The sequence below is a fragment of the Cavia porcellus genome, unplaced genomic scaffold, assembly GCF_034190915.1.
Source record: "Cavia porcellus strain 051 isolate PalLab524CR breed Dunkin Hartley unplaced genomic scaffold, mCavPor4.1 scaffold_29, whole genome shotgun sequence".
Classification (NCBI taxonomy): Eukaryota; Metazoa; Chordata; class Mammalia; order Rodentia; family Caviidae; genus Cavia; species Cavia porcellus.
The window spans coordinates 40900515-41044693 of NW_026947512.1; the positions used below are offsets into that span (position 1 = coordinate 40900515).

At 38.4% G+C, this 144179-nt stretch overlaps 1 pseudogene; it reads right to left on the reverse strand.

Annotated features, from left to right (window-relative positions):
* Positions 1–52192: 52192 nt before the first annotated feature.
* On the reverse strand, positions 52193–54684 carry LOC100722280 (14-3-3 protein epsilon-like; annotated as a pseudogene).
* Positions 54685–144179: the final 89495 nt, after the last annotated feature.

A 144179-nucleotide genomic window follows, 5' to 3' on the forward strand; every position in this document is an offset into this window, starting at 1 on the left:
TCATGATGTACGATATTTTTGATTATTTATTGCATTCTGTCTGTCAGTATTTTCTGAGAATTTTTGTATCTCTACTTATTAAATAGATTGGCCTGTAGTTTTCTTTTTTAGTTGGCTCTTTTTCTGGTTTTTGAAATCAGAGTGAAATTGGCTTCCAGGAATGGTTTTGGGTCTATGTCTTTTTTTTGGATTTCACTAAAGAGTTTGAGGAGTATTGGCATAAGATCTTCCCCAAAATTCTTATGGAATTCAGTGGTGAATACATTGAGTCATTGGTGAATGACATTGACATTCACCATTGAATGACATTCAGTGGTGAATACATTGAATACATTGAGTCAATATGAATACATTGAATACATTTCATAGCTGGTAGGCTTTTTTTTTTTAAATCACTGCTTCAATATCATTGCCTTTTATTGGAATATTCAGGGTTTTTATATTGTTGGTTCAGTTTTAGTAATTCATAAATATCTAAGAATCTACTTCTTCTGTGTTCTCCAATTAATTGGAATACAGGCTTTCAAAGTAGTTACTAATAATCTTGTGGATTTTGGCAGTGTCCATTGTGATGTTTCTTTTTTCATTTTTAATTGCATTGATTTGGGTCTTTTCTTTGGTAAGATTAACTGAGAGTTTATCTATTTTGTTTATTCTTTTGAAGAGCCAGCTTTTTAACTTGTCTACTTTATATTTTTTGGGTGTCAATTTCATTACTTTCTCTTCTAATCTTTATTGCACTGTTCTTGTGTTTCTAATCCTTGAGGTGTATCACTAAGTTATTTGTTTGGGCTTGCTCTGTGTATCTGCTGTGGGCATTCATTGGCATAAACTTCCCTCTTAGGACTGCTTTCTCTGTGTCCCATAGGTTCTGATGTACGATACTGCCATTATTGTTTGATGTTAGAAACTGTTGATTTTCTTGAATTTTTTGTCATTCACCAATTATTCAAGAATATATTGTTTAATTTCACATGTTTGCATAATTTCTGTGGTTTCTTTTGCCACTGATTTCTAGTTTCATTGGACTATGATGTGCTAATATGGATGGGAGAATGTCGATTCTTTTGTATTTACATACACATATTTTATTAGATAAGGTATGGTCTATTTGGGGGAAAATTCCATTTGCTACTGAGAAGAATATGTATTCTGTTCTTGTTGGGTGGAACACTCTGTAGATATCTATTAAGTTCACTTTATGTGGTTCAACCCTGATATTTTTTTAACTTTTTGTCCAGTTGATCTGTCATTGTATGATAGTGGGGTGCTGGGATTTCCCCACTATAATTGTGTTGCTGTGTTTCTGATCTTTTATGAGTAGGACTATTTGCTATATGAAGCTGTTCACTGGTGCATATATGATTTAGAGTTGATGTATGTATATGTTTAAAATTATCGTCTCCCCTTGTTGAATTGTTTTCTTAACCAATACGTGTGTCTATTTTGTCTAAAAATAAGGTAGCTGCTCCTGCTTGCTTTCAAGCTCCTGTTCCATGAAATACTATTTTCCACCCCTTGATTTGCTTAGTCTATCAGTGATTTTTTTTTGAGTAATGTTTTTCTTTCATACAGCATACTGTTATGGTTTTTTGGATCCAGTCTGCCATTCTGTTACTTTTGACTGTGGAATGCAAACATTCACATTCAGATTTACTATTGAAAGTTGGGACTGGTTATTTAGCTCAGTGGCATAAACGTTTGCCTGGCAAGTGCCCAGTTGTGAGTTTGGTCCCTGGTACCAAACCAAACCAAACCAAACAAAAACACTTATCCCATCTTTCTAGGCCCAGGAATTTAGCTCAGTGGCCTAAATACCTGCCTGGCAAGTGTAAGGTTGTGAGTTCAATCCCTGGTACCAACGACAACAACAACAACAACAAAAAAAAAAAAAAAAAAAAAAAAAGAAAAAGAAAGTTGTTCATTTATTCTTTCATTTCCTTATTTGCTTGTTGTTGATGCCTTTTGCCTCCTCCTGCTGAGCTGCTCACCCTGCCTGATATTCATTCTATTAGACCAATGGTAGTAAGGCGTGTATACTTCAACAGTCATGCCAATCCCTCTGTGCTGGATGTGAGCCAAGTCACCCCAGCAGTTGAGCATCAAATAACAATTGGTTTTTCTAAACTAAAACCTCAGTATTCAGGATTAATTGCAGTGTTGCGACTTTGTGATAAAAAAGTGATTTTGGACTGTAGTTTGAGCACTCAGTTTCCAAAAGTTTTGCTATCACTGAATTAGACTTTCTGCCATTGTTGACTTCATTGTCTCTTTTGAGGATACTCTTGAGAAATTATGGGAGCACTGATTTGGTGGGCATGAGTTTCTTAAGGTATTCTTTGTGGAAGTAACTTATTTCTCCTTCAACTTTGAAAGATAGTTTTGCAGGATGTATTATTCAGGGTTGAAAGTTTTTCTTTTAGGGCTTGAAACGCTTCACTAAAAAAACAATGAAGAAAGGAAAAAAAAGAAATGAGTCAAAAAATTCCTTTATGTTTTTGAAAGAGTAGTTTCTTTCCAAGTTTTGCAATGTTGGGGTCTCGTGTACATGGGGATGGGATAGTGAGGTAATGCCGAGGCCTATTTTGTTCCCACTCATGTTACTTTTGTGTATGAGTTTTGGATCCTACTCTGCCTTTCCTCCTGGGCATGGCTGGTCAGCGATTTCCATCTAGTTACTCCAGGAGCTCCAGTTTCCATGTTCCCATGAGCACACCAAGTCGTGACTTTCTCCACCTAGGTTCACAGCCCATGGCTTGTGGAGCTCTCCTCTCCCAAAGCCCCTTCGGCCATATACCCTAGGCTATGGCAGCTGTCCTAGCCAAGCTTGCATACATTAGTAGAATGGAAAATCAAGCAGACCACTGAGTTCTGTGTTGTATGTAGGCGGCAGGTTAGGGGTTCACGTAGCCTGCAGGATTCAGTGCCAGCATTTTTAAACTTAGGCCCCTCTGATGGCCACACACCACTGCCTGGTTCCTTACGGATAGTGGGACCTTTGTGTACTCAGCCTGAGTTTAAACTTGTTGGGGTGTTTTATGTCTAGCCTATACTCTCTCTATTACTATCACTTGTGGCCATCTCCCACAGTGTCTGTCAGAAACTCTAAAGTTTAGCTCTTCTACAGTTTTCTGAGGTTCAGTCTTAAACAATTAACCCCTTCCCAAAGTGGCTCCTGCTTAAACCCTCTCAAATATGGTGGGTGCTACATTGGATTTCTTCTCCAACTCTAGCCTCCATGCAAAAGAAATCACTTTAGAGTAAAACCTCTCCCTGTCTTTACAGTTTACCATAGACAAGGACTTTTCTTGGGGCTAGCACTGGCAGCCTGTCTCATCATTTCTCTCTAGAGCTGCTGACCCTTTCAGGGCTTGCCTTGTGTAAGCAGACACAGCTCCCCTTCGCTGGGAACAGCAGTTGGTTTTTTCAGGTTGCTTTGTTCTTTTTGCTGCAGTGTGTTCAAATTCTCTAGCCTCTCTGCAGTTTCTAGTTTTCTTGTCAGATCACTCTCTTTTCCTGGAGATGTACTTCTTTTTTTTCTATTCAGCAAGTTATTGTTTTCCAGATGCCTTCATTGTAGGTCTAGGGAGGCGTTTCTACTCCAGTATTTTAAATCTTATCTTTCTAATGCCTTTAAAATCCTTGCTGATGAAGGAAAATTTCCTTTGATGAACTGAACCTTGAAGAACATGGATTTGGGGTGCCTGGTATGGTGGTGAGCAAGATAATTGTTTTATTCACAGGGCAGAGGGAATTAAACATCTGTAGACTAGAATATCAGGACTCATTCTTTCCTCTGTCCATCTTGTAGCTCTCACACATTCCAGGATGCTTATAGCTAGGCATGTGTGGCCTCCACCTTGGCAGGGCAGAAGACTGGACATTTTTCTCTGTGGATGTTGGCTAGAAAGAGGATCTACACATACATCTGCATATCTTCTCAGTGAAAAGGTCAGATGCTGACATATTGTAGTGGGACATGTTTGCTGAAAATTTTCCTAAATATACAAAAGTTTCTTGTAGCTTTTTAGAGCCTCAATTTTAAATATTTAATTCATTCAGGGATCCCCACCCAACTGAGGAATGGCCCAAACATGAATATTAGCAACCAAAGTGAATGTAAATCTGACAATAAAGAAGTAACACAAAAAGCAAAAGAAAACTTAGCTATGAAACAAAACATTCAAAAACAACAAAAATAACTGCAATCTGTATTCTCACAAAAGCAGATGTCATATGTGAAATAATAGGATAGGCTTATCAAAAGCAATGATAATAAAAACCACCCCCTCCACACACACACACACACACACACAGAGAGAGAGAGAGAGAGAGAGAGAGAGAGAGAGAGAGAGAGAGAGAGATTATGTAACTCTTGGGACACAAAAATATGGCAGAATAAATTTTTAAAAATCAGTTGCAGAGTTGGAAGCTATAGTTGCAATCTCCTAGAAAGGATGCAATGGCAGAATGATGGAAATCTGGGAAGAGGGAGACCAATTTCAGAGCCTTCACTTCAAATACAGGAGTTTTAGAATGAAAGAAAGAAAGGGAAGAAGTTCAAGGAATAATTTATAATGTTTCTCAAAACTGAAAAGCCTAAGTCTTCATATGCAAAAGGATCATTAGTCACATATAATTAGTGTTCATTGTGGTTCTAAGGCATAAGGAGAAGTTTCTGAACATTTCCTTGAGATCTGGACTCCTCAACAGCAGCAACGGGCAAGACAGACAACCTGTTGATGTTTTCGGGATTCTGTGGGTGAAGACTTTCCAACTCAAAACTCTGTATCTGCTAGGGGAAGTAACACCACTCTCTCGTGTCAGAATCTCTATTCTGTTATCTGTGTTAATATATGCACAGATCAAAAAGAACTTTGCAAACATGATTAAGTGAAGGACCTTAAGACAAACAGATCAGACTGGATTACCTACTGGTGGCTGGGCTCAATATGACATGAAGGATGTTACAGAGAGCAGTGGTGGGTGGGGTCAGAGTCAGTCAGGAGGAAGAAAGGAATAGGCTGGTCAAACATTAATCAAACATGTAAAGTATAAACACTTCAATCACACCTCAAAAACATCACCTTTCTCTTATCAGCAATGAGCCACCAAAGGGATTCTGTTAAAGGAGGCCCAGCAGGTGCAGGAATATGAGGACTAGGAAGAAATCAACCTAAAGAAGAGAGGTGAGAGGAATTCCCATGAAGAGAGGGATGGGCAGGCCAGGTAGCTGGTTGTGGCCTGAGAAAGCTACTGCACTGGATGGAGCAAGGCTAGACAGGGACACGAGAGGCACGGTGGCTGACTGCTCGGGTTGAGAGCTAATCCTCAAGGAGCTTCAATGTCTGGGCTCCTACTCTGGTTTCACCAGTTACTAACCTGGCAGCCAAATGATTCACCTCAATTTTCTTTTTGTGCAAAGTAGAAATAATAGTTTTATTATGTGTGGTGGAATTAACATATGCAGTGCTTAAAATTGTTACTAGTATAAAGTAGACTCAGTTATTACTTTTTTATTTCCAAACACATAGTTTTGTTGGATAATTTGGAGGAGTTACTGAGGGAAACATGGAATATTGAACAAATCTTCCACTTGATGGGATGATTACAAACAGAACTGCAGCACCAGTTTTATTTATTTATTTATTTATTTATTTATTTATTTATTTTTATTTAAGAGGAAAAAGCGAAAAACACAAAACAAACCAAAGCGGCGTAAGGGTACACGCAATACAGAACTACAAAAAAACAAAACAAAACAAAACAAAACAAAACAAAACAAAAAAACATAACAGTAAGAAATCACCTGCTAGTAGATTACACACTATCTTCTTGAAAATAGTGCAGCACCAGTTTTAGCGATCAAGGATATTTACCATTGTAGCCGTGTAACCATTAGCCATGGATCAATATGGTGGCTCAAGTGTTTTGGAGGAGAGAGGTTAGGGGTGTGTGTGTGTTTGTGGAGGAGGATGAGTTGGATAGAAAATCGTATGATAAGGTATCAAATTGTAAAATTAAAACAGCATTTTAAGCATATTTTTTGAAACTATTAGAAGAGTTAATATTGATCATCTCCAGGGATTGTTACATTGGAGTAGGGCAAACTAAAACAAGGAACTATTGATTTCCGTTTTAAGCCCCACAGCACTATTTGACTTCTTAAAGTATGTACATGCACACTTTGATAACATTTAAAAATTGAATAATGAAGCTAACAAATACATTAGCCAAGCAGAGCAAGTTGCATAAGCTTCATTATCAACAGCACTGTAATTAAAATTCCTTGATTCTATTATCACACACATAAGCTGTATAGGGAAAATTAATTTTAGAGTATTAGAAATTGCAAATATTCAGTAATCCTTAGGTATTTTTCTAGTGATGTCTTAAAAACAATAGTGCTCAACCTGGGGCTACAAATAAAAATCAACTGGGCGACACGTTGTGGCCACTTGAAAAACCTTAAAAAGGCCCAATGGCCCCAACTCTATTCTTGATGAATAAAATCAGAATGTTTGGGATAGGATTCAAAGTCAGAATTCAAAAGCTCCTGAGGTAATTATGATGTGTGGCCCCTGTTGGGAAAACTGTATCAAGTTCTTTGGAGTAGTGCTTGGTGTTATTATCTTTTACTTATTGGCTCTTTAGTAAGCAACACTTCACATTTATCAGTTTGGTAAAAACAGGTGTAGAACTGGCAGTCATTTGTAGAAATTATATACGTATAAATATAATTGTATATATACATACATTGTGCATATACATACGCACACGTATATTTATGCACATCTTGTATTTATATATTTTTGAGCACAGAATATTTTATATTTGACCATGTTTAAACAATATTTTGCTTAAGTTTTTCAAATCATAGATAGTTTTAAAGTTGGCTTTAAAAAGTTACTTAGTGCCTGAGTCAAACTATCAAATCTCAGGGCGATAAATACCGATTGTTATTTTGAAACACACTGATCTGTATAAATGCAATAATTCCTAATGAACTGCTGAATAATAACTAATTACACCAAGAAGACTCAGTATTAATTGTGATGTAATTCAGAGTATAGTTTACAAATCAGATGCAAAATCTAATAATTATAGGACAATAGCTACGCAATTACCTTACCTCCACATAGTAATCACTGTCAGTAGTCACAGTCACTGTAATTTTGTTAGTAATTCACATCACATACCCATAAAGAGGACTGCTATTACTTTTCAGCCAGATATTCAAAATAGCTAGATTGTTATAGCATTGGTTTAGGGAATAATCAATATATCTGATCTTTGTTTTATTTTAGAATTCAAAAATAATCTAACATTTAGTTTGTAACTTCCTAAGCATTGTACTAATTGATACCATTTGCATATAAAATATTAACTAGATATGTAACCAGAGATAGTAGAATATGATAAAAAATCCAGTTCCTTAATTGGAGACACAGCTCCAAAAGTTTTATTGTGGTCAAACTTGAGTGGTTGAAGGCTTTTTTTTTTTTTTTTAAGAAAATGAGTAGACTGTGATTTCTTAGTCTCCCATAAGGAGGGGTGTGTGTGTGTGTGTGTGTGTGTGTGTGTGTGTGTGTGTGCGTGCGTGTGTGTGTGTGTCTGTGTGTGCGCGTGTGTCTGTGTGTGTTCCTTTAGTCCATGGCAGCATACTTTCCTGGAGGGAGAAGCTATCCAGATGATGCAATGGAACAGAATTACCATGGGATAAACAAAAACTGAACACTGTATTCTTGTCTGCCAAGAAAGGAATTTGCAGTCTAAGATCAAATCTGAAGAAGGATAAAGAAATTTCTGCCTATGTCCAAGTGGAACTGGCATTGAAGCAGGAAGAATGGGCTTGGGTGAATTTCCCATGGGCTGGTGGAGAGACAATCTTATGCCAGTAACCGAGCTGAGTCATTTTACAGATTTCATCAGGAGGCAAATTAACAGGGATAACACAGATGTATTTCCAGACAGCCATTACCCAAAAAAGATCATTCTTTTACCGTCAGCTTCCTGGAGAACAGATGTATATCCCAGATAGAATGGGATCCAGGAACTCTTGTTATAACCCTTCCTCTTCACCAGGGTCCTTGAAGTCCTGAGACAGGGGATTGAAGGGCTAATTCCTTCTGGCACTTCAGGCTGAGGCACTAGACATTTAAAATGGTGACAATGTATCAGGATTAACTTATATGTGAAAAGTTATCAAAAATCTCAAGTAAATAATGAAATCCAACTAGACTCCAAAGCTTTTGTGTCAGGTAGGAATGGCCAAACCTTCCTGATATACATTTGTCATTGGAAATCACAGATATGATCAATTTTAAATAAATCCCAAAATGGAACACAGATTCCACAATCCCTATTCATTTAAACCTTATGAGGTAAAATTGCTAGCTGATCAATAAAGTAGTAAACCTCCAAACACAATGTAAAATCCCTTGGGGAGGGGCTTTGCAAATGGAACCAATGATAATCTTCCTGAAATGCCCACCAAATTAGGGAAAGATGAAAGAAATCCAAAATCGGACTTCAATGCCCTCTACAAAGTATCTTCAATGTTACACTGGCTGGGGTGCAGTTTTTTAGAGGAGTAGTTATCCATTGGGCTGGTCATGCTCTTCATATATTTGCACTCATGGCCTAGGCATCATCCTTCCTGCTTTTTTTCTGAAGGCTTGGCAGAGATCTTCACCCGCCTCTGTCCAGGGCTCCTTATTTGGGGGAAGAAGTGTATTGCAGTCTGGATTTTAACTGTCCCTCAAAGTTCCATCTATAAGAGGATTGGTCCCTGGATCCTGGTGCTTTGAGGGGAGGCTGAAACCTTAGCAGGTGTGGCCAGGAGGGAGAGAAGTCTTTAGGTCAGTCAGAGTGTGCTTTGAAGGGGATTTTGGAACCTGATTTCCTTCTCCCTCCCTCTGTGTTTCCCAGCTACCATGTGGTGAATGGGCCTCCTCCACTGTGCACTCCCACCAGGATGTGCTGGGCTACCACAGGGCCAAGTGCCCATGGACAGAAGCCTCTGAAACTGTGCGCTAAAATAAACTCTTTAAAATTAGTTATCTCAGGTATTTTGTCACAGTGACAGGAAGCTGACCTACACAAGGGGGAACCTTCAAAAATAGTTTTCCTTCCTTCAGCCTCCATACTCAAGACTTTTTCATTCCTAGCCCTCCCCGGCCTTGGGCTCCAACTCTTCCTTCTTCTCTGCTCCCAGGGCAATGGGAGCCCTCTCAACATGGTGTAGCTTTCAGGGAACAATGAATCAAGTCGTCTCTTGGACAGCAGCAGGGAATATCAAAGACTCCTCTTTCATGTTTGGCTTGATTCTTCTCTCAACTCCTCTGACATCTGAGTGTCAGCTCTTCTAGATTTGCTGAACTCCCAACAGCACTGTTATAGTCAGAGATAGCTTAGCTCAGGTCAGTTTCTTCAGGGCAGGTGGAGTTAAATTTCAGCAATCGAGGTGCTGGAGTGCCCAGGGACCAGCCACTCAGTGCCCTTCCACTGCCGCCACTTACCTCATGAGCAAGCACCACGTTCCTTCCAGCAGGAACCTCCGCAACACTGAAGATTCTTTCCTGCGAGCCCGTATGCTTCCTCAAGTTCTATCACAGGCCCGAGACATGGGTGGTGGTTGTTATACATTGATTTAAAACAATCATAATTGTGCTATGCAGTTAATGAATGCATTTCACAAACTGATTCTATCCTTGTTTTTATCTGTGGGAGTGATTAACAAAATTAATCTTTAAATTATATTAATATAGGATGAACTAAAATCTAAATAGTTGGAAACTTCAGATATTAGGAAGAGTAATTTAAGGTCTCGTAGGAAATGTTAAAAACCTTTAGGCTTTGGTGGGTTCATAATCAATATAGGGAGCCAAGCAGCCAAACTGACAAATTTTGGGATTTTATTAGCTGAGCTCAGTGAGCACCTACAAAGACTCCTGTTTCAGAGTCAGATCGAATGGCCCCAAACTGGAGGGTTGCAGAATTTTTAAAGTAGAAAACTGTAAAGGAAGACAACCTGTTGGGAACAATTCAGCTAGAATCGTACATTAATTGTGGTTGACACCTGTATCCTGCTTCTTTGTTGAGCAGGTTAATTTTTGTGTTATGGGTGCTTTGCTCATGAGACTTGTACCCTCAGTAAGTTTTCACTCTTCTAGGTCAAACCCAGGGCACAAGATGATGTCAGTTATGCCAAGCTACAACAAGGCTAGCATTGGCAGAGTTATGTATGTTACTAAGATTCCTCTGTCAATTGAAAAATGTTGCTTTCCTGGAAATGAAGTAGATTTTCTGAGTTAACTACACTTTTACTTATTGGTTCTGATCTCTGGAGTTGTTGATAATGCAACTAACTTTATCTCCTCTTGGCTCAAAATATGTTTAGAGATGAATTGCAAAACTGTAGTAGGATTTGTTATAAGAATGAAACATGTATGTTTTAGAAAGGAGAGAATAGTTCTTTGTAAAGAATGAAGTTCAGATTTTTGTTTGTGGCTTCAGGGAAGTTATTTTGGGTGAACATCATGTTTCACCATTGGGTTCTAAAAACACTTGATTCAACTGGACCAAGAGAATGCAGATAATGTTTATCTTTCTACCCAGTAGCAAAGATCGAAGTCATTGATTTAGGGCTCTACCACAAAGGGAGTTATACTTATCTTTGTGCATACGATATTTTTGCTTTACAATAAATTCCTAGAAGGGAAGTGAGAGGCCACTGTGCTGTCTGGCCTCTCAAACCATTTATGAATATGCTAAAAAATAAAACCTGATTTCAGAGTTTCACAATTCAATATTCTAGAGACATTTATAAAACATTATTTTTTTCTCTCTAGGTATATCCTTACATACAAAATGACATCACTTCTCCAAAAACTACCTACTAAAAGTAGTTACTTAGTACGCGTGTGGGTGATATCCATAGGTAATTAATACAAATGTGATTTTAAATGCTCAGATGATTTACGGCCCTAATTCTGTTTAACAGTACTTGGTACCCAATAACAATTCAGCACATTTTTTGTGTGTTTAAAATTGATTCAGTAATCTTTTAATTAAAAAAAATCAACATTTCTAATGTACAAAGTAATTAAGAAAGAAGGCTTGTTAGATTTTGAAGGAAAAGGATCACCAAACTGCAGCCCCATCACTGTGAAACTCTAATTCACAGCTTCTGTAAATTATATCATCTTCTGGGGGAACAGTTTGGCAATATGAATGAAAAATCATATAATGTGCATTTTTGTCAATATAGTAATTTCCATTTTAGGACTTTACCATGAAAAAAATAACACTGTATGCACAAAGACAAGTATACTAAGGATATTCCACACAACCTGGCTCATTCCACCAAAAGATTGGAGCCAAATTAAATGTTCAGCAACAGAGACTTCTGAGCATAAATTAGTACTCTTCAAAAGTGATAGTGCCAGTCTAGTTTTTCAGAACGTATTCCTAAGTGAAAACTTGTTTCAAATTGTATGGCATGAAATCATTTTCCAATTTAAAAATAAGGTTCATTTTTCTGCAGCAAAAAATCTGATGAGCTATGAATTAATTTTATCTGTGCTGTGTTTACATAGTTGAATTAAGGATTATTGTTTTTATTTACTTGTCTGGGTTTCTATGTTTTCTGAAGGAAACATGAATTGGTTCGGTAATGATTTATACCAGATATTATCTTTATAAAAATTTATTGTTAGGAATTAGTAATTCTAGCAATATTTCTTAGACAACAGTATATTGTACGTATCTGAGATATTACAGGAAAGAAGCTTTGCTGTTTTATTTAATGGATGTTTCTATATACTTACAGTATGTCAGACAGTTTTTTCTTTCCTGTTTCTTCCCTACCTTGTTTTCTTTTTTCTTCCCACCTTTCCTTCCTATTCTTCTCTTTCTCTCTTCCTTTCTCCTCCTTCTCCCTCATATGTCTTGATTGGGATAACATAGACAGTTTTTCAGGTAAAATATACGAATTGTATTGAATGTGTACTGTGATGACCACCCCACGAATGAAAGTACCCAACAGCTTACTCCCAGTTACCCACGCTCCCTTGTGGCAGATCCTTAAAGTCCCAGCTCCTGGCGAACTCCCATCTACTGTCTCCTCTTGTAGTTTTGCTTTTTCTAGAAGTCATATAATGGGAAACACCTTCAACATGTGGGTCTTTCCTTAGCATAACACATTTTAGATTCAATCCTATTGAGTGAGTAAGTAGTGTTGCTTTTTATTGCTGGAATAATAGTTTACAATCATATGGGTATACTACAGTTTGTTTCTGCATCAGCTGAAGTACATTTCCTATTTTGTAGCTAAAACATTTACATAGAGGTTATTATGTGAACATATGTTTTCATTTCTCTTGAGTAAATATCCAGGAATAAGATCTCTGGGTCACATTGTTAATGTGTGTTTTATTTTACCACAATATTTTCCAAAGTGGGTACATTATTTTGTATTCCCTGTGTATAATATGTTTGCTCTTCCTACTTGGTTCCAATTAGTATTGTCACATAGTTTATTCTTTTGTGTTTTAATTTGCAGTTGTGATTTTAAGTGTTCTAATATTAATTCAACACTCGGAGATACATAGTATTATTACTTCCATTTTACTGATGAAGACTTAGAGAAAAAGAGGTATCAAGTTACTGTCTCAAAGTCATACAGCCAGTAAGTGGCAGAGTTGGACTGGAACGCTTTGTCTAACCTCAGAATGCAGTATGTGCTCTTTTTTTTTTTTTATCTTTGATACAGGGTCTCCTTATGTAGTCTAGGCTGGTCTTGAACTTACAGGGATCCTCCTGCCTCAGTCTCCTGAGCCCCACAATTACAGGTACGTACCATCATGCCTGCCTCACATCCGATTTTAATATGATGCTATGCTTTTCTTTCAGTTAATATAAGAAAGACTCATTATACTTCCAGTGTGAACTTAAAAGTTCATCTATTTGTACTCTTGAAATGCTGATTAAAATTTATTGAATTTCTAATTTGCCAAAAATGTGCAGTGTGGTTTCACATAGGAGTGTTCTTGTTAGTTTATTATAGAATACCAGGTGGCTGGTTTCCTGGAGTCTCCCACAATGCAGTGAACTATCTGGGGTCCTGCTGGTCCAGAGTCCTTTTCTCACCTTGCAAACTAAGAAACTTAATCATTTGGTGTTCCTGAGATTACCAAACTCACCTGTGCTTGGAGTTTAACATATAACACTCATGAGACATTAATATGTTTAACATACGGAAGTTTATTCATTTACATTGAGAACCTAGTTTGTCGGAACATAATTACCAAAACGGACAAGTATTCTTTTCATTCGATGATGCATCTTCTTTCAGAACTATATTGAGCCAATTATGATCAGCTTCTAGGGAGACCTAAGAGCATTAATAGAGTGGCTTCTGATTTTAAGAAAATCAGGCTTTTAGCACTGTTCTAAAACTAAGCTCTGTCAATTTTCATCTGGAGTTTTCTCACGTGTTCATCTCCGCGAGGTGAACCAGTCTCTTCAGAGATGTGGAGAGGCATCCATGTCTGACTTTTTCCCTGCTCTGGTCCTGACACATCCAGCTATTCCTTGGCTTCTCTTCTTAGACATGGATCTTCAATGTAATTAAATTACTTCTTTTTCATCTTCAGTAATCCAGTATTCACTGATCAGCTCTTATGGGCCAAGCTTGTTCCAGAATAGAGGGTGCAGTTCATTTTAGGAATCATTCTCTCTTGCTAAGGTTTTGATATATCTTTTCTTGGACCCGTTTCCCGTCCATATTGCAGGACTTCTCAGGGTAGCTGTATTTATCAGGTTGTGATGGTACCACTTCACTGTCCTGCCCATATGCTGACTTGGAACATGTGTTCTTGGGGTTTGTGTGATTATTTTCTTTTGTCTCTCTTCAAACCCTGTGATTTCAGCTGAAACTGATACTTGAGTGCTCTTTAAGTTTTTTGTACAACACATTTTCACCATTGAGCTAAATCTAAGAATTTCATTTGACTGGATATCAACTGTCTGAACATTTTGCTAGCTTCTCAAACTCAATATGACTCATGAGAGCTGCCATTTTTCTCTCAGAAGCTAGCTTTAATGTTTATTTTACTATTGTTTTAAATAATGCAACCAGCATCACCCTGGCCATTCCAGACTTTAGTCCTCCACTTCCATTTCATGGCCAATGGGTTCACAAGTTGCCGAAGAGTATCTTAAAAACCTTATTTTCCATCATCATTGCTATTAGATGTAAGCCTTTTATCTCTTTTCTCATGGATACTAAGGGGACAGATGCACCACGCTCACTAAATTTCTTCTTTTTTTCTTGCTTCCAATCTGTACAGCCAGCTACTGACATGGCATCCATCAGACACCATCACGCATCTGTTACATGATATAGAAGGTGCTGGTTTCTCAGCAGTAGGCTCTTTGGTTCACTTCTGTGTTGCTTCACAGACTTTCTCTTGCCTTTGTTTATCACGTTAAATGAAAAATATTTTATCTTATTTATTGCCACTTATGGTAGACTACTTAATTATGCCCACTTAAAATTCATATGTGGGAATCGTCACTCCACAGTTTGGGCATTAGAAAACAGGGCCTTTGGAGAGGGTTAATGCCCTGATCAGAGGGACGGTAGGACTTCACCCGGGGATGAAGAACACTACAACAAGATGGCCACCTATAATATGACAAGTGCTCCTCACCAGATGGCAAAGCTGTCAGTTCTTCTATCTTAGATGGAAGGTTCCAGAACCGTAATAGTCAAGTTTCATTTGTTTATGAACCATCTTGTCCGGGCGTTTTACCATAGCAGCACAAATGGACCAAGGCCGTAACCCTGGAATTCTCATTTCATACGCCCTTTTCCTCTGTGGTTGACTATTTCCTTTCGATTTAAATACTTTAGTGACTCCTTAAACACTGAGCCTATTTTAAGGCTGGTCATTCATCTGTACTTCATTTGTCACTGCAAATCAGCTTGACTTCATTCCCACCCTTTCCATCACTGTCCACCTCGTCCTCCTTTTCTCATCATGAATCCAGCCCTACTTAACCCTTTCCTCCTTCCTTTCCTTCCTCTTTATCATCCCATCTTCCTATGCTGTCTTATTGTTTTGGCTTGTGGAAACAGATCCAGACAACACCATCCCTTTCTTGATCAAGTCCTTCAACAGGTCCTGATAAAAGCAAATTCTCCTCTCTCATCTAGATGGAATTTCACTATCCTGGCTACATCTGTATTCTTATGCTTATTAGTCATTGTGTTTCTACAAAAGTCTTGCTCTTTTTAAAATAGAGCTTTCCCTCCTGATGCTTTGTGACATATTCCTTTTGCTAAACTTTAGTTCATGCTGGCTGCAGACTGAGAATATTATTTCCTCTAATCTGCAGAAATTTTCTTTAACCAAATACACTTTTTCTTTAACTCTTTCTTTTTACCCTCATTGCAAAAGTCTTTCCTGCAACCTTTAAATTAAAAAAATATTTTTTTGGGTGGGACACATTATATTGTATCTAAAATTATTTGTATATGTCTTTGAAGTTCTGCCAGATTATACATTTATGGAAGGTGGAAATTAGGGCATATTAGCTTTCAGATACACAATCACAGGCTGGTGGGGGCTTTGCCACTGGAAGAGTTTATGCAAATCTATGGAATGAAGGTACTGATGAGGGTAACTGCAGCCTTCAACAATGGTTCTGCTTTGTTTATTCTCCACTTACGACCTCATTTTACTATAGGGCTTTCTTTTTTAACCCTGTACATGTAGATGGGTCCACGTTGTTGGGAAAACCCCACACTTTTTTCTCCTCTACCACCTTTAAGGCTTCACCATGGACCTCTGCCCCCAGGACTCCTTCGGTCCCCTGTTTTCTGAACTCAGTGAGAAGAGTGCAGGCAGTAGCCCTCTCATCCTGCACTGGCCACGTAGGAAAGTCCTGACATAATAGTCTGACCTGAAATGTCACCAAGAAAAGTCTGTGCTGGCTCCCAGCCCATTGGAAACAGCAGGGAGAAACAACAGTGACCCATTCAATCCTCCACCAGTTAAGCTGCCATTTAGAAGGGAACCACCTGCTGCCCAGAGAGTCTTTTACATTTCACTTTCTGCAGGGGTCTACTCTAGGCTTGTCAACTGATTGCTTTGGGGCTAACTTGGAAAAAACACATTCTGTCTCCATGTAGCTATCAAGTAAGGAGAGAAGTTTGCTGTATATGATTAAGTCCATCTGCAAAACACATCTATGGAGGGCAGAGAAGCACATACTATATTTTATAAAAGGAAAAAAATATACCAGATCTAACTGTTATAGGGAGGAATAGAACAGTGTGGCGGACATTACTGTGTGGTCAGAGAACAACAGTAAGTGGGAATCTCTGCTTTAAAGCAGCCTTTCCTATTATTCCAAAATTATTTATGTCAGAGTAAAAGACTGTACTAGCATAGGTGAATATATGGAGAGAAGATTTACACTGCTGGTGCGAGTGTAAATTAGTACAGCTTCCATGGAAACAGCATGGAGATTTCTCTACAAACTAAATATAGAACTACCACACCTTCCAGCGTCTTACCACTGGGGTAAATACGGGGAAAATGAAACCAGAATTCGAAACACCTGCATCTTCATGACTATCGCTGTGGTATTTACAGTTGCCAGGACATGGGATGACTATGAGAAAAGGAGTACATAGGGAAAATGTGGTATACATCTACAATGGAATACTCTTCGCACAAGAAGCATGGAATTCTATCATTCGCTGCAAGATGGATGGACTTGAAGGTCATTTTGTTAAATGAAATAAATCAAACAGAAAGACAGACTCTTATGTGGTCTTACTTGTGCGTGGGAGCACTGATCTCAGAACACTGATCTCAGAAATTGTTGTTATGGTTGATGCACTGTGTCAACTTGAGAAGTTTAGAAGTTTAACTAAGGGACTCAGCAGGGATCCAGGGTTCTCACTTTGTAATGTCCTGGTTCTGGGCAAAAGGAGGGCATGGAGATTCTGTGAGTGCTACACCCACCCTGGAGCAGAGGTGGCCTGTGTACAATACAAGGGAGGGAAGGAGACTTGCTTTACCCGCTTCTTGCTCCTGCTGCTTTTGCTGGCTGCTGCCTTGAAGTGTTGCCCCTGTGCCACGCCACCCTGCCTTGGAGCCGGCTGATTGTGGAGTGAAACCCCTACAAATAGTGAGCTAGATAAACCTTCCCTTCCTTCATTTTGGATGTTGGGTATTTTGTTCCAGCAATGAAAGAAAAGTAAACCAAGATGTTTGTGAATGGAAAAATAGTTACCAGAGATTAGAGAGAATAGGGGAGAAAGATATGGGGAATGGTTAGTCAGTGATGACAGTGCTACGATCAGGAAGAATAAATCCTAGTATTTTATAGCACAGCAAGGGAAATAAAGCTAACAATAGTGCATCATACATCTCAAAATAACGGAGAGGATTTTGAATGTACTCACAATACAAATAATAAAAATTGAAGGCGATGGGTATGTTAATTACCTTGACTTAATCGTGATCCATTCACACATGAGTCAAAACTTCCCATTGTACCTTACAAATATGTACAAACATCATGTGTCACTCAAAAGTTAGAAATTAAAAAATAAGGACCTGAAATTAGAAGAAGGATTGTTAGGGATAAGGAAGAAAGCTTGAGGAGTGGATAAGAGAGAATAGAAGGGAGAATGACTAAGACCAAAGCTCCATATATGTATGCATGAAAATATCTCAGTGAAACCCATTAATTTGTACAATTAATGTGTTAATAAATGTAATAAAAAATTAAAAGATAGCAGTGGATAAGAAAGAATAGAAGGGAGAATGACTAAGATCAAAGCTCCATATATGTATGCATGAAAATATCTCAGTGAAACCCATTAATTTGTACAATTAATGTGTTAATAAATGTAATAAAAAATTAAAAGATAGCAGTATAAAGCATTAAATACACAATCTTCCTAACATATGCTGGGAGTTAAGAAACAAGATTTCAAATCCTAATTTTCTATTTTACTGTTTGAAGCTGGCTAAAATATTTGCCTTCTCTGAAAGGATTTCCTCATCAGCATCCTGCCAGTGTTAGCCCAAGTGATCTAACAGCATTTGCCTATCTAGCCCTAATAGTTGAGTGGCTGTGATTGGGCCATGCTAGTGACTTAGCATTATTACATCACCACCACCAGTTTACTCCTTCCAATTCCGGTGGTTATGTCATCAAAAGCACCATTTGGTAGGAGTTTATAAGGCCAAACACTTTCTCAAGACTTACACTGCTCACAGAAGGGGGCAGTGAGTAGTATGAATTATGGGACACTTTTTCTAAAATGCCATTTTTATTACTTTCAAATGGGCACAGTAAATATGCTGGCTAACAAAATGCTTCCAGGCTGTTTTGCCAAATATAGATCTTTGTGTAAATATTTCGGAGTGATATGTAATTAACTTTTATTGTTTATATATCAGAGTGAGCTTTCAAAGTGCTTAAAAATTCTTTGTTCCTTTAAGTGGATTCATGAGTATTTCTGTCACCAGACTCTTAATTAGAAGATGACCTGTGCGATAATTAATTTTCCATGTCGATTTGCCTGGATTGGGCATTGCTCAGAAATCTGGTAAAACATTATTTATAGGTATGTCTGTGTGAGCATGTTTCTGGAAGAGACTTGTATTTGAATCATAAAATGGAATAAAGCTAGATTCTTACCAGTATGGCTGTGATCAATCTCTTGAGGGCCTTAGAACAGAAGGGAAAAGGAAGGGCAAATGTGCTCTCCAACCTGGGACATCCAATGAGACATCAAACCTCAGACAGCAGTGGGCTTGATATTTAAGTTTTTGGATTTAGCTGAACCACACCACGTACTTTCTGTGTCCTCCATTTTGTAAATGGCAGGTCATGGGACTTGGTTTCCATAACCATGGAAATCAATTCTTATAATAAATGTTCAGTTATCTAAATCTATATCCTGTTTATTAATTTACCATTTTCCAGAGAACTCCTGAATGAATACATCCTATGTAAAATTTGTCAGTGTGAGTTAAATCTTAGCTTGTATTTTCTTACTATTTAAAGTTCTAGATATGTAACACTTAGAATGTTTTGCTGATGATGAATTGATACTATAAGATTTCCCTGGATAAACTATTCTTCTGTGTAATCATACATTACTAAGCCCTGCAATCCCCAAATCTCTGTTTGCTTTGCCTTCACACTTTAGTCATTGATTCTGAAGTTTTACTTCCTTGTCTGATATAACAGGCGAAAAAAGGTGATTTTTTAGAGCTGAGTCTCCTTGCTTGATGAGTTATGGGGCATCCTGCTTTAGGTCTCTCTCTTTTTTTTTTTTTTTTGTCTTTTTCATTTTTATCGGTACCAGGGACCGAACTCACGACTGCCTGCTTGCAAGGCAGGTGCTTATGCCGCTGAGCTAAATCCCCAGCCCCTTAGGTCTCTTTCTACCTCATTCTCTCCAGGATCTCCGCACTTCAAACCTTCTCAGCACCATCCAGAAGATAACAATCCCTATGAGGTAAAGTTTTGTACTTTAAGAAATAAATTATGAGTTTGCATCAAAAGAATTCTTCATTACATAGTAACTACTTATTGAGTGTCTACCATGAATAGACTACAGAGGGTTGAACAAAGCTGAAGAAGATCTAGTCTCACTCTTGGGGCTCTTGCTTGCAGCTTGCTAGAGAAGGACAATTCCTTCACAAATGTCTTTCTGCTTTCTAGGGGACTAGTCTTTCCTTTGATATCCACATCGCTATGCAGAAGCTTTCACCTTCTTCCCATTAGTGACAGAAAAAGACACATTTAGGATTAAACTTCACCAAAGAGGGAGGCAACCTCAACACATTGTTACTTGTTTTAAAAGCTGATTTCACAAACCATATAATTTAAAAAATATTAGCAACTTCAAACTAGCTTAATGACATGTTCAAAATCACAGAGCAAGTACACAGAGGAAAAGAATGTGAGCAGTTTTAAAAAAAATTATTTTATTAAAAAAGCAAAACAAAAAAGGATAGAAATGATACAGAATTTCAAAAAAGTAGGAAATTAAAACCAATTAATATATTGCACATTATAGTAGAAGTAGCTGTTATATTAGATGCAGTTGACCAGGTTACAAGATTTAAACATGAAAAAAAACGATCAAATAACCAAACAATGAAAGCAAAAACTGTGAGCAGTTTTTTTAAAACAAAAATTAAACTGCACAGTTGGAGGTAGGGGAGGATCCTGGCTTCCGGTAGCACCACTGACCTTATGAGAAAGAAAAGCCTATCAATTAGAACATCTTGCCTCCCTTTCATCTAGGTGGAACTGTGGTGACCTGTCCACATGACTTTATTGCTTCCAATTGTGTTAGCAAGATATAGCACAAAAATTTACTTTCCCTGCAAATAGAGAACCAAAGTCAGACTTGTCTATGTGATGTGACCCTAGGATCAAGGCGCTTTGCAGTGGATCTTCCCTTAGTCTGCAGCAACCAGAATCCTCACACGTAGACTTTGTAGGTGATGCTTTCTGGAGACATTTACCCTGTGCAAAGATTAAGACGGTATGGCCTAGAAAATTCATGTCTTGGTTTTATATCTGGATCCTGAGGTTCAGTGCTATTTGAGAAAGAGAAATGATCTGGGAAAGTAAAAGAATGGGAAACTGAAGTTTAATGAAAGAAATGTTCTTGAAAGAGAAAATAGACAAAAACAAACTAGCAATGTTTTGAGATCTCAGTGGCATTAGAAAATCATGTGAGAGGCTTTGGTCACTAGTAGTTGGAGGGAGCATGAGTTTTGCCTTCTGTTTCTTTATTCTTTCCTGACCAAGAGAGACGGCTGATGTTACTCAGCATCAAATGTTAACCTATGTTGGTGGGGTTGACAGTCTTGGTGTATACTGAACCAGAAACCATGAGATTCTTTACTGTGACAGGAACATATTTTCATGAGGAAGACAGGGCTTTGGACTAGACATCAGAATCCCTAGGTGCTTGCCTCCACTCTGCCAGGAATTACTGAGTGGCTTCAGGCAATCTTTCTGGAGATCCAGTTTCTTTTACTAAACATGTCAGGAGTGGTAGAAAAGGGCTGGTACATATGGGTAACTCTCTCGTCTTTAATTGGGCTTTGTGCTTATATTTTATAAAGGCAGAGGAGGCGATAGAATCTGAAAGCTAGATTTTACATTCAACACTGTCTTAGAAATAAAATTCAATTTCATAGTAAGACACACTCTTGAATTTATATGTTATTTGGACAGAATCTCATGCATACAAAAGTTCAGGTCCATGCTGCCACTCTATACCCTTCCTAAGCCTTCTTTACCTGCTGAGTCATCTTTCCAAGTCAGGATACATGTGTCTTGGGACATTCCCAGCCTTGTCCCGAGCTAGGCAGCAGGCATCCATTAAGGGAAGAAGCTTGGATTTTAATATAGCAACTGGAGCCAATTTGCAGAAGTAATATGATTTTCTAAATCATTGGAATTAGCTAGTCAAGCCTGAGAGATACAATTACTCAGAGGATCACAAGCCTCGATAAAATCTGGCAAATTCCAACTGGGGCAGAAGGAAAACCATACACCATCCACAATAGCAAGCGAATAAACAAAACCCAGAACTCCAGGCACCGACATCCATTTTTATTATGACATCCTGGAGGTCACCATGTCAAGGATGGAAGGAAATTAAAAGAAAGCTTCTCAGAGAACACTGCTTACAAGGATTTCTTTACTTATAACTTGTTAATTTTCACAGTACAGTGGCCCTGGGCTGTGAATTAAAGAAACAGATGAAAAAAATATTACGCCTTTAACTGTACTGGAGGCTCCTTGCATACTCCTGTGCCTTTTGATGAGAAACATTAAACATTTTTAATTTAGCACATCAATTTGAAAATCTAATTTTTTTTAATGCTTTGTAGCAGCAGACGCTTTCACGGTGCTGTCACGACCATAGAAGAATTATGAGAAACTTGAACCGCAAAAAGTAAATTAGAAAAATCTCATTTCAGTTACTCTAAAAAGAGGGGAAATTAGATTTTGATTAAAATCACTCACACATACAATTTTAGGTAAACTAATTTAGCAAGACTGACTATATAATTTTTTTCCCTGGCAGTATGTCCTTTTAATACTGCTGTGAGTATTTGTACCCATAACCTTTTTCAGGAGTGATGGCTGGGGAAAAAGAAGTCTAATAATGTGGCCTCTTGACCACCATGCACAAGGTCTGGTGAGCAGAGATTAAAGAGTGTATTTGTCAATATAATAGGCATAAGCTGGGGATGAATTAAGACTGTACAAGCTATTTTTAGTTGGTGCTCAGCCTTGCCTTTTCAACTATGTTTTTAAAGTTTTCAACTCTGATATTTTAACATTAAGGAGTGCCATGTCAGCTCATGTAGGGAATTAATTGCATCATTAGTGCTGCATAAAGCACCGACCATGGCCAGAGGCCCCAAGCTGGGTTAGATAAATGTGTCCACCTCCTAGGTGAGATGGGAGCTCAGCACTAAGCATCATTCATCAAAGACAGACCCACAAAGGTGGTACCAGCTTAGGTGAAAAGATGCACAGTCTTGTGTTTTGTGTGCTGTAAAGTGCTGAGTACTAGTGTCAGTGTTTTGTGGTGTCTGAGTCTGACTTACTCAAATCCCAGTAAAGGGATCTAGATATGAGGTATAAGCATGTAATGCCAAACTCATTTTGGAGATAGCATTGTTAATGATTAGAAACCTTTAAATTAATGCAGAGTATGAATTATTAACTCTCCATAGAAGCAGGGATGGTTGATGTACAAAAGAGCATGTCCAAAATGGATTTCCTCCCCAGATAGGCATAAGCCTTGACTCCACTCTTCAGGAATTACTAAGTGGCTTTAGGCAATCTTTCTGGATACCCAGAAAGAGTCCTTGGACTTGGCAGAGAGGCATCATGAAATGTACATGATACTAGGAGGTGTTTGTGAATGGTACCACCCAACACATGTACATGGTACTATTTTAAAAATGCAGAGGGTCAGTTGGGTAGAATGCATATAATGAGCTGAAAGCCAAGGAAGATGGGGAGAGAACCTTTACCTACAAATTGCTGTTACTATCTCACTCTTCCCATGACAGTGCTCCTTGCACAAGAGTATGGTAGCAGAGATGAGGTTATATCCAGAAATGGGAAAGAAGGGAAGGGAGAAGAATTAGAAAACAAAAAATCAATGAGGCTGTGGAAGTAGAAGTTAAGAGAATAGAAAAGAGGGGAGAAAAGTCCATGAGAGAAGGAAGAGGAAGAAGGAGAAGAAAAATCAGAAAAACAGAGTGTAAGGGAAAGAGATAGTAGAGATAGTTGAGTTCTCTTAACCATTTTACTTATTCCATTTTACTGTGTTGGGGATGGCTAAGCTTCAGATAGGACTTTCATTCAGAAATGCCTAGGACCCTCCTCAGACTTTCTTAAAAACAATAGTAGGAGAAAAATCCTGCTCCTTTTACTGCTGGGCATTTTCTCCTTCCATCTCTCCCCTCTTGGGAGTTCAGGGCTTATTGGTGTAATCACCTTCTTTTTAAACACTCACCCACAAATTTCTTTGTTGCCAAACTCTGTTTGGACCCAACTATTTATCTTCTGTTGGTCTTCCCTAGAGCAACTTAATGTTTCTGGATGAAAATCATTCAACAGAGCATTGATGTGAGTGTAAACCAACAACTGTCAAAGTTTAAGTAAACAAGTGACATTTCCAGGGATTTATCCCTCTATTCCATGAGGTGACTACAAGCATAGCACTGAGAATACTTCCCTGGCTAATGCTACCTGCCTTTTTATTTTTTTTGTACTGCGAATTGAACTCAGAGCCTCCCACTTGCCAGGCAGGTGCTACATCTCCAGGCCCTGTCTGGTTTTTAATATACAAACTTCACAGGGTGTTAAATGTGTTTTGCAAGGATATATCAGAAGTAGAGGTTTATAAATATAATGCTTATATTTACATGCCATCAAGTCAACACAATACTTTAAACAAAAAGATGTCCGAGAAATGACTCCAGTGGAATTCTCAGTACACTTGATGGACTAAGTACCACGTGTAGATGTTTAAAAATCTTGCCAACAGTCAACAAAAGGATGTGTCAATAGAATCCATGTTAGTGCATACAAAGTGGTTGTTTGCTGACCACTGTAATTAACCATAGAGATTAGGATAGTTTAAGCTTTTTACATCTGTGATTGCTTTCCATTGCTATTATAAAGTATTTGAGATAACTGAGTTATAAAAAAGAAAGGTTTACTTAGGGTTATGGTTTCAGAAGTCTGATCATTGGTTACTTGGCCAAGCCACTTTGGGCCTATGGTAGCACAGCATCTCACGGCAGGAGCACATGGCACAGGAAGCCAGTTCACCTCATGGCAGCTGGAAAGAAAAAAGAGATAGGAGCAGCCTAGTTCCAACACTTCCTTCAAGCCCTTGTTGTCTGTGGCTTGACTTCCATGAAGCCCCATCTTCTGACTCTTTCATTGCCTCCAAGTAGTGTGACAGGCTGGTGACTAAGCATTATCATATAGCCTTTGGGAGACACTGAAAACCTAAACCGTGTGAAGTTCACTTTAACATGACAAGTATGTGTGTGCATGTGCAAATATATGCTAATATAAGGTGTGTATTATGAAATATATAATGGGATTACATAAAATAAATATATAGTACACACATAATTTCATGTTTTATAGTTAAGTTTTGGGAAACATTTTTGGGATTCTGAGTTGATTTGTAACATTATTTCTTCCATATAAAGTAATGATAGCTGGGCATGGTGGCACTCACCTGTAATTCAAGCACTAGGGAGGCTGAGGCATGAGGACTGCCTCAACTGCACAATGATGCTGTCTCAAAATTACCAAAAAAGTAATGATAAAGAAGATAATGTTTCAGACCTTGAAGACAGTTTTGTAGCTAGAAATCATGAAAGGAAAGATCTCTTAAAATTAACAAATAAACAGGAAATAACAATTCAAAACCTGCAAGTCAATGCAAAGAAAAATAATTCAAGAGTGATGGGTGTCAGTGAAAAATCAGGCACCAACACAAATGACATAAAAAGTCTATTTACAGAAATAATAGCAGAAAACTTCCTAAGCAAGGGAAAAGGATCTGACATACAGATAAGCAAGGCATTCAGAACTCCAGATAGCCATAACCAAAGTAAATCTATACCTAGACAGATAATAATCAAGATTCTAGAAATTTAGTATAAAAACAGAATATTAAAACCTGTTAGAGAAAACAGACCACCTATTTAAAAAAAGCCTATTAGATCCATGGAAAATCTCTTAACACAAACCCTATATCTAGCAGAGCTTGGAGTGAAGTATTTTAAGACCCAAAAGATAAGAACTTCTAACACAAATTGATGTACCCTGCAAAGCTATACTTCAAGATTAATGGAGAAATAAGATAATTCCATGACAAAGAACAACTGAAAAAATTCATGACTACCAAACCAGAATACTTAAAGATATTCTAGATAGAGCTAAAAATGACAATTCCAAGAACAACAACAGAAAGAAATCATCAGGCAGAGCAAGCAATTGAACTGAGGGGAAAATAGGGAACCAACAGCAGGAAAATAGCATAACAAAACTGAGCCAGTACATATCAGTTATCACTAGCAATGTAAATGGCCTCAATTCACCAATCAAAAGAAACAGATTGGCAGAATGGATCAAGAAACAAGATTCAAACAAAACAATCGATCAAATAAACAAAAAAGAAACAAGATTCAGCAATATGCTATATACAAGAAACATATTTAACTCAAACAGAAATTCATAGACTGAAAGTCAAGGAATGGAAAAGAGTACTTCATGAAACAGGAACCCAGAAAAAGGCAGATAACTATTCTGTTATTAGATAACATGAACTTCAAACCAACAATGATCAAAAGAGATAAAGAAGGTTACTGCACACTTTTTAGGAGAAAAAAAATTCAAGATAAAGAGATAACAATTCTAAATATATATGCACCAAATATGAGAGCACTCAACTATATAAGACAAATATTAATAGACATGAGAAAACCATAATCATAACAGAGAACTTTAATGTCCCACTGTCACAAAGTGATAGATCGACTATATAAAAAAATCAGTGAAAAACTATCAGAACTAAACCAACATGGTGAACAAATGTACTTAGTAGATGTTTATACAGTGTTCTATCCAACATTAGGATATATATTCTCAGCTGCAATGGAATTTTCTCTAAAAGAGACCATATGCAGCCCATCAAACACACTTAAGTGAATTTAAAGGAAATGAAATTATTCCATGCACATTATTTGATGACAGTAGACCAAAACTGAAAATTAATGGCAAAAGAAACTGCAAAAACTTCACAAACACATGGAAATTAAATATTACTCTCCTGAACAATCAGTGGGTCACAAATGAAATGAAAGAAGTTAAACAATATCTACAATCAAATGAAAATGCAGATAAAACATGCCATAACCTGTGGGATGCAATGAAAACAGCCCTACGAGGGAAATTTTTATAGCAGTAAATTCTCACATCTGGAAAATAGAATGAACACAAATAAACAATCTAATATCACATCTCTAGCTTCTAGAAAAAGAGAAGAAAGTTAACTCTAAGAAATAAAAGGGAAGAAATTATAAAGATCAGAGCAGAAATTAATGCAATTATGACTAAGAAAACAATGGAAAGAATTAATAAACTGAAAAAATACAATTGATAAACCCTTAGTCAACCTTCTCAAAAAAGGAAAGAAAACTTTTATGCAATGAGGAAAGAAAAGGGTGAAATCACTGCAGATCCTGTGGAAATTCAGAAGATTATCAATATCTACTTCAACAATGTTTACACACATAAAATGGAAAACACAGGAGTGAACAATGTACTAATTATCAAATTTGAATCAAGAAGATATAAAAGTTCTGAATAACCCAGTCTCAGTTAAGAAATTGGAAATCTAATTAAAAACTTACCAAAAAAGAAAAGCCCAGGTCCTGATGGATTCATTGCTGAATTCTATAAGAAATTTAGAGAAGATTTAAAGCCAATACTCCTCAAACCCTTTAGTGAAACTGAAAGGGAAGCAATTCTTCATAACTCATTCCTGGAGGCAAATATTATCCTGATACCAAAACCAGAGGAAGACTCAGAAAAAATGAAAGACCTACAAGCCAATCTCCCTAATGAACATAGGTGCAAAAACCCTTAATAAATATTAGTGAACAGAATGCATCAGCAACTCATCAAGATTATACACCATAACTAAGTGGGATTCATCCCAGGAATGCAGGGGTGGTTCAATATATACAAATCAATAAATGTAACACACCACATCAACAGAATCATGGACAGAAATCATATGATCATCTCAATATATGCAGAAGAAGCTTTTGATAAAGTCCAACATCACTCATGATAAAAATCTTACAAAGAATTGGAATAGATTATCTTTACCTCCATCTGATGAAGCATTCTATGACAAGGCAATGGCCCACATCATACTAAATGGACAAAAACTGAAATCTTTTATTCTAAAATCAGGAAGAAGACAATGATGTCCGTTATCATCACTCCTATTCAATATAGTTCTGGAAACACTAACCAGAGCAATTAGACTAGAGAGAAATAAAATGAATAAGGATAGGAAAAGGAGAAATTAAATATCATTATTTACGCTGACATGATACTTAACATAGAAGACCACAAATACTCCACCAAAAAGACTTTTAAATTTAATAATCAAATCCAGTGTGTAGCTGGATTTGATTATTAAATCAAAGTTAACATTAAAAAATTGATAGCATTCTACAAACTTACTAATAGAAATTACGGGAAACAAATCCTTCATAATAGTATCCAAAAAATGAAGTACTTCAGAATCAATCTAACAAAGGAAGTCAAAGATTCATTCTGAAAATTACAGTACTTTGAAACAGGAGATTGCAGAGGATGAGAAAATGTCCCTTCCTGATGGATAGAAAACAATCATAGTAAAAATGGCTATACTCCCAAAACTGTTTTACAGATTTAATTCAATCCTGGTAAAAGTACTATTAGCATACCTCACAGAACTAGAGAAAATATTCCTTAAGTTTATTTGGGAAATTGAAGAGTCCTAGAATAGCAACAAAGGCAAGGTAGGAGGTATCAAAATTCTGACTTGGAATTATACCACAAATCTACTGCTATAAAATCATTATGGTACTGGCAAAAGACTCCCACATACCTGAGGATCAGTGAAACAGACTTGAAGATGTGGACAGAAGCATAAACATCATCCCCTTTATCTTTGACAAAGGGGCTAAATGTGTTCACTGGAAGAAAGATGGCCTCTTTAATAAATGGTTCTGGAAAAACTGGTAGTGTACATGCCAAAGACAAAATTAGAGCGTGTATACTACCATGCACTAAACTAAAGTCAAAATGGATCAAAGATCTAAATATTAAAAGGGAAACATTAAATCTGCTGGAAGACAAGATAGGTAGAAATCTTGAAGACTTAGGGGTAGGTGGAATTCATGAAGAAAACCCATACTACAGGGAAATACTTCAAAGAATTAACTACTGGGATCTCATCTAATTAAAAACACTTTTGCACATCAGAAGAAATCTCCAACAGAGAGAAAGATAATCAACATAATGGGATAAATTTTTAGACAATTTTCCCTCAGACAAAAAACTTTTATCTAAAACTGATAAAGAATTGAAAGAAGTCAGATCCCCCAGATTGAAATATCCCATCCACAAGTGAGCATCTGAGATGGATACACAGTTCTCAGATGAAGAAATACAAATGATAAATAAAGACATGAAAAGATGTTCAACATCATTGGTCATTTGAAATGCAAATTAAAACAGTAGTGACGGGGCTGGGGATTTAGCTCAGCAGCATAAGAGCCTGCCTTGCAAGCAGGCAGTCCTGAGTTCCATCCCTGGTACCAATAAAAAGAAAAAGACAAAAAAAACAAAACAAAACAAAACAAAAGAACCCAGTAGTGAGGGGCCCAGGATTTAGCTCAGTGGCAGAAGCAGCTGCCTGGCCAACATGATGTCATGAAAACAATCCCTGGTACCAAAACAAAACAAAACAAAACAAAACAAACCAGGAACCAAAACCAAAAAATAAAACAATAGTGAGATTCCGTCTCGCTCCAGAAAGAATAAATATCATCAAAAAATCAACCAATAATAAATGTTGGAGGGGCTATGAGGGAAGAGAAACCTTTCTCCACTTTTGGTGGGAGTGCAGACTACTGCTACCACTGTGCAAATCAGTGTGGAGATTCTTCATAAAGCTAAGGTTGGAGTTCTCCCTGGACCCAGCTATTCCTTTCTGGCTATCTTCCCACAAAAACTAAAAACATCAAACCACAGAAATCTCTATGCACCCATGTTTATAGCAACACTATTTGTAGCAGCTAAATCTTGGGAACAACCTAAATGCCCATCAACTAGGAGTGCATAAAAAGAGGCAGAATTTATACACAACGGAGTACTCAGCCATAAGATTAAGAGACTTTTATAGATAAATGGGTGCAACTTGAGACCATATTCATAAGTGAAATAAATCAGACTCATGTGTAAATATCATTTTGTCTCCCTAGTGTGAGAAATTTAAGTAGTAAATAAAGTATAAAATGTACAGCAGATATTGCAAAATGGGAAGAAGTTATTTAAAAGTAAACAGGATCTAAGATGGGAGAAGGGAAAGGAAGAAAATGGACAACTACTTTGAAAATGAAAGTATACAGTGTATTAACTATTGTTTCCCTTATATATTTTGTTATGAAATTCTGTCTTACATTTTTCAATAAAATTTTTTTAAAAATTCAGTATGTTAATAATCATTTTTACTGAGATAAAATACATTTAATAAATCTTGAGATTTTGCCTAGAAAAACTTAATGCTTCAGTAAAATAAAAGGAATAAAGAATAATAGATATTGAGACGTGGTTAGTAGAAGGGGAAGAAAAACCGTCTACAAATCCAGGAAAATCAGGGGGAAGATGAGAGGTTCAATTCAGCTTATTCATAAATCTTTTAAATTATCAGGCTGAAACAAAAACATAACACTAAGAAAGTATGGACACAAACAGAAACAAAAATAAAATGCAGACTATTAGAAAAAGATAGCAAACAAAAGAGGAATCAAGACAGAAACTGTAACATAAAATAAGGTGAAACATCATGACTCACCAAGTTTTTATAACAATGAGTTGAAATGGAAAATCTACTTAATAAAAGGTCTCTGATTATATAAAAGGGGAAGATTTAAGGCAAAATAACTCCAAAAAGTTAAATTAAATTTAAATCAATAGGTAAAGACATACTCCGGAGATGAGTAAAAACATGTAACAAAAAGAGCTGATGACAGTTTGTAACCATTAATGAAAGACTGAATTCTAAGAAAAACCATTACATGAAACAAAAACCAGTTTTTAAGTAAAAGTTCTGCATAACATTGAAATGAATCATTAATCTTGTATAACAACTAACATAACATCAAAATATTTAAGGCCCGTATTACAATGAATAACTCAAAAATTGACAAATAACCTAAAAGGAATCTCTAACGCACTGCTTTTATTCCATGACATGTGACATAATTTTAAAAGTAACTAAAATCACTACAAGTAATAAGGATGACTATATATTTTCTTTTAAAAGCACATTCACTCAATTCCATGAATTGCATTTTTAAAAAGTTGATCATGCCTTTTTATTTCGTGAAAAAAAAATCAGTAATTTATAGAAGCTTCCTGTCTATAATTTTGGCAAGTTTCCTAAACTATGGAATTTTATCAAATGGAGTTTGAAAGCTTCTGAAGTAAGGAATAAGAGCTATATTAGGAGGCAAACAGCATGAAAGGGTTTCTTTTCAATATCAAACTACTTTTCCTGTTGCTATTTAAGAGAAAACATTATTGTGATTACAGGTGTTTGGGCAGCCGTTAGTTACAGCCATTTTCTAGCAAAGGAATTGAGAAAAATTTAGATTCATAAATCATCTCTTGAAGATGATTCAGATAATAATGGTTGAAATTTTAAAGTCCTGTAAACACTAAGGGCAGCTAGTCTTCCTCCTCTAGCATATTCTTTGAGTACAGGAATCATTTTAGAAGACAATGACCTGTTTTCCTTCATTAGTAATAAACCAAGAGCTGAATCTGTATCTCCTGAATCTTAACCTTTTTTGCTCCCCCTTGACATCACATTGTCTACCCCGCCTCCTGGTTGGTGGACATAGGATAGTTTGTCTTTATTCCTACAAGAAGTACTATATATAACTGGTTTTCTGACCATTTCAATTTTCCAAAATTTTGGATACTGAGTTCTGTGAGTGCTCATTCTGAAAACTGCTTCTGATCTGTTTTGTGGTCATGGGACTGAGATGTTGTCTGTCTCATTCACCCCGGACTGTTGTTACAAAGGTGGGCTGTGTTTACAGCATTTTCCCAAAGGATGCCTGTTCTCAGCTATGTGACCATTCCAAAGATATATATTCCAGCTCTGTGCTTAAACCTCCGTGTAGTAATTTAGTAGTTATGGTTACACCGCCCCATGGGAACTGCTCTCCATATGGATTTCTTGTAGCTCATCATGAACATAGTTATGTACATTATCAGGCTTTTTTGCTGCCAATCTTCTGGCTACACAGTCCTAGGATTTGTACAGATGATCTGTTATTTAATGGATCCTGAGTATTTTTCTTTCCAGACACATTTTGTTTGTAATAAGAAACCAAATATTCTCACTTTAAAACTATTTAGTAAGATTGTACAATTTAAAATTAAAATAATGCCCTTTTTACTACATTTCTAGATTACTTCTTTGAGCATTTTTATTCTTGCTAAAGGAAAAACTTTTTCTAAGCCCCTGGGAAAGAAGCTAGTTCTATTAAAGAGAAGTGGTGGGTAGTGTTTCCAGAAGAAAAATAATTTTGACAAGGGAAATATCTTCAATTTTACCATTAAGACTGTGAATTGTCACATTTGACTTCCTGTACAAGGATGGAAAAGTTAATTAATATTTATAATGCTAAAAATCTCACTGCTTAGAAACAAAATGAGAAAATTTCCCAGAGAGGTGAATTTGATAGTACAACATGATATCAATCATCCTTCCCTTTGATGGTTGTCTTAAAACTTATAAAATAACAAATGTAAAGCCTAATTAAGCTTTGTATTTTAGGGAAAATCTGCATTGAGTTAATAATTCAATTTGGAGCCCTAGAGGAAATTTTAAAAATTTCAACCAAGTTGATTAGTATCCAAGCTATTTTGCTAGAAGTTACAGAACATTACTATGGAATACATTTTTAACTTCAGTTATTCTGTAGCATTTATTGATCAGAGTTTGGTATAATTTATTGTACAAAAACTATGGGGAGAGGGAGAAGGTGGCTGGCTAGGTGGTTAGGGCAAGGGTGACAGATAAGGTGACTGCTTCTGAATCAGTGCTGAACAGATACTACCCTGAGGCAGAGGTAGAAGGCAAAGTTTGATATGGGAAGGCAAAAGAAACGAGAATCCAGCTGGACTAAAATCTGTGTCTAGAGGTTGTGTAAGGGGAAATCAGACCACTCTTGGGTATCTTCCTCACCTTCTCCAGCCTAGGTACATGTCATCTTGAGAAGGCCTCAGTGATGATGGCCTGGTGGATTTAAGTCTCACAGCTCTGATACTCACCCCTCTGGATGTGGTGAAAGCAGTGATTTCCAAGTTGGAGTTCAGAGAAGCTGAAACAGAATGGAGGGAGCACGTATATGCATCTGCCTCTATGCTCCAGTGCTGATGGGCGTGGGACGCTAGGAAGAGAGACAGTTTTGCCACCAGACAGTGATAACAATAATTACTACAACTACCAATAATAATAATAATAATAAGAAGAAGAAGAAGAAGAAGAAGAAGGAAAAGAAGAAGAAGAAGAAGAAGAAGAAGAAGAAGAAGAAGAAGAAGAAAAAGAAGAAGAAAAGAAGAAATAAGAGAAGAAGAAGAGGAGAAAAAGGAAGAAGACGAGGAAGAAGAACAAGAATAAGGAGAGGTCACCTAACCCTCTCATGTACCACAAGAATGCTGCTAGTTGAACCTCCACAGTCCTACCCATGACTGCCCAAGGCATCCATGGGAAAGGGGGCAACAACTATTAGCTGAGGGTTTCTGGAGAAAGCGAAAAACTGTGTCAGCTCTGTGACAGTTGTAAACAGCCAAGTCAGAACAACCCAGCTGAGTCAGAAAAGCATAAGCACCCTCCTGCAATCTCTGTGGGTGGCCCTGAAACAAAAATATCTGTGGACAGTGAGTGAAAACCTGGGTTAGGGGGTCCCTAACCAATGACAGAAATCCCATGATTGTCTGAATAGAGGCAAAAAGAAAATCCTTTTGCAAAATCAACATACATTCATTAAAAAGACCCTGAAATAAATAGGTGTAGAAGAACGTTATTCCAACCTCACAAAAGCTCTTTATGACAAATCTACTGCCAACATCATATTAAATGGGAAAAAGTGGAAAACCTTTCCTCTAAATTCAGGAATGAGATAAGGATATCCACTATTAGTGCTCCTGTTCAATATACTGGTAGTACTCGAAACTTTAGCCAAAGCAATGAGGCATGAAAAAGAATTAAAATGGATGCATAGAGGAAAGAAAAAGTCAAATCATCATTATTTGCAGATGACATGATTGTCTACATAGAGGACCCAAAATATTCTGCCAAAAGACTCCTAAAATTAATTGCCAGATTCAGCAATTTGTCAGGATACAAAACCGACACAAAAATCAGTAATACTCTTGCACTCCAATGGTGACCCCTCTAAAAAAGAAAGGACAAAAATATAGTTCACAATAGCTTCAAGAAATATTAAATACTTAGGAGTTACCTAATCAAGAAAGCACAAGATCTCTGCAGTAAAATCTACAGTAGTGTGTAAAGGGAGTTGAAGAGGGCATCAGCAAAATGGAAAAAACATGCCCTGTTCCTGGATAGGCAAAGTAAATGTCAAAATCATTATTCTCCCAAAACTCACATAAAAACCTAATGCAACTCCAGTTAAAATACTAACAACTTTCTTTATAGATCTAGAGTAAATAATCCTAAAATTCATATGAAACAGAAGACTTTGGTCAGCAAAAGCAATCCTGAAAAACAAGAGCAAAGCAGGATTTACTGCAAATCCCAATTTTGAGTTACACAACAAACTTACAGTGACAAGAAACAACATGATATGGCCCGGAAACAGACATGCCAGCCAGTAGAACTGAGTGGAGGATACAGAAACAACTGTTTATCAAACAATATGGGAAAATTAGCTACAAATATGTGAAACACTGGATCTCGACCCATGTCTCTCAGCATATACTAAACTAAAATCAAAATGTTCCAAAGATATAAATATTAAAACAGAAATGCTTAACCTGCTGGAAAATAAGATAGGTTAAAACAAAGCCATAGGAATAGGCAAAGATTTTCTGAAAAGATCCCAAATAGCACAAGAAATAACACCAAGAATTGAGTAATAGGACTATATTAAATTATAAATCTTCTGGGCAGCAAGGGAAACAACCACAAGAGCTAAGAAACAACCTTGTCGGTTGTACCTTGGACAGAGGATTAGTATCTAGAATATGGGAAGAACTAAACAAAAATAGACTCTTCACAGAATAAAAAGTCCATTAAAATGAGCAATTGAAATAAATAAATAATTACAAGGAGAAGAAGCATAAATGGCCATAAATATAAGAAAATATGTTCAACATCTCTGACTTTTAGAAAAATGTAAGTTAAAAAAACACTGAAATTCCACCTTTTCCCAGAAACAATGGCTACTAAAAAGAACAAATGCTGGTGAGACTACAGGGCAAGGGGAGCCTTCTATGCTCTTGGTGGGAATATAAGCTAGTACAGTCACTATGGAAATCACAATCAAGACCAAACCCCATATAGGAACTCCATTCATCCAGCTATTCTGTTTCTAAGTATCTTCCTGAGAGAGTTAAAGTCATCACGTTCTATAGATACATACATACGAGGGCTTTTAATAGCACAACTCATTATAGTGAAACAATCAACACAGACTGTGGGTCCATCAACAGATGAATGGATAAAGAAAATACGTCTATGCCCAGCTGAGTACTGCTCTACCATAAGGAAGGATATATTTGAATTTTTTAAGAATATTGAGGATCTTGAGACCATATTATTAGGAAAACAGAGCAGACATTCAACTTTAAATATGATATGGTTTCTCTACCATGAGAAAGCAGGAGTATAAAGAAGTCATAGTGCAAAATAAAAGACAGACAATGATAAATAAGGAGATAGGTCTTTGGTAAATGGGAAAGAGATCAAGCAATGCTGGGAGTTGGAGGAGGAAGGGAGATGTAAAAAATTCAGATGTGTCATGTCAGTGAATGTGTGTAATATGTATCACGAGCATGTACTTATAAAATAAGACTATAGGACGTGTGGTGAAGAGAGGGTTGATTTTCTCATTGTTAGCTCATAGAGACCAGAATATGGTAGATGCATAAATAATTTTAATGCAAGATAGAAATATTAAGTGTGGTTAGACAGAGATGACAGACTGTGACATCTAGAGGCAGCAGAGGTTTCTCATGCTGGGAAGTCACGGAAGAAACAGTCGATGAGGTGAGCTGGGGAAATACCTTGGATTTTGCAGTGCAGAAACATGCAGCAAAACACTTTTTAAAAAGATAGTGTTGTGATAATTTCTATCAATTTCGAGTTGGATTATTCTTGGTATCTTGCTGCAGAATCAGGCTCATTTCCTATTAGATCCACGATTTGGCCAATATCAACTCTGATCTCAGTTTGGGATCTGTGTGGGTGCACATTCCAGACTATCATTATGGCCTTAAGGTGGGTGGATCACTATGCACATGGTAGGAAGCCACAGACGTGGGAAGCCATCTGTCCTTCAGCTCCCTGCTGAAGACTCCCCTCCCTGCCATCTGCTTCTGACAACTTCCCATCAGCTGAGGAAAGACTTCTTTGTGGAGGCATGTGACACAAGCATTACTTTGGAAAAAAAAAGTGTAGTAGATGTGCCAACAGAATTCACGTTATGAATTTTTGTTTTAAATTGGTGTTTTGTGGTGGTTTATTATTTGCTGATTTGGCAAAGTCATTTTACATCTGACCTTTAGTTCCTCCATGTGGAAAATGGGGATATTAGCATTCCAATTAGTGCTGCCATTTATAGCACTTAAGAGAAAGAATGAGTTTTAAAGGGTTGCCTTGAATTTGGCTTTTTACTGACAGTATATGTGTCTCATTCATTGGACAAAATTGAGATCTGGAATGATTTCAGTAAGTTAAGCAGTAAATATTTTTCTATTGTTTCTTTTGTAAAAGCAAGGGTACAAATTCATAGAGAGAAAAATCTTAGAACACAAAATACTGAATCACTTTTAGAGTCTTATTTCTCAATGAATCTACAGAGACACGTCTCAGATTATTTGGTAATACACTATCATTAGTTAAAGTAAACCACAGTAAAATAATTTACCTGAAGCCGGGTTTCCCTAAAGTTAATCTCATAAGAGACAAAGAAGAAGAGGAAGGAGAAGGAGGAAGGGGAGGAGAAGAAGAAGAGAGAAGGAGGAGGAGAAGGAAAAGGAGAAAGAGGAGAAGGAAAAAGAGGAGGAGGAGAAGGAGGACGAGAGGGAGAGGGAGAAGAGGAGAAGAAGGAAAAGAAGATAGCCTGTATGAACTGCTTGTCATTTTAGTGTGTAACTTTCTATGAATGGCCTGGTGAGTTCTTTGGCTCTACCTTACATTTATTTAAATTCTTGGTTCTTTCTACAGGGGGCTGATGTGCCTGTAAATGAGAGCAAGCTTCTTGGAGAGTAGTTTGGGAAACATCAAAAATGTCTTAAATATATTCACATGTTTTGGCCCAGTTAATCTATGACTGAGAATTTACCTTAAGAGAATAATTAGAGATATGCTCAAAGATTTATGTCTGATAATATTTATCCCATCATTTTTAGAAAAGCTAACAATAAAAAATACCTAAATGTTAAATCAGAGGGAAGTGGTTAAATAAATTATGATACTTCTATAGCCATAATACTGATTAAAATGATCTTAAAGAATTTTTGAGAAAATGTTTATGATATTTTATAAAGTGAAAAAGAAAATAGCCCATAAAGCAGATCCCAATTTATATATGGATACAATAAGTATATATTGGAGTATTAACAGTGATTATCTTTGGGTAGTGGTAAACATGGTTATCTTATTTACTTCTTTGTAATTTTTCTTAGTTTTTACATCTTACATATGTTACTAGTACCTTCAGAATGGTTATCTCTTTCTTTATATATCACATACAACAAAACTCGAAATTAAACACCTCTTGCATTTCCCTGGCTATTTCAAGGCATGTCTCTGATGGCTTGTTTGGGGGTGACAGTTCAGTGTTTGACAATTAGGCTCAGAAATTTCATTTCAGTGTGTGTTTAGAAGGCGCAGTGACTCTTAGGAACAAGGGGGATCTCCATAATGTAACTCATAAAAGACTAATTTCAATTAAAATAAAAAGAATATAGCTTCCCAGTGATTAAAATCCCATTGATTTATTAAAAATAATAAGCTTAAAGACATTCAAGCCTGACAAACCAGCATGGTTATTGTCACTTTCTAAGGTTATAAGCTAACAGTGACAACATGATACTAGAAAATATACCCTCTTAACTTCTAAGCTGCTTTTAACTATGCTCTGAGGTTACCTCTCTAGGACACCCTCTTTCTGATAGGGAGATACTGGGAAATTTCATCAGCTAATTTTTGATGATCAATTTAGTCTGACCATAGACAGTCAAGCATCTTTTGCAGATGATCTAGGATGGCTGTTATGGGTTCCTGAGTGCTCTTCCTGGTCAGTGAAACATTTGTGGGGCAGACTTAAATAACTATGTATGCTAAATATATGGGTCCTATTCTACACTTGTGAGGCAGGAAATTAGGGTGTGGCAAACTGGCTGAGCGAGTGCCATTCCAGAACATTGGCAGAGAGTTCCCATCATAATGCATTATCTTCAATTCTTTGAAGAATTTAAGCAGGTCTTTTGGTAGGATAGTCTAGAGCTGACATCATCTGAGCAGTGGGAGATATAAAAGATGGACACCAACAAACTCTTGGACACTGTGCTTGCCCTTTCACAGTGGCCCACTCTCATTCTACAGAGTGAGTTTCTTTTCCTATTTTTAATTGGCTCACAGTTGCTTTGCAGAGTCTTTTCATACCTTTAGTCATTTCATACCTTTTCATACCTTTAATAAATATAAAATTTCATTATTTTTTGTGTTTGTTTTATCCAATTTTTTTTTTTTCCGTTCAGGACAAGAATCAAGAAACCATCTCTAGAAGTCTTCAGCGCCATGGAACCTAGCAATGCTTGGAGCAAACCAGAGAAATACTGGTGAGTTCTTCCTCTCCTTTATGTGAATAATTTTGATGTTACCAGAGACCTTCTTTGTTGTAACACCATATGGTTGCAGTTTTCCAAGATAATGACTGCCTTTTACATTTTATGTCTGCTTATTCCTGACAACACTTAGGGAAGGCCCACTGCTTTATCAGATGTGAGTCTAGTGCTCTCCAGATACAGGGAGGGAACTGTTTGTGGATCTTGTCCCTGTTATAGAATATTGCCTTTTTGTGTGGGACATTTGGCTGTTGTAGTCAGGGTTTGCAAGGGAATAGACAATACAGGGCACATAATATATAGGATTATTTTATAATATTCACTCAAGAAGTCAAATGCAGAAAAGCATAAGAAATCTCTCTATGCGTTAGAGACCCAAATAATCTAGCTGAGGGTCTGGGTCCCACAGCAACATCTTGCTCAAGTCTCGCTGAAGACCTAGAGTAGAGAGTCCTCTACAATCCAGCTGGTGGCTTAGAGCCCACAACAATGTCTCATGAAAGTCTGTACTAAGGATCTGCACTGGGAAGGCCCAAAGGTCAGTGGTGGAAGCTAGAAAGACTGTGACAGTATGGTGAAGGATCTGTGCCAGCAGGCTGAGGGATCTGCACTGGAGCCAGGAAGCCACACTTAAGGTAAGGATCAGAGCTACCCCTAAAAGAACTGCAGCTATCCTCAATGACGACAAGGTCCCGAGCTCCTCTGACAGTAACAACTGAGTTCAGATCAGCAAAACCAGTGTGATAATCTTCTTCAGGAGAATCAACAGGGCGCCATCTTCCCCTCCATTCTGTTTTTATGCTATTGGCAACAATCCTTAGAGGTCCTTCCACACACAGAACCACACTGATTCAGTTCAGCTGACCATTATAAACTGACCATTAATTAATCCTCCACACTGCACTTTATCTACATACTATGTTATCTCCTAAACAGTTACTATAATTTTAATATGATGATCTAATTGTTACTAGTGCTTTGAGGAGGGCCCCTTAGAAGGTATCAAATAGTTCAGTATATCTGTTTGCTGCTAACTGAAATCTCATGCTTAATTTTTTTCCACAGGAAACTATTTTCCAGTGCTTTCAATCATTGATAAGAAATTTAGTCTCTTAATTTAAGTAGTTATTTTTGCATTATGTATATTCTATATATAATAGCTTTAGGAATCTATCATCAGTGCAAGTGGCTTTTGTGTGATTTTGTAGACAAAATAGCAGGAGGGTGATATGAATTGTGAAACAATAGTTAAGTAAATATCTTAGGAGTTTCTTTCATTATTTAAGCATTTATACATGTGGTATATGGATAATGCTGATCCAAGCATAAGTCTGTATGAAGAATTTAGTTTAGATAATATCAACACAACTGTAGTGCATTTTCCTATTAGATTCCAAACACCACCTGAAGATAATTTGGAAGGTGTAGCAGCAGAAAATTAAACCCTGTAAATTCTGTCTGGCAAATTAAAAGACATAATTGATTGTATTAGCTTATTTAAGTGCTTCTAATTTCTAGAGATAGGATTTGTTTGGTATAGCTTTTCAATTTGCCAAACAAAGTTTACACTGTCAACAAGCAAGTAACAAAAGCTGCCAAATGGCTCTTTTAAAGTTTTCAACTCTCAGGTGCTTAGTTTCATTTTGTACTTTCTTTTTGGTACAGACTTTCTTATATAGTCCACAGTAAGTGAGAGAAGCAATCAATTTGCTGTGTTAAGTTTGGATGGAGTCCCCAATGCCCACCTATTGTTCTGCACTGCACCCAGCAGTTTAAGCCCATCTCCAGGCAGAGATTTTGTTGCCATTTGATTCACTGCTTGTGTCATGTACACTTTGTGCTGAGGCTCCTGAAGCTGGGCTTCTGGTCAACACTAAATGGTATAATTTCTCTGCTGGTTGCTCTGGGATGTGGGGAAGCTGTTGTTTGTGAAGCAGCACTAAGTACCGTTGGCTTGGGTGGTTTTAGTAGTGTGTTAGTCTGGCGTTCTTTGGCAATACATCATTCTACAGTACAAGTGGGTGAGGCAATAGAAAATCACCCTAACATATATTTCTGCTGACTCACATGAGCTTCTTAATCACAGATACAAAGTAACTGATCTCTTAGGGGCAGGTTGTCAAAGAAGGCCCTCAATCACGGCCTCACTGAAATGGCATTTGTTTTCTGAATATGGAATTCCTCTGTCAGAGAATCAGTGCTTGTCTATTGGGCATATTTTATCCACACGACAACTTTCCAGATGCTCCAGGGAAAGCAAAGACCAGATAAATTAAAAATTTAACCCACAAGTTTACAACATGTCAGAAGAAAGTGTGCGCTTCCCTTAAAATAGCTACGACCTAAGTCAGTTCTTTGCAAGTGTCAATAAACATACCTAAGGTATCTTGTTCTGAATTCCGCTCAGTTGTCAGTGTGGAGAAGGTGAGGGCTTGCGTTCCTAGAGGCCAGCATGGGTTTGCTCTCTGGTGTTTGCTCAGCATCTATTACAAGACAACTCAGAACCTAAGGTTATTTTACTTACTGGGTGAAGAAATTTTAAGTTCAGCAAATGATATCCGCATCCTTGTTCTTTTCCACCAGGGAAAGGAGACTCAGAATGATCACTGGCACACTCTCTCCTGGCCATCCTGCTTTGTTTGGAACTACCTCTCATTGGAAAATTGGAAAAGGGGCAGACTGCCAGCACACTTTTGCATAGTGCTCGATGAGCTCTTGTATTTGTATGCCAAGCCTGGTACCACGTTTCCCCAATTGAGACAAACTATGAATGTGCAAGAATTTTGAAAATCATAAATAATGATAACAGTTGGCATTTATGAGCACTGTGTACCAAGTGCTTGGCTAAGCATTTTGCATACACAATTTATTTTAATCCTTATGACAATTTTATGAAGTCAAGTACTATTTTTAGTACCACTACTTCACAGATGGGGGAAACGGAACTTTAAGAGGTTAAATTGCCTATCCAGTGTCACCTACTAATGAATGTCAGCAGAACAGGACTTTTTGGTTTTAGAGACAGTGGAGATCAAATTCTCTATCACTCTTACTATTGCCTCTTATTAAGCATTTTAGTTTACAAAGGGGAGGTGGCAGCTGTTCATTTCCATACACAAAAACGCGCTGTTTTGTGCCCCCTGTTGGGACTTTCTTCTGTCTCATTTTACCTTAGTTCAGAATGCAGTGGTTCATGGCCCTGCTTCAGCCATGGAAGATAGATCTGTCCATGCTTGGAACAACATCCTGCCTTGAGACAAAGAGCACTTTATTGGACTGGGCCCAACCTCTGACTTTGGGTTATTTTGATGGTTTGACATTCATGATTGCTTATCATGGTTGTCTGTGGAAAACATAAGCTTGCATTGCCACTGTGGATTCCTGAAGTCTGGCTGTCTTGATCATTTATTCCTTGGTTCTCTAACTGTATTTGAGTCTTTGCCATCTAGATCCCTTTCTCTTGTTGAGTTCACTTTCTGTTACTGTAACAAAATATCTCAGATGGATAAATGTACAGAGAATAGATATTTATTTAGCTCATCATTCCAGAGGCTGGGAAGTTCAGCAGTACAATGGCCCTGGTGAGGGTCTTCTTTCTACATCATAGCATGGTGGAGGATGTCACATGTAAGAGAAAGTGTATCAGCTTAGGTCTCTCTTCCTCTTCCTAATATGCAACTAATGCCACTCTGGAGCCTCATTCACATGACTTCACCTAATCCTAATTACCCTCCAGGAGCTCTACTTCAATCATCATTAATATATGAAGTTGGGAATTATGTTTCCAACATATAAATTTTGGGGCACACATTCAAACCATAGCATCCCTCAACAGTAGTGTCTCGTTGTGTTTCAGTGCCCCCATGATGTGCAATCTTAAGAAGACTCAGTCCAGCTATGCGATTGACTGGCAGAATGGCCTTGGATAAGTTCAATAAAATTTCTGAGTTTTAGTTCCTTCAAAACTAAAACAATTTGGTAATATGTGTACATTCCATAATGTACACAAAATCTGATGCATACAGCTTAAAGGAAAACAGGTGTGCTTTGGCTCATCGTTTCAGAGGGTTCAGTCTACGGTTCAGAGCTACTTCCAAAGCAGAAAGTGCAGGGCTGAAGAGCCTGGCTCAAGAAAACTGTTCAATTCATGGTAGCCAGGAAGAAGAGCATGGGCCAGAGAATCAGAGGACGCAGAAGCTCTTCCATCCAGTAAGGTGGACACCTCAACAAGATAGGCCAAAGATGCAGTGCCAGTCAAAACCAAAGGCTTGGAAGCTCCCTTGGAGAGTGTTGAAAAGCTAAAGACGCTGGCCACCTCATACCTGCTTAAGCAGAATGGAGCTTTTCAAATGTAAGCCCTCCTTCATTACGTTCTCCTCCTCTCTTTCATTGCATCTGAGCTGCAAGCCTATTAGATGATGAAACCCAAAATTACTACCATCGCAGGTTTTCTGCTCTATGTGTCAATCATTTCTGGAAACACTCTCCAGAAACACTTAAACGCATACTTTAGTAATTTCCTAGACATGTATTAATCTAGTCAAGTTGATATCATTAACCATCACAAATTCTAAAGAAACTTAATAGTTTTAATAGATTGTCCTTTTTTTTCAGTACCTAGCAATGTCCTAGGGCAATGGTCTTGGACGATAGCCTTACACAATGCCCAAAAGTAAGAAGTATGTGGCTAAGGCCTTGAGTTTTGATCATTTTGATCTGCTCTGGCTGCCTCTATGTCACCCGGAAGGTGGTTGGTGCTTGCAGAGTGGAGCTGGTGGGTTGGAACCTGAGTCCCCACATTGGCCACTGTTGCTTGCCACTGCAGTGAGGATGCTCAGCCAACTCAGAGGGCATCATTGTTTTCACATTTGCACTCCTTTCTTTTGCCCTTATGAAGTGACTTCAGCTACAGCCTAACATTGCAAAAGCATTATCACTTGCCATGGTTCTTGGCTTTCGACTAATCTGTTGATGTAACCCGTTACTCCTTTGCTTTGACTTTAGGGCTCAACACCATGGCCAGGGCCTCTGGTGGCTCTTCTGTATTTTCTTCTGGCTTTCCTGACCCAGAGAAAATCTGCTAGGGTATAGATCTTGGTTCTTCTCTGACTTGAGCTCCTCTTTCTTGCAAGACCTTGCTCCCTGCTTACATCTCTTGATTCCAGGCTCTACCATCTGAGCCCTGTGCAACAGTGTAACTGCTGCTGTTGGTGACCTATGCAAGATCATTGCCCAAAGCCACATGAGGAGAATTGCTCTCATTATGACTACTTTAATGTAATAAATCTTTGTGTGTCACTAGTGATCTAGAGTAAAGCTTCATTAGTTAAGGTACTCAGATTTGAGAGTGATTTGTTCACAGGCCAAGTTGAAGTTTACATTTGTCCTATCTATGAAAAAAAGGTTATTAAGTAAATCAGTAAGGTAAGGGAGATTGCAGGAAGCCTATTTAATCTAAAAGAAAGCAAAATATTTTCAAGCATGGTGTAATACCATTGGCATATAAACAATGTGCTCATTACAAATGACTTTTGTGTGCTCATTAAGGCACAATGAAGAACATCTATGTTTGACAGCTTTTTTTGAATGATCATTTCAAGTAAAGGTATTTAACTGAAGATAATGAAGCTGCTTTTAAAAACAGTCTGCAGTTTTGCATTTTTCATAAGTGACCAAATCAATAAGGTATTCATCAAGGGAAGGACAGACCAGAGAGTCAGCTTTGAATTTTTTTCTTGGCGCCCACTGTGAACTTAGGCAAGGCATTTCCTTGTGAGCTCAGATTACTTCTTTTCAATAACGTTTTGAGAGGTTTGAGTGAAATAATGTGTATCAGATGCATCTCACTGCCTTAGACATAGAATAATAAGAAAAAAAAGCACCTATTTTGTCTTATTTGACCCAAAAGAAGAAACTGAGAAAATTGCTATTATTCTTATTTTGTACACAAGAAAACATGGGCTCAAAAATATGGAATAATTTCTCCAGGTAGAAAGTAGAAGAAACAAAGTGTAAATGTAGGCTGGCCTGATTTCATCTACCTCTCCTGCCTTTGCTGTGTTGTCTGGTGACTGGCGGTGGGGTGACCTCTGCCTGTGCATTCTAGGGGTCAGTGATACTGTTCATTGTCTACACTTGAGTTGGTGTGTTAGAAGCCTGTTATGGTTTATGGCTGTGTATTTCCACATTAGCTCAGTACAAAGAATGGAACCCTTTCTCTGTTGTAGTTATTTCTAACTTTTGGAGAAAGATTAACTTGGCAGTGAAAGGAAGGAAAAAATTAAGGAACCTGACTTGGGGCTTCTGAGAGGTGGAGAGAATGGCTAGGATCTCTAAGAAAGGAAGAAAATACCAGCCATGTGGCCCTGAAGACACCAGGCCAGCATCAGCCACACGCAAGTCATACAGAGGAGACCAAGAGCTGCTGCTTTTAATGCTGAAACCAGAATTTCCTAAATGATGGAAATCTACTGTTTACAAGAGGAAAGAAATATGGATTAAACCTATAACTGTGTTTAGAGCATCAAGGGATGAATTAGCCTAATTGGAATATTCGTCTCTGTTACAGTGAGTAATCACTACAGGCTGCTTCTGTTTTCATTAGAAATTTAATTAAGTTTATCAATGTTTGGCTTTCCCAACCTTCATTTTCCAGACTCTCCCTGGACAGCCCTATTGTACAAGTGAAGTTTTCTTTTGTTCTATTTTATTTTTCAGGAAGGAGGAGGGACTGAGATAGGACCCAGCGGAGCTAATGTGGTGGGGAGAAAGAGAGGGCTGGAAAGGCAGGAGGGTGATCTTCTATGGGTCTTGTCCTTCTAGCAAGTTCCAGAGCTTCCGAATTCTGAACTGGCTCACAGACACTGTGGACGAGGTATTAGGGTGTGGCTGTCACTGTTGCAAGGGGAACCAGTGGGGTGCACGCAGCCTAAATCAGGGTACTAGGCATTTTCTACTTCTACTTAGGAGATGGCTGAAGCATTTCTTTAGATGCCTCTTGCAGAAATACAAAGATGGCTGGCACTCAGTGATTCTGCAGTTTAGACTTTAGACAGGCAAATTTCTAGGAAAATGGCTTCGTCTAATCAGCTAGTATCTGTGGCCACCATTTATAGGAGCAATTATAAGTAGCAAAAATGTTTATGAGAAAGAAGAATTTTGTTCAGCAGAGCGTGGCCTTATTTGCCCCATCTCTTTGCTTTTTCTCTACTCTTCCTCCTCCTCTCTTTACCTTTCCCTCTATTTTATCTTATCCTCTTTCTCCTCTTACTTTTTTGTTTGGCAATGTGTTTACTTCTATAATGAATATATTCCCTTTTACTGATTTTGCTTCTTACCACTCTGGCCCCAGCCACCTCCAGTATTTTATTTAAAACATTTTCCAAATTTATAGATGAGTAGTTTTTTAAAAAAATATTTTTCATATTCTATTTTCATATTTTATTTTTCTATATTTTTCATGTTCTATTTTTTCATATGTGTACACATATGTGGAAGTGTATATGTACAACATGCTTTTGCTGATCTGTTTGTTAAAAATCCATAGGAACTGTTGTATTCTCATAATATCTTAGCAGGTGAGAGACTTGTTTTGACTTCAGTTTCATCATAAATGATCTCAACAGGAAGACTACTTAGAACGGGGTCCTTCTGGAATGCAGGGAGGAAGAAGTATAATGGGCAATTAATTGCTGATGATGATTTGAACCAAATTGGCTTAATAAAATTGTCCTTCATAACACCAAGAAAAAAGAAAAGTCTTTTCTACCACCCAATAAATGGATCTCAAGGTTTTTCAATATTTGCATGAAGAAATTCATTTCTCGAGGATCCAGAGAACATGGCAGACAGATAGCAGCAGCTATGCAGGCTCTCTCTGAGACCCAGCTTAGAATCCAGGAATGGTGCGGAGGGAGGAATCCTAACCAAGAGGAGATATACCCTGCTGACCCAAGAACGAACTGGGCTGAGAGAAACCAACTGGGAATGCAATCCTGGTGCTATAACGGCAACAGATAAAGCCTGAGTGTGGAAGCTGGAGCCTGCGCCATTGGAAGCCGTGATTTGGGTTTCCTGCTGCCGCGGCTGCATCTGAATCGGCTCAGCAGGGAGAGAGACGCGTGAAAATGCTGAGAGCAGGAATCAGTGAATGGAGTTAAGAGCTGGGCGGGTGGGGAGTCATGCATCAACCTCCGGTGAGTGAGGGAAACTGGGACTCTCCCATGGTCTAGGAGGTGCCAACAGAAGACATTCTGGGACTGGGCAGACTTACTGGAACAGGGAGCTGTAGTGACTTCAGTCACATATCCCCCTCTCAAGCGGGATTGGTGAGCAGTGCCTAGCCTACGTGACGCTGCTGGCTGAGACCCAGTAGGCTAGCACAACCCAGATCCCAGTGCCTGAAGGTGCACCCTAGCGGTGAGGCCTTTCGGTAGGTTGACCTGGAGGGGCAGGCCCCACATAGACTGCCTGGTCTGTAACTCCCTGGTGCATTGCGGTGGGCAGGAACACCTAGCCAGCACAATTCACTCAGACTGTGGCTGACGGGGAAGGAAGCTGGGCCTCCTATATACGCTTGCATATATAAGGAACAAAGAATATGGGAAGAGGGAGCCACAAGAAAGGCTCCTCGGCCCCCAGTCCTGAGAAACAGGCAATAGTAGACACAACTCCAATAGACATAAAAGGCTATCTCCAGAGCCTCATAGACGAGTTCAGGAATGAAGTTATTAATGACCTGAAACAAGACATAAGCAAAATAGTTAGAGAAATGCTAAGCACCACCCAAGAAAAAGCAGATGGTGGAATGGAAGAACAGAAAAAGAGGGGAGAATTATTTGATGGAGAAAATAGAGAATATGTAGAATACGTGAAGCAGGTTCAAAGAGATTACCAGGAAACTAAAAACTCTATCAAAAACTGGCATAACAGTTGAAAGAAAGAAACTTGAAAACTAAGGACAAGAAACTAAGGACAGAAAGAAACTAAGGACAGATTATCTGAACTGGAGGGCAGATTTGTAATATGGGAGCATGAAATGAAAAACTTCTTAAAAACAACAAAAAAAAACAAACAGCAACAATAAAAAAACTAGAAGATGATAAGAGGATCTATAACTTAAGAATTAAGAACATAAGAGAAGAAGTGGGGACACAAACAAATGGACCACAAAAGTATTCTCAGAAATAATCCAAGAGAATTTCCCTAATTTAGCAAATGGTAAAGATACTCAGATATATGAGGCATACAGGACTCCAGCTACCTACAACCCAAATAGAGCTACACCCAGGCATATAATAATCAAAATTCCAGAAATCCAATATAAGAACAGAATATTAAAAGCTGTGAGAGACAAGAAAAAAATCACTTCCAAGGGAACACCCATCAGAATTACAGCAGACTGTACACAAACCATCAAATCACGAAGAGCGTGGGGGGAAATAATTCAAGCTTTGAAAGATAATAACCTCTAGCCAAGATTGAGATATCCTGCATAACTATCCCTGGAAATTGATGGAAAAACAAGGTGCTTTCAGGATAAAGAGGAACTAGGGGAATATGCAGCCACCAATTCAACTCTACAGAGAATACTGCAGGATATTCTAAAAAAAGAAAAATACAAAGAATCCAGAAATAATGGAGGCCACAACGAATGGAGCAGAGAACAAAGTGAAGAAGACAAACTGACAGCTACTGACAGAATAAGAGCTCAACAGAAATGAGGCAGAGAAGATTGGATTATAGGAACAGCTATCTTGGAGAAAATGACATCATAATAGGTAGTGCTGATTTGGTATCATCTTATTTTGAAGTCCCATCAAACTTTTGTTTTTCTGTCTCCATAGGTCTTAACATGTTGTATCGTATTGGATTTTATTATATGTGATAGTATAAACAAAAACTTTTATAGACAAGGAGATTATACAGAAACCATAGTTCATTATATTAGTTGGTTCTAAATACCCTGTAATACTGTCATTCTCTTGAATAGTTATGCATTGTATTGATATATTTGATGCTACAGTATACGAAGTTATACTCAAAGATCTCAAGGAAAGAGACAATATGGTAACTACTTTTATGTCGGGATTATCTTGTGGTGAAACACTAATTTGCTTAAATGGTTATGTATTGATCTGCACTGTTTAGTTGTTATGCCCTCTTTTATCTCAATCTCCATTTTATTATTTACTTTTTTTATTTTTATCCTTTTAATTAAAGGAAAAATAAATTCAAAAAAAGCAGGATATATTATAGTAACCCACTTTGATATTCTATTAACTTGACTTGAAGCCCTGTATTGCTCTCACCATCTTGTTTTGACTGATGTTCCTCTATTCTGCTTTGCTTGATAGTACCAGGTTCGAAAGTTTAGGCAACAGCTGTGAAGATAGTGGGATTCATTATGACACCGATTCTGGTTGACTATTATCTACTTTTGAAGACCTACAATATCTCCAATGTTTTGGTTTTGTTGGTTTTGTTCTTTACTGTTTTGTTCAATTTTATTATAACTGATGATATAGGCAATTCTATTTGAGATAGCGGGAGGCATTATGGTAACCATTGTTGATCATCTTGTATTATGTTTTTACATTATCTATTATGTCCACCCTTTTGATTTAACTGATTCTGTTCTGTTAAGTCACATTTGGTTTTACTCTCTTCCACAAAAAGCAATAAGAACTGTGGGAGCAATAAAACCCAAAATGTGTAATAGTCATTGTACAAAGGAGAGGAAAAGAAAGTGCTCTACATGGTATAACTGCATGTATATTTAAGTGTATAAGATAGACAATGATATTACTGAGTTTTGTTGGATCATTGAACAGAACTGTTTGCAGTCTCACTGTTTGAATGTCCACTTTATATGCTTTAATCTTGTAACTTGAACAAACATTTCTAAGATGACAATATGTAATCCATTAACTAGTGATTTCCTACTGTTTATTTTTTTTCTGAAATTCTGTATAACTTGTACCCTTTTTCTGCTTTTTTTTTTTCCTTTTTCTCCTTAAATTAAAAAAAAAAAAAGAAATTCACTTCTCAAGGAAACTGGTCCAATTTTAACCTTTTCCTCTTATTCCACTCCCAGCCATAAAAAGCACTGTCCTCGACATTAAGGGTGTAAGCACCCCTCTCAGCTATATTTGATGGGTAATGCAACTTTGGTTAAGTCACTTAATTTCTATGGTCTTTAGCTCCCCATTTAAAAAATGGGGCCGGGAGGGTTAAGATCTTTTGGGACCTTTAAAAACCTCAGCTTTAGTTGAAATTTGCATGCAATAAAATGAACCAGTTTTAAGTGCTGAGTTTAATGAATTTTAGAGATGTATACATCCATGTAACGACACCCAAATCAATACAGAGCATTCTCATTACCTCCAGAATGTTCCCCAGGGCCACTTTGTAGCTACTCCCATGACATTAGTCTTGACCCTAGGCGATCTGATTTGCTTTCTATCACTATAAACCAGTTTAGAACATCTTAGAACTTCATGCTACGCATAATTTTTTGTGATGTTTTTGCTCACCTATATGTTTTTGATTTGGTATTGAATATTTTGGTGATGCTGTCTATCTCCATTCTTATTTTGCTTCCTTTAAATAATGTAAGTTCATCCTGCGTAGGGCAGGCAAGGCACTTGTATACTGACTTGGTACTGTTGTCCTTTCGGAGTTTGGATAAGGACTAATATGAGACACATTTTCATTGCTTAGACAAAATATCTCCAACACCTATAATTTAAAAAGAGGACAGGTTTATTTTAGTTGATAATTTTAGTCCATAGTTGCCAGGCTCTAAGAGTGAAAGGGCCTGGGCCTGGATGGAGGAGATCTGCTCATGTTATGGTGGCCAAGAAGCAGAGAGAGAAAGAGGACCAGAGAGAGGCGGAGCCGCCCAGGTCTAAAAGCTCTAAAAGCTCCGCCTCTGAGAGCCTGTGACATTCTAGATCTGACCCCCACCAGGCTAAGGCGTGGTGTGCACATCATGAATACTTTAACCGAACAGGAAGCCCGAATATGACCCCAAATGGAGTTGTAGCCTGCACACTCATAGTAGGATCACCTGAGGTCTGACGAGGACCCCCAGGCAGCTCTCTAGGTCTCCTCTTTTGCATAGCTCTCTCCATGGCCCTCAGGCGCCCCGTTTCCTCGGCAACATCAGCTTGCTCTAGTGCCCTGTTTGTGTTCCCTTCACTGAGGCAGACTGGAAGGTGGATTTGACAGAAAGCGAGGACAACAGCTGGACTTACTTTTTTTATTTTAAAGAGAAATAAAAATTTCAAAATAAGATGTAAGAGGGTAACAATGGCTAACGTATATTATTATCTTTAGTTACTCAGAGTATAAAAATATCAGTATTTAATTGTCCAAATAATGTTAGCACAAACCTTTCTTTTCAATGAACTAAGAGAAGTTAAAAGTATAACTATCTTTTATACATATATATGCTTTTCCCTTTCATCTTTTCTCCATTTTTCTATCCCAGTTTTTTTTTTCTTTTGAAGCTTCCCATTTTACAATATCTATTGTACATTTTGGATCTTATTTACTCTTTCAGTTTCTCACACTAGGGAGACAATATGACATTTACACATATGTGTCTGATTCATTTCTTATGAGTATGGTCTCCAGTTGCATGTATCCATTTACCTACACAAGGCTCCAGTTTATCCTTCTTTTTGGCTGAGTAGTACTCCATTGCATAAAAAGACCACATCTTTTTTATTCATTCCTTGGTTGATGGGCATTTGGATTGTTTCCAAGATTTAGTTATTACAAACTGTGCTGCAGTAAACATGAGCACACATATATCACTGTGGTTTGATGTTTTTAATTCACATAGGAAGATACTTAGAAGGCAAATACCTGGGTCAAATGTGACCTCCAATCGTAATTTAATTTTTGTACTGGGAATTGAACTCATGACCTCACATTTTTTTTAAATTTAGGTTTGTTTTATTTAAGTTTAATGTTAATTCCATGCTGTGTTTCAGTAAGAACAATATAGATTCTGTATCTGTGGCTCAAGTCAGATATCCAGTAGTACAAATTAGCTTCAAGTTACACATACTGAACAAAAGAGGGTGAGCGAGCGAAGTGGGGGAGGGGGCAGAGGGAAAGAGGAAGAAGAAACAAAGACCTGAACATGCATGCAGGCTTTTCCATGCACCTTCAATGCTACCTGCTTCAGAGGGAGAGTAAAGTAGGCAAGAATGAGCAGCCACGGATTGGTGAACTGTTACCAGCACCTGCTTTTCACAACATTTCAGCAGAGTGTAAAACACTTTTTTATAGCAAAACCATTGGAACAAACTCCCCCCAAAACAACCTTTAACCGCGTCAAGCTAACACCCAATTAAGTTTAAACATTGGTATAAAATGTAAGTTAAACAATTAGAAAAGGGAAAAATGCTACCACATCTCTACAGTGTGATCACTCTCTCTTAGTTGCATCACCTAGAAGTCTCATGGCTTTCAAATACAATCTCCATTTCTAATGGCGATCTTGCCGCATCTGGCACGCAGACAATACAGTAATGCTGAAAAAGCTTCTATGCAGTCCCGTTAGTGTCTTAAAGAACCTAAAAGCTGGGACCAGTAAAATCCACAGAAATTCACTCTTGCCTTTAAGAACTTTTGAAAACTGTTAAAAAAAAAAAAGCAAAAAACAGGGCAGGAACCTAAATTCTGAGACCAAATGTAAAAGTCAGATTTGGTGGTTCTCAGTGACGATGGGGACTCTCCAAGGCGTGGGATGGGGAGGAGTGCGGCTGTCAGAGGTGGTTTCTCTTGTTGGCTTTTATGTCTCACTGAGTTTCATCTTCCACATCCTGCAGCCCTGCTTTATTCTGCTCTTCGCCGTCACCCTGCACGTCTGAAGTTCATAGTGTCAGATTATCACGTAACAATTGCATGACAAGTGCAGAGTCCTTATAGCTTTCTTCACTCAGTGTATCCAGTTCTGCAATTGCATCATCAAAAGCTGCTTTTGCCAACCTGCAGGCACGGTCAGGGGAATTCGGAATTTCATAGCAGAATACGGAAAAGTTGACCTAAACGAATACGATGCGTTGGTGGAGGTTCTGTCATTGCAACATCACTAGCAGCTTTATAAGCCACTAGGCTGTTCTTTGCAGCCTCCTTCCTGTCATTTCCTGTGGCCAATTCAGCCAGATACCTGTGGTAGTCCCCTTTCATTTTATAATAGAAAACCCTGGACTCGCCAGTGTTAGCTGCTGGAATGAGGTGTTTGTCCAGTACATCCAGAATGTCACAACAGATAACTTTAGCTCAGTCTCAACCATTTGCCGATATTCTCGAATCGTTTTTAGTTTATCTTCTTCTCCCTTGTTTTCTTCTTTCTGTTCAATGCTGCTGATTATTCTCCAGGAGGCTCTTCTAGCTCCAATCACATTTTTATATGCAACAGATAGGAGGTTTCTTTCTTCAGCCGTCAGCTCCACATCCATACCTGTTACTTTCTTCATTGATTCAACCATGTCGTCATATGGCTCAGCCTGCTCGGCCAGCTTCGCCTGGTGCACCAGATCCTCCCGATCATCCACAGCGGCAGCGGCTCCGGCAGGGTCTGCGCGATGGATGGAAGTGGATAACGTCTCCGACTCTCTCAACCTCTCGCTCCATGTCCGGGCAGCAAGAATGGCGACCTCACGTTTTCCAAGTGAGCACTGTGTCAGTGAGCTACATGCCCAACCCTAATTCAAGATTTTGAGGAATCTCTACCCTGATTTCCACAGTGGTTCCATCAGTCTACATCCCCACCAACGGTGAAGAAGAACTTTTTTCCTCCACATCTCTGCCAGCATTTGTTATTGATTGATATCTTGATAATAGCCATTCTTTCTGGGGGTGATATGGAATCTCAGTGTTTTAAGTAACATCTCAAACAACCAGTGATGTTGAATATTTTTTCATATATTTATTTGTTTGTATTTCTTCATCTGAGAAGTATATATTCAACTCAGCTGCTCATTTTTAGATTTGGCCTTTAAAGTTTGGAAGTCTGACATTTGTGAGTTCATTTTATGTTCTTAGTAGTAATCCTTCGTCTGAGGAATAGCCAACAAACATATTTTTACCACATTGTGGGCTTTCTCTTCACTCTGTTGGTGGTTTCTCTTGTTGTGCAAAAGCTTTCTGATGGCATGAGAGTCCAGTTGCTCATTCTTTGTTCCTGTGTGATTGGGGTTTTATTCATAAGATTTTTGCCTACACCAATGTTTCAAGAGTTTTACCTGTTACTTCTAGCAGAAGATTTAGTGCTCCTGTTTCAATAATTGGAACTTTGATTCATTTCAAATTTAAGTTAGTACATGGAAAAAAATATAGGTCCAGTTTTAATCTCCAGTATGTATAGGGCCAGTTTTTCCATCACTTATTAGAGAGGCTACCTTGCAGTGATTGTGTTTGGCATCTTTGTCAAGGATAAGTTGGGTTAGTGTGTCTGGAAACAAAAGGGAATCACACTAGATTTGGGAAACTGATACAGAAGGGAATAGAGCCATCAGTCAAGAGGTTAGAGACAATGTTCACATTCATATAAAAACAATATCAAACAATGAAAAAAAAACAAAAACAAAAAGCAAAACAAAACAAACCACTATCACTACAACAAAAGACAAACAAGAAAGTGAGCAAAGAAAAAAAAGAATAGAAAAGAAAAATTTCACTTCCAGGTTGGTCTCTGTTGTCATTGGTATACAGCATGTGGAGACAGTGTCCCAATCTGTGTTGACTTATTCCAGCAAGCCAGCAGCAGCTTGTTGGTGGAATAGTGAGTAATCTCAGTAAGCCTATAGCTTCTGGCTGGGACCAGATTCACTCAGGCTGTAGCCAGCAGCATACTTTCTGTGGACCTGAGCCCAGTTGGGAGCCACTAGATGGAGCCAGCAGCAGCTGTGAGTTCTCACCTCAGTCAGACCCTATCCTAGATGGCTCCTAGCCAATTGCTGCTGTGTAGAATAATTGAGCCCTCACCACCAGCTCTTGCTGTCCTTCACATCCACTGTTCCCCTTCACTGCTGCATTTCTCCATGGAGACCTCTGGAGTCACCAACTGTCAGTATGTGTCTGCACGTTTGAACAGCTCCTCTTACACAGTGAGTCTTGTCTCATGGAGAAAGCATTCCTGGATACCTTCTTCATTTCGATTGATGTTTTTATATTTACCTTCTCCATGGGCTTCAATTCATGCTTCAGACCCTTTCTGAATCTAGGGGACCTGCTTCCCTCCTTCTTGCTTCTTCATGTTGCTATATTCCAGTAACTGGACAGCAACCCTCAGAGAGGCTCTTTCTCTGCTGCTCATCACTGCGCCATCTTGGTGCTCCACTTTGCCTTGTTTGTTATGTACTCTCAGGGTTCACCATTCTGCGCTACCTGTTGTCCAGTGTCTAGAAACTGCTTTATATATTTCATCCAGTTTCGAGGTTAAAGCAAGAGAGAATGTCATTATCCCACCAATGTCAGAACTAGAAAAATTTGCAATACTTTTTCATCTTCAAATTCTAACAGTTTAGACTTAATTATGCATTGTTAGACATCACATCCTGCCAAACTCTATTTTATGTTCATCTGCACAAAAATGGAAACAAACACAAAGTCTCCAATATAAAAAGAAGCATTTGAAGGGAGAAACAACTGGTAACTTTTGGCATTGCTATTCCCCTAGGATTTTTTTTCTTGGCCAACTTTGACAACTTATTTTTCTTGTAGTGGCTCATTAATATTTATATATCTATATCAATGTCCATATCTTCTTTGAATCTCTATTTTCATGTCTAATTTGTGCATGTTTGTGCATTTATTTATCTTTCTGTATAAACCATATTTTCATTGATTTCCCTTTCTCCCTATATTAATATGGATAATGAGGGGTAAGAAGGTCTATTATTCAGAAGTATACACTCAGATAGATGCTCAGGATTTGAATCTTACCTCACCAAATATTGTGTGCTGTTGGACAAATTATCTAACCTTTGAATGCTTGAGCTTTTTCATCTGTAAAGTGAGGATAATATCAGTGTCTGCTTTTTAAGTTTGTAGTGAAAAACAACTGAGTTAATATATGTATGGAATATAGTTGATACCATATACACTTTAACTGTTATTATCTATATTTGATTACAGAGAAGGATCTTACTGAATCCCTGGGACTAAGCTAATAGCCATATTTTTTTTTTTTTTTTTTTTTTTGCCTTTAGTGCCTGGCTTACTTTCATAAACATTTGAAAGTAAACTTGCAATTTCTTGGGACGTGAATAGAAACAAATATGACTTGGAGAAAAAAATGAAATTTCCTATTCATGTGAATTTGCACCTTCTCAGGAGCAGAGTATCCTTCCTGGGTGGGCAGCCTGGCTCCTAAGGAGAATCCTGCTCAAGCGCATCTTAGAACATCTCATAGTTGTTTTTCAGAATAACTCAAAGCTTTTCTATTTGCAGCCACACAGAGTGGTTTTCATGGTGTAACCAGCATCAGTCACCCTTCCTGAATTCTCTTTTCTTTCTCCTCACACAACCACTGCAGTTTCAGTCTGCACTTTATGCGATCTTCCCCAGGGCCTCTCAAACTATTACAACTTGCTTATGCAGAGCAATTTATCTCTTCCAGCTTCTATTTCCTCATTTGCATTTTCTCCCCTACCACATTCCTCATCAAAAAAGCCTCCTTTAATAGAGAACCACCCTTCTTAAAGCTCAGTGTGAGATTATCAATAAGTAAAAAGGTGTCTTTTACTGCATTAGTAAAACTATTTCAGAAAGGATGAAATTATTAAGAATAACAATTTCTCAAGGAAGAGAAAATGTAGGATCCTGCAAAAAGGACTTGAATTTTAGCTCGCTTGTCTCCTGACCTCACTTGTTGTTTTTCCCCACATCATGCTGTTCAGATGGATTCATTTGCCCTGGAGGTATCCAGTGGATCAAGAATCTCGAAGGTGGATGCTGAATGGTACTCTTAGCTTGCGTGTGTGTGTGTGTGTGTGTGTGTGTGTGTGTGTGTGTGTGTAGGCAGAGTGGAGTGGAATAAAGCCAGTTACTTGATGACCAGGATTAAAAGGAAAGGAAGATGAAGAAACCATACTCCCACAATCCCCCTCAAAGGCACATCCCCAGTGATTTAAAAATCGCACACTAGACTTCACCTCTCAAATTCTCTACCACTTTCCAGGAGCACAGGTGGAGAGTAAACCCTTGGAGGACATTTAAGACATGAGCAACAGCAGTATGTGTGTGTGTGTGTGTGTGTGTGTGTGTGTATGTGAGAGAGAGAGAGAGAGAGAGAGAGAGAGACAGAGACAGAGATACAGAGAGACAGAGAGAGAGACAGAGAGAGAGAGAGAGGGAGATGGCAACTTTCTTCCCCCCTGCCACACCCAGGAGTCACATTTTCTTTCTTCCTGTTACTATACGAAGAGAAACCTAGAGTACTATTTTTCTGTCCTTGCGTCATCAGAAAGGATGCCCAAGGCAATGACAGTTCTACTTCTTATTAAGGCTGCTAACAGCCAGTAAGTGGCTATTTTCTTCTACTTTTTAATTCTGGCACTGGTGCTCCCAATATACTTTTCTTCTAGTTGGACACCATAGGAGAAAATAAAGGGATGGAGAAAATGTCAGGAATTTTTAATCTGTTTACCTGCAGGCATGTAGAATGCTGAATTTCTTTTCCTTGTAACTCTTAGAACTTAAAAGACAGCCTATTTTCTACTATTTGATGTAGGCTAAGCACACTTGTGTTGGAATAATACTATTTTTACTGTGTTGTGCTGTCTCTAACTGAGGGTTACAGAACTTTGCTTCATGTAGTGACAGTGATGAGAAACAACTAGAAACTGGACTTGTTCCAAATTGTAGAAAGGTGACTACTGATCCCTGAAGGGTTCACTGTTGTTTTCAAATCCCATAAATGACAGTGCTGATTGCATGGAATTTGCAAGTGTAGACAATTAAATAATAGCTAACATTCTCCTATTTAAAAAGCAGAGCTTTGATTGATGGTCCTGCATCTGAATTCAGTCATGCTGAGGATCAGAGAGGGAATTAGCATGGATTGCATCTAGTATTTGTCAGCCACAGTGAGCTGATCTTGGCTGAAAAGGTAAAACTGTGTGTCCATTTTATAGTAAATGCTTTACTGAAAGTGGATATTAAGAAGTGCCCTTGTTGATAGATCTTTCTGGTTCTCTAACAGTAGGACATAGGCATCTTCAGGCTTTATCTTGTTAATGTAGAGGTCTGAGTGTGACACTTTATCATCACACCTTAGAAACCCAATACATATGCACTGATATGCAGCATTGCTTACCATTAGTCATGTGTGCAAAGGGGTCTGGCAGTGGCCACATACCCGGGTGCATTATCTAAATTAATCCATTGAGGGGTATTGAATCACTTAATCACAACACAGGCTTGCCGCCTTGGTAGGCATGCTCTCTCTTCATTAGATTTAATATATTTCTCATTATACAAATCTGCTGCTGTGACAATAAGTCTTGTTCATAAATCAGTTTGCCCTTTTGCTTTGCAGATGCAAAGAACTTCATCAAACAAGACGTAAGTGGAGCCTGTTAGACAGGAGGTCAGAGCAGTCACCGCTAGATATTAATATCTATTCATTAAGATGATTTTAATAGCATATTTTAATAGGCATAGGTAAAACAATTATGATTCTAATTTCTTGTTTGCCTTGTAAACCAGAAAAAAAAATGTAGCAATGTGGAATACTAAGGACTCCTAGGATGAGACCTCAGTCTTCTTCCTACTTCTTCTTCTGCATGCAAACCAAATGCTTGTGGCTCAGTTGGTCAGGGATTCTCTGAGGTTACCATGGAGAATGGTGTAATAGAGGCTGACTTTAACAGTAAGGCATAAAGAAGGATGTACACAGAAAGCTATACAAAGTTTTGGAAAAATATCTTTTGTTGTTGCTTTCTGTAGTAGCATAGTGTTCTACACACTAGAGATTTCAAATAGTATTTTTAAAATCAAATTCTGATTTATTGTGTATTTCTAGCACATTATTAACCATCTTTTTAATGTTCTTGATCATATTCTCCAAAGAATTGTCTCTGTCACTGATCTTTTCAAGAACAAGATTTTCTTTTCCATTAATCATTTCAACTATTCATTTCAACATTTCATTTTGTTATTCTTTTATTTCTTTAATGTCTATTCTTGTCTTTAATCTCCATTCCTCTCATTGTCTTGATATCATTCTTTTATTAGCTTTCATGAATTGAGAGTTTCCTTTATTTTGTTTTCTCTGTATCTCAGATACACAGAGATACCTTGGTCATAGTCTTTGGCTCATGGCACACTATCAGTTCACATTCATCATCTGATTGCTTATATAGCACAAGAAGCTCATGAAGCTATCCAAAAGCAAAGTTAGGGGCCTGATAGTGTCTTCCTGTAACCGTATGATGAGTATCCTATCTCCTTTCTTCCTCTGCTTGAGGGAAGCACCATCCCGAGGCCCTTAAAGATCCTGTTGGATCCTTATGTACACTTAAAATTATATACCTCTACTTTACCACTTTCACACTTTGTGAGTCAGGCATGATGCTGTAAGTAATCTTCTGGAACCTGTTTCCTGCTTAATATAGGAAAATGCATTCTGTAGTGGTTTGAATAAAGAGTTTTATAATGTCAGTCACAGTATGTACATTAGTACCATCATTTAAAGTTTTTCTAACTTTGGTAAGTTCTTTCTTCTTATTCTGTGGCCAACAGAGAGAGATGTATTACAATTTCCCACTCAGATTGCTAATGTGTTATATTTGCTGAACTTTTTTATTTATGTATTTTTATGCCATTAATCATGAGAACATAAATTTAGAACTATCATGTCAGAGGTTATTTGGTTTCTTTACCACTAAGAATTATTTTTAGTTGGATATATACTCAGTGGCACATGCCTGGCTTGCAATCATGAGGTCATGTGTTTGATCCCTGGTACAAAACAAAAACACGAACAGAGACAAACAAACAAAAAACAAAAAAACACAAAGGAAGTGTTTTTCTGGTAATTTTTTGTGTCGTAAAGTCCATTTCTGGCTCATATTCACATAACAATATTAACTAGAAAAAAGAACCCAGAACATGATCAGAAAAACAACAGAATGGTTATTTTATGGGCAAAGCAAGGCAAAAGCCATTAAACATATGAAAATATTTTAACATCACTTATAAGAGTAATGCCCTAGAAATTCCACTGAGATCCTGTTTCTCATTCTCATCATCAAAAATTTCAAAGACTTGCAGAACATTGTTTTGCCAAGACCAGGAAGCAATATGAACTTCTATAGAGTGTGTGGTAATCTGCAGAGACACCGCTCCTAGGGAGAGGGATCTTTCAGTGTCTAACACAACTTTTTATGTGATTATTCTTTGAACTTAAGCCCATGATTCTGTTGTGACGATACCCCACAGTGAACATACAGGAAAGATTTAGAACATTTTTCACTGTCATATTGCTTACTAGCAAAAGATTGGAAACCATTCAAATATCCTTCAAAAGAGACCGGTTCGAATAAAACCTGACACATCACCAAAGTGGAATGTTACATACTTGTTAAGATGTGAATAAAGGAGATCATATGCATCAATGTCTCATTATTTGTACATATTTAAGGGAGAAAAACAAACCATAGAGTAGATGTATACTGTAAGAATCTATTGAGTACTTTTTTTCCAAAAAAAGAAAATTAGGAAGTATTACCAATAGGGAATGGAGGGCTTGGGGAGGGAGGTTAGAAATAAGGCCAAGATTTCTCTGAGAATTTGGTTGTGATTTTTGAACCATGCATGTTTGACATGTTCAAAGGTTAGCTGAAATTGAACCTAAATAGAAAATAAAAGTCTGTATCAAATTGATATAGAAAATAAGAGGAACTTGCAAATGTCTGCTTTATACACCTTTAATAGAATATAATTTAAGGATAAAAGTGTACGAAGAAATCATACACTTCATATAGTAGTTTACTTTCAGCCATGATACTGCACCATCTCAGAAATGTTTTTTTTAAACATTGTAGTCTAAAGTAAACAAGTAATTATTGAGGTTTTTTAAATAAGATAATAAGATGTACAATTTAAAAATAAATTCCTATCACTTGAATCCAACTTACAAATTTCAATATGTACTTAATTAAACAGAGTATATTTCCAAACTTTGCCTCTATCCCTGCCTGAAACAGTGACACCTGAGAGGTGAGGTTACCCAGAATCTGGGTCTTGGCTGTAAACGTCATTCTCTATGAGAGCATTCAGGGCTCCATGGAGAAATGGTGGATTCTATGTCTGGGCTGCGAAAGGACAAAGTGGTTCCTTGTGGACATCCTGTTGTGCTACAAAATACGGAAGTGCTCAAAGACTAATGAGATTGAGAGTTTAAGATCATCGCTCCCAGTGGTCAAGGAACTACCCAGCTTCCAGCCACACTCAACCAGCTCGGCAGGTTTTGGGCCTGCCTAGGCCACCCCTAGCAACCCCCTCTCAATCTGAGAAACTGGGGGGCCAGAGGTGAATGTCTGCACACCATCCCAAGCCCCAGCAATTTAAGATCATCACTCTCAGTGGTCAAGAAACTGCCTGGCTTCCAGCCATACTTGACCAGCACCACAGGTTTCTGGCCTGCTGGGCTCCTTGCAGTGAACTTAGCTCAATCTGTGGAACTTGGCAGCCAGAGTCCCAGGAACTGAGGGCATAGAAGATGATTTCCAACAGGCCCAGGGGAAGCCTTGGAACAAAACTTGAAAAATGGAAATATAAGAAAATGACAAAATGAAAGACCAAAATGCAATCTCAAACCTCCAACTCATCCCAAGAAAGCTTAGGAGTTATGTTCATAGAAGAAAATATATGCCATACACCTAAAATACCTGAAATAATAGCAACTGAAAAAAAGAAGCAACTCTGGGAAGCTGCAAGGAATTCAAACTAGAAATAATCACCCAGGTAAAAGAAGAAATGATAAAAGTAATGAAAGAGATACTGAACACATCTAAAGGGGACACAGTTAAAAAATTAGGGGACTAAAACAAAGAGATAGAGTCCCTGGATGAACAATATAAGAAGCAAACAGAATACATGAAGCACATTCAAAGAGATATACAGGAAATCAAAAATTCCATTGACGTTGTCAAAACCACTTCAACAAAAGTGAAGATAGAATTTTAGACCTTGAAGACAAGATTTCAGCTAGTGAACAGGAAAGGAAATATCTTTTAAAAATAACAAGGAATCAGGAAATAACAATTCAACAGCTGGAAGATGATGCAAAGAAAAACAACATAAGATTGATAGGGATAAATGAAAAAGAAGGGGACAACACAAATGATATCAAGAAGTTATTTACAGAAGCAATAGCTGAAAATTTCCCAAACATGAGAATGAAAACTGGCATCAGGATCAGTGAAGCATGTAGAACTCCAAATAGCCATAACCAAAATAAAACTACACCCAGACACATAATAATCACCATCCCAGAAATCCAACATAAGAATACAATGTTAAAAGCTGTTACAGACAAAAGCCAGATCACCTATAAAGGAAAACATATTAGAATCACAGAAGACTTCTCAACACAAACAATGAAGTCAAGAAGAGCATGGAGTGAAGTATTTCAGATCCTAAAGGAAAATGATTTTCAGCCTAGACAGATGTACCCTGAAAAACTGTCCTTCAAAATGGATGGAGAAATAAGATACTTCCATGACAAAGAACAGCTGAAGAACTTCATGATCACCAAGCCAACCCTGCAAAGAATACTGAAAGACAGTTTAGATACACTTAGGAAAAAAACCACTAAGCAAAGCAGACAATTAAACAGAATGGAAAGATAAAGATGCAACAGCAGAAAGATAACATGTCAACAATAAACCAATATATAACAGTTATAACCATTAATGTAAATGGTCTCAATTCACCAATTAAAAGAAACAGATTTGTATAGTGGATCAAGAAACAACATCCAACCATGTGCTGTCTACAAGAAACCTATCTAACCCAAAAGGAAGCTCAAAGACTGAAAGTCAAAGGATGGAAAACAATACTTCCTGTACCAGGAACCCCGCCTCCTGAAAAAAAAAAGTGGGGATAGCTATTCTGTTTGCAGACAATATGAATTTCAAACCAAGAATGATCAGAAGAGATAAAGAAGGTCATTACATACTGGTTAGGGGAAAACTTCAAGAGGAAGAGATAACAATCTTAAATATATATGCACCAAATTCCAGAGCATCCAGTTATATAAAACAAGTATTAATAGAAATGAAAAATCAAAGAAGCAATAACACAATTAAAACAGAAGACCTTAACACACCATTGACACCAAGGGACAGATCAACCAGACAAAAAATCAGCAAAGAAATAACAGAACTGAATCACACCTGTGAACAAAAAGACTTGATAGACATATACAGAATGTTCCATCCACAACATCAGAATATACATTCTTCTCAGCAGTTCATGGGACATTCTCTAAAATAGACCATATACTAACCCATAGAACATATTTAAATACATGCAAATGGTTGAAATTATCCCATCTATGCTATCGGACCATAGCACCATAAGATTAGAAATTAATGATAAAAGAAACTGCAAAAATCCCACAAACACATGGAAATTGAATAATACACTCTTGAGCAATCAGTGGGTCACAGGGGAAATTAAAGAAGAAATTAAACAGTACATACAAGCAAATGAAAATACAAATACAATTTACCAAAATCTATGGGATGCGATGAAAGCGGTCCTCAGAGGAAAATTTATTGCACTGAGTTCCCACATCAGAAAAACAGAATGAATACAAATAAACAACCTGATGCTGCAGGTCAAACATCTAGAAAAAGAAAAGCAAGTCAAGTTCAAAGCCAAAAGAAGGGAGGAAATTATAAAAACCACAACAGATATCAGTGCAATGGGGCTAAGAAAACAATCCAAAGAATCAATGAATCAAAGAGTTGGTTCTTTGAAAGAACAAATAAAATTGATAAGCCCCTAGCCAACCTTATTTAAAAAAGGAAAGAAAAAGATCTAATTCATGCAATAAGGAATGAGAAAGGTGAAATCACTACAGACTGTAGAAATACAGAAGATCATCAACACCTATTTCAAAAACCTCTACTCTTATAGGTTTGATAACACAGAAGAAATAGATTCCTAGAAGCATAGGAACTACCAAAGCTGGGTCAAGAAGATGTAAAACTGCTGAATAACCTAATGTCTATTAATGAAATGGAAAATGTATTTAAATCCTTACCTACAAAAAAAGAGCCCAGGTCCAAAGGGATTCACTGTGGAATTCTACAAGAATTACCAAGAAGACTTTATGCTGATGCTCCTCAAACTCTTCAATGAAATCAAAAGGGAATCAATTCTTCCTAAGTCATTCCTGGAAGCAAATATAACCCTAGTACCAAAACCTGAGAAAGGCCCAACTAAAAAATAGAACTACAGGCCAATCCCCCTAATGAACACAGATGCAAAAATCCTCAATAAAATATTGGCAAACAGGATGCAGCAAATCATCAAGAAGATTATATACCACAACCAAATGGGATTCATCCTAGGCATACAGGGATGGTTCAACATATGTAAATCAGTAAATGTAATACACCATAGCAATAAAGCCAAAAGTAAGAATCACAGGGTCATTTTTATACATGCAGAAAAAGCTTTGATAATGTCCATCATTCATTTATGATAAGAACCTTACAAGAAAATTGGCATAGATGGTCTTTACCTCAATATGATAAAGGCCATCTATGACAAACCAACACTCAGCATCATATTAAATGGCCAAAAACTGAATGCCTTTGCTTTAAAATCAGGCACAAGACAAGGATATCCTATATCACTGCTCCTATTTAACATAGTATTGGAAATACTAGCCAGAGCAATAAGACAAGAAAGAGAGAAATAAAAGGGGTAAAGATAGGAAAAGAGGAAGTTAAATTATCATTATTTGAATATGACATGATACTCAACACAGAAGGCCCCCAAAACTCCATGGAAAGTCTCCTAGATACAATAAATAAATTCAGCAATGTAGCTGGATATAAAATCAATACTCAAAAGTCAATAGCATTTCAACACACCAACAACAAAATCACTGAGAGAGAAATAAGAGAAGCCACACCCTTCACACTAGCATCCAAAACAATGAAATACTTAGGAATTAATCTCACAAAAGAAATAAAAGATCTGTACAGGGAAAATCATAATATCCTGAAAAAAGAAATTGAAGAGGATCCCAGAAAACGGAAAGACATCCCTTGCTCATGGATAGGAAGAATAAATATTGTGAAAATGGCCATTCTCCCAAAACTGTTATACAGATTCAGTGCAATCCCAATAAAAATACCATCAAAATACCGCATAGATCTAGATCTAGAGAAATCACTCCTAAAGTTCATCTGGAACCAGAGGAGACCTAGAATAGGAAAGACAGGTCTAAGCAGTAAAGGCAAGGCAGGAGACATCACAATCCCTGACTTGAAGTTATACTACAAAGCAACTGTAGTAAAATCAACATGGTACTGGAATCAAAAGAGATCTGAAGATCAGTGAAATAAATTAGAAGATACAATCACAACTCCAAACACACTCAACTACTTTATCTTTGATAAAGGGGCCAAATATGTTCACTGGAAGAAGGACAATCTCTTTAATAAATGGTGTTGGAATACTGGCTCTCCATATGCCAAAAACCAAAACTAGACCCATGCCTATCACCATATACTAAACTAAAATCTACAGAAACACTAAATCTGTTGGAAGACAAATTGGGTAAAAATCTTGAAGACATAGGGGTAGGTAGAGATTTCATGAACAGGAATCAAACTGCATGGGAACTACTTCCCACAATCAATAACTGGGATCATATCTAATTAAAAAACTTCTGCATGTCAAAAGAAATCTACACCATAGTGAAAAGAAAACCTACAAACTGGGAAAAAGTCTTAGTGAACTTAGTCCTTTGTCCTTCAGACAAAGGACTTCCGTCTAAAACATATAAAGAATTTAAAAAATCAGACCCCCAGAATTCAAAGGTCCAATCCAAAAAGGGCATCTGAGATGAATACACAGTTGTCAGATGAAGAAATACAAAGGGCAAAAAAATACATAAAAAATGTTCATCATCATTACTCATTAGAAAACTGCAAATTAAACCACACTGAGATTCCATCTTACTCCAGGAAGAATGGCTAGGATCAAGAAAACTACCAACAACAAATGCTGGAGAGGCTGTGGGGAAAAACGAACTCTGCTGCACTGTTTGTAGGAGTGTAGACTGGTGTAACCATGTGGAGATCAGTCTGGAGACTCCTCAGTAATGGGATTGCTGATGTTCCATTTGACCTAGCTATTCCACTTTAGACATATTCCCAGAAGAACTGAAAACATTATACCACAGTGATACATGTGCACCCATGTTTATAGCAGCACAATTTGTAATATCTAGATCTTGGAAACAACCTAAGTGATCATCAATTGAGGAATGGATAAAAAAGTGTGGTACTTTTATACAATGGAGTACTACTCAGCTATAAAGAATGATTACACTGAGATATTTATAAATAAATGGATGCAGTTTGAGACCATACTCATAAGCGAAATAAATCAAACTCACATGTATAAATACCCTATAGTCTCCCTAGTGTAAGAAATGGTAAGAATACATAAAAGTATATGGTAATCATGATTCTGCATTACATTGCTTTGAAGCCTTATAATGTTTTCATTCATTAGTTGGAATTGTTTTATCCTGGGTTGTTTGATTTCTTTGTCTGTGATGGTTTGAATAGCTATTTTGAAGAAAACAAGACATTATAATAGCCAGTGCTGATTTAATATCATCTTGTTTTGAAGTCCTACCATGCTTTTGTTCTTGTGTTTCCATCGGTTCTATTATGTTGTATCTTACTGGATTTTATTATGTGTGAAAGTATAAACAAAAATTTTTTATGGATGATGAGGTAATTTGTAATCATTGTTCATTTTCTGTTATCTGGTTCTGAATACCCTGTAATACTCTCAATATCTTGAATGGTTTTATATTATTTTGTTATGTTTATATTATATTTTGTTATGTTCATAACTATAGTTATGAAGGTATACTCAAATATTTCAAGGAAAGAGACACTGTGGTAGCTACGGGTTGTCTTGTGGTGAAACACTATTTTGATTTAATTGTTCTGTTCTTATCTGTTTTGTTATGTCCTCTTTTATATTAATCTTTTTAAAAAAAGTCTAATGAGTTTATGTCAAAGGAACTGAAAAGTCAGTGTGAAGGGTTTCTTGAATGGTATATCTGGGAAAATTTGAACATTAAAAAATTTTACTGTTTTACTACCACAATGCATGAAATAAACAATATGTCAAGAGGTCATGGTGATGAGGTATAGAGGGACCTGGCGAGGACCAGACTGTATTACTGAGAAATAGTATTTGATAAATCTGGAGGGAAGATAGAATCAGGAAATCTGCAATAAAATAAATGATTCACCAATCAGGTAGGTGTCAGTAATCAGTGCTGAAACGATTAAGCAAAATGTTTGGGAGCAGAATATTCACAAATGTCTCAAGTATGACATAAATTATGTAACTGCTGACTGCAGTATTGCAAAGGGAGAAGTGCATTCTTATGAGAGAGAGAGAGAGAGAGAGAGAGAGAGAGAGAGAGAGAGAGAGGGGGAAGTGGAGGAAGATGTAGTGACAGTTGCTGAAACCCGATGGGCATGTTTAAGTCATTCATGGTGGGCTGAGCTGCAGGTCTGAGTGTTGCGGTGTGATGTGATGCAAAACACACCGCACTGTGGGCTGGACTTGCTGGACATGTCTATTGTGAATCCACTGAAGTGTCTAAGAATAGTTTCCAATGAAAAGCTAAGTTCATTAACACTATGAGGAAACTATTACATAAGTGCAGACTATGAGCTCTCCTCAAAGACAATTGGTCTACACTTTCCAGAAAGCCAATGCCATGGAGAAGTAGAGTATGGAGAGGGACCAGAGAGTTAGGGGAGGAGTCAATCTGTTTATACCATCCAAGGCAATTCTTGAAACTTACTGGATCTTTATTTTTGTAAAGTAACTGTAAAATATATTCTAAGGACAATTTCAGGCATTTGAAAACAACGAATTATTATTTCTGTTCTGAAGTGTAATAATCACATTGGAGTTAGTCTTATCTTAGCAGACACATGACAGTATTTTTTTTTAATTTTATTTAAGGAGAAAAGAAAAAAAAGCAGAGAAAGGGTACAAGTTATACAGATTTGCAGAAAAAAAAATGAACAGTAGGAAATCACTAGTTAATGGATTACATATTGTCATCTTAGAAATAATTGTTCAAGTCACAAAATTAAAGCTTGTAAAGTGGACATTCCATCAATGATACTGCAAACAGTTCTGTTCAATGATCCAATAAAACTCTGTGATATCATTTTCTATCTTATACACTTAAATATACATGCAGTTATATAGTATAGAGCACTTTCTTTTCCTCTCTTTTGTACAATGACTATTACACATTTTGGGTTTCATTGCTCCCATGGTTCTTATTACTTTTTTGGAAGAGAGTAAAACCAAATGTGATATAACAGAACAGAATTGGTCAAGTCAAAAGGGTGGACATAATAGTTAATGTGAAAACATAATACAAGGTGATCAACAATGGTTACCATAATGCCTCCCGCTATCTCTAATAGAATTGCCTATATCGTTAGTTACAATACAATTGAACAAAACAGTAAAGAATAAAACCGACAAAACCAAAACATTGGAGACATTGTAGGTCTTCAAAAATAGATAAAAGTCAACGAGAATGGGCGTTATAATGAATCTCATTATCTTCACAGCTGATGCCTAAATTTTCGAACCTGATACTATGCAGCAAAACAGAATAGGGGAACATCAGTTAAAAACCAGATGGTGAGAGTAATACAGGGCTTTAAATCGAGGTAATGGAAAGTCAAAGTGGGTTACTATAATATATCCTGCTATTTTTTTCCTTTAATTAAAAGGATAAAAATAAAAAAGTAAATAATGGAGTGAAGATTGAGATAAAAGAGGGCATAACAACGAAACAGCACAGATCAAAACATAACCATTTAAGCAGAATAGTGTTTCACCACCAGATAATCCTGACCTAAAAGTAGTTACCATATTATCTCTTTCCTTGAAATCCTTGAGTACAACTTCGTATACTGTAGCATTAAGTATATCAAAACAATGTAAAACCATTTAAGAGAATGACAGCATTACAGAGTATTTAGAATCGAATAACAGAAAATGAACAATGGTTTCTGTATAATCTCCTTGTCTTTAAAAGGTTTTTGCTTATACTATCGTACATAATAAAATCCAGTAAGATACAACCTATTTGGACCATTGGAGACAGAAGGACAAAAGCTAGATGAGACTTCAAAACAAGATGGTATTAAATCAGTATTACCTATTAAGATGTCATTTTCTCCAAAATAGCTGTTCCTATCATCCAATCTTCTCTGCCTCATTTCTGTTGAGCTCTTATTCTGTCAGTAGCTGTCAGTTTGTCTTCTTCACTTTGTTCTCTGCTCCATTCGTTGTGGCCTCCATTATTTCTGGATTCTTTGTATTTTTCTTTTTTTAGAATATCCTGCAATACTCTCTGTAGAGTTGAATTGGTGGTTGCAAATTCCCCCAGTTCCTCTTTATCCTGGAAGCACCTTGTTTTTCCATCAATTTCCAGGGACAGTTGTGCAGGATATCTCAATCTTGGCTGGAGATTATTATCTTTCAAAGCTTGAATTATTTCCCCCCATGCTCTTCGTGATTTGATGGTTTGTGCAGAGAAATCTGCTGTAATTCTGATGGGTGCTCCCTTGTAAGTGGTCTGTTTCTTGTCTCTGACAGCTTTTAATATTTTGTTCTTGTATTGAATTTCTGGAATTTTTATTATTATATGCCTGGGTGTTGCTCTGTTTGGGTTGTAGGTAGCTGGGGTCCTGTATGCCTCATACATCTGAGTATCTTTACCTTTTGCTAAATTAGGAAAATTCTCCTGGATTATTTCTGTGAGTAGCTTTTGTAGTTCATTTGTTTGTGTCCCTACTTCTTCTTTTATGTTCTTAATCCTTAAGTTATGGATCCTCTTATCATCTTCTTGTCTTTGTATTATTGCTGTTTGTTTCTTTGTTATTTTTAAGAAGTTTTTCATTTCATTCTCCCATATTACAATTCTGCCCTCCAGCTCAGATAGTCTGTCCTTAGTTTCTTTCAAGCTGTTATGCCAGTCTTCGATAGACTTCTTAGTTTCTTGGTAGTCCCTTTGAACCTGCTTCACATATTCTATGCTTTCCCTGTTTTCTCCATCAAACAATTCTCCCCTCTTTTTCTGTTCTTCCATTCCACCATCTGTTTTTTCTTGGGTGGTGCTTAGCATTTCTCTAACTATTTTGCATACTTCTAGCTTCAGGTCGTTGATAACTTCATTCCTGAATTGGTCTATGAGGCTCTCTATATGGCGCCTTATGTGTAATGGTGCAGTGTCTGCTATTGCCTGTTTCTCACAATTGGGGGCCGAGGAGCCTTTCTTGTTGCTGCCTCTTCCCATATCCTCTGTTCCTTATATATGCAAGCTTATATGAGAGGCCCAGCTTCTCTCCCTGTCAGCCACAGCCTGATCGAATTGCGCCGGTTAGGTGTTCCCACTCACCGCTGCACACCAGGCAGCCTACGTTGGGCCTGCCCCTCCCGGCCTCCGTCGGGCTCTGGGATCTGGGTTGGGCCAGCCTACGGGATCCGCCGGCAGCGTCACGCAGGCCAGGTACTTTTCACCAATCCCGCCTGAGAGGGGGATGTGTGGCTGGAGTCGCCACCGCGCCCTGCTCCCGCAGGACTGCCCGGGCCCAGAAAGTCCGCTGGAGTCAAACTGTGGTGGAGTGTCAGTTTCTCTCACTCACCTCGCCACAAGTCAGAACATGCCTCCCTGCCCGTCCTGTTTTCGACTCTGTTCGCAGACTCCCGTTCTCAGAGTTTCCGTGCGTCTCTCTCCTTGCCGAGCCGATGTAGAGGCAGCCAGCCACCGCACGGCGGGAAACCCAAATTGCAGCTTCCAATGGCGTGGGGTCCAGCCTCAGCAGCAAGGCTTTTCTGTTCCTGTTTTAGCACCAGGACTGCATTCCAAGTTGGTTTCTCTCAGCCAAGTTCGTTCCTGAGTCAGCAGAGCATAACTCCACCTGCTTATGTCTCTTTAGTCCGCACCATACTTGGCTTCTGAGCCTAGTTTTCAGAGAGCCTCCGGTAGTTGCTGTTATCTGTCCGCCATGTTCTCCCGGAAGTCCCACATGACAGTATTTACAAATGAAGGATGATGTCTGCAACTTCATATGACTTGGGAAAAACATAAAGAAGGGAACAGAGATAGAGTGGGAAAGAACTGGAGGGAGGGAATAGTGGAAGGGATAGAAAGAGAGGAGGAATAACAATAATGAGAGGGACAGAGGGAGAGGAGAGAGACAGAGAGATGGAGGGAGGGCAGTCAGGGAAGGTGGGAAGCAAACAGGACAGACAACGGCGAGATCATGACTGCATCTGCTGAGCTCTATAGTGCATCATTGTACTCTTTCAACTTTTATATATTTCATTTTATAATAAAATTTGGAACATAAAGATATACCTAATAGACAAGTGTGCTCCACACTCACACTCCTGTAAACAGTGGGTGTGCCCTAGACTGCGCTAGTCACTGAGCTAGAATCCTGCTATGTTCAGTGTGGCCTGAGAGGCAGCAGCGTCGTTGGTATCTTGGGATTCATCACGAATGCAGAATTTCAGCCTCTGCACCACAGCTTCAGAATCAAAAGTAGAAATTCTTAAGCCCGGTTTCCAGGCAATTTCTTTGCCCATTAAGTTTTGAGAAATACTGGTGGAACAGACAAAGTGACAGCTGCATTCTCTGGGAAACTTGTGTAATTGTCCAATTGGTTTTTTTAATGCTGCCACAATGGTTATCTGAATTTCTATGGCTGTGTATACCTAAACAGCAGGACATAATATATCCCTGGATCTTTTTTCTTCCCCTGAGGAATGCAGGATAATTGCTCCATATTTGTTTCAGGGCAGGTAAGCTATGAGTCAATAAACAGTAAGGTTACACGCAAAGATTCTGATTGGCTTTGGCTCCGTCTATTTCTGTATTTCCTCTCATCAGATACAATTACAGGAAAATAGAGGGGCTTCTGCAAAGGGAGGGAACAGACATCCACAGGAATCTGCTCTGGATTTCCCCTGCCAGATCACCCTTTGCCTTTGAACAGCTCTGCCCTACCTGGCCGAGAGAACTGACCAGCTGCTGGAAATTGTCAATCAGTGAAAACCTTTTTCAGAAAGTGTCAGGCACTGACGGCTACAGAAACCCAGCACCTCCAGAAGGTTTTGTCAAACTACAGTTTGTGAAAATTTGAAATCTAGCCTGTCCTATCCACCTTACAAGAAATGTCTATCTCCCTTCATGTTCTACTTGTCCTAAAATGGCCAATCTGAGATTTCCAAAAGCATAGAACTCCTTGTGTATATAAAGACTTATATTAATCAAAGCAATGGGTCTCCCTGTCACCATCTTTTTTCTATTCTGACCTACACAGGAATCCAAACATAATTTGGTGTTTTTCTCCCCATTTTCTCCTGTTAAGCCCAAGTAAGTCACGGGACAGTTTTTAGCCCTCAAGTCATTTATTTCCAGAACTGTGGTCCAGCTGCAGATGTTTTCTGTCTTCCACATTCATATAAACTTGCCAGGCTCCCGGAGAGAGTGTACAATTGCTGCATTGCACAGGTAATAAGGCTGACAAATAGCTCCCTGTTTCTGACACTTTTGAATGCAATTAAGAAGTGATAGCTTGTGTGAGCCCTGCTAACGCTCTGGGGTTTGTGGTGAACAAACTCTAGATGCTTTGTTTCATATCTCTTTCTTTACAGCTTCCTCTCCTAATCTGCCTGTGGTTTTCTGCGGGGTCTTCATGTGACTTATGCCTACGGCAGTGAGCTCTTTTTCATTTTCACTGCAAAAGGAAAATTGGTCAGGTGGGATTCGGAGGCCTTTTCTCAGTGCATAGCTTTGGAGCCAGCCTTCCGTGTGTCTTGGCCTTCCTTCTTAGTAACACACAGAGAATATGTCGGTTCTCCTTTCTCTGGGAAAACAGGCAGGGTGGGTTATACCTCTTCCCCCAGCTTATTTGTTCCTTTATAGTGCTTACTGGCTCTTTGACCTTCTGAAATGCCCTCTGTCAATTAGAACTTTTGTCCTCTGAGTGAATTTAAATAATTTATGCACGAGAAGATTATACCAAAGCAAAACATGATGGAAGTTGTAGAATCCAGAACTGAGTTTCTCATTAACCTTACAAATTTGGGAAACCTGTTTTAATTTCTCAGAGCTCTGCTTTTCTCATTTTTAAACTGAAGCTGATATAGCTTCTTGGTTTATGCAAAGTCAGACTCCTTTTGGCTTTTTGATTCTAGGTACAGTAATTACACATTCACATGCAATCATAAGATATTCTAGAGAGAGGTCCTGAATATTTTCACGGTGCTCCTCCCAGCGGCAGTGCCCACACAATGATTGTAGGCTATCATGACCAGGACCTTGACAGTGACACAAATCTACTGACCTTACTCGAATTCTACCAGTTTTACAAGATTCATTTGTGCATTTGTGTGTATCTAGTTCTGTTTTAATTTCCCAAGGCTGCCATAAAAAAGTGCAATGAACTTGGTGGCTTAAAATAATACAAATTTATCCTCTCAGTTCTGAAGGTTAGAAATTCAAAATCAAGGCATTGGTCAGGCTACACTCTCTCTAAAGCCCTTAGGGAGAATCTTCCTTGCCTTTTCCAACCTTCAGCTGTTTCTTGGTGTATTGTTCTGCTTTCTGTTACTAATAGTACAATAGAATAGACTGAATAAGTTGCAAAAAAGAAAAAGAAAGAAAGAAATTTATTTTCATTTATGGTTTTGGGGCAAGCCCACCAAAACAGCCCCATCTCATGACAGCTTTCTTGCTAGGAGATTCCTGTTTGGAGATAGCACAGAGTGTCCCCTGGTAAGAGAGAGGAGCACTAGTGTGTATCTCTTAGTTTCCCCTACTCTTATTGGAAAGACTCTAGGATTCAATCACAAGGATCCACAGGACTTCATCTAATCTCAAACTCTTCCTGAAGGCTGTATTTCTGCACATTAAAACTGGATTAAATTTCCACCTTCTGAATACTCGCATTGGAGTATTAAGGAGCTTCAGAGGGACAATTAATATTGAAACCAGTATACCTCTGATCTTTGCCTGTCTCCACATGGTTCTCTTTGTCTTCACATCACTTGTTCTGTCTCTCTCTCTCTGTTTGTCTCTGTCTCTCTCTCTGTCCAAATTTTCCTTTTCTTATGTGGATACCAGTCATAGTATGGAACCTGCCCAATCTAGTTTGACCTCTTCTTAATTACAGCTACACTGAACCTATTTCTATGCAACATCTTATTTTTGAGGTGCAGGGATTTAGAACCATAATATATCCCTTTGAGAGGGCACAATTCACCTTATAAGAAATTCTCTGCAACACTGTCACATGTCGATTTATGTAGCCACTGGCACACTCATGATAAAGAACAGTCATGTTACCATGAGGATGATTTTACAGTCAATGATGTTTTCTTTCATTTTGCCCCATTCCCAGGATCCCATGAATGCTTCCATCTTTACAGTTATACATGCTATATACATGGACCACACACATGGACCACCACTTTGTGACCCAGTGCCCTGCCCTTACACAAACACATAAGTGGCTGTGTAGTTAGACACACCAATAGATTTTCTACACCATCAAATGAGAGCAGTTCTAGAGTTTGGTTTACCCAGTTCTTTTCTTCTGGGCTGTTTGTTGGCCTGTGCAGAATACCCGTTAGCACTTTCCTTTTCCTCATCTTCTTCATGAAGAAAAGATTGGGGACTGTGGGGAATATTTATTTTCTGAGGAGAAGACTGAGACATTTTTTTTGGCCACCCTGATCCTCCATAGTAGACCTTTATTTGTTGCAGCAGAATCTCAGCTTTACTTCCAGCTTGGAGCTGTCTTAAGTAATGAATCATCATAAAATTCTTAAAGACTTTTGTTAGAAAAATACATAATGTGCCTTGGCTCACACCATGTTCGAGTTCCACAGGAAGGTGGAAGTCATTTTGGCCCCTTCTCACTGTTCTAGAGACTGTAGCCGACATAGGGAAGACCCATTCCACGGCAGTGTGCTCAGCTACTCTCCAGACAGTGGGTTGGCAGGTGGGTGTTTTCCTCACTTGGGCCTTTTATGTCCAGTCTTGTCCCTTCCCCTCATTTGCTTGTTCAGCTGCCTACAGTGTATTTCTTCCTAAATGAGAACAGCTTCTGCAGACTTGCCTGTCTTCTAGAAATTAACACAGAGTTGGAAGTCATACTATGTGTTACCTTCAGACTAGACTTTTGAAGCGCAAGGTATCAAATTTTGTTTCTAAAGAGAAAGCACACCAGTGATGCTTGGATGCCTTGAGATGAAGTCACAGGCCAATCACACACAGTGGTCAAGAATTGCCCAATTACCAGAGAGCAAGTGGGACCTCTGAAAGCTTCTTCATTGTCTGACACCACAGTTATTTTTTGTCCCTTACAAATGTTGTAGCAATTTAGCAATCTATCGACTTAACTTTTTTCCATAAACATGCTGCCTGTTAGACGCATAATTCAAATTCACATGCAAACTGTGAGATGTTTGCTTAGCAAGAGAGGTAATTTAAATGTAACCTCAGTAGAAAGCCATTCAGCAGCGCCTGTGTGTAAAGTGTAATTTAGTCTGTAGAAGCAATCTTTCCCTCTACTGTTCTAATATGTGAGCTTGTTTGCTAAATAATCATTGTAACATTTTGCTGAAAGTGGTGATATTTATGTATTTTTCTCCACCACTTGTAAATGTTGCCAAGGTAAATGAGAGTTCTTTGGAAACTGTTACTGTCATGTAGCTTTCATTTGAAAATGTCACAATAAGGCAGTGTTCTTTGATGCCAAGATGCATGGAACATTGGAACATGTTGAACACGGTACCTAAACATTGTAAAATAACATAGAATAGTGGTTTGATATTTTTCCTTAAAATGAGAGGGTTTGTGCTGTTTTATTCTAAAGGGTCCACTTGGGAGACAGAACTAAGAATACTATAGAATATATAAAGAGTGAGCAAGGTGGGAGTTTAGAGGAAATTATTATTATTTGTAGCTTGGGCCAAATGGAAAGGAAGAGAAATTTTGGAGGAAAAAATGTACTCCAAATGAGTGAAATGGAGATTACAGTCCAAAATATGCCATTAACACCAAATTACAAAAGCCCTTGCTAAGAGACAGGAGGAGGGACAGAGTAAAAGCAAAGTTTTAAAGGTATAATTTGAAGAGTCAGAGAAATAACAAAGAAAAGAATAAAAAGAGTAAAGATGCAGAGGTGGCCAGATAAGAAGAGAATACCATTTTCTGAATGCACTTTTGAGATCTTTTTCTTGTCTTGTCTACTACAATGTTAGTGAGTATCAGGAGTAATTTTGTGTGTGCACGTTCCAAAAATAGCTAGTTGGTAGCATCTGTTAAAGTTGGATGCTATGTACCGGATTTGAGCCTAAGAAAGGAATTCTGCATGGCCAATAAATGACATGTGAAATGTTGGGTATATTAGTGTTCATAGATCTGAAGGTACAGTTATTGTCTTCCAGAAAGGTAAGAGGAGTAATTTGTTATATTCTGCTACATTCTCATCTTAAGGTGGACACTTGTCAAGTGACCCCTGTTTCCCTATGTATTCAGCCATGACTTTGCCTTCTGCTTTGGAAAATTTACTACTATGCAGCTTTTGAATGCTAAGTTCCAGGGAATTGGATGGTGGTTTATTTTCCTTTCTGAATCATGTTGTCCAAACTTTTCCAAATTTATTAAAACATCAACTTTCTCCCTCTCATTTGCCATCTTTTTAAGAACTACAAAAAATGAATTTCTCCATAGAGTAACTGTACCTTGATTCTGATTGCTCACTTTAGACAAAACCTATTCACAGACTACCTCAGGATCCAGGAACTCTAGCCAGTGGTGTACCCAGGGCCGGGCCAGACCTGGGCTCTTCTCATGCCTGGCCGGGGTCCCTCCTGTGACTCCCACCATCCCAGCCAACCACCTCGGGACCCAGGAACTCAAGCCAGGGGTGTACACCCTACAGTCCCACCTCTGCTTTCAGGGACCCCCACTTCGTGGACCTAGTATTGCTGTTGATCTCCGGCTCCCACTCCTCTCCCCACAACCTTGGACTGCAATGGATTAGCCATGCAGTATCAAGGGGAGACTCAGTAACCCCTCATCCAAACAAAAGAACTCAGCAGGCTTCTACCAGTGAGGTGAGTTTGCCCTAAAATAGAAATACAGTTTTCCACCTTCAGTGGGTAAATGGGAGCAATAGCAAAGCCCCTCCAGAAGTAGGCCATTGGTGAGTTTGGCAAGAGTGTGGGTGAGTCCTTCCTCCACAAAGAGAACATCAGGTAGGTTGAGGAGGGTATCAATAAGGCCTCTCCCAACCTGGAGAAAATTAAAAGGCCCTATGAGACACCCAGAGACACAGTAGGGTTCCAGCCGAGACAAACACTATAAACAGGGAGATCTGGTGACTCTGAACAACCTGAAGACATAATAACAGCAGAAACTAAGGTTGATTTCCATCAATACTCCTGGGCTTATCAGCCTAGGAAGAATATAGGACTCACCCAACAGGCTCTGAAGGAGGAATTCAGGTGACTGGCCCATCTCTTCATTGTGGGCCCCAGCAATTGGACAAACATCAACCTTACAGTAGGACCCCAAGATACACGCTACCAACAGTTGACACTAGTGGGACTGAAGAACCAAATATTAACCTGAAAGGGGAAAAGGACAAAACAAAAAAGCAAAATCCAATCCCAAACATCTAGTCCATTAGGAGCAAGTACAGGAGACATCAAAATAGAGAATTTCAAAAGTCACACACCAGAAATCTGAAAAGAACAAATCCATGAGGTTATAGAGGAAATCAAATTAGAAGTAATCTCTTACGTAAAGACAGAAATAACAACCTTAGTAAAGGAGTTGCTCAGTATAGTTAGAGAAGAAATAGATAAAAAAGTACAGGATCATGGGACACTGACTGAAACCTTTAACAAACAATACAGAAAACAAGCAGAATCCATGAAACAAACTCAAAGAGACATCCAAGAAACAAAATAATTCTATTGAAAGCTGGCAAAACTGTTTAAATGAAGCTGAGGGTAGAATTTTGGACCTTGAGGATGGGATCACATTTAGCAATCATGAAAGGATAGAACTTTTAAAAATAACAAAGCAGCATGAAATGACAATCCAGCAACTTCAAGATGATGTTAAGAGAAACAATATAAGGCATCAGTGAAGATGCAGGAGTCAATGCAAATAATGTAAATAAACTATTCACAGAAGTAATAGCAGAAAATTTCCCAAACATGGGGAAAAATCTGATATGCACGTAAGTGAGGCATATGGAATGCAAAACAGTCACAACCAACATAAATCTACACCTAGACATATAATAAGTAAGATCACAGACATATAGCATAAAAACAGAATAATAAAAGCTGTTAGAGAAAAGACACAACTCACCTATCAAGGAAAGCCCATTAGAATCATGGCAGACATTTCAGCACAAACCCTCAAGTCAAAACAAGCTTGAAGTGAGGTATTTGAAGCCCTGAATGAAAACATCTTTCAACCCATACAGATGTACCCAGAAAAACTTTCATTCAAACTTAATGGAAAAACAAGATACTTCCATAAGAAAGAATTTCTTCTTCCATAAGAAGAAATTCATGTCCACCAAACCAACCCTTGAAAGAGTATTGAAAGACATACTAGATAGAGATAAAAATGATCATGATCTCCAGAACAACAATAGAAAGAAATCACCAGGCAGGGCAAGCAATTAAACAAGGGGAAAAGCAGAAAACAAACACCTGGAACACAACATAGGAAAGTCCAGCCAGTACATATCAGTTATATCCATAAATGTAAGTGGCTTCAATTCACCTATCAAAAGAAACAAGCTGACAGAATGGATCAAGAAACAATATCCCACAATATGCTGTATACAAGAAAGACACCTACTCAAAAGGAAACTCATAGATTAAAAGTCAAAGGATGGAAAACAATATTCCATGCAACAGGAACCCAGAAAAAAGCAAGGGTAACTGTTCCGTTTGCAGACAATGTGAACTTGAACCTAAAATTATTTAAAGAGATAAAGAAAGTCACTACATACTTGTTAGTGGAAAAATTCAAGAAGAAGAACTAACAATTATAAATATATATGCACCAAATACAGGAACATCCAACTATATAAGACAAATACTAATGGACATGAAAAACCAAATATACAAGAACACAATTATAACAGGGGACCTTAATATCCCATTATCACAAAGGGATAGATCAACTAAGCAAAAGTCAGCAAAGAAATAGTAGAACTGAATCATACCTGTGAGCAATCGGACTTAGCAGATGTTTACAGAATGTTCCACTCAACCACATCAGAATATACATTCTTCTCAGCTGTACATGGGACATTCTCCAAAACAGATCATATGTTACCCCATAAAATATTCTTAAATAAATAGAAAGATATTAAAATTATCCCACTATAGAGCACTGACTATAGAGCACTAAAATTTGAAATTAATGGCAAAAGAAATTGCAAAAGCTGCATAAATACATGGAAATTAAATAACAATCTTCTGAACAACCAGTGGGCTACAGATGAAATTAAAGAAGAAATAAAGCAATATCTACAATTCAATGAAGTGCAGAAATACCATACTGTAATATGTGGGAAGCAATGAAAGTGGTCTTAAGAGGGAAATATATAGCAATAAATTGTCATATCAAGAAAAGAGAATGAGCACAAATAAACAACCTAATGCTTCATCTCAAGCTTCTAGAAAAAGAAGAGCATACAAAATCCAAAGCTCATAGAAGAGATGAAATTATAAAGATTAGAGCAGAAATTAATGCAGTTGAAACTAAAAAAATACAAACCATTAATGAATCAAAGAGCTTGTTTTTTGAGAGAATAAACAATATTGACAAATCTCTAGCTAACCTTATCAAGTAAAAGAAAGAAAAAATCCAAATTCACACAGTGAGGACTGAAAGAGGGAAATCATGACATATCCCATGGAAATTCAAAAGATCATGAATATTTACTTTGAAAATCTCTACTCACATAGAGGGGAAAATACAGAGGAAGTGGACAGATTTCTAGAAACTTCTGAACTACCAAATCTCAACCAAGAAGATATAGCAATTTTGAGTAACCCAATATCAGCTATTGAAATTAAAAATGTGATTAAAAACTTACCAACAAAGAAAAGTCCAGGTCCTGATGGATTCACAGCTGAATTCTACAAGAAATTTAGAGAAGATTTGATGCCAATACTCCTTAAACTCTTCAATGAAATTGAAAAGGAAGCAATTGTCCCTAAATCATTCCTGGAGGCAAGTAATACTCTGATACCAAAATCAGAGAAAGACCCAATCAAAAAGGAGAACTATAGGCCAATCTCACTAACAAACATTTATGCAAAGATTCTTAATAAAATACTGGAAAATAGAATGCAACAAATCATCAAGAAGATTATACATCACGACCAAGTGGTATTCATTCCAGGAATGCAGGGATGGTTTAACGTATGCAAATCAATAAATGTAATACACCACATCAACAGAGCCAAAAACAAAAACAACATGGTCATCTCAATAAATACAGAAAAAACTTTTGATAAAGTCCAACACTTGTTCATGATAAAAACCCTTCAGAAACTCAATATACATGGTGTCTACTTCAATCTCATAAAGACCATCTACGACAAACCAACAGCCAACATTATACTAAATGCACAAAAAATGAAAGCTTTTGCTCTAAAATCAGAAACAAGACAAGGATGTCGACTATCATGACTCCTATTCAATATAGTTCTAGAAATATTAGCCAGGGCAATCAGACAAGAGAGAGAAATATAAGGAATAAAGATAGGAAAGGAAGAAGTTAAATTATCACTATTTGCACATGACAAGATACTCTAGAAGATCCAAAAACTCCATTAAAAGACTACTAGAGGTAATAAACAAATTCAGCAGTGTAGCTGGTCAACACTCAAAAATAAATAACATTCCCATACACAAACAAAAAACTCCATGAGACAGAAATTATGGAAATATTGCCTTTCACAATAGCCTCTAAACAAGTGAAACATTTAGGAATCAACCTAACCAAGAATGTAAAAGACCTATAAGCTGAAAATTATGCTATGCTATAAAAGGAGATTGAAGAGGATCTTAGAAAATAGAAGGATATTCCTTGCTCTTGGCTAGGAAGAACCAACATTGTGAAAATGGCCATACTCCCAAAACTGTTATACAGATTTAATGAAATCCCAATCAAAATATCATTAACATACCTTACAGATCTAGAGAAAACACTCCTAAAATTCATTTGGAAATACAAGAAACCTAGAATAGCAAAGGTAATTCTGGACAATACAGGCAAGGCAGTAAGCATCACAATTCCTGACTTGAAACTATACTACAAAGCCACAGTGATAAAATCAGGATGGTATTGGCAAAGAAATGGACCTGAGGGTCAATGGAATAGATTATAAGACACAAACACAACTACAAAGACACTAAGCCACCTGATATTTGACAAAAGGGCTAAACATGTTTACTAGAAGAGGGATAGCCTCTTTAATAAATGATGTTGGAAAAACTGGCTCTCCACATGCTGAATACTGAAACTAGACCCATGCCTATCACCAAGCACTAAACTAAACTCAAAATGGATCAAAGATATAAATATTAAAACATAAACACTAAATCTACTGGAAGACAAGGTAGGTAGAAATCTTGGAAACATAGGGGTAGGTAGAGAATTCATGAACAAAATGCAAACTACACAGGAAACACTTCAAAAAAATCAACAACTGGGATCTCATTTAACTAAAAAGTTTTTGCCCTTCAGAAGAAATCACCAACAGAGTGAAAAGAAAACCCACAGAATGGGAAATAATTTTAGCCAGCATCCACTCAAGGGACTTATATCCAGAACATATAAAGAAAAACATCAGGACCCCAAATTCAAAGACCCTTTCCAAAAATGGTCATGTGAGATGAACACACATTTCTCAGATGAAGACATACAAATGGAAAATAAATACATGAAGAAATGTTCACCATCACTAGTCATTGGAGAAATGCAAATTAAAACAGCATTGAAATTTCATCTCACTCCAGAAAGAATAGCTGCCATCAAGAAATCAACTGATAACAAATGTTGGCGAGTCTGCAAGGAAAAAGGAACACTGGTCCACTGTTAGTGGAAGTGTAGACTGGTGCAGCCACTATGTGAATCAGAATGGAGATTCCTCAGAGTACTAAGATTGGAAGTTCCATTCAATCCAGCTATTCTCCTCCTGCCTATTTTCCCAGAAAAACTGAAAAGGACATGTCACGATGATACATGTGCACCCATGTTCATAGCAGCACAATTTGTAATAGCTAAATCTTGGAAAATGCCCATCAGTCACAGAATGGATGAAAAATATGTGGTATTTTTATATAATAGAATATTACTCAGCTATAAAAAGGATGATCTTGAGGCCTTCCTAGATAAATTGAGACAACTTGAGGCTATCCTCATTAGTCAAATAAATAAGAATCATATTTATAAATATCACATTGTTTCTCTAGTGTAAAAAGTAGTAAGAAATGTAGGAGTAATAAAACCCAAAATGTGTAATTGCTATTGTAAAAAGAGAAGAAAAGAAAGTGCTCTAAAGGATATAACTGCATGTGTTTTTAAATGTGTAAGATAGAGGGCCATATTAATAAGTTCTTGTTGGATCATTGAGCAGAACTATTTGCACTCTCACTGTTTGAATGTCCACTTTTTATGCTTTAATTTTCTAACTTTAACAACTATTTTTAAGATGACCATGTGTAATTTATCAACTAGTGTATTCTTATTGTTTATTTTTTACTTGAAATTATATATTATTTGTACCCTTTTTTCTGTTTTGCTTTCTTTCTCTTTAAATAAAATTTTTAAAAAACCTATTCATCATCATGCCTTTGGATTGAACTCAAGAACAATCACCACTATATGAAGCTTTTGAACCCTGAGACATTTTACAATTATTTTTTTTTATTTAAGGAGAAAAGAAAAGAAAAAAAAACAGTGAAGGGGTACAAATTATACAGATTTACAGAAGAAAAAATGCGCAGTAGGAAATCACTAGTTAATGGATTACATATTGCCATCTTAGAAATAATTGTTCAAGTCACAAAATTAAAGCTTGTAGAGTGGACATTCCAACAATGATACTGCAAACAGTTCTGTTCAATGATCCAATAAAACTCTGTGATATCATTTTCTATCTTATACACTTAAATATACATGCAGTTATATAGTTTAGAGCACTTTCTTTTCCTCTCTTTTGTACAATGACTATTACACATTTTGGGTTTCATTGCTCCCACGGTTCTTATTGCTTTTTTGGAAGAGAGTAAAACCAAATGTGACATAACAGAACAGAATCGGTCAAGTCAAAAGGGTGGACATAATAGATAATACAAAAACATAATACAAGGTGATCAACAATGGTTACCATAATGCCTCCCGCTATTTCTAATAGAATTGCCTATATCATTAGTTGTAATACAATTGAACAAAACAGTAAAGAATAAAACCGACAAAACCAAAACATTGGAGACATTGTAGGTCTTCAAAAGTAGATAAAAGTCAATGAGAATGGGCGTTATAATGAATCTCATTATCTTCTCAGCTGATGCCTAAACTTTCGAACCTGATACTATCCAGCAAAACAGAATAGAGGAACCTCAGTCAAAAACAAGATGGTGAGAGTAATACAGGGCTTCAAATCGAGATAATAGAAAGTCAAAGTGGGTTACTATATTATATCCTGCTATTTTTTCCCTTTAATTAAACGCATAAAAATTAAAAAGTAAATAATGGAGTGGAGATTGAGAAAAAAGAGGGCATAACAGCGAAACAGGGCAGATCAAAGCATAACCATTTAAGCAGAATAGTGTTTCACCACCAGATATTTCCGACCCAAAAGTAGTTACCATATTGACTCTTTCCTTGAAGTCCTTGAGTACAACTTCGTATACTGTAGCATTAAGTATATCAAAACAATGTAAAACCATTTAAGAGAATGACAGCATTATAGAGTATTTAGAATCGACTAACAGAAAATGAGCAATGGTTTCTGTATAATCTCCTTGTCTTTAAAAGGTTTTTGCTTATACTATCGTACATAATAAAATCCAATGAGATACAACCTGTTTAGACCATTGGAGACAGAAGAACAAAAGCTAGATGAGACTTCAAAACAAGATGACACTAAATCAGTATTACCTATTAAGATGTCATTTTCTCCAAAATAGCTGTTCCTATCATCCAATCTTCTCTGTCTCATTTCTGTTGAGCTCTTTTTCTGTCAGTAGCTGTCAGTTTGTCTTCTTCATTTTGTTCTCTGCTCCATTCGTTGTGGCCTCCTCGCCACTATTTCTGGGTTCTTTGTATTTTTCTTTTTTTAGAATATCCTGCAATACTTTCTGTAGGGTTGAATTGGTGGTTGCAAATTCCCTCAGTTCCTCTTTATCCTGGAAGCACCTTGTTTTTCCATCAATTTCCAGGGACAGTTGTGCAGGATATCTCAATCTTGGCTGGAGATTATTATCTTTCAAAGCTTGAATTATTTCCCCCCATGCTCTTCGTGATTTGATGGTTTGTGAAGAGAAATCTGCTGTAATTCTGATGGGTGTTCCCTTGTAAGTAGTCTGTTTCTTGTCTCTTACAGCTTTTAATATTCTGTTCTTGTATTGAATTTCTGGAATTTTTATTATTGTATGCCTGGGTGTTTCTCTGTTAGGGTTGTAGGTAGCTGGGATCCTGTATGCCTCATACATCTGAGTATCTTTACCTTTTGCTAAATTAGGAAAATTCTCCTGGATTATTTCTGTGAGTAGCTTTTGTAGTTCACTTGTTTGTGTCCCTACTTCTTCTTTTATGTTCTTAATCCTTAAGTTATGGCTCCTCTTATCATCTTCTTGTCTTTGTATTATTGCTGTTTGTTTCTTTGTTATTTTTAAGAAGTTTTTCATTTCATTCTCCCATATTACAAGTCTGCCCTCCAGTTCAGATAGTCTGTCCTTAGTTTCTTTCAAGCTGTTATGCCAGTCTTCGATAGACTTCTTAGTTTCTTGATAGTCCCTTTGAACCTGCTTCACATACTCAAGGCTTTCTCTGTTTTCTCCATCAAGCAATTCTCCCCTCTTTTTCTGTTCTTCCATTCCACCATCTGTTTTTTCCTGGGTGGTGCTTAGCATTTCTCTAACTATTCTGCATACTTCTAGCTTCAGGTCATTGATAACTTCATTCCTGAATTGGTCTATGAGGCTCTCTATATGGCGCTTAATGTATATTGGTGCGGTGTCTACTATTGCCTGTTTCTCAGGATTGGGGGCCGAGGAGCCTTTCTTGTTGCTTCCCTTTCCCATATTTTCTGTTCCTTATAAAATGCAAGCTTACGTAGGAGGCCCGGCTTCCCTGCCTGTCAGCCACAGCCTGATCAAATTGCGCTGGCTAGTTGTTCCTGCCCACCGCTGCGCCCCAGGGAGTTGCGGAGGAGGCAGCCTACGGGGGAGTCGGTCGCTCCTCCTGGCCACCGTCAGGCTCTAGGATCTGGGTTAGGCCAGCCTAGGGAGTCCGCCAGCAGCGTCACACAGGCCAGGCACTTTTCACCAATCCCGTCCGAGAGGGGAATGTGTGGCTGGAGTTGCCACCGCGCCCTGCTCTTACAGGACTGCCTGAGCCCAGAAAGTCCTCCGCTGGAGTCAAACTGTGGTAGGGGGTCAGTTTCTCACTCACTTCGCCACCAGTCAGTTTTCGTGTACGCCTCCTTGTCCGTCCTGTTTTCGACTCCGTTCGCAGACTCCCGTTCCCAGAGCTCGGCGCGTCTCTCCTTGCCGAGCCGCTGTGGAGGCAGCCAGCCGCCGGGCGGCGGGCAACCCAAATCACGATTTCCAATGGCGCGGGGTCGAGCCTCCACACTGAGTCTTTTCTGTTCCTATTTTAGCACCAGGACTGTATTCTAAGTTGGTTTCTCTCAGCCCAGTTCGTTCCTGAGTCAGCAGAGCATATCTCTACCGGTTCATGTCTCCTTAGTCCGCATCATTCCTGGCCTCTGAGCTGAGCCTTTCAGAGAGCCTCCGGTAGTTGCTGTTGTCTGTCTGCCATGTTCTCCCGGAGTGAACACTGAGACATTTTAAAGGAATGAGTCTGCTTCTCTAAAGCCAATTTGAAAGCAAGGTTTAACTTTTGCAAAAGTGCTTTAAACAATGGCAACAATCCTAGAATAAACAGACTCATAATGATCACTTATTTTTATAAGTGATCATTTTACAAGTGATTATTGTTTATCTAATAATAGTGAAAACCAAAACAAGAAAAAAATATCATCTTTACCTGTCTTGCCTACTAAACTGTTAGTGAATATCAGCAGTACATTTTTTATGTGTGGCTGGAGTCCTAAAAAATGGCTAGAGAGTAACATCTGCTAAATCTGTGCCATATGTAACTTATCAGACCCAAAGGTCATGACCATAAAATCTGCAATACGTACCCTTTCCCCAGGTAACAGGTTATCATTAAAAATAATATAACATTGCAGTTTTCTTGTACTCACTTATTCTTCTAGATTGGAAGTTTCTGTAGGACTGGGGCTGCAGCCTGTAGTATAGTGAAACTGTTTTTTAAGAAAAATCGCATGTGTTCTTCTGGATGCCATCTCTCCTTTTTAGGGACCCAGCAACAAGTCACATTTTAAACCAACAGTAGTCTTTCCTTCCAGTCTTGCGAGCTGAACTGTGTTTGACATCACTCGGTGATTGGAATTACTCCCAGGAAATGCTGTAGTTGGGGTGGGGGAAGATTGGGTGACCTTGAGCAATGAGGATAGAGACAACATGAATGGTAGTTTAATAATAAGTGTAGGACATGGGGTCAGGTGCAAAAGTAGACTCATTGAACTGGATGAAGACTGTGAGTCCCTAACAGAAGCAGACATTTTAGAAATGGATTTTAATAACATGTGCAACAGATATCTCCCAGGGCTTCAGACTTGTCTACCAAGGACTCCAGTTGAATTTCACATTAATCACACTCTTTTTTTTTTTTTTTTTTAGATATATAAAATGAGTCTTTTTATTCAGAAAGGCAACACATCATTCATGACTAACTTTTTTTTTAAATTAATTACCTAGCTTTATTAGGTGCCAAAACTGAGAAAGTAATACTGAACATGGTGAATCTCCTCTAACAATTCTTTTTTTTTTTTTTTTTAAGAGGAAAAAGAGAAAAACACAAAACAAAACAAAGCAGTGTAAGGTTACATATAATACAGAACTACAAAAAAAAGCATAACAGTAAGAAATCACCTGTTAATAGATTACATATTATCATCTTGGAAATAGTTGCTCAAATCACAGTATCAAAGAATACAAAGTAGACATTCAAACAGAGAGACTACAAACAGCTGTGTTCAATGATCCAAAAACATTAATATAGTCAGCTATTCAACATCCCTATACACACTTGCTGTTATATCCGTTAGAGCTCTTTTTTCCCCTTCCTCTCTTTTTACAACAAAATTTACACATTTTAGATTTTATTACTCCTTAGTTCTTATTACTTTTTTGGGGGGGGGGGGAGAATAAAGTCAAATATGGCAGAACAAAGCTGTCAGTGAAAACCAAGGATAGACTTAGCACATGATGTAGAACAGAGTATACGGTTATTAACAATAGTTATCAACGTTGTCTCTTGTTTCCTTAAAAAGATTTGTCTATCTCATTAGATATTATAAAGTTGGACAAAACAGTAGAGAACAAGACCAATAAAACTTAGACATTGTAAACAATACAGGACTTCCAAAGGAGACAATAGTCAAACCAGAATGGGCATCTTAGTGAATCTTACTGCCTTCAAAGTAGTTGCCTATACCCTCGGACCTGATACTATCCCACAGAATGGAACAGAGTCTAATCAGTCAAAACAAGATCGTGGGAGCATTACAGGACTTCAAAACAAGTTAATAGGAAATCGAAAAGAGTTACTATTATATATCCTAATTTTTTAAATTTTTCCCTTAATTAAAATAAACATAAGAAATAACTAAATAATTTTTTTAAAGAATAATAGTTACCATAGTGTCTGTCTTTTTCCTTGAGATATTTGGATAAAACTTCATATACTATAGCTTCAAATATTTCCATATCAAGAAGCCCGGAATAAAGCCTTTCTAATTAATAAGTGAAAATTTTATAAGGCTTCAAGGCCACATAATGGGGAATCATGATTGCCACATATTTTCATATATTTGAATCATTACTTACATTAGGGAAACTATTCAATGGAATATTATTCAGCTATAAAGAAGGATCACATTGAGATATTTATCAATAAATGGGCGCAGCTTGAGACCATACTCATAAGTGAAATAAATCAATCTCGCATGTATGAATACCGAATAATCACACTCTTAAAATATTCAACCCATCTAAGTGACTTTTTAGCTAGACCAATCTCAGCAGACCATGTGCAAACATGGTCTTCTGTGTTTCTTTGCAAGAAAACTACAATAACCAGAAAGATTTGTCGCAAGATCTCACACTTTCACAGTCTAAGGGGAGCTTGGCAAACAACCTGGGAAGCTGGATGAAGCCTCAAGCTTCAAGGATCCAGAGCGAAGTGCTCACATCAGGGTGACTGTGTCGCAGTCCTGTGGGCACCGGGTGCTGTCCTGTGCCAAAGCGACCACTGGCTTGGCGCCTAAGGCTCTCCTCCATAGAAGCCATGAAAGTCTTGAGTGTTTCTGAATCTCACTGGTGACATCAGCTGCTCACAGATGCAACAAATCAGAGTAGGTTACTTTTTTAGGTGAAAAGGGACATTCTTAATAATTTTTTTCTTGGACAGAAATTGGAAACTGAGATAGTCTCAGACAAAAAAAGATGAAAGATCATTATATGTGAGATTGCCCCTGGGTACTGTTTAGCTACCTTAGTCTGTTTCATCTGTTATACTAAAATACCATGAATTTTATGGCTTACCAATGCAGACCTTTATTTCTCATATTCTGGAGTGTGGGAAGTCTAGGGGTCAAGGCGCTGGCAGGTTTGGGGACTGCTAAGTGTCTTCCTGCTGCTTCACAGATGACAACTTCTGCCTCTGTCCTTACATGGTGAAAGGGCCTGGTGAGCATCTTTCTGGGGCTTCTTTGATGAAGAGAATAGTCCTACTCATCTTGGCTTTGCCCTTATGACCTCATCAGCACCCCCGAAGGCCCCACTGTCTGAGAGTACCATGGTGAGAATCTGGTTTAAACATATCAATATGGGGAGAGGGCACAGACATTCCCACACTGGCAAGCTGCTTCCTTTGGGGACCCTGGGGTTGTTTCAGGGTGTTTTAGGGACACTTGTTTGATTTGGAATGCTTTTCTGGAAAGGTTAGGGTAGCATCCCTCATTACCCTCTGATTCTACCTACTTTCTGTTGAGCAAGCTAGGCCTGCCCTGTCCCAGGTCCCCCGACTTTCCTTGCCTGCAGCAGTGCCTGCTTCCTGTGCTCTTGCTCCTGCCTGCTTTCCAGCTGGTCTCCCTGGAGAGGAACTCTAACCTGTGTCCATTATTGCCGCTCTTGACTCCTCACACCTTAATCCTCACTCTCGCTTGCTCCTAGAAATGAGTCTCCTGAGGTCATTGGGGCCTCTGAGCACAGGAGTGGGGCTTTGTCAGAGATCTGGAGAGAGCTCTCTCATGGGCAGTTGATGGACTCTCTTGCATGGGCAGCAGTACCTAGGTTTTGTGATCTGCTTGTCTTTCCATTCCACTCTTCTCTATGGCTGGCTCCTCTGAGTCTGAGTATCTCAGGGGCACCACTTTACTGCTGTGTATTATAATTTCCTGTGGGCTCCAACTGAATTTCACATTAATCACACTCTTAAAATATTCAACCCATCTTAGAGACTTTTTTTAACTAGACCAATCTCAGCAGATCATGTGCAAACATGGTCTTCTGTGTTTCTTTGCAAGAAAACTACAAAAAGATCTACATTTGGGGTACAAATAGAGAACCAACCAAATGAACAAATCAAAAAACAACCTCCAGCAAATTAAAATTCCCACGGAATGAAGTTTTCCTATTATTGGAAAATTCTACTTAATTGAGGTGAAACAAATTTATGCCCATTATCAAAATATAAGGTAATCTTTGGTCATAATGCACTTCATGATGCCAAACATGTATCAGAAGCCCATTATATGCCAGGCACTGTCATGATACTATTACTAACACCATTAAAGTTCAACAACAATTTTGCGAGGTAGGATGGTGATCACTGGGTATTTAAGCTTGGAAATGTAATTTGTTAGAACTTGGACTTCACGTACCATTATTAAATTTCTTCTGTACAAATAGCAGGTCATCTGGAAAGCTTCCAGGGTGAGTTTCTTTGTAAGTGGATACCTTTCAAGGGTACCCTCCTTGGCTCCAATTGCTACTAATACATTACAGCTAGTACACCATCCAGTGACTCCTGTTCCTGAGTTCCTTGCTATTCCACTAGCTTACTCCCTCTCTAATGACTGTCAAGTCTCGCTCCTTAACTGAGCCTTGGAGATTTTGCCCATGAGAATGAGTCATTTCCTTTGGGTTCCTCTGTCTTTCATTTCCATAAGGAGCTAGAACAAATTTTGCAAACTGTTCTTCATAGTTTCACATGAAGCTAAATGACTGTGTTCTCTTCCATGTCATGTGAGCCACAATGACGCCATGCCATCCAGGTTGGACCCTGCGGTCTCCTAAGCATTCTTCCCTGGCCTCTGTCTTCACTCACTGACTGGCCTTATGCAGTGGACATGTGGGGTTCACTGGCTGGATGTAGAGGTCACAGGAGACAGAGTAAGCACTGTTCAGGGCCCTCATCTGCACATCCGTCCTTTGTTGTTGACATAGTCTAAGCTCCAGTCCTGCACAGCCAAATAGTGAAAACTATTGCTAAACACAGCACAGTAATGTTCAAAGTTGATCACCTTGTGGGCCTTGTTTCTAGCTCTCTCCCTGAACCACAGGTTGGATTAGGACAGGATTTGTTTCTGTTTTTCTTACCACTGATACTCTGATACCTAGTACAGTGTCTGATGCTGAGTAAGTATTTAATAAATATGTGTTGAATGGAAGAATGAAAGAATGAATCCAGAATTTCATTCTCACACTGTTCTCCTCCTTTCAGAAAAGCAGATACACAGACACAATTCTTCCTTCAAAACAAATGAAAAAATAAGACTATTATCTGTCTCCCTTCTTGGAATCTAAGCTCTATATGAGTTGTTTTGGGATATTTTGGGGATGTTTGCGGTCTTCTAAAGTGTTCTTCTAAAACAGAATGCAGAGTGAGAATTTTGGTTTCATAGGATTTCAATCATTAGGACAGTTGTGTTTTTGAGACTCTAGGTAAATAAGCATTGCTATATCTCCTGATCATGTGCTATAATTTGCTTTTTGTTTATTGGTACTTCTGTCAGTATATATTGGTTCTTTAGAGTTTATAAAATTTCAGAAAAAAGGGAAATTATTTTCATACAAATTGGTTTTTTTTCCTAGTAGAATAAACATTAGATGCTACGGTGTTGTCTACCTGTGACTAGTGTGACAAAGTGTGACATTTCCTGCTTGTTGTATGGTTCTTGCTGATTGCTTTTAACATATACATATTCTTTCAAAATGATTTTTGTAGTTTGCATTTTTTGGTCTAACAGTTCATAAATTTAGAGTTTGTCACAAAATTTTAATTTCTTTTAGAGTTGTTAGTTTCTATTTGTGACATTAACTTAAAAAAAGAAAAGAAATGGTTTCATTAGAATTGGCTACTTGATTAATGTTTAGCCAAGATTCTACTGAATTATTTAGAAATATGCCTAAATTTTGGATCAAGCCTCAGGGAAATTATTGTGCTTAAGAATATAAATGTGATATTTTAATACTCTAAACTCTGATGAAATCATTGAAGGTATCATGATGTGAAGAAAACCCCAGGGAAGTTATTAGCAATTTAGCATTTACAGTTCATGAGAGGATGCTAATTTCACTTACCAGAGAAAAGTACAAAGATGGCAATCATTATGAGTAAGACCCAATGATTGTATATACTTAAAAATAGAAGGCTGATGATTGTACAGATGTATTTAAAATAACTTTATCTGATCAGAGGAAGATAGATGTGCATCTGAAATTCAGTGTATTTCTTTCCAGATTCCTCTTTTGAAACCCAGTTGCAATGACTGTTTTTGATAGGGCTTCTTGCTTCTGTGATTTCTGTGAGTTTAGCTTACACAGGTGAGCAATAGCTATACATGAGGATATTCACATAGTATTAAGCTTTATCTACTGTATCTAAAATTACCCCTGTCTCCTGATGGATTTCTGTCACTGTTACCAAGATTCATAAAAACTTTATTATTTTTATTCTCATCTTCCTACTCATTATCTCTTCAGGATCCTAACTTGATTGTAAGATATTAGGAAACCATACATTTTTATAATGTCCCTTTTCACAAAAATGTCTAACATTGGCCATATTTATAGATAAAGAAGCCCAAAGAGGTTACCCAAGTTATTACAGAATAGGTTTGTGAAAGGGCTAGGTATACTAGCCCTTAACTTCATGGTTTTTTTTTTGGTATGTTATCTTAATTATTTCCACTGGGCTAACAGTTATTTCAGCCTCGTGAGTGATGAGAACCAAATCAATTTTGGATGATTGAATCACAAAATTCCCTACTACTTTCAGATTGTAGTAAATCACTTGAAAGCTATTTTTCTTTCATAGATAAAAGGGATGAAACTTGGAAACTTGGAAGGCTAATACAAGATAGTGCAAAAGACACAAGGAAGGGCGGAATGAGAAGACCCACAAATGGAGAGAACCCAGAAGGAAAGGGAAGGCAGGAAATAGATAAATTTGTGAACTTGTGAAATCCCCAATATTTCAGATAAGAAATGATGTGAATTAAGTTGGGTTGTAGGCAAATTATTTTCTTCTAAAAGCATTTTTTCCACAAATAATACATACTTTGTAAATATTGGGTAGGTGCAAAAAACAACACTAAGTCGCAGGCAGAATTATCTTGCTTAATCTCTGCAGATTTACCCAGGAGAGCATGCTGCTTAACTCCCATCTGGTACGGTGTGAAATATGTTCACAGTCATATGAAAAATCAGTGGCAGAGCAGAGATATAAAGATTAACTGAGTGCTTTCTGGCCTTTTTACATGGCCAAACATAGATAAAGAATTGTATTAACCCCTCAGCCTCAGAGGTGTTTTTCTATTCTGTAGATTTTACCATCACAGATAATTCACCTATAAGCAAAGATCTATGAGTAGATCCTGCAGCTTACTTCTCCATTATTGTTCTTTACTGCAAAACTTGCATGGTTACTGTCTGAGCCAGAGAATCAGCAATGGGCAAGACAGCCTTGCAGGAAAGGGAGAGCTGAAGTGAAGTGGTTACACAAGACACTAAACCAGTCGTGAGAAACCTCAGCACCCGCGAAAGCATGTGTTTTCTCATTGCTGAGATAAAATTCTTTACATCCACAAGTTAAGGGAGGAAAGGTTTATGTAGCTTGTAGCCTGTAGAGGTTTCAGTTCTAATTGGCTCCAAGGCAGGATGGCAGGGCAGAGGGGCATCACAGAGGAGGTAAAGCCAGGTGAGGCGGGCAGAAGACAGCAGTAGCAGAAGCGGCAGTAAACGTGGCTTCATGCTTCATCTATGCTAACCGGTCCTCGGGCGGTGCCACCCACACCCAGGGAAGGCAGTTTCAATCCCAGCATCATAATTTTAATCTCAGTGTCACACACTGAATCCCAGTGTCACACTTACTCACAGCATCAGACACCTAGGTCCAGCTACCGCCCAAAGCCTCACCACGGGCACATCCAGACACAATCGGTAACAGCATGTGATGAGATCTCAATGAGACTGGGTGGATAGGAAGAAAAGAAGGCTATGTCAGTTTGAGAAAGCTGCTGTAACAAAACATCAAACTTGGGTGGCTTGAAGAACTGAAATGGTTTTCCCCACAATTCTGGAGGCTGGAAGTCTGTGAACAAGCTGATGCAGGGTTGAAATCTACATTGTAGGCCTCACTCCCTGACCTGCCGATCGCTGCTTTGCTGCTGTGTCCTCCCCTGGCATTCTCTCTGTGTGCACATGTCCCTAGGGTCCTCCTTGTCCTGATCTCTTAAAAGAACCCAGACATATTAGTTAGAACTCATCTGATAGCTCCCTTTTGAAAGCCTTGTCTCCAAATGCAGTCGAAGGCTGAGGCACTAGTGGTTAGGATTTCATCCCAATCAGGAGAGGACACAACTCAGTCTGTATCAGGGACCATCCAACTTATGGGATGAGTACCAGAGCGGAGTCAATGGTTTCAGCCTGCTACCCTTCATCTGTATTACGCCACAGTAAATCTGATCCAATCAGTAAAACAGAGGCAGACAAAGGAAAGAAAGACTAAAGGGTGGCCTAAACCAAGGCTCTGCTGGCCTGGCGGGGCCTCCCTCTCTGCCCTAGGAATGCTGCTGGACTAACAATGCTCTCGGGTTATGCTCTGGGAGCAACAGGCCTGCTGACCCGCTCATCACTGCTCAAGCGAAGCTTTCCCATTTCGAGCACTGATGGAATCGCTCGGTCAAAACAGACTGCCAGTCAGAGTTTCTGGATGCAGTACAGCCAGGCTAAGTGAGGACTGAGAAATTGCGATTGTAATAGTGCTCTGCTGCTGCTGCTGGAGACCACACTTCCAGAGATCCTGCTCCTGACACAGGTCAAGACAAAGATCCTACTGGCCTGAGAAGGGAGGGACCCTGGAGGAATTGTTCTGGAGACACGCAGCACGTTTTCTGTGTTTTCAGCCTGGTGGAAGAAGCTGTTATCTACCATCTTTAAGAAGCTGAGTTTTTTCACTGGAGATTAAAATCATCCCTGTCCCTTAATCTTTCCTCATTTTTTTTCCTACTTTTCTGAGCTTCTTGCTTCAGATAAACTCTTCAGCTGTCTGGGAATCATGGCTCTTTATTTCCCTCACAGTATGGTAGTTTCTAGCCACAAAAAGCCTCTGGGATTTGCCCTTCTTTGTCATGGTTTTATATTTCCCTAATATACTCAATTGCCCATATTTTGGTCTGTGTGTGTTTGTGTGTATGTGTGCATGTGAGATGGGAAAGCAGGTTTTTCTTATTTAGTGGGTTTTCCATCATGTGATGCTAGCATATATTTACCCTCAAGGGCTGGTGTTTTTCCAGGCAATTTTAAAGCAAAGCTGTTAAGATTTAATGTCTTCTACCACTAATAATCATAAAACAAAAACTAAGAAATTGTGTTTATAACACTCTGTTCTCCAGGCACTAAGTTGGCTACAAAGACACTCATTATCATTATGGACATTAGCGTCAAGTGGATGCATTAATATTTTACTTTGTATGAGCAGACTTGAATGATAGTAAACCCTAACGGGCAGAGTACTAAAGGCAGAGATCTTTTTTCATTACATTTTTGCATGTATGTCCACCTATGTGATGTGCTTGTAAGCCATAGCAATGGTTTTAGGCACTGAACAATCCATTTGAATTACCCATGGCAAGTTTGTTCCAATCAGTGGAAAGGAGGACAAAGGAGATAAAGGATCTGCAGTGGTCTTGTCCATCTGCTAACTGGACTGGTATCATCTGTCTGCCTTATCAACCTGCTCTAGCATGTTAATATGACACTGTGTGTACATGCATGTTTTATGAACATCTGTGACAATGAATAGCATGGGCTCAAAAGTCATGAACATATTTAGTGTGGGTATACTTCAAAATGGAAAAGATGAAAGAAGAATAATTTATTTTGTTTATTAACCATTATTTGGCCTGGGTTATTTAGGAGCTATTCTTCTCAAACTATGACTCCCTTTTCATATATATAGGTGTGTAGCTGATCATCCATTCATTTAATGAACACAGTGCTGCTTTGATTCACAAACTTAATTCTTTCCATGATTCTGGTCACAAAGCGAATTGGATGAGAACCAAATCAAATTTCCCCAGAAGGTCAGTGTTGAATTTGATTCGGTTCTCATCCAATTCACTTTGTGACCAGAATCATGGAAAGAGTTAAGTTCGTGAACTGAAGAACCATAAATAAATGCCTTATGTGTGCAAGGCATGTGGATTAGGAGTCGCAAACACAGCAGTAAACAACACAAATGCCACTTTTACTACAGGGGCATTTGAAATGGATAAGGAGTAAACAAACAGTTGGATATTGATAGAGTGCTGGAAAAGTAATCAGGATGATAAGGCACGTGGGTGGTAAGGGACACATCAGTGAGGAGATGGCATGGAAGTTAAGACAGGAGGAAGCGAGAGGAGCTGAGCAATAGGGGCAGAGAGGACCACACGTGGAGAGCCCCTGAATAACAGTTGTCCTCATTAGCTTGTCTCCTGAGGTCTTGGTAATTATAGGGATCTGTGTTTGCAACGATAGGTAAAGTTATAGTGGACTGAAAACTCATGGTCATCTTAAACACCAGCTGAACTGAATCATGGTGGTGCTGAGTGTAGAGGGTCCACCTGAGGAGTGTTGCCAGTGTAAAAAGGAGACCTGGAGAGGAAGACAGTAGCATTGTGGGTTCTCCTAAGAGCTGATTGGGGCTGTTGGTTCTCCTGGAGGAGCTTGTCATCCTGGCTTTCCTGATATGAACTCAGATGATATTATCAGAGAAGCTCAGGACTTTGTCATTAAGAATGGCTGTGATTCACTTTAGGGTTGCTGTGGTCCTTTGAGCATTGCTTCCTAGCTCTGGAAGTGAAGATACGTGCTGTTCAATTTCCAGGAGAAGCTTATCATATTGCCTTTGTGATATGAACTCGGCTGATCTCATCATAAAAGGAGCCAGGAATGTTGTTGTGACTGAGGATGGCAGTGGTACTTTTTAGGGCAGCCCTGGTCCTTATTTTGAGCATCAGTTTTTAGCTCCAGTGAAGAACCCTCAACTCACTGGCACAGCTCCTTCACCCCACCCAGCATAAGGTTTCTAGCTTCCATCATGGACGTTTGGGCCTTCCTAGCACAGATCCATGAAATAGATTTGCGTGAGTCATTGTTGTGGGCTCTAGGCCTCCATTTGGACTTGTGGGAGGCATTGTCATAGGCTCTAGGTTTTCAGTTGAACTCATATAATTCATTGCTGTGGGATCCAGGCCCTTGCTGGATTCTTTATATCTTTAATGAATAACAGATTTCCTGCACTTTCTTTGTATTTGTATATCCTGTATTGTCTCGTTCTCCTTACATACCCTGACTACAACAGAAGTCAAACTTTTAGATATAAGTTAGTGTTTGTTGAAAGCAGAGCTGATTGTCACTGGAAAAACAGTGACCAGAGGAAAGAAGAAGGAAAATGTGGCGAAGACATTTTTAGAAATTTTTCAGTGATACATAAAATACCATGATAAGCATAGGAAGTTGTGTGCTATGTAAACTTACTCAAGGACAGTATCCTCTCAGAAGGACAGAATTCCTGAATTCCTGGCTTCTCACATTTGTCCAGTTAAGTACTGTGGCAAAGATGTAGAGACAGGTGCACAAAGTATTTTCCCTATAGTCTCACCTGCTTGCTTAGGCTGTGCATGTGATGGCCTGGCTTCCACCTGTGTAAATAATCTAGGTCTATGTGCAATGGTCCATGAGATCCATACCATACCTGCTCTGCCTGTCCAGCCAAAGGCAAGAGTCTGGCCTTGTATTCCATGTGAGGCGTTAGACAGGAAAACCACCCCATTGAAGAGTGTAAAATGTATTCAATCAATCAATTGTTTATTGGTTAAAACATTGAAGCAGTTTGGTCATTGAAATGAATTGGTCATAATTTGAATAGGTTTAGGAACTGCTTACATTAGCCAGAATAGAATGGGTGATCAAGACAATTTTTTCATCTAATTACTCATTCATGAAAACCTACCACATGCCACTGAATCCATTTCATTTTACCCAGGTTTCTGTAGAGTCAGGAGGGCGACTATGGCAGTGAATCAGCTTAACCATGGGAAAACAAGCCTGACTCAATCATATTCTTTACATATGGAGGTCATAAGCTCAGAGCAAAGATCTAGTTACCACCTAATTTCTAAGTATATTTCAAAGGGTAGTAATGTCATCTTCCGTTTATTGAATAAAATTTGTGAAACGGTTAGAGAGGAAGCTCTATTGGCCAAGGGAGACAAGGTACGTTGGGTCTTGAAGTTGGGAAAATCTTGCTATTTCACAAGCATTTATTCATTCTGTATGCTCGATAGAACATAGGAATAGTGCGGAAGAACACAAAGGGCAAATGACAGTTGGGGAGACTTTACAAAGGAGTTTGTAAGCACAATGCTAAGAAGCATGACTTTATTTTTAACCTAGTAGCTCCGAAAATTCAGTATTTATGGATCATAAGGAATGTGGGAACACTTAATTGTAAATTTCTAAGTTTTACCTTCTGAGAAACTGATTCAGTAGGTCATGAGGGAGTATTGAATAGAAATATGTCTTTCCAACTCATATTTCATGTATTTTTCATGTAGGTCCAAGAATTGCCATCTAAGGAAGCACTGCCATAGGCAATGAGGAGTCTTGTGTAGGTCTGAAACTGGGGGGTGTTCTACAGGATTGCATCTCCTACATCTTGCTGAATTCTTCATTGGTTGGCTCGTTCTAAACTTTGCTGATGCTGTTCTGCCTAGCCTGGTTTTTGTGTACTTCCTATGAGTCTTGCGGTTCCCACAAGAGATAAATATTCATAGCAACAGGAAGGCAAATATTCTTTAGTATATCTTTTATGAAATCTTCCATGAGGAATAGAAATAGTTGCGATTCGATTTGAGAATTGCTGAACCACTCCCACATTTTCACCACAGTCTTTACTGTGCTAGCACTCTATGGTGACTCCTTGGCATACTGTATGTTTTGTGCACGCTAGGTAAGCGCTCTGCACTGAGCTACATCTCCAGCTTCAGAAATCTTCTTAAAAGTTTTATCATAGCACACAGCTCAAGGGATACTGACTTTCTTGGAAATAACACAAGCCAAGTCATGAGGTTGTTAACATCACATGTAAGGGAGGTCAGTATTAGTACTAGTATTTTAGTATTAATATTAGTATTCAGTGGCAAAGCATATATTAGTTGCCCTGTTGATGGCCCCCATGCTACGGTTTGGATTAATGTTCCCCAAAGGCCTGTGGGTTCATTCCCAGCCTGTGGTGGTAGAAACTCCCACTAGGTAAGGCCTTGTGGGAGGAAGTGATATTGCAGGGGTGTATCTTTAAACAAAGTCTCAGACCCCAGCTGCTTCTTCTCTCTTTGCTTCCCAGCCTCTGTGAGTGAAGGGGCTTCCTCTGCTATGTGCTCTTGCCGTGAAGTATCATGTTGCCATAGGACCAAATGCAACACAGCCAATTGGCCAAAGCAACCCTTGAAATTGTGATCCAAAATGAACCTCTTTCCTTAATAAGTTGATTGTCTCAGGTTCGTGGTGAGGCTGAGTGATGGGCCTATGGAACTCATAACCCAAACTTGCTGACTGAGATGAATATTTCTCACTTCAGTAAAAAATCTGCTTTTGTAGTCATGCTCCAAGAACACAGGTTTTAGAATTGAAATTCTTCTCCAGGTCAAATGGCCCAGGCCTCTGCTCTGATCAGGATGAGACTTGCCAGCCTGCTGTGCATGAAAGGAAGTGAAGTGAGACACCCTCTGCACTACTTTGTTAGATGGAGAAGGGTACCCACGATGCCTTGCGATTGATTGATCTAGCTGGTTTTCCACAAAGGCTCATCTGACACCCCAGTCTCTTGTTCCTCCCTCAATTCTCTGCTTTCCTGAAATCCTTTACACCGATGGGCATTTTTGAGTTTGACAAATGTCACTGTCTGTGTGGAGATAAATGAGAGCAGTCTTGATTCTTATTTAAACCCAGCTAATCTGTGGCTTCCAGACATGTGTTCGAACAGACGGAAACACCTGGAGCCTACCAGAAAGCAGACAGGAAAGCAAGGGACCAAGAATTAGGCTGAAAAAAGCAGCACAGTGTTCAGTAAAATTCATTCTTTGAGCAAGATGAGGGAAGGGACCATATCAGTTCTGATACGCCAGTTAACAAGACTTTCCAATAACAAGTGAGGTTCACTTGGGCCAAGTCCAGTTCCATACTGTGGGGCAGATGAATCTTTTGTGTTTCATTTGCCTCATGCAGAATACAAGGGCTGCTTGAGTGTTTTCATTTCTCACATTCATTTGTTTAAAAAAAGGAATTTGATGACAGCATCCCCATTAAGATGACTCCCCTTAGTTATCAATCCTGCCAAGTTCCGTGACACAAAAGGGGTTTGGTGCTTTTAAAAATAGGTTTTCTTCCCAAATGAAGCAAAGCGTGGAAAAGAAGGAGGGGGGAAAGTGAAATGTGAGGCTTGTCATGTGAAAGGCAGCTTCATTATTTGTCCTTTAGCTGCTTTTGTTCCCACTGGGGGAATGTTTGGGTCTCTCTCCAATTTGCTAGAGATGAAAGTCCAGTTGCCCAACCATGAAACACAAGAAAGGACAGAAGGAAGAGAGGATTTCGGCAGCTCTAATCCCGGGTCTTCAGATTGAAAGAGAGTCTGGGGAGTGGCTGCCGTTGCTAAGTCTATGTGTGGAGTTTCCAAATTTGAGCTGTCAGGCCTGAAGCCCTGAAAAGCTCTGTTGGACACCACAGTTCCCATGGGTTAAAAAATAACATCATTTGCATAGATCTTTTACTCTTTGAAAGCTCTTTTCCCTTTCTCATCCTGTTTATCCAAAGATAGTTTCCAAAGTTTATCCAAAGATAGTTCTCATCCAGCAGGAAACTCAAAGGCCGTAACCTGCTCCTCCCACCCCCATCACCCAGGACCCGCTCATTCCAAAGATGCTGCGAACACGGTCTGCACAGGGGACGAGAGGGTGGGCCAGCATCACTGCAGCCTACTGGACTGGTGCCCTGGAGGTGCCGTGCCAAGGGATCAGAAACCAAAGGACACATCAGGCCTTACATCTACCCAGGTCTCTGGCCACTAACACATTTAATCATCTGCGTCTCACTTTCTAAACTGCAAGATGTGGCCAGCGTCATGTTGATTGCTAAACCTCTATAGTACTTTTGCACTCCACTAATAGACATTTACAATACTTTTGTGTTTATGACATTTCAAAGCTTATGTGAGTGAGATAATAAAATTAGGATAATTTGTTTGCTCTTGTGCACATATGATTGAAGTTTCCTGTTTTTATAAAAATGAGACAAATAGTAGTGCCTTGGGAATGTTGGGAACATTAAATGGTAAAACATCGACAGGCATTTACCAGGATGCCAACTGCATTGTCAATGATCAATGCATATTAAATATAATTGATCTACCTCCCAGACACAGGAGGCAGGTGACAGTTTTGAGGTATGATATGCGTCTTAGTATTTGCAAATGCAGTCATGCATTGGTTGCCCAGGATTTCAGGGCATAACTGAGGTAACATAAAGAAGGGGCTGTGCATGCCCTCTTGATAAGTGCCTTCCTCTGGCATGAGCCAGGTGGAGACCCAGTCAGTGGCTCCTGAGATCCGGCCACCACCATGGTGGAACCCAGGCAATTGCACAAAGAAGCAACGTGCCAGCCCTCTTGGTAAGCACTCTCTCTGGTGCAAGCCAGGAGGAGACCCAGTCAGTAGCTCCTGTGAACCTACCCCTACGGCGGCTGAGAATCAAACATACTAACCCTCCGTCCCCTTTTAGCAACCTGGAACAGAGGCCTGAGCATCCCTTGGGAGGATGGCTGTATGCAATATAGCAAATATGGGGACCTCCTTCTATCTTCTGTTTGAAAGCACATGTTGTTTTCACTGTTTTGTCTCATTATGATTAATTGTTTTACTCTATTCAATATTCTCTTTCAATTGGTTTTATAATGTTCTGTCTTTGGTTTGATTTTGCTATACCTAATTGGCTAGACAAATGTTGTGAAGATAACAAGATATGGTACCTATTACTGTTATCCTGGTAACCTGCTCTGAAGTTCTGTACCAGTTTCACTACATTGTCTTGCTTGGCTTTGTTCTGTCTTGTTCTGTTGTATCTCCACTATCTTCGAAATAAAAACAAAGAAGGGCTGTGTAGCTATCCTTGAGGTTACAAGGGGCTGTCTGCTGGGTGAACCTCTGCCTTCCAGGTGGCTGGAGGTCAAGCTGGGAGGCAGAGGCTGAGATGTCAGATTTGGCATATTGGACTTCCTCACTCAACGCCCAGAGTTCTACTTATGCAGGGGCTACAGGGACAGAAAAAGAGTATCTAGACTTCTTGTCAATAGCCCAGAATGGATCACAATATAAGTTGTTTTATTAAACTTGAAGCACTGTTGCCACATGTCATGATAAAGTCTACAATGGAAGGAGTTTAGTCAGTCCCATGACAAACATGCAGCCTCTGAGACACAGGTATTATCCTTTCTTTTGGATATATTTATGATAATGACCTGAATGGCATCTACCTAATGCTGGGCACTTAATACATGTAACTAGCCCTCCAGGGCCTTCAACTCCATCATGTTTAATGGTAGAAATGTGCCTAACACCTGTCATGCAGGAGCTGAGCCAGGAAAGCTGAGTCAAACAACCCTGTGTTACTACTGTGAATGCTATTCCTCCCCAGGGATTTCAACTCCCTTCCTGGTTTTAGGTAAGTAATACCAAATAAATTAAATAAGCTGTGGTATCCTTCTCCTCTTGAATTATAGATCAAAATTTCATTAGATTATTGATTAATCATTTAGGAATGCCTCAAGTTTTCAGAGGGCTGACAAGGATTCCTCAAGGTGCTTAACATTCAGTATTTTGAGAAAACAACATTGTCTTACAATCCCTGTCATCTTTAAATATGCTTTCAAGTGATCAGAAACTACAGATACAAATGAAAAAATTAGCATATTTTCCTTAAGCATAGGTGAGTGCATATGTAAATGTGTATTTTGCTGATCTCAGTGTGTGTGAGCATAGGAGTGTGTGAGTGAGAGATGGATGAGAGCGAAACTGGCAGCAATTTAATGAATTCTGCTGACATTGTTATGCTTTCAAATTCAAGTAAGAGTTGAGATTGGAAGAACCTAGAAATCCCCGTGGTTGCTATTGATCTTACTCCTCTGTTCAGTTTAAATAGAACAGCAAATTAACAAAACAAACCAACTCTGGGCAACTGACAACTTATTGATGGTGAAACCTCAGAGGAAGTTTAAGGAGTGACCTTCCTGTTCCGGAAGGAGGGGCCTAGGGTTGTTCTGATCCCTATGCCTCTCTGCATAAACAGTCACAAGGCTTTCTACACAAGGAAAAGAATGAGATCGGTATTGAGGGAGTTACCTACTCGGCTTCATGTATCTCTGTCTTGTCACTGGTATGAATTAGCAGAAATGTTTTTCTGACAGCCACTCTTAGAAGCTATTTTGCCCACAAAAATCTGAAAAATAAAACCTGGAAAGATAAGAAGAAAAAGTCCACTTATGTGCTCTATTTGAGTTGTCTACAAATGTAAATGAAGCTACGGAGACTTAATTAGTGCTCTTAGAAAAAAATGTTCAATTTTCAAATGGTCAGTTTTAGCAGTCCAAGGAGATGTTAGATTTATCTGGAGCCATGGATCAGGCCACTAACTAGTTGAACTTGGGCAAGTCATAGAACCTCTTTAGAAAGTGGACAGTCCAGCAGTGTAACTATGAAAACAGGCAGCACTTCTCAAAATATTTGTTAGTCCTGCAGTCTGTAGGTTTATGTCTATAGAGCAATAGTTACAAAGACAGAAGATTAATTTGTCCTTCAAGGGACATTTGGCAATGCCTGGGGACATTTTTGTTTGTCACGCCTGTGGTAGAGGCAGATGGACTGAGGAGTAGCTGCTGCTGGCATCTCATGGACAAGGCTAAGGATGCAGCTGAATATCCTGCCAACTGCACGCAGAACAGGCTGCCCTCACAACAAATAAATCTGACCCCAGATTTCCAGAGTGCCAAGGTGGGGAAACTCTGCTCTAAGAGTACAAGCACTGATGGCATTTTATGATGATTAACACCCAACATTTCTTATGCTGGTATTTAGACTAAAGCTACATTTAAAGACAGATGGTGTGGAGGCAGATGCTTTCTCTCCAGAAAGGCAGTGTGGAAGCCTAGGGAGCAGCCATGCAAAAAACCCTGAAAAGCCAAGTTGGGTTAGAAAAGCTGAGTTGGGTTACAAAAAGATATTTCCAATCATCTCTCATATTTAGGACTGTTTGCCATGATACAGATACCAGAGCAAAGGAGAAAAAGATCAAATAAAAACTAATTCTCCAACCTGCTTATATGCAGGTACTTTCACATGTCAGTTTTTGCAAAAACTGATAATCAGGTATTGCTTACTACAATGTAGGTTTTCTATTACAGTAGAAATTAATTTATCCTAAATTTGTGGCCTAAAACAATACTAATTTATTTCCTTAAAATTGTTTAATTTAAAACTCCAACTGAGGCATTTCTGGGCTAGAGCCAAAGTGTTAACAGGCAGAGCTATGCTGCATTCTGGTGCCTAAAGACAGTTTTCTTGGCTTTTCTAGCTTCTGGAGTCTGCTCACATTCTTTCCCTTCTGGTTCCTTCTTCTGTTTTCCAAGTTAGCTATATCATGCCCTCTGACCATCCACCCTTCTGTAGTCTCTTCTCCTGTTGATTTTAATCTCAGTCAAGAAAAAAAAATAAGTTTGCCTATGATGAGGCTGAGCCCACGCAGATTACCCAGGACAATCGCTCTACCTCAAGCTCCTTAATCTTGGTCATATTTGACAAGTTCCTTTTGCTGTGCAGGGTCAAAGGTTCACAGGTTCTGGTGTCTGGGACACAGAAATATTTGTTCTGTCTGCCTCCACAGGAATGTATGTCTTTGATACTATGATGCCATCCAGTACCACTTTCTTCCCCCAAAGACACTTCCCCCAGAGACACTTACTTCCCCCCAAAACTGCTGCTGAGTTTTGGCTGAGTTCCTGAGTATTGTCTCAGCTGTAGGAATACCCTTTTTGATGCTCCTTTTCCTGAGGCAGCTCACAGCCAACTAGTCAATGCATGGATATGAATTCTTCATCTTTTATCTCAACATAGGACAAATGCAATAGATCATTCTGGTGCTGAAGCCCATCATAGGATTAGCCAAAGCATTTGCTGTGATTATGTCACAATCCAGTTTCTCTTTCCACCCAATTTCCTTTTCATTACCTCCCCAGGACACTTCCCAGTAAGCTTCATGTGAGTGAATATGCATCTTCAAGTCTTTCACTGAATGGTAAGTGTCCAGAGTTATATGAGGGGAAAATGCACAACAAGGCTTTTAGAGCAGGCAACAAGGGATCGCTAGTGGAAGGCAGGTACAGTATCCTGGATGATAAGATGGAATAAAACTTTCAGTAGGGTCATTGAAATGAGATACAAGCAGAAAGTCTTGGTGGAGACTGAGTTGTCTGTGAAGCTTGAGAGCACAGTAATTATAAATATTTTAGAATGTGTGGGAGCATTCTATTTATTAAAAGATACAGTAATAGATTGGGGTGATATCTCATCAATTAACAGTTCAGTGTGAGTGCTATGAGGCCTTCTTTATAGAGGGTATCTCTCGCCAGGTAATACGCAAAGTTGAAGATTAGGCTTGGGACTTAACTATCTGTGTAAAGGATGTGGTTATAGGATTTGGCCCCTAGAGAGGAAAGGGGACAATAAAATTTTCAAATGATAGAAGCCAGGAGGCAGTGCTTCACTGCCAGAGCAAGATGGGCATTGACACGTGTGGCTCCCTTCCAAGGTCTTCTGCTGTTCTCATGCTTGGTAAATCTCAGTTCAAAAAGACAATTTTGTGCTGTGTTTTTAATTTCTATGTCTCTCATGTTTTTTTAAAAGCAGGGAACAACAGCAGGTCTCGTGTTGTCTATCGCCTGTTTTTGTAATAAAGTTTTATTGGAAAGTATCTCTTCTGTTTAGTTAAGTATTATATGGCTTTTTAAATTGAGGAATTGAAACAGAGATAAGGCCTAGGAATCTTAATATATGTGTATCTGTGCTTTTACACCACACTTGCTGAGCTCTACTATGGAACATCCCTTCCATCTTTTTAAACAATTTTACACTGACTTGAAGAAACTAAGCAGCTTTCCTATAGAGTTCTCACTGAATTATATCTGCATTTTCTTTCTTTCTTTCTTTCTTTCTTTCTTTCTTTCTTTCTTTCTTTCTTTCTTCTTTCTTTCCTTCTTTCTCTGTCTTTCTGTCTCTCTCTCTCTCTCTCCCTCTCTCTCTCTCTCTCCCTCTCTCTCTTCCTTCCTTCCTTCCTTCCTTCCTTCCTTCCTTCCTTCCTTCCTTCCTTCCTTCCTTCTCTTTTTCGTTTTCAGACAGGATCTTGCTAAGTTTTCCAGGCTGAGGTTGAATTTGTAATCCTCCTGTCATCGTCCCAGAGTGCTGGGATTATAGATGTGTGACTCCATACCCAGATTAATGTTTCTAATTTGTGTGTGCATGTGTGTATGTGAGTGTGATCTTAGATAATTGATTTCTATGTATCTTTGGATTTTAAACAAAATACAGTTTAAAATCTTATATTTACCAAACTTATTTTTTTGATAACTATAAATTTCCTTGCTATTTCAAGAAGCTCTTCTTATTTAATTAGTCCAGGATTTCATATTAATTACATGTGTACCATTTGCCAAAGGTACTTTCCCATGTGGAATAGACAGTAAATATGCAAAAGAAAATCCATGGCATACATGAAGGAAGGATTCAAGTTTACTTACGTAGTGGAAATTATTGCTTTTATAAACTCCAAGAGAAAGCAGCCATTCAGCTAGAACTTGAAGAGAAACAGGGGCTGAGATATGGGAAATAAAAGAAAAAAGGTGGAGGCACTTGCAATATGTTTGTATTTTTGACATTTCGATGAAAAACTGTACTCCAGACACAGTAGGAATGAACTAGAATCTCAATAAAAAGCAAAGTGGAGATTTATGGCTTTTGGTTGCCTTGATAATGAGACCCTATCTTGATTATTCTGTGTGTATTTCATCTCCACTTTCCTAAGTCTGTTCATTACTTTTCTGCCCTGATTTTTGCTATGGGAAACTGATGTCATGGGCTGAGTGACTTGGGCCAGTGGCAGTCATGCACAGGAGCTCTACAAGGATGGTTCAAGAGGGAAAAATGAGCAGAGGCTGTTTAACTATTGTAACTCCAGGTACAGGACAGAGATTTATAGTAACTGGATTCCTGGGAGGTTTTGTGAGAGTTAGAAATGTGAGTGGGGAGTAAAAACATAAAACTAAGGGAAAATGTGAGAAGTGGCCTGCACTAATGCAGCTTAAAGCAGTCTGAGTCCTAGAAAGGTCAAGGGGTGAGAGCCAGAAGAGAATGATGGTGGTGAACATATCTCAATGATATCTCTCAATGTTAATGGCTTCAGCTCTTCAATTAAAAGACAGAGTGGCAGACCAGATCAAAACACAGATTCCAACAATCTGTTGCATTCAAGAAACTCATGTAATCCAAAAAGATATTTTTAGACTAAAAATTAAATAATTGAAAGCAGTATTTTATGCTCTGGGTCCTTAAAAACAAGCTGGGGTAGCAATTTTGTCATATGTAGAAAACTTCCAGCTAAAACTGATAAGAAGAAACAAAGAAGATCACTACATACTAGTTTAGGAAAAATCCAACAAGAGAAGTAATAATGAAAAACATTTATGCACAGAATACTGGAGCATCTACCAAATTATACAAGAACTTCTGAAATTAAAAGATCAAATAAACACTAAAACAGTCATAGTAGGAGATTTTTAACTCTCCACTTTTGCAAAGAGATAGATTCATGGAACAAAAAAATCAATAAAAAATTTCAGAACTGAATCATACCTTTGACGATATGGGATTAATGGATACATATCAAGTATTGCACTTTTTTTCAATAGCACTTGGTACTTTTTCCAAAATAGACGACACAGTAGTCTACTAAGCCTATATAAGTAAATATAAGCGGACAAAAATTACCCCATGCATGCTCTCAGGTCATTGTGCAATGAAAATAGAAATTAATGACTGGAGAAATTTCAGAGAAGGTGAAAACCTTTAGAAAACCAACAATATACTTCTAAACAACCAATGGATCACAGAAGAAATCGAAGAAGAAATTTTGAAATTTCTGGAAGTTAATGACAATTACTGTACAACTCATTGAAACCTTAGGAGGAACTACTAAAACAGTTCTAAGTGAAAAATTTATCACAGTTAATGCTCCCATTAGTAAACAGAACAGCTTCAAATAGCCAGCCTTATGACAAATGTTACGATACTTGAGAAACAATAACGTACCAGCCTCTAACCAAAATTAACAAGGGAAATGATAAAGATGAAAGGGGAAATTAATGAAATTGAGACCAAACAAAATTGTAAGAAAAACCAATGAATTTGAGAGGTAGTTCTTTTAAAGAATAAATAAAACATGTAAGCTCCTAGCCAGATTCTTCAAAAGAAATCTAGAGAAGATTCAAATTAATGCAATTAGAAATGAAAAAGGTGAAATCACAACAGACACTGGAAATTCAGAAGATAGTAATTATTTCAAAAATTATATTCCAACAAATTAACAAATTGTAAAGAAACTGATAGATGCCTAGATACATACAACTATCAAAACTAACCAGAGAGGACATAAGTATGGTGAACAACCCAATAATGAGCTATGAAATTAACAGAGTAATAAAGATTATGCAAATTAAATATAGCACAAGACCTGATTCACTGCTGAATTCTACAAAAACCTTTAAAGATGTTATGTTACCAGTGCTGGCCAAGGTCTTCAAAGAAATCAAAAGGGATAGAGTGCTCCAAACTCATTTATAGAAGCCAGTCTCACCCTGATCCCCAAACTGGATAAAGAAGTGACAAAAAAAAGAAAAGAAAAGAAAAGAAAAGAAAAGAAAACTGTATACCTTATCTCCTTAATGAACATAGATGCAAAACCCCTCAATAACATTAGCACATGGAATGCAGCACGTCATCAGAAAGATCCTATACCATGATCAAGTAGGCTTCAGCATACACAAATCAATAATAACACGTTAAATAAAACAGAAGCAAGGTCAAAAACCATATAATTATATCAATAGGGGCATAAAAGGCTTTTTAATGAGATCCAAAACCCATTCATGATAAAAACCATGAAGAAAACAAAAGTGGGAGGACAATACCTGAGCATAATAAAGTTGCATACAACAAATAACAGCCAATATTATATTAAATGGGGAAAAACTAAACACATCCCCCTAAAATCAGGAACAAGACAAGGATGTCCACTATCACCTCTTCTATACAACATAGTACTTGAAACATTAGCCAGAGCAATTAGGCAAGAGAAATAAAAGGGATACATATAGGAAAGGAAGAGTCAAATTATCACTGCTAATGACATGATTCTTTACTTAGAAGACTTAAAGATTTCCACCAAAAATTCTTAGAATTAATAAAAAACTTCAGCAATGCAGCAAGATAGAAGATTAACAGAGAAAAATCACTAGCATTTGTGTATACCAACAATGAAATGGATGAGAAGAAAATGATGAGAACAATATCATTCGCATTTGATTCAAGAAAAATGAAATATCTAGGAATTAACACAAAAGAGATAATGAAAGACTTCTACAAGGAAAAGCTACAGCACCCTTAAAACAGGAGATTGAAGTCAACATCAGGAAACTGAAAGACGTCCTTTGCTCCTGGATAGGCACACTAAGTCTTGTCAAAATGGAAGCTCCCAAACTGTTATGCAGACACAATCAAAACTCCAACAGGATCTTTTACAGCTCTGGGAAAAATATTCATGAATTCATATGGAGCCAGAAGAGACACAGAATACCAAAATCTAGAACAAAGAACAACAATAAGAACAAAGCAGGAGGCTTAGCAATGCCTGACTTCAAGTGGACTACAAAGTAGTAGTAATTAAAAATGGCATGTCACTGGAACAAAAACAGAAAAGTGGGTCAATGGAACAGAATCAAAGATTCAGGAACCTTCCCAGACATTTTCAGCTATGTGATCTTTGACAAAGGGGCAAAAAGTGTATATTGGAGGAAAGATAGCCTACTTAACAAGTAGTGCTGGGAAAACTGATTATCTATTTGCAGAAGATTGAAACTGGATCCTTGTCTCTTACCATATACTAAATTAAAGTCAAAATAGATCAAAAACCAGAACATTAAAACTGAAACATTAAACCTATTGGAAGATAAAATAGGTAAAACACTTGAAGACATATGTGTAGGAAAGTATTTTCTAAATATTACCTCAAATATATAAGAAGTCACAGCAGGAATCAACAAGTGGAATTATATCTGACTAAAAAGCACCTGTACAGCAAAATGACCAATCACTAGAGTGGAGACCACCTACAGAATGGAAAGAAAATTGTACCAACTACGCCTCAGAGCACTATTATCTAGAATATATGAAAAACTGAAAAAAAAATCAAACCATCTCAATTTAAAGATCCAGTCAAGAAATGGACAAGAGTAATACTTCACAGAAGAAGAAATATAAATGGTCAATAAATATATGAAAAATTCTCAACATCTCTGGCCTCTAGAGAAACATAAATTAAAACAATTCTAAGATTCCATTCTTACTCCAGAAAAATGATGGCTATTATTAAGAAATCAAACAATAACAAATGCTAGTGAGGCTGTGGTGAAAAAGCAATCTTCCTCTATTGTTGATGGGAATGTAAACTAGTACAACCACCATGGAAATCAGTATGGAGATTTCTCTAAGAACTGAAAGTAGACCTATAGACCCAGCAATCTCCTTACTAGGTAAGCATCTTCCCCCAAAGCTCAAGAGATCAGCATACTGCAACACAGGCATACTAGTATTTGTAGATTCCCAACTCATAGCTAAATCCTGGAAGCACCCTGTATAGCTATCAACAAATGATTGGATAAAAAACTGTGGTCTCTCTACATAATGGAATGCTACACTGTTATGAAGAATGATGGATTTGAGACACTTGTAGGCAAAGAATGAACCTGGAAAATATAATGTTGAGTGAAATGAACCAGACACACAAGTTTAAATACTATATGGCATCCCTCATTTGAGTGAAGCAAAATACATACAAAGAAAATAATAAATAATGGATGGAGGAGGACAAGAAGATGGACTTCCTGCAACGGGGTGGGGGGTGATTTGAGGGAAAAAGTGGAAGAGGTGAGGAAGAAGGGAATGAAGATCTGTCAATGACAGCAACCTAATCATCTCAATCAGTGTAAACATTATATCCCATCACATGAGCTAAGATCAGCAACATCAGCAAGAACAAAAAATGGGGCAGGGAAACCTCAGCAAGAGGGAGACAGGGGAGGAGAGAGGATTAAAGAAAGAGAAACAAGCTGTGGTGTGTACACGAGCCCACTGCCCAGGATGACTGCAAACTGAAGGGAGTGCAATCCTGTACTAATCAAATTAAAAACTGAACAAAGGGCCCAAAGTGTGGAAGACAGGAGGAGACAGAGGCAAAGTAAGGACCCAGGAAGATGTTGTGTACTTGCTGGGCTGGTAGTGAGAAGGAGTCTCTAGGATGGTCTTTCTGTACCAGCAGTTCAAAAAACCTAGCACAGTACATACCCTATACAGAAGCTTCTCTTTTAATATTGAATTCAGCCTATTTATATGGTCAGATTCTTCATCCAAAAGGTCTTTTGGGGCCATATTACCAAAATCCAATTGCAGACACAATGTTACCTCCATTAAAATCCCGAAAAATTTGTCACAGAACCAGAAAAAACAATCTTAAAATTCGTGTGGAAGTACAGAAGACTCAGAATAGCCAAAACAGTCCTGAGAAAAAATAGCAAACCTGGAGGTATCACAATACCCAATTTCAAGTTATACTACAAAGCTCTAGTTTTAAAAAAATCAGTATGTACTAGCACAAATATACACATGCAGCCCAAAGGAGTAGAACAGAAGACAGGTAAACAAACATAAGCACCTCCAGCTATCTGATTTATTCTAACTAAAGAGCCAAAAAAAATGGTGCTTGAAAAACTGCATTAGCCATATACAGAAGACTGAAACTACATTTTTGCTTTTATCCTTATGCTAAACCAAACACAAAGTTATAATACCGGGCCCTTAAACTGTGGGAAGAAAACTTAGGAAAACATTTAGGTACAAGCAGAGACTTTCTGAGTATGATCCCTGGATAGAATATCAAGGATCTACAAATGAGCTTACATCAAATTTGAAAGTCTGCACAGAAAAGGAAGCAATACTCAGAAGGAAGAGAGAACCTACATAATTGGAGGAAATCTCTGCTAGCTACTCTTCCCATGGAGGATTGATGTTTAGAATATATAAAGATTTTAAAAAAGTTAAACCAAAATATTAGATAGCCCCTTCCATTAGTAGGTAATTGAATTGAACAGAAGATTCTCAAAAAGAAGTACAGATGGTTAATACATATATGAAAAATATTCAACATTGCTAGCCTTTAGGGAGATGCAAATCCAAATTATATTGAGATTCCATCTCATTCAAGTCAGAAAGGCTGTCATCAAGAAATAAAAACAAATGGATATTGGTTAGGATATGGGGTAAACATGAGACATTCTATACTGTTATTGGGAAAGTAAACTAATACAAACAATGTAGAAATCAGTATAGGTTTCTTAAAAAGCTAAAAATTGAGTGAACTTTCGATTCAGCTCTACCATTCCTTGAAACATTCCTAATAAAATTAAGGGCAATATACTAGTGATACATGCACTCCATGTTTATAGTGGTGTATTTCACCTTGGCTCAGCTGTGGGAATAGCCTAGATATCCATCAACAAATGACGTCTGCCCATCAACAGATGACAACAGATAAAGAAAACAATGTATATATACACAGTTGAGTATTACCCAGCCACACAAACAAAATGAAGTCATTTGCAGGAGATTTCATGGAACTGGAGACTGTCATGTTAAATGAAATTAGCCAGTCTCCTAAAATTAAACATATTGCATTTCTCTTACAACCTAAAAGTACATTCAAAAATAAATAAACAAGGGGGGAGAGAGAGAGAGAGAGAGAGAGAGAGAGAGAGAGAGAGAGAGAGAGAGAGAGAATAAGGAGATGGTCGAGATGGGGAAGTAAAGGAGGAGAGAGGGAAGGAAAGGTAGAGATGGGGAGTGGGGTAAGGGGAAGAAGGAGGAAAGGATAGAGGAGTGTCTTGGTTATTTTTCTCATTGCTGATACAAAATATCTAGCTTGCAAAGTAAAAGGAGAAAAGTTTTCTTGTAGCTTGCAGTTTGTAGAAGTTTCAATTCATAATCGGTTGGCTTCAAGATAGGGTAGCATGGCAGAGGAGAAACAGTTCATGATGGGCAGAAGGCAGAAAGCAGAGATGTAGGGAAGAATGAGCAGTGACAGCAGCTCTTCTGTGTGTCGCAAGGGAGCGTAGCACTCATACCCAGGGCGAGTCTTTCCATTGTCCACACCCAGAACTGTGGCAAACCAATTAGTGAGCTGATTTAGCAATCACACACCCTCCATCCCAGCATCACACATCCTAGATCCAGTCACCTCTGAAAAGCCCATGATGCTTTTAGGGACAGCTAGACACAGCCATAACTTTTGAAAATAATCAAAATATGTTTTATGCATGCACCAATACATCACAATGAATTGCATTATTCTGTGTCATAGCATACACCAATAAAAAAGCCTTTGGGGCACATTGGGATAATTCACAATAATCACAATGTGTTATTTTAAGGCCAGTTCTTTTTATCAGTTCCTTCCTTCCAGAGACACTTAGAAAATAACACAGCACAAGCAAGTCCATCAGCCTTTGTTGCATTCCTGAAGCATAAACATCAAAATCTAACTTGCTGAGGAATATTGTCATGCCAGTGAGTGACTTTTTAGAGTTCACAAGTACTCTTCATGTGTTTCTGATAAAGAAGAGCTTTCTTACGTTGAGCCAAGAGCAGGGGAGAAATTTGCATTGAAATAAATTTAATAGAACTGCTGGTCAACAGTCTCACCAGCATGGCAATCTTGATTTTTTAATAGTTATTAATTAAGTAACCACATATACAAAGTTGGTGCTTGTGCCTGGGAGAGCAAGAGCCACTAATAAATGAATATTTTTATGATATGAAGTTTCCAGTACTTCATAAGGGAATTTTAAATGGATAAATTTTAAAATAAGCAAATCATTAGAGATGAGACCTGAGGCATCATTTTAAAATAGTGAAACAGTTTTTCCTTTGGATAATTCCAAATCTTTCTTTCGTTCTTTCTTTCTTTTTTGCTTTTTGTTTTTGTTCCATCAGTGTTGACAACTGAATATTTGATGATAGTTAGGAAAAGTATAATGAATTGATAATTGCCTATTTTAATAAATCAAAAGAAAAAAATAAATGAGAAGCATCGTAATCATGTTATTTTCTTTTGACTACTGTAACAAATTATCATAGACTTAGTGTTTTAAACCAATGAAAATTTATTACACTACAAAGTACACTTTACAGGGAGATAAAACTAGGCATTGTCAGAGGTGTATTCCTTTCTGGAGATTTCAGGGCAGGATCACTTTCTTTGCCATTTCTAGTTTGTAGAGGACACCGTCTTCCCGGTTTGAGGCCTTGTCCACTCATCTTTGAAGTCAGGAACGGCCAGTCACGACTTGCTCACACCATTTCACGAGCCCTCTACTTCCACATTTGTATGCCCTTCCTTGGCTGTGACTCCTCTTCCATCTCCTTCTCCTTTATGACCTTTGGGATTACCTTGGGCACGTTGGGATAATTCACAATAATCACAATGTGTTATTTTAAGGCCAATTAAATTAGCCACTTGAATTGTACCTGCAACCCTCATCTCCTTTTGTTATATTCCTGGGTTCCTTGGTTTATTATGTGAAGAGTTTTGGCTAGAAAGCCATTATGCTAACTATTACATTAATCAACAATTAGTACTATTTGGTGAATGTATCATATGTTCTAAGCTTTGGCTAGACACTTGTACCATCCCTGAGAAAAGCTAGAACATTTAGCATTTTGTTCCTGAAGTGGCCCTTCTGTGTTCTCTGTATTTTTGCCACATCCAGGGGACCTGGTCACTGTGTCAGGATACATATCACCTGAGGGACACTGAAAGCTTGGAAAATTAGTATTATTTGTAGAATCTGCTTTCTTATCTGTATGCTAAGTCACATGTTCCTTAGAATGACATCATTGTATATGTTGTATGACCTATAAACAATTTATCCAATGCCACTCTTCTTCATTAAGCATTTTTTCTTTAAAATCTGGTATTTGAAAATATTTGAATTACATAGATTGAAGAATTAGAATTACTTTAACAATCAGGGGTGAAGTTAATTTTTAATGGTCCATCAACCATTTTTATTTATTATCTATCCTGTTAAAAATACTTCAGTTCATGCTTGAGTTAATTTCCAAGAAATAGATTAAAATGCAAGTCTGGATATTGGTGATTTTAGAATTATCTGAGAAAACAACCTTCTCTCTTTTATTATTAGCAGTTTACCTTCTTGATAAGAAATGCTAACATGTGGAAACAGTTTCTAAGTATCAATTGTTCAAAGACATAGACGGCACATTCTAAAGAGAGCAAAATAGACAGTGCTAGTGGGTAATAGAACAATGTACTCCCTGTGCTCCAATAAAAGTCTTTACAATACACACTGGAAGTTTTTTTTCCTGTGCTGAAGGATTAAGCCATTAACCTTAAAAATATCAATGTGTTCTCACTTTAAAATCCTACCTAATTAGTGTCCAAGGTAATATTTAAGAACAAACTTCCTACCAAAGAGAATGTAAAAGCATTAGCTGTTCATAAACATGATAGGCTTGTGAGACATAGTCAGGAGAGGGATGAAAGGCAGAGCATAAACTGTTATCTAAATGAACACTAAGAAAAGTTGAGCCATGGGGCTGGGTTACTAGCAAGTTACCCATATACTATACTACAGCGCTGTCCAAAAGAATGTTTTACAATGGCAGCAATGTGCCATTGTCGTACTGTAGAGCATGGTAGTCACTGGCCATGTGTGGCTGTCAAAAGAAGAATTAAACTTAAACTTAATTTTATCTAATTTTAATTTAAATTCCATAGCCATGTGTGACTTGGAGCCACAGTATTGTCAGTGCAGCTGTACCGATTCCTTTCCCTGTCTTACCTTCCTTAGCCAATCTCCACAGCTCAGCTTCACATAGCCACAGAGCAAAACAAGCCACAAGGGAAACAGCCTTCTGGTCTGTATCACTGAAGTTCTTCCACAGGTAGAACAAATAGCATAGCACAGAGAGACAGATGAAAGATACGAGAGGGTTCTTTTTAGGGCAAATAGAGTCTAAGAAGCTGTATGAGAGGGTGTTGAAAGCTGAAGACCCTGTGATGCTAACATCATGGGTGACACTCAAAGTCTAAGAACCCATATAACTCTTAGTTTAGGGTAAAAGGCCTGAGAAATGGGAAGTGGAAGATAAAGTGGTCTTAGTAGAAGTTCTGAAATGCTAAGACCGAGAGGCCAAAGTTCTGATGCCTAGATGTTTCTTATTTTATTTTCCCACCTCCAAGAGACAGAGATACAGTGTCTTCCCACTTAGTTCATTACCTCACAGGCCAATGCCTTCTGGAAACATCTTCACGGGTGCACCTAGGAGGAATGCTTATTTTGACTTATGGTTTCATAGGGTTCAGTCCATGGTTGACTGGCTCAGGTTAGGGTGGGGAAAAGCATCATGGGAGGGAGTTCATGGTACAGCAAAGCTGCTCACTTTATGGTGCCCAGGAAGCAGAGAGAGAGAGAGAGAAAGAGAGAGAGAGAGAGAGAGAGAGAGAGAGAGAGAGAGAGAGGAAAAGATGGGGATAAGATCTGTATTGGCAGAGCATACTCCTAGTGACCTGCTTCCTCCAACTAGACCCAATTTCTTGCAGTTTCCATCATCTTCCAGTAGTTAATTGAATTATGAACCCATTAGTAGATTAATCCATTGATGAGATCAGAGCCCTCATTATTCGAATACCTTCCTAAAGACACCATCTCTGAACACTGTTGCATTGGGGACCAATTGTTCAATACATGAGTTTGGAGGGGACATTTGAGATCCGTAACAGTTCTATGGTTCTATAGGGGAATGGAGACAATATTAACATACCTGAATCTGCTTATCTTAACTATGGGAAAAGATGGAGTCAGCTATACAGATTGGAATAAAATGTTCTTCAGACTTGTGTATTCATTTTGTTAAAACTCACATTCCCAATACTTAAACATTCATTCTCATGAGTTCAGATCCACTTTGAATTTCCAAATGATGGTGGTGGTGGTGATATTGGTAGGGCACGGTGTAGCCTTCAATGAACCTTATAGTAATGACTACTTCTGGTGCAAGACTCTTATACAAATTTGTTTTTTGCTCATGGTATTTTCCATGAAGTCTTACCAAGACATGTAAATAAAATATCACTTCTCATAATATGGTTAATTTATTGCATTTGTTGAAATGAACACAACTGCATGCAATTTTGATTGTCTTAGGAATGTTGGTGAGCACCATATTATTACTCCCTGTCACTTGTCTCAGAATTTTTTGTCATCAAATGTGATTTGCTTGAGAGCACACTGTTGATAAAGAGGCTGAAAAAATGCCTCTGTTTAATTCAAAGATTGTTTCAGCAGTGTCAAAATGAAATAGAGGGAAATAAATGTGTATATAATAAATTCAGAAAAAATAGTTCCTTAAAGTTTCTTAAAATTAGATCAATTAAAATTTTCATAAAATTAGATTTGTTAATGTTTCTAGAAAAGAACTACAAGTTGGTATATTATTAGCTCTGTATTATGAGGCTGTGTCTAATTTGTCAGGAAGTTTTCTTTATTTCCCAGTTCCTAGCAGACGTGTATGGGTGTATTTGATATCTCTTTACAACTTCTCTGATACACATATATGAATGATGGTATCACCCAGATCAAGTTGGTTTATTATGCATAAAGATATACAGAATCGTCTATAAAAAGGACAAAGATGATATTCTAAATACCTAGAGGCTGGTTATATCCATGGTGTGGAGGCAGCCCTGCACATGTTATGGTTAATGATCAAGTGATATTCTAGCAGCCTGCTTACTCTAACAGCTGTTTACATGATAATGCGGCATCTTTATAATCAGGAAACTCTTTTTCTGTCCCTCTACTTTTTCGTGTATTCTACTTCCTTCCTTTGTTCAAATATCAAGAATAATAGCCAAGTCCATGTAAAAAGGCTCCATGCTGGATATTATCCACTGTCCTGAGTAAAAGCATACTTTGTGCTTTAAAGTATTCTACAATTTGTCAGAGTTCTAGCTGCATAGAAAATGTTGTAAATACTGGTTTTGGAATTTGTACATTACCAAAGAATTAGTCAAACAAGATGTATTTAGTGGAACCTTTTTAGTCCTCTGAATAAATACGATATGTGTCCTCTGTCCCCAGGGAGCTCGTAGCTTTCAAAAGGAGAAAAAGTGGCACATATTAGATAACTACTGAAAAATTAAATCTGAAATATGTGGCAGCAGTGGTTGTTTTACATACAAATATACATTTGAAAAGCAGGAAATCATAAAAAATAAAGCTGGAAATCATACCAAAGTGATAAATAACTAGGAAGGGAGGTTCATGTTTATATTTGGCTTATTTTATTTTTTTATGGTAGCTAGAATTTAACTCAGGACTTCATGACTGCCAGGCAGGTATTTGTACTGCTGAGCTGGATCCCCAGCCCATATATGGCTTATTTCATAAAGGTGATATCTTTGGATTAAAGTCAGAGAATGAATCAAGCCAACTAGTTCTCATTAGGGTATTTCTTCATGGCAGTGATTACTCTTGGAAGTTGTAGGAAGGAAACAAGCAAATGAAATAGAGAAGCAAGATGGATAGAGAAACATTGATTCAGACGTGTTGGCAGTTGTTAGATACAAAATAAGCAGAGTTACTAAAAAACTCATAGCCATTTCCTTATTATTATTATTATTACTTAAATTCTTAAGGTCTAAATAGTGCTTTGCATAGGTTTATCATAGTTATAATTATTGTTAATCATAGGAGTTTTCATGGAAACTAAGGAATTAGTGCTAGATAAGGTATAATTGTGATGTGGCTCTCAGAGAAGTCCTGGAACTCAAGGCCCCAAATACGAAATGAAGGCATATGTTTGGCTCCGGGGCACCTGTGCAGAAAACCTTTCATTTGCTCCTCCTGATCTATTCTTGGCCCTGTGCCTGAGAGGGTGAGTAGCAGAGACAGAATCAAGAGATGACTTTTCCTTTGTCTCTCAGTTACATTTTGTCCACGTGGGATCCTGTCTAGATATCCAGGAGAGGGAGAAAATGAAGTCAGAGTACTGATTCCTCTGGCTTTCTCCTGGAGAGTTCCAGTGGGTTGGCTGGTTAACTTTGTCAACTGAAAACTCAGAACCCCTAAGAGAGGATCCTTTTTGTAGGGCTACTTGTCCAGATTCTACGTGCATTAGTGAACCTATTTTCCTACCCCTTAAGTTTTAGGAATTGCAATCTACTATCACTAGTGCACAGGCATTGCCTAAACCCTTGCTGCTTTTCCTAATTCCTGCCCACCCCTTGCAAATAGTGCTTCCATCACATGTCCCTCAATTCTCCAGCTTCAGTGAGGTGCCTGTTTTCTGCTTTATGCAGATTGAAGGCTGGTGGAGGGGCTATGAACAGTTAGGAGCACCAACAGCCAGCCACCTGACTATTTCTTCTGAGTTATGTTAAAATTCTAACTCAGGTACATGTGTGAGTGTGAGCAAAGAATAAATCTAGTGGATGTGAAGAGCAGTTCCGGCAGTCAGATATCCAGTAGTTTTCACTATACTGTGTCCACTCAGCCTCTCAGGACAGTGAGGTATCTTAAAGTAACCGGCAGGCAAATGGTAGCCACTCTCTTGAGCATTCTCCAAGCTGTATCGCCATGGCTTCCACTTGCGCTTGCAAAAAGCATTGAGTTCCACACACTGCTCAATTAGCTGAGGCTCTAACAGCCCAATTTGCATGTGAAAATGCTGTTTGCACGGAAAAAAGGGAGAGTTTGTGCACACAAATGATTTACTTATACAAAATTGTATCTAAAATTTTTGGTTTTCAGAAACTTATTACTTAAAGCTGATGGTCTTAGAGTAGTTATTACAAACAGGAAAACAACCTAATGATAGTATTTGTTCCTCCATGTGCGTTCTTATCATGGGTTTGCAAATCCTATCTGCTTCTCTTCACTGTTTTCCCCTGAATCGGCTTAGGAGACTGAAGGTGGGGGGAGACAGGCAGGAGGAGCAGGCTGACACCAGGCTTCTTTTCCACTGACAGCTGACTGTCATCAAAGTCTGGCAGCCAACAATGGTGTGCAAATCAAGATCTTACACGAGTTTGCAAGTCACAGGTGGAGCCCAGAGCAAAGGTATTTAGAAAACAAAATGTTCTTTTGACACGGGAGCTGATTAAGTGTGATGTATCTTTCCCTGGGAGGATAAGTTTGGAGAGCTCTGAAGCACCATGCCCAGAATGGGACTCAGATGACAGTCACTCATTTTGAGATGTTATTTGACAACCCCAAAGGCACACTTGGGGCTTTCCCAGAGCTTAGTCAATTGATGGCGTTTAGTAACTTTGGAACTGTCTGTAGCTCAGACAATTTTACTCCATTCATAAAATGATATTGTCTGGTTGAGAGCATCGGTGTTGGACACTAACTGGGAACTTGTGTGAAAGTTTTCAGCTCTTTTCAATCATCTAGGTCAGAGAACATCTACTTCCTCTGTTGGATTTGATATTACTTAGACTGATAAATCCTGAGCTATGATCTTCTGTTTCAAGGAACTTACAGTCTTCTTGGAGTTTAAAGAAACATACGTCAATTAAGTATGGAAAAGCAGAAATCCCTTTTGCAATCCAATATTTGTTGAGATTCTGCTAGGTGCTAACCATTGGGTTAGGAATAAAATGGTAACTTTTAAATTTGAGTCTGAGATGCTTTTGATCTTATTGGTCAATGATGTGAGCCTAGGTTTTATGTGTGAGACTTCAGAAAAGAGAGGGGCCATGGTAGGCTGGGATCCTTGAGGAATGACATGGAGTTGAAATTGGGTCTTGAAAGATGATTGAGTTTTGAAAGATGGGTGAAACGGGGATCTGTGTTGATCCATGTTAGGAAATACAATCTTGGACCTGGAATACATATACCAGGATTAATCAGAAAGAGAGACAGTTGGCCTATCCAAGACTGTAGATTTTATCTGGAGAGTGGTTGAAACTATGTCCTTATGTCTTTGAATCTTGTCCTAGGAAGTTTTAAGATAGCAACCATCACCTTGAAATGCGGTGGGAGGGGGCATCGGTTAGAGATGTGTCATTCTGTCAGTAGCTGGATTCCCTTCTTGTCTTTTCTCTTTAATTGCCACCCTCTCTCTCTGTCTTTTAGAGCAGCCTGCTTTAGCTTCAGAGAAAGGCTCCACGAGCTCTTGTTTTGTATGTGGGAACATTTCAGCAGTGTCCTTAGCACACTCTGTATCATCAATCATACTGGAAAAACTCAGTGATCAGGGAGGAGGAGGAGAAGTTTGCTTTTCATTTAGGGAGGCACAGAGGTCATAGGCAGCTGTGATTTCAACAGGGTTTTCAGTCCCAATATTTCAGTGTGTACCTTATTCTTTTTCTTTTTGTCAAACTCGCAGCATTTTTTGCCCTTTTCGACTCCTTTTTTATATGAAATGTATTTTACAAGTGTCTGTCAAGTTCTCTGCAAAATATCCTTGATGCACAAGGTCCAGAGAGCTTTCAAAAATTTCCTTTCCTTGTTCTATTTGGGGAACACTGATCAGTCCTTTTTGTCTTTAAATCCTCTCCAGCCTTTCTGCTTTGCTCTGCTGGGAGGACGGGGCTGACAGGGCCGTAATGATGAGGAGGGAACAGGAGCAGTGTTAGAGCGGCTGGAAACTACTCATGCTCTAACCAGCAAGGGCTGGCCTTTCAGGAAGGACTTAAGAGAGCACTGGGAATACAGTGGTCCAGGAGTGATGGGTAAAAATGAAGGAAAGGGCAGATATAGTCAGTAACTCATGTGGAGTCCCAGATGACCACGGTGATCACGGGAAGTCAGAAAGGCAAATGGGAATCCTAGCACATCTCAGGGACGATGTGTTAGGGCCTGGAATGGGTCAGAAGGCAAAGCAGCACAGGAAACATGGCAGCTTCAGAGCAGAGGGAAGACTGATGTGATAGGGACATGTTTCCAGGGCAGAGACACAGCAGGCTTGTGGGATCCACTAAAAGAGGAAAACACACCTTCTCCTTGGAACAGGACTTAACTCTAGGGCCAGGCTGGCAATTAGTGATGGGGAGAGTGAGGGCTCAGGAAGTACAAGAAAGTTCCTGGAGACTGCCCTAGGAAGTTTTAAAGATAGCAACCATCACCGTGCAGCGGGATGCATACGTTTCCTGCCAGCTGAAGGCTTCTCCTCAGTTCCAGTGGCATCCCCAAGAGAAAGGAAGTCCAGCAAACCCACCTCTTCTGGTATTTATTTTTAAGAGTGAAAGACTGAATTTTTAAAAGGAAATTTATCCTTTGTTTTTTCTATTTTAAATGTTGGCAGCAAATCAAGGTTTCTTTTGTTTTTTAAAAATCATTGTAAGGGCTAATGAAACCAGACACATCTGTGGGGTGCCTGGCTGAAGCTCTTACAGGAGGGAGAGCGTGCTGTGCAGTAGACAGTCCTGTCTCAGCCTCCTGCTGCCCGACAGTCTGAGTCTGGGAATGTTACTTGTCCTGAGTCTCAAGTCCCTCATGTGCAAGCTGTAGGCAGTAACTTTTGTCACAAAGCTACTACTGATTATATTTGTAAAGTGTTTTTTAAAACATTACTTTAAAAAAAGACTTTGACAGTGAAAATAGCCTAGGTGCTCAGGCTCTCTCCTCAGTCCTCTCAGTTTTGAGTTCATTTTTGAGAAAAGAGGACAAATCTTGGTGCCACATTGATGTTTTACTGAGGTCAGAGCCTGCAGGTAGGTTTGTAGACCAAATTTGTGGCTCAGTTTAGAATGCCAGAGTGTTTTCCTTGGTAGCATACAAAGTATAGCCATAGAATAATGTTTTAAAAGTGGTCAAAACGGCAGCTCCTGCAAAGGGGGAAAAAAAAGAAACAAAAAGGCAGTTTATTCTGACACAGTTACTAATTCTGCTTGGCCAAAGCAAGGTGTCTGGAGACCAGGGGACAGGGAGTGTGACATGGAATTTGTACAGGTGGGGAGCCAGGGGAGTCTTAGAGGGAAGATTAGCCAACCAAGTAACCAAACAACACTTGTTTTCCGAGCACCTGCCGGGAGCCAGGAAGCATGCCCTGTCTTCAGGAAACAGAGGAGGCCCTGGCAGAGCTCCTGGCAATGAGGCCTGAAGGCGTGCGGTTCACAGCAGGCAGGAACAAGGCCACGTCAGGTGGAAACGACACAACCAGATGACACACAGACACAGGACAGCAGAGGAGCTGATGATGAGTTTTCACATCTTCATTGACACTAGTATTTCCATTTCCCTTGAGCAGACTATGGCGATGGCACAACACCTGCCTCACTATGTTAAAGACCGATGGGGTCATCTTCATCCACCTAGGGGTCGAGGAGATGGCATATTATCAAACAGCAACCAGTTGCCCCCTCTCTCCATCTCTCCTCTCTTACCCACACCAATGCCTCCCTCCTCCTGTTCTTCTCACTGTTCTGTTCTCTTTTCCTCTTTCATCGAGCTGGCTTTTAAGTACACTTGGTTCTCCCTCTGACTGGTTATTCCTTAATCTCCTCACCTTCTGTTCCTAGCATCTATGACTTTCTTTAGTTTTCAATCCCATCTATTTCATCTAGAATCATGTGCCACCTTGACATCATCCTCTCCTCCAAAGCCCGCCGAGGCTGTCCACTGTACAGTGGATGATGCATAAGATCCTTGTTAGATTACTTCAGTGATGGTGAACATTTCAGAGCTGTCAGTGCTATAGGCTGCCTGCTGTGGCACGTGTGCCCTAGGCTCACCACCACCGGACCACTTTAAGACCCTTGGCATTCTTTTCCTTGCCTGTCCCAGGCCCATTTTTCTGACCCTCCTTCCATAAAGCATGCAGTTTTTACTCCAGAAACTAGTTTTTGGCAAAGCCCCCAATAGATTATTTTCATAATTGAAGGATATTGCAAGTGTGATTTTTAAGAGAGTTTATATTTCCCCTCGCTTGAAACATGTGTTACTTTTGCTTAGGAATGTACATTCTGCCTTTAAATATTTTTCCCAACTCTTGTAATGTTAACTTTTTTAATACCAATAACTTAATTCATCATCAAGTAATGTCTTTTTGGTAGTTTTTCCAAACACCTGTTTGATGTACTGTCCCATACTTAGTTGTGACAGTCCTGTGATATGTTATGTCACTTAATAATTATGTCACCCCACATTAATAAGTTGGAGAAATGAGACATCTGCCTACAATTTATTCCTGTTATGTCTTTTCCTCTCTGGAAAGGAAATGGCAACTTTTCTAAAATGAGAAACCTATGTCAGCTTAATCCTTAAAAAAGCTACCCACAGATCCATGTGACGATCACATTATTGTTGTGCTTTGTAGTACATTTGGTTGAGGTGTTAAAATATTTAAGTCTTTCTTCGGAAAGGTGTTCCATTAATTAAGCAAAGCGTGAGTGGAGCTTAGCGTAATGTCAGACAGTAGATTAGCCAGGAGGGATGGTGATGGTAGATGCTGCCAGCTTGGAGGTGACTTAAGGTTTAGTTCAGTGAGTGGCTGAAAGCATAGGTTTGGGGCTTGGTCCTGATTCTCTCATTTACTAAAGTGTTTGCTTTTGGCTGTGTGACTCTATTTAAGTCTTTATTTCCTCAGCTGAGGAAATAAAAATAATTCTATTTATCTCATAGGGTTGAATAAGATAGAAGGAGCTAGATACACAGTTTCTGGTCTTTACAGTATAATTTCCACAAATGGTAACATTTGTAACATTACAAACGTTAATAGGAGGAAAGAATACAGGCTATTACCACACTGTAAAGAATTTACATTGAGCGTAAAGGGTGGTATTAACCCTGGGCTAAAGTAACACTCAAATACCATTGATGTGTAGGAGTCACTAACGTTCAGTGAGGACTTATAACGTGCTAGGAAATGTTTCTTCTAAGTTTTTTGAGATGTTATTGCTTTTTCTGTTTCATAGAGAATCTGAGGCCCAGAGAGATTAAGAAATTGGTACATTACCCAGCTTCTTGCAAGACACAGGGAAGATTTCCAAGGAAAGAGGCACCTACTGAACACAAGAAATCTCAAAAGTGGAAGAAGCAAAGAACAGGTAAATTTGTTCATAGGAAGCTCAAACTGCTGCCTGTAAAGGGATCAGAGTGATGTGTATCAGTAGTTGGGGGTCATGGATGTACAGAAGGAAGGAACAGCTCCACACAGGGAGGATAAAGGCTAAAGAAGGGAAGAACTCGATTAGAAACGCCTTTAGAGCAGACTCCTGTTTCAACCTTCTTTCTGATGACATCCATGGACTGTTAGACCTGTATGTATAAAGCAGTAGACAATAAATTAATTATCCTAGAAGAATCAATAGGACATTACTCATTATAACCAGCAGATTCAGAGAAATACACGAACCCACAGAAGCCTTATAAGAACTTGGATTATAAAATCACTAATGTGTCTGTGGAGAGATGTTGACTATCTCAGGCAAGCAACTATTCACGGTGAATTATCTAGACTGGAAGGAGACTGGAAGACAGGGAGAGAGGAGTAGGATTTCCTAAGTTGAAGAGATCGAAGGCAGGAAAGAGAAGTGTTCAGTGGTGTCTTAGGTTGCACATGTCTGCAGCTGCTGCTCTGGAAGGGAACAAGTGGGTTTGCAGAATGATACGGAAATAACCACAGGATCCAAGTAACACTTTGAAAATCATCCAACCCAGCGCAGGACTCACCTGCTGTTGATGACACTGCAGACAGAATGACTAGTTATGGTGCAGGATTTTCATACTGTTTAACAGGTTTTATTGGCTGGTGCATAGAGCTGTCTTGCTGCCTGGCTGCCTCAGTGAATGCAATCTGCAAAGCAATGCCATCCGCTGAGGCGTTGGGACAGCAAGGTCACAGCATGCTGTGCACTCAGATCCTGCAGCAGGTGTGACAACAGCTTCTGACTGGCGTTTGTAGCACCAAGTTTTAGGTAAACTTGTGCAATCCACCAAGCACCCTCCCGCATTGTGCCTGACATCCTCCTAGATGCTCGATGGGATAGACAGGTTTTGACATGCTTGTTTTATATTTGAAGAGACTGAGTGTTGGAGCAGTTAACCAGGATCAGCCTGCACAGGGGGACTGGAGCTCAGCATCCCTTCCTCTCTATCAAGGCAGATTGGTCAAAGGGTTGTTTGCCCAGCTGAGTCCAGAGAACCCACAGAAATAAGGATGACATGTGTTGTGTGGTGTCCTACTGAGTGATCATTCTTCAAGTATCAGTATTTAATTAGCCATTACTATTTACTTAACTAGCCCAGTAGAATCTCCATTTCTGGGACCTAAACTTGCTAATTAGAGAATGCCTTTTTAAACTGAAAGCTCCCTTTATGAATGCTGGACTCCATCTTGGCCACGGTCACCACGTGTAGTGGTCCTCAGTGTCCATGCGCATTGATCCTAGAATCTTCGGCTTCCCCCATGGCTGCTGCAGCCTGTGCCTGCTTATGTCTCTCATATAAAATGCAGTACCCGCATGCAACCTGTCACAGCCTCCTAGTACTTTAAATGCCCTCTAGATTACTTATAATTCCTAATGCAAAGTAATTCTATATAAGTAGCTTTCATGTTACATTGTTTATAGGACAATGATAAGAAAAAATTGTCTTTACCCATTCGGTGTAGATATTTTAAAAAATATTTGATACCTGGGTGTTTGAATCCCTGTTTGCTGAACATACAGAGGACATGCAGGGTTGACTGCATGTCTCACCCCATGGTATTGCCATCTTTATTGTTCAGTTTCTCAGGCTAAGTCCAAGCCTGCTGTCCTCCTGCCTCAGCCTCCCAGAGTCCTGGGATGATAGGTATTCACCATCACATCTTCCTTGCATTGTTTACTATACACAACTAAAACCTATAAACTACTGAGTTACTGTGATTGGGCTGCCCTAACCAAAAACCACAGGCAGTGTGGCTTAAGCAACAGAAATTTATTTTCTCACTTTCTGGAGGCTGGAAGTCCAAGAGAAGCAGTCAGGGAGTTGGTTTCCTCTGAGGTCTCTCTTCTGGTCCTGTGGAAGGCATGCACTGTACTCTCATGCTCTGTTTTTGAATGCCAGTCATGTTGAATTAATGCCCACCCATACTACCTCATGTTACCTTAACCCCCTCTTTTGTTTTTTATTAATTTTGTTGATATGTTTTAGATACACATAATGATCACATTCATCATAGGGAATTTGTAACATGGTACATCTTTATTCTTATTTTCCCCTCTCTCCTCTCCTCCCTGTAATTCTTCTTCCCTTCCTTATTTATAAAAGCTTTTTTCCATCTATTCTTTTTTCTTTTCCCTTTCTTCCCTCCTTGTCCCTCTCCCTTATTCATTTCATATTTGAAGATTTTCTTTCTATTTCATAATATCTGTTGTACATTTTGGCATCTCACACCAGAGAAATAACACAGTATTTAAACATGTGTCTAATTTATTTGACTTAAGAATATGGTCTTGAGTAAATGGTTCATCCATTTACTAGGAATGTCTCAACTTTATCCTTTTTTATAGCACAGTAGTAGTCCATTATATAAAAAATATTTTCTTTATCATTCATTGGTTAATGAACAATTGGGTTCTTTCCAAGATTTAGCTATATCAAATTGTGCTGCTATAAACATTGTATGCATACTTTGCTGTGCTTAACCAGCTCTTGAAAGGATCTGTCTCCAAATATAGTCACATGCTAAGATACTTTTGGTAAGGAGTCCCACAGAATTTTGGTGGAAAACAGATATACCTAACAGATGTACCTAGTAGGTTTCGATATCAGCCTCTGGCTTTTCTTCTCTGAGGAAGTTTTGATTAGTACAGATGAACCTGTCTGCCTGTAGGGATGGTTGCCTCTGTACCGGTATTGTCCATAGAAATATAATACAAGTCACAAAAATAATTTTAAAATTTCTAGTAATCTCATTAAAATTTTTAATAATATATTTAGCTCATCACTTACCAAAGATTGCCATTTCAGTCCATAATAAATCAGCATAAAATGTTTAATTTGACAGTTTACTTTTTTTAGAACAAAATCTTGAACCCTAGCAAGTGTTTCATTTCTGCTACAGCACATCTCGGTTTGGACAGGGACGCTGTAGGGCTCCATCTTGTGGTCGCCATTTTGAAGGCCCAGAAGCTCATCTGAGATCTCGCGTAACTTCTTGCTTCCAACTTTGAAAACTAAATTTTAATCTTTACTCATATATGGACTAAAAGAAACCACTAGTCCTAGTCCTGTCGTCAGTGGAATTTGGAAAATTCCTCTTCCTTGGGTGAAGAAGTTTCATACACATGGTTTTATGGATAAGTTTTTCCTCAGACATTTAGGAAAATTAGTCTTAAAAGCCTTTATCACCCATATCTGCTTGCCCTGGTAATGCCCTGCTGCTTAGGTTGTTGTGATTTAGTATTAGTGTGCCTCTAACCCAGTGGGAAAAATTGTTTGGTCACAGCCAGAGGTGTGCGGTTGGTTATTACATTTTCTCATCTGGGAAACAATCCCTTGTAGGCCCCAAGACAGGTATCTATTTTCATTTCTGCTCTTGTCTTGAGCTTGCTTCTCCTGCTCCTCTGCAGTAATGAACACACTTGTCCTTAAACGAGATTAAGTCTAAAATGCTACATTTTCAGAGAAAGCATCAGGAAAATTAAAAAGTTAAAAAAGTATGCCTTTCCCTTCTCATGTATTACATAAAAGCTGATTATGCCTAATTTGCTTTTCAGTGCCCTGTTAAGAGTCTCCTCGTTATCCAAAGCACAGTCTCAATGACTAATCAATAGTCCCTGGGGAATGTTTATGCACTGTAAGGGAGGATTCCAGGCTAACAGTGAAGTAAATTTAGTCTGGAGGCAAAACCGTACATGAATTTTTTAACAAAAAAATAGAGTGTGTGCTCATGCATGTCAGTGTGTGTGTGTGTGTGTTTTGTTTGTGTGGTCTGGAAGAAGAAGACTGATCTGACTGCTTAATCTGTTTCCTGATAATCCAAGCCTGGGTCATGCTGTAATAGAGGATGAGAATGAGAAAAGAGGAAAAAAACAAAACAAAACAGAAAGCTTCATATTATAAATCTGCTCCTTAATGCTTACAGCTCCAGGCAGCTTTAAGAACCAACTTTTATTAGCTTCCTATTAGAGGATCATTTCCCTTATAATTTGATTATTAGAATGGACATATTTGAAACCTACATTTCCATATAGATAGAACCACTCTGTTTTTATGACCCTGATGCACTCTTAAGACTCACAAAAAGACTCCGTCTAAATTTTCTCATTTGACTGTTTTCAAGAAAGAAAGAAAAAGTCCACTAAACAAAAGGGAGGGAGGGTTGAGGTCAGGGAGTAATGAATGGCAAAAATTGACCTTTTTTGAGGGTCATTAGAAGTAAGTTTTTAATTTTTTCAAACTGGTATAACTCACTACTTAAGGCTAATTACTCTTGTATTTTTCTCTCTTTGGTCCACCCAAGAATATATATATATATATTAAACACCTTCAGAAATCCTGCTGACTCTTAAATCTTAAGTGTTCATTGGCCAATTCCACGCTGATACTAGTAGTAGTTAACAAATCCTGAGTTTTTAACTATATCTAGCATTGATGATTTATGTCATTTAATCTTTATAACTACCCAGTGATAGATACTATTGTTGTTCCCAACCCTAAATAAGTACTTTGTGGATTAGAGAGTTCAAGGAAATTGCTCAAGATGATAACGTAGTTTATAAAGGGTGAGGTGGGCAACTGGTTTAGGAAACTGCTTTGCTGTTCCGCCTAGGATATATCCATACCCGTGATGATGTCCTCTGGCTGCTACACCAGGCCTGTGAGCCAGTTACTGTCATTCTCATTCTAAAGACACATATTAGTTTGAGGACAGGACATCACTTGAACAAGCTCCAAGCTGGTTCAGTGATAGAACCAGGGCCTCCATTACTCATGCTAAAAGGACACTTGGAAGAATAGGTACAGTTCCTGTGTCCAAGAAACAATAGGGGTGGAGCCCCAGGTCTCTTAAGTGACCTTTACAGACGTTAGACTCAGATGTGCTTGGATCAGTGGGTGAGGTAGAGCTCTGTGAAGATGGCAGATGTCCTTATGACCCATTTTCTACTCCACAAGCCACCATTTTGTCTCTGACTTGATGTTCCTGAAGGGATGTTATCTTTCTTGAGACATTCAGAACAAGTATGTGGAAATCTGTTCTATTATTAGGACAAAGGGAAATAAATACCTTATAGTATTTTTCCTTTTTGGCCAAGAAAATTTTCTATTGAATTATTTTTTATTCTATTTTCTATTTCTGGAAAGATTTCATGTCTTGAATGATGACTGTCATTTCTAAAATTTGTTTTGAGGCCTATTTGGGCTATGCCCAGTGGCTCCCAAGTGGCCCCCAGACGCCTGCATTCTGCCTTGTGAGCTAAAGGTGTGCGAGGTAATTGCCAGCCTACAGGGAAGCTTTGGAACATTGCTGTAAGCCTGGTAAGGCCGCTTTCAGTGTCCCAAATCACCGGAGGATGCACTGGAGGTCCCTGTGGGCCTATTTGGGCCATGCCTAGCAACCCTGGGGTGGCTGCAGAATCACTGCATTCTACATGAGGTGATTTCCAGCCCACAGGGAATCTTTGGAGCATTGTTCTGAGCCCAGCAATGCCCTGTTCAGCATCCCACATCCCCGGAGGACTCCCCAAAAGGTCTTTCTGGGCCTATATGGGCCACGCCCAGTGAGCTCAAAGTGGCCCAATGCTGCCTGCTTCCACCTTTTGAGCCAACAGTGCATGCAGTGATTTCCAGCCCATGGGAAAGCTTTGGCACATTACTTTAAGCCTGGGAATATAGGAAAATGACAAAATGAAAGAGCAAAATGCAATCTCAAACCTCCAGCTCATCCCAAGCAAGCCTAGGAGACATGAACATGTAAGACATAGAAATATAAGCCATACACCTGAAATTCCTGAAATGATAACAATTGAAGTAAAGAAACAACCCCAAGAAGCTTAGATCAGAAATAACCTCCCAGATAAAAGAAGAAATGACAAATTCAATAAAAGAAATGTTGAATACATCTAAAGAAGACATAGTTAAAAAATTAGTGGAACAGTGCAAAAAGATGGAACCCTTAATGTATAATATAAGGAAAAAACAGAATGCATGAAGCAGATTCAAAGAGATATGCAGGAAATAAAAAAAATCCATCAAAAGTTGGCCTCAATGAGAGTGAAGATAGACTTTCAGACCTCAGAGAAAGATTGCAGCTAGTGAACAGGAAAGAAAAAAATAATAAGAAATCAGGAAATAAAAATTCAACAGCTGCAAGATGATGCAAAGTAAAGCAACATAAGATTGATAGGTATAAATGAAAAAGAAAGTGATACACAAATGATATCAAGAGGCAATTTACAGAAGTAATAGCTGAAAATTTCTGAAACATGAGAATGGAAACTGACATACAGATCAGTGAAGTATCTAGAACTCTGAATAGCCATAAACAAAATAAAACTATACCCAGATATATAATAATCAACATCCCAGAAATCCAACGTAAGAACAGACTATTAAAAGCTGTTAGAGAGGAGACAGATCACTTATAAAGGAAAGCCTATCAGAATCACAGCAGACTTTTCAGTACAAATAGTGAAGTCAAGAAGAGCGTGGAATGAAGTATTCAGATCTTAAAGGAAAATGACTTCCAACCCAGATTGATGTAACCTGTAAAACCGTTCTTCAAAATGGATGGAGAAATAAGATACTTCCACGACAAAGAACAGCTGAAGAATTTCATGACCACCAAACCAACCCAGCAAAGAGTACTGAAAGACATTCTAGCTAGACATAGGAAAAAAACACTAAGTAAGACAAACAGAGTGGACAGGTGGAGAAAGTAAGGCAATTAAACAGAGTGGACAGGTGGAGAAAAATAACATGTCAAAAATAAACCAATATATATTAGTTATAACCGTTAATGTAAGTGGCCTCAATTCACCAATTAAAACAAAATGGCAGAATGGATCAAGATCAATATCCAAACATATGCTGTATAGAGGAAAACCATCTAACCCAAAAGGAAACTCATCGACTGACTGAAAGTCAAAGGATGGAAAATAATACTTCATGCAACAGGAACCCCCCCCTCCTGCCAAAAAAAAAAAAAAAAAAAGGCCGGGGTAGCTATTCTGTTTGCAGACAATATGAACTGCAAACCAAGAATGATCAAAAGAGATTAAAAAAAAAAAAAGGTCACTACATACTAGTTAGGGGAAATCTTCAAGACAAAGAGATAACTATCTTAAATATCTATGCACCAAATTTGGAAGCACCCAGCTTTATAAAACAAATATTAACAGGAATGAAAAATCAAATAAGCAATAACAATTATAACAGGAAAACTTAACATGCCATTGAAACAAAGGGGCAGATCAGCTGAACAGAAAATCAGCAAAGAAATAACAGAACTAAATCACACCTGTGAATGAATGGACTTGGTGGACGCATACAGAGTGTTCCACCCAACAACATCAGAATACACATTCTTCTCAGCAACACATGGGACTTTCTCTAAAGCAGACCATGGATTAGACCACAGAACATGCTTAAGTAAATGCAAGAGAACTGAAATTATCCCATGCTTGTTATCGGATCATAGTGCCATGACAAAAAATCCCTGCAAAAACCACAGAAACACATGTAAATTGAATAATAAACTTCTGAGCAATCAATGGGTCATAGAGGAAATTAAAGAAGAAGTTAAACAATATCTACAAACAAACAAAAATACAAATACAACTTACCAGAACCTGTGGGATGCAATGAAAGCAGTCCTCAGAGGAAAATTTATTATGGTGAATTCCCATATCTAGAAAAAAGAACGAACACAAATAAACAACCTGATCATATACTTTAAGCATCTAGAAAAAGAAGAGCAAGTGAAGCCAAAAGCCAAAAGAAGGGAGGAAATTATAAAGATCAGAGCAAAAATAAATGCAATAGAAAATAAGGAACAATACAAAGATTCAATAAATCAAAGAGTTGGTTCTTTGAAACAATAAATAAAATTGATAAGCCCCTAGCCAACCTAATTTTAAGAAGGAAAGAAAAAAACTCAAATTCATGCAATAAGAAATGGAAAGGGTGGAATCACTACAGACCCAGTGGAAATACAGATCATCAATACTTACTTTGAAAACCTCAACTTTCATGGGCTTGATAACACAGAAGAAATGGACAGATTCCTAGAAACATATGATTACCAAAGCTGGGTCAAGAAGATGTAAAACTGCTGAATAACACAATTTCAATTAATGAAATAAAAATGTAACTAAAACCTTACCAACAAAGAAAAGCCCAGATCTAGTTGAATTCACTCCAGAATTCTACAAAAATTCAAAGAAGACTTAATGCTGACACTCCTCAAACTCTTCAATGAAATTGAAAGGGAAGCAGTTCTCCCTAACTCACTCCTGGAAGCAAGTATTACTCTAATACCAAAACCAGAGTAAGACCTAACCAAAGAGAGAACTACAGGTCAATCTCCCTCATGAACATAGATGCAAAATTCTCAATAAAATATTGGCAAACAGAGTGCAGCAAATCATCGAGAAGATTATACACCATGACCAAGTGTAATTTATCCCAGGAATGCAGGGATGGTTCAACACACACAAATCAATAAATGTAATACACTATATCAATAGAGCCAAAACCAAGAATCACATGATCATTTCTATAGATGCAGAAAAAGCTTTTGATAAGGTCAAACACTTACTCATATTAAGAACTGGACATAAAATTGGAATAGATGGTCTTTTCCTCAATATGATAAAAAAATCTATGACAAACTAATAGCCAGCATCATACTAAATGGTGAAAAACTGAAAGCCTTTATCCTAAAATCAGGAATAAGACAATGATGTCCATTATCACCACTCATGTTCAATATAGTGCTGGAAATGCTAGCCAAAACAATTAGGCAAGAGAAAGAAATAAAATAAATAAAGATAGGAAAGGAGGGGCTGGGGATTTAGCTCAGTGGCATAAGCGCCTGCCTTGAAAGCAGGCAGTCGTGAGTTCGATCCCTGGTACCGATAAAAATGAAAACAACAACAACAACAACAAAAAAAAAACCACAAAAAAAAGATAGGAAAGGAAGAAGTTAAATTATCACTATTTGCAGATAACACGACACTACATAGAACACCCCCAAAATTCCACTGAGAGACTCCTAGGTATAATAAATAAATTCAGTAATGTAACTGGATACAAAGTCAACACTAAAAAAATCAATAGCATTCTTATACACAATGAAATCACTGAGAGAGAAATAAGAGAAGCCACACCCTTCACAATAGTATACAAACAATGAAATATTTAGGAATAACTCTAAGAACTAAAAGATCTATTCAGAGAAAATTGTAATACCCTGAAAAAAATAAATGGAAAAGGATCTCAGAAAATGAAAAGACATCTCTTGTACATGGATAGGAAGAGCAAATATTGTGAAAATGGCCATTCTCCCAAAATTGTTATACAGATTCAATGCAATTCTAATCAAAATGCCACTTGCGTACCTCATGGATCTAGAGAAATCATTCCTAAAATTTATCTGGAACCAGAAGAGATCTAGAATAGCAAAGGCAATTCTGAGTAACAAAGGCAAGGCAGGAGGTATCATAATCCCTGACTTGAAGTTATATTACAAAACTACTGTAATAAAATGCATGGAATAAAAATAGACCTGAAGATTAATGAAATGGATTAGAAGATACAGCCACAACTACAAACACTTAGCCATCTTATCAAAGTAGGTAGAAATCTTGAAGACATAGGAGTAAGCAGAGAATTCATGAACAAGAATCAAACTGCACAAGAAATATTTCCCAGAATCAATAACTGGGATCACATCTTATTAAAAAGTTTTGTATGTTGAAAAAAATCTCCAGCATAGTGAAAAGAAAACCCACAAATTGGGAACAAATCTTAGTGAACTGTCCCTCAGACAAAGGACTTCTATCTAGAACATACAAAGAATTAAAAAAAATCAGGCCCCTGAAATTCAAAGACCCAATCCAAAAAATGGGCATCTGAGATGATTACACAGTTCTCAGATGAAGAATACAAATGGCAAATAAATGTATGAAAAAATGTTCAGCATCTTTGGTCATTAGAGAAATGTAAATTAAAACCACACTGAGATTCCATCTCACTCCAGGATGAAGAAAACTACCAACAACAAATGATAGAGAGGCTTTAGGGAAAAAGGAACTCTTCTGCACTGTTGATGGGAGTGTAGACTGGTACAACCACTGTGAAAGTCAGTTTGGAGGTTCCTCAAAAAGCTGGGATTGGAAGTCCCATTTGACCCAGCTAGCCCACTTTTGAGCATATTCTCAGAAGAACTGAAAACATCATATCACACGATATATGTGCACCCATGTTTATAGCAGCACAGTTTGTAATAGCCAGATCTTGGAAACAACCTAAATGTCCATCAACTGAGGAATGGATAAAAAAGATGTAGTATTTTTATTAATGGAGTACTACTCAGCTATGAAAATGATGACATTGAGGTTATTTATAAGTAAGTGGATGCAACTTGAGACCATACTCATAAGTGAAATAAATCAAACTCACATGTATAAATACTGTATTGTCTCCCTAGTGTAAGAAATGATGAGTACATAAAATACAATATTCTCAATAAATAAAATGAAAGGATAAGAATTTGCTCAAAGCAGAAAAAATAATATCTCAGGAAAAAGAGAAAAAAGAAAAGGGAAAGAAAAGAAAACATATCTAAAATTGTATAAACACACTTAGGATGGCTAAGGTGATTGTGCTACAAATTCTAGAAGGTCTCAGAACAAAACAGTTAACATTCATAGCATTGGAACAATTTTTTATGTTAGTGTCTAGTGATCTGAGGAACTCCTGAAGATCACTATGTAAAATAACAACCCTAGGTGTGTTCCTACCACCTTGTTTTGAAGGCCTATATCATTATTTTGGACTCTTTTCTATTGTTATTTACTTGTCTTTTTTGTTTTGGGTTTTTCTAGTAATCTGTTTTGTTAATTTTGTTTTGTTTTTTTTCCGTCTAATACAGAAAGAATGGGTATACATGTAGAGGCTTATACATGCACAGAACTTCTCCTTAACAGTTTAGGAGAATCAGTAATATTATGTGTGAAGAAATGAACAGGTACTTTAGAGAAAAACAGACATCATGGTATCTATTGCTGATTCCATACTGTCATGCTGTGAAATCTAGTAATGCTTTTATTCATTGTTCAGAGTGATTTTAGTCTGTTTTGTATTGTTTAATTTCAATATGTCTGAAGGTATGGACAGCTATTTTAAAGAGAACAAGACAAATTATGGCAGCCATTGTTGATTTTCCTATTGTCTGGTTTTGAAAGCCTATAATGCCTTCATCACTCTGTTCTGATCACTTTTATACTATTTTGTTTTGTGTGAATTCATTGTATATGAAGATATGGACAACCATTTAGAAGAAAACAAGAGATATTATGGTAGCCACTGTAGGTCTCCTGTTGTCTTGCTTTGAAATCTGTGTCACTTACACTGTTTTCTTCTGATCTGCTTTGTTCTGTTTTGTTATGTTTTATTTTACTCTTTTTAAAATAAAAAAAAAATTTGGGTTGAATTTCGCATTTGGTATGTGTTTCACAGGTGGGTGACCAACCACACAACTTCAGGTGCTGGGAGGTAAATAGGGTTGATATGTGAGATATTTCTCTCTGGTGAAAGGAAGCGTTCTCTGTGAAAAGCTCTGGTGATCATTTTAGTAATGAAAATCCATAGAGATAACCCAGTCCAAATTGCTATGCAGTGGATAAGCTAACTGGTACTTGGAGAAGTTGAGCGGTCCAGCCTCTTCTCAGGAGCAGATTGGGAAGTATGCAGGTTCTCAGGGTTTTCTAGAAAAGCATCAGTAAGAGGAAGAATCAGATTGGAATGGAGCAGTATGTCCAGTTGGTTATTCAAGCAGAGAATCTAAAAGTGGAGTCAGAGAAAATGAGATCAAGACTGAAGGAGTGATTTGTTTGAAGGATTCAAAGCAGGGGCATCCTCATTGTCTCCCAGTAGAGTCCATTTGCCTGCCCAAGACTAATGGCACAAGGTTACTCCAAGGTCATGCAGAAAGTTTGAGACACAACGAGGGCAAATTCCCAGGTGTTGTTGTTTCCCACCACCTCAAGATGTAAAGATTGCAAAAGGTATTTTGTGAGTGAACCACATGGGTTCTGGAATCTCAAGTCAGACATCAGTCAATTCTCTGTTCTGCCACTGTGACCTTGGGGAAATTACTTGTCTTGGGTTTTTCAAAGTTAAATTGAGATAATAACTCATGGAGTCATGAAGGCAAAACAAATAGCATATTAGAAGAATTTGGCACAATTTTAGCACAAGGAGAATTTGCAACAAGTGCTAAGTTTTATGATTGTTGATTAAGATGACACAGTTTGTGCCTCCTCCTTCCTTCCTTCCTTCCTTCCTTCCTTCCTTCCTTCCTTCCTTCCTTCTTTCCTTCCTTCCTTCCTTCCTTCCTTCCTTCCTTCCTTCCTTCCTTCCTTTCTTCCTTCATCTTGCTTGCTTTTCTGCTTTCTTTCTTTTTTATAGGGAGTTCTGCTTCCCTCCAACACCAAACTCCTTCCTGACCCTGGGGCAGACATTTGAGAGGACGGGCGGGGAGCAGCTTGCCATCTATGACAGTGCAAAGGGGTCATCATGAACACATGGTTCAGGTAAAAATCTTATTGTCAGCTGAAACCTCAGCTCAGAGTTGGTAAATTTGGGCCCAAGTAGATACAACCAATTTGGTAGGAGGAACCAGGATTTTTAGGCAAAAATTGTAGATAAGGTGATGTTTATGAGAGGAAATTTTGTAATTCTCATGTTGGGCAAAGCCTATCATTTTGTCTCTCCTGATGTATCAGTAAAATACAGCTGCATGGCCAAAAGGTAAATCATTTATGGAAAAGACAGTTGATAACACTGGTTACAAAATAGAGCAGAGAGGGAAAAATTGACACAAAATTCTATTGATTTAATAATACAAGGAATGTTATACAGAAGTTATAAAGTAATAAATAGAATTTCCCAGGGTATAAGTAGGAGAAGGAATTTGCCCATTTATTTCCTTTTCAAACACTGGGTTTATATTGGAAAATTTTTTTAGAGATTATTATATATGGAAAAAATATCTCAAAGTTTCAGTGGATATTTCAAGAAAGGTTTCTTGGGTTGAAATTTACAATTAGAATTGGAGTTCAGAGTTGATGTTTAATATTCTCTTTTTTTATTTATTTTTCAGCAGAGTTGTAGGCATATAATGTGTATCTGAATAATACCTATTAGAAGAGTGGAAGCAGAAACTATACAAAGGCCTTGTAATACCAATAATGGCAGTTGACATTTATTAGATAGCTACTAGATATCAGGTATTGTTTTGAGGTATTCTTTATGTATATCAACTCATTTAGTTCTCCCAATAGCCTTCTAAGATAGGCACCATTATTACCCCAATTTTACAGATGAAATATTGGGCAATTAAACAAGTTGTCAAAAATCACATAGCTACAGTACAGAGGAGCCATGACTCAAACTCCGTTCACTTTGCTCTAGAGCTTGATTTTTTATCCTGGATTTGCCTTGTGGTCCTAAAGCTACAAAGATTAAAACCAAGTCCTCATTTTAAAGATACTTCTAGGAGCAGACAAAGATTTTAAAAATTAGTATTGCATGGTGGAACGCAGTATAATTTATTTATTTAGACCGTAGGGCCTGGAGTAGGAGAACCTTTTCGTGAAAGTGAGAGGATAATATAGGCCATGAATTCAAACGCACGGGACTGAGATGATAGCCTAAGTGAAGCGTGCTGAGTTCATTTGTGCTTGTTTGGTTAACAATACAGCAGTGGGCTGTGATCCGATCTGGTTGGTGCTCTTACAGGAAGCAGAATCCAGATGCAGACACATACTGCAAGGTGTAGATGCGCAGAAAAAGATGATGAAGAGGCAATAAGATGGTGGCTGGCAGGGGCTAAAAAGAGAGACCATGAGAGAGCCCAGACTTCCTGACACCTTGCCTTGTGCTGTGAGATTGAAAGAAAAATTTCCATTGTCTGAGACACCCAGGCCAGATTATTTGTTATGCAAACCCTGGAAAATTATTGCCAACGAAGGGGAGTATCTGCAAACTCAGGTATGTCTTCTTGTTGACCTGCTCAGAAATATCGATCCAGCACTGCCACATTTAATCATTTTTCAAAAGAAGCCATAAATCAGAGTTTTATTTTAAAATATCCTGATTTTTGCAAAAAAATCACATTGAGTTAATAAAGTATGAAGCTCTGCAGACTCAAACAAAATGCATAGATATTTGATTTAACCCATAAGTCTCTGATTTGTAACCGCTGATCAAGCCTATTACAGTGTCTGACCCAGCATAGCATCTTCCTAAATTATGATTATAGGGATTCAATGATTCAGTAGGCCTAGGAAGAGAGCTGGGTCATCCGTTCCTCCAAGTTTTCAGGGCAGGAGAAATTAGTGGTACAGAAATACATTTTTAGAAGGTATGCTTGGACTGACCCTGAGGGAGGGAGGGAAGGTCTATAACTTAACATCAGAGTGGGAGTGTTTGCCAGTAAAGAAAGCAATTGTGCATGTACCTGGGAAACGAAATTGGACCTTTTGAGGGCACAAGTCACAGCATATATTCGGCGCACAGAATTAACGTGAGAAGAATGATGGGCAGAGAGGTAGAGAAGGGCAGCAGGGGCCACATTGTTAAGAAACTTACCAAGAAAGCAACGGGACCGGCAGAGGGGCTTGAGGCAGTTAAGAGTGGACTCTACTTATTAGAGATTTGCTTGGCTGTAGATCACAAGTTGAACTGGAGGTGGTTGGGGGGTGAGCAAAGGGACACCAGTTAGCAGACAGTACAATAGATGATGGTGGTTTCAATGTAAATAACAGCAGTAGAAATAGAGCAGATACGGGAAATAGCAATGAGGGAGAATTGACAAGACTTGTGACTGGCTGGGTGTGAGGGAAAGGAGAGTGAGTCGTAGTGACTTCTACTCTGCTTTATAGGACATCATTCACTGAGGCCCGCAGATGGGAAGTTGGGAAACCAGTGTGGAGATAACTTTAATTTTATATATGCTGAGCTTGAAATATCCAAGTGGGATGCAGGAATGTGTATAAAAGAGCAGGAGGTCTGGACTTGAGACATCCACTGGGTACTTATCAGAGTGGAAATAATAACTAAGATATCCGAAATACGTGGAAGGAAAAGAGAAGCAAGACGAACGGAAGCTAAGTTGGAGGAGATAAGTTAAATGGAGCCCTTGATCTGATTTCATGGCAGGATTTTACTCTTTTTGCCCATATTTCTGTTAAGGTTTTAAAATTCTACTTTAAAGCAAAAATAATCATATTCTATCATGAGATTTCTTAAAGGAGAGGAGACTGTTACTTTGAGTAGGAATAAATGGTTACAGCTATTAATGTTCAACATGTTAATATCTTAAATTTATTTAGACATGTCAGGGACCTGCACTCTGAAATAATGCTTCACACTGCCATGTAAGAAAGGAAATAATTATTTTAAGAATCATGGGAAAACTGTAATGAAACTTATATATGCAGTATTAAGATAGAAACAAGCATATAAACAAATAATCACTGTTCTTCAGATCCAAAGCATTAGGATAGTAACCCAAGCTTTGTAGTTACATAAAGACTGAGTTTAAATTGGTCATGAAGTCTCATACATATGTGCTTTGATCATAAAATACAAGAATATTTAAATAAAAGTGAAAAGTTTGCTACAATAAATGGCAATATATTGTCATTAATCTCAAAATACTCCCCTTGGTTCATAAACACTTCTTCTATTGACCTTGCAGCTTTCTGAAGCGGCTGTGAAATTCATTTTTTGTGAATGTCTCTTCATGGCTGCTTTGTTATTCTGAATCAATGCATTGTCATTCATGTTGCTCACCACATCCAGCATCATGTCATTTCTGGCTCTTCTCGTTGTCCAAATGACCATGAAAGGTACACATTTGGAACAGAGGCAGAGTGTCAAGGCAGCTCACTGAAGTTACTATTTCAGACACTCAAGAAGTCTTCCAGAACCGCTTCAGAAAGTGGCAAGAACAATGGGATAAGTATGTTTGAACCAAGGGGGAGTGTTATGTGGTGGTTTAATGGCAATGTGTCTTTTACTATAATAATTTTAAAAGTTTAAGCGTCCAGTTACTGTTTGGTCATAGCTTATATAACCTTTCATATAATATTTATGCATCACAATTTGTCCTCATTTCTGCAAGAGTAACTATACATCACAGAAAGTCTACGCAGAAATGGATTAACAGTTGAGAATATAATGATGAATGCGTGTCAGATTAAAGAAGAAAAACAAACGACCAACAGAACTCTGTATTTATGTACGTGAGCATCTTAGAGTTTATATCTTGATAGAGTGTTAATTTCCTATATCACATATTGGCTCTCTTAACAGGTGATTCCAAGGATTTTAAAATAGAAGATTATAAAATGCATTATGTAATCACATATAGTGGCACTTTACAGGTGTGGCACAATACAAGTGTGGCACTTTGCATCTAAAGGTTATGTTAGAGTAACCTGAGGCAGGTTGAGACCACCCAGACAGGCAGAGTTTAAGCAATGTGTGAGGACTTTATTGAAGACCAGGTGAGGCCAGAAAAGCACAAAATGATCACTGACCCTGAGCAAGGGGTGAGAACATGTTTTATAGGGAAGTTTAAGTAAGGGAGGGGGGCACTGCTGAGGGCAGGCAAAATTTTGGGTGTCTGAGTAGAGGGTCTAAGGCTAGCTGGTAAGGTGGTATTGGGTACGGGGAGGGTGCTGGCAGGCACAGTATGTCTCTTATGGTTTTTCACAGGATCAGCTCTCTGCAGTTGAACTATATGGGGCAGCCAGGAGAGGACAGAGATGGAGCAGCTGTAGGTACAGAAATGAGGTGTTTAGTAGGGTCACAGGAGGTGCGGAGGGAGGGGAGTATGGGACCTCAGACCACTTTCTCAGACTGTGACAATAATTGTCAAGGTCTCCGAGAACTGAAAAATCAAATGTGCCATAGAGTGGCCATTGGGAGCCATTTGCTAACTTCTAGGTTAACCGTGCCATGTTACAGAAATAGATGAGATATTTTGGCCTTAGGTCAGGGTAAGGTGGAGAGGTCTGAGATTTTTGAGAACACACACTGGGGAACAAAGCATGAAGGGAGGAAGGTAAATTGCCTACAGTGGTTTTAGACATAAGCCAAACAGAGGAGACTCAGGAAAGAGAAGGGAACAAGCCAGGTGTCCTGGGAATTGTGCAGCTGTCAGGGAGTCAGACTGCAGGGTGAGTGTGACCAGTATTGAGTTTTTGGAGCACACTCAGGTTGGGTCTAGAAAGCCACTTAGAGCAAGGGGGAGAGTGGAGACAAGTGACAGAGACAGGAGGAGGTACCAGGGTGTGGGTGACACTTAACCAATCTGAAGAAAAGACTGAGACTAGCAGCAAGTCATGGTGAGGAAGGGCTGAAGGCTGGATTTCAAAGGCAGCCTCGGTGTGCCCCAGTAGGGGTCTGGGGAGGGAGAGTGGACCCTCCAAGGTGGGAATCTCGACTTTCCAGGTTTCGGCACCAGATGTCAGGGTAAACTGAGGCACAGTTCACCCACTGAAACAGATTTTAAGCAACATGACAGGACTTTATTGTGGGCCAGATGTGGCCTGACTAAGGATGAAAAAAATCACTGGCTCTGAGCAAAGGGAGAGAGCATGTTTTATATAGAAGGTTAGGAAGGGGAAAGGGGTATTCATGGGGGGTACAAAATTTTGAGTCTCTGAGTGTGGGGTCCAGGGCTAGCTGATAGGGCAGTGGTGGCTATGGTGGATGCTAGCAAGCACAGCGTATCTCTTGTGATTTTTCACAAGGTCAGCTCTCTGCAGGTTGAGCTGTGTGGGGCAGCTGCTAGCTAGTTGAGCCGCATGGGGAAGCTACTTGTTTCCTGTTCAACACCGTCCTCCTGCAAGTGTGAGTAACAAATCTGCTTGGGGAGTTTTCCTCTCCTAGCTGAGTTAGGCTCTAATTCAGACACTTAACAGGTTAATGTTATAAGGGTAGGAAATGTTTGAATAAAAGGTGGTTCAGAAATATTAAGGGTATGTATGCTTTCAAGGTCAACTTTATTCTGTGTTAGTAATGATTACAGTGGTACTTGATAAATTCTTTTTAGATACTTTTGGAGTTCTGATAGATTACTTTTCCTCAGTTGATCTATAAAGCTCATTCTGCAACCGTAACACCACTCAGGATACATGAAAAGTTCTATGTTGCCTGCCTTTATTGTCATCATTGCTAAACTATGCAAAGTTATTGGTCTTTATCACTATGTTACCTTATACCATCTTTCAAAAAGCACTTGAGCATAACACCTATTGTTTGAATTTTGTCTCTCTTTCTCCCTGAGATGAAGTTGGGGAAATATATTTTTTCAGCTTATTTAAGCCTTAAGGTAACAGAAACCTCTCTCCTCCCATTTTAAGGATCTCATACAAGTAAAAATGAAACATAGTCTCCACCTTTTTTGCTAGCACATGGGAGAAAGCTTTTATATTAGAGGAGATGAAATAAAAAATGTCAGTTTTCAGTAGTCTGATCTCTTGGTTAAGCTGCTCTCTTCTCAGCAGTCTGTGAAAGCTGAGGTTACCTCATCCCCAAGGTTACTGGTGTATGAATTGTATGGCCTTGAAAATGCCTAATGGTGCTACCTGTCCATTGTAAGTTGAAAGTATATCATTCTTACAGCTTGGCTTTGGTTTGCAGTGTTGGGCACTG